This window comes from Poromitra crassiceps, assembly GCF_964638095.1.
Source record: "Poromitra crassiceps genome assembly, chromosome: 7".
Classification (NCBI taxonomy): domain Eukaryota; kingdom Metazoa; phylum Chordata; class Actinopteri; order Beryciformes; family Melamphaidae; genus Poromitra; species Poromitra crassiceps.
In genome coordinates, this window is record NC_139628.1 from 15,691,165 (window position 1) to 15,798,497 (window position 107,333).

At 44.5% G+C, this 107,333-nt stretch overlaps 1 protein-coding gene across 8 annotated transcripts; it reads left to right on the plus strand.

The window, feature by feature from the left end:
* Positions 1–3,022: 3,022 nt before the first annotated feature.
* Positions 3,023–93,975, plus strand: LOC310779932 (NLR family CARD domain-containing protein 3-like). 8 transcript variants are annotated; one of them, XR_014552874.1, is made up of 12 exons: positions 3,023–3,100; positions 8,170–8,268; positions 11,856–11,942; positions 15,801–15,891; positions 17,190–17,462; positions 18,712–20,500; positions 24,131–24,233; positions 29,438–29,483; positions 39,321–39,395; positions 42,071–42,131; positions 46,535–46,578; positions 93,937–93,975. XR_014552874.1 is itself a non-coding variant. In XM_083640453.1 (8 exons), exons 4-7 carry the CDS (start codon positions 15,810–15,812, stop codon positions 24,195–24,197), a joined length of 2,211 nt encoding a protein of 736 aa, XP_083496579.1. In that variant the 5' UTR covers positions 3,023–3,100; positions 8,170–8,268; positions 11,856–11,942; positions 15,801–15,809; the 3' UTR covers positions 24,198–24,233; positions 27,851–29,090. The 8 variants fall into 8 exon arrangements, 3 of the variants coding, with proteins under 3 accessions (XP_083496579.1, XP_083496581.1, XP_083496580.1); XR_014552875.1 differs by lacking the exon at positions 93,937–93,975 and adding an exon at positions 91,107–91,768 and having other exon boundaries at positions 42,071–42,139; XR_014552876.1 differs by lacking the exon at positions 93,937–93,975 and adding an exon at positions 91,107–91,768.
* The last annotated feature ends 13,358 nt before the right edge of the window (positions 93,976–107,333 follow it).

A 107,333-nucleotide genomic window follows, 5' to 3' on the forward strand; every position in this document is an offset into this window, starting at 1 on the left:
GAGTCTTAACCCTAATGTCTTTAATGGTGGGAGGAAACCGGAGCACCCGGAGAAAACCCACACGAACACGGGGAGAACATGCAAACTCCACACAGAAAGGACCTGGGACGGACCGGGGTTCAAACCCAGGACCTTCTTGCTGTGAGGCAATAGCGCTAACCACTGAGCCACCGTGCCGCCTTAGACCCTGCATGCAGGAGAACCCAAAGCCTTATTAGGAATGAAAGAGAGCATGGGCAGTCCATGGGCAGTCCAAGTCCAAGAGGATCCACACCGGGACCACTGAGCAAAGGGTCAGAGGCAAGTGGTCAGTCCTCCCAAGAGGGTCTTGTATACCACAGGTTGAACCACTGCTCGAGAAGAATGACCTGTGTGAATATAAGCTTTTTGCCCTGTTTGACCCCACACGCGCCTAAAATAACTATTTACACATTTAATCTGATAAAAAGTCTATTTGATAGTGAAATGTGGTGATATTGGCACAGCTCCATGCATTCTATTTCTGTGTTATACTCTTTATTTCACTGTTGTTGACACATTAAAGACACGCCTCCTGATGTGATCTGTGGTCTCTCAGATTGGTTTAGTGCATACCGAGGCTTCTAGCAGTGTTGCCAGTTAAAGACGGATGGTTTCCAGCCCAAAAACTGTTCAAAAACAGCCCCACATTTTTTAAGAAGAAACTAGGGATGGGCATTTCTAGCAAAAACACTATTCGAAATTCGCTGGCCAAAGTCGACTTTTAATCGAAATTCGAAAATAAAAATAAAAATGTAAAAAAAATTAAAAATGTAATTTTTTTTTTTTTTTTGTGAGTGAAATGTTGCATTGTCTCCCTTGATTCTAAGTCTAAGGCTTAATAGAAAAAGCTTCTGCTGTGGATTTTTAGCTCAAACAAGCATTGCACCACTGAAGTAAAGAACATGTTACATGACATTGACATTTTCGAAAATAAAAAACAGTTTTGACAATCATGAGTGGTTCATTAAATATTTAGTAGGCTCAGGTCTGAGTGCCAAAGGGGTGCCAAAGTCACCCCCTCTCCCTCTTCATGGGATTTCATCCGCCATTCATTTTTCCATAAACCTTGCTTAAAATGCTTATAAAAATTGTTTTACTTGCTCAAACCAAGCGATTCGACTATACTTAGAATCAGGGGAGACAATGCAACATTTCACTCACAAAAAAAAAAAAAAACGTTTTTTTCTTTTTTTTCTTTTCGAGTTTCGACTTTCAATAATAAAAGTCGACCTTGATAATAACGATTGTTCGAAAATTCGAAATTCGATGCCCATCCCTAGAAGAAACATAACCAAAACACCCCCCTCCCATCCCCCTGTACCAATTACAATATACACAGTAAACCTGATAATGACACTTTGTGTACGATCCTGAATCGTGCTTTCCCCCCCTTTGTATATGTGATCATTTTTGCATTTAGTAGTTCCACTAACGAACATGGTATAAAATAGAAGCAAACTCTGACTTCCTTCTTCTGCTAGGTTCGACCCCTCTGCCAGAGCGCCCCCCCCCCCCCCCAACCCACCACCACCCCTCCTTCCCCCCCCACCCCCACCGCCCCACAACCCGTCCTCCTCTCCTCCCCCACAACCCCCCCCACCCCTCAGTGCCCCCCCACCAACCCCCTACCCACCCCCACCCATCCCCCAGTGCCCTCCTCTCTATCCACCCCCACCTCCCCTCCACTCCCACCTAACCACCAACCCCCCCTCCCACCCACAGCCCCCCCCCCCCCCCCACACACACACACCCTCCCCGCCCCCACCCACAACCACATCATTGTAGACTACAGGAGGGGGGGGTGCACACCCCCAATCACCATCAATGGCACAGTGGTGGAAAGGGTGGACAGCTTCAAGTACCTGGGAGTCAACATCCACCAGTACCTGACATGGGCCAGCCACACCGCCACTGTTGTCAAAAAGGCCCAACAGCGACTACACGGACTCAGGCGCCTGAAGAACTTTGGGCTAAGGCCAAAAATCCTCAGGGACTTCTACAGAGGCACCATTGAAAGTCTGCTGACTGGCTGCTTCACCACCTGGTACGGGAACTGCACCACCATGGACCGCAGGGCGCTAAGAAGGGTGAGGCGCGCGGCCCAGCACGTAACAGGATGTGAGCTGCCTGAACTGCAGGAACTGTATAATCAGCGGTGCCTCAGGAGGTCCCTGAAGATCATCAAAGACACAAACCACCCCCACAACAGCCTGTTCTCCCTGTTACCCTCAGGGAGGAGATACAGGGTCCCAAAAGCACGCACAAATCGCTTGAGGGACAGTTTCTTCCCGCAGGCCACGAGACTCCTTAACATACACAAATAGTGTAGTAGCTGTACTGTACTGTACTGTACTGTAGCTGCTACCATTATGTATGTGTAATGTTTAATTGTATGTTTAATTAGGTATATGCTATTTGCACCTGTGCAAACAGAATGTTAATTATGTTTAATTATGTTTAAAGTATGTCCATGCCATTTGCACCTACAGTATGTGCAGTGAATATGTCACTGTCTTTGGCTTGTCTTATTGCTTTACTGCCTTATTGCTTGTTGTTTCTCTTGTCTTCCTGCACCTATATGCCCTGTTATTTTGCACTATGTTGTAACGGAGTCTACAGCACAAGCATTTCACACATGATACTTGTACTACGGAGTGACAATAAAAATCTTGAATCTTGAATCTTGAATCTTTTCATTTAAATAGGCTATAATCTCAGCTTTGCTATAAACAGGACCACATTTTCTCCAGCATTTAACCCCAGAGTCTCAGAGGTTCACAGATGATCAGATTGATTGCACACAAACATCATATCCTCCCACAACAGGGTTTACGCAGTCCCCCTGACTGACCCCACGTGGCTGGCATGGTGACTGATTGGATGGAGTCAAATTCAAAACCGCTCAAATGGGCAGGAACCTGCCCAACCTGGCAACACTGGTTTCTAGCCTGGCAGTGAAGTTAGGAGGATAGGGCGTGCCAGCAGTCACAGATCAAATGATCACAGACTGAAGTATCCGTGTCTCTTCTACAGATGAAGGCTGAGAGTCTGTTTGGCTTCATCGATGTGAGTTGAACAGGTAAGAATCCTACAGGAAACATTACACATGATTGATACATGAACCATGTGGAATTGTATTATAACTGTGTGACTGTATGATATATTCTTATATGATTTTATATGAAGTCTTTCCAATTGTGTATTTGATGCTTGTTGAAGAATTATGGTTAAATGTGCTATGATTTCCCCAATGTGTGACTTTGGGGGCCACAACAAACCTTTTCTATGACGAGGATATATGGTGATGTTGTCGTTGACGTTCCATTTATTCTCATGCTGCTGCTAAGCATTTTGATGATCGATGGTATTGACATTATGCATGTTAAAGGTAACAATACACATAGTGACCTGCTCTGACCAAATCAGTCACATGTAGCACTGACCCGTTTGTGTAGACATGTGATTTTAGGAAAAAATATTGATTTAGGCTGTTTTGGGGTTTCACCAGATTTCAACAAAATAAAGCCTTGGCTTTCATTATCTGTAAAGATTATTGTGTAATTCCAATGTTAAATATAGTTTTGAAGCTCATAAAGGTATAGGGTGACAAACTAGCTTACTTTGTCAAAAGAGTACCATGATCATTTTGATATCGCCTGAAAGCTTACATTCCCAACTTTCCAACAGTGTATTCAACTCAAAATGTGTTTCATGGTCAATGTGAGTGATTTGGATAATAGCAGGTCACATGACTGCTGCAGCTAAGCATTTTGATGAAAGCCATCATTAATGGTCTATCCCATCTGATGAAAAATCACCTTCAATATCAAGAAGCATTGTGGATAGAAAGCCTTTTAATGACTGAATGTTAAAAGTAACAATAAACATATCCTTAATGCATTCTATGAACAAAATACAAATATATATATACAGTATATATATAATATACAGTATATATATATAATGTATGTATATATATTCTTATATATATCTATTCTTCATCAGAGTCACGCATATGGCGTCTTCATCAGAAGACGTGAGAGTGAGAGTGTGAGCAGTATAAGCAGGCTATGAGGGTGCAGCAATGGAAGCTGTGGTGGAGCAGTGGAGAGTGTGAGCAGTATAAGCAGGCTATGAGGGTGCAGCAATGGAGCAGTGGATAGTGTGAGCAGTATAAGCAGGCTATGAGGGTGCAGCAATGGAGCAGTGGAGAGTGTGAGCAGTATAAGCAGGCTATGAGGGTGCAGCAGTACAGTACATAAAGCGGTGTCTTGTCTTATGCTGAGGTTCTTAAAAATAATATATATATATATTCTTATATATATTCTTATATATATATATTCTTCATCAGACGCATATGGCGTTGAAACGTATGTCCTGTTACTTTGCACCTTAATAAAAGGCGTTGAATAGTCCGAGCTGCTGCAGTTTCCTTCCTTTTACTTCATGCTGCGTCCCTCCTCTGTGATGCACCGGACCTGCCTGCCTGCAATAGCTGAAGCGCGTTGGGACTCCCTCTACCTGTCTAACATCCTGTCTGTCTGTCTGTCTGTCTGTCTGTCTGTCTGTCTGTCTGTCTGTCTGTCTGTCTGTCTGTCTGTCTGTAGGCTGTTACTGACCTGTCTAACATCATGTCTGTCTGTCTGGAGGCTGTTACTGACCTGTCTAACATCCTGTCTGTCTGTCTGTAGGCTGTTACTGATCTGTCTAACATCATGTCTGTCTGTCTGGAGGCTGTTACTGATCTGTCTAACATCCTGTCTGTCTGTCTGTAGGCTGTTACTGATCTGTCTAACATCATGTCTGTCTGTCTGTAGGCTGTTACTGATCTGTCTAACATCCTGTCTGTCTGATTGGAGGCTGTTACTGACCTGTCTAACATCCTGTCTGTCTGTCTGGAGGCTGTTACTGATCTGTCTAACAGCCTGTCTGTCTGTCTGTCTGTCTGTCTGTCTGTCTGTCTGTAGGCTGTTACTGATCTGTCTAACAGCCTGTCTGTCTGTTTGGAGGCTGTTACTGATCTGTCTAACAGCCTGTCTGTCTGTCTGTCTGCAGGCTGTTACTGATCTGTCTAACATCCTGTCTATCTATCTGGAGGCTGTTACTGATCTGTCTAACAGCCGGTCTGTCTGTCTGTCTGTCTGTAGGCTGTTACTGTCCTGTCTAACAGCCTGTCTGTCTGTTTGTCTGTCTGTCCGTCCGTCTGTCTGTCTGTCTGTCTGTAGGCTGTTACTGACCTGTCTAACAGCCTGTCTGTCTGTCTGTCTGTCTGTCTGTCTGGAGGCTGTTACTGATCTGTCTAACAGCCTGTCTGTCTGTCTGTCTGTCTGGAGGCTGTTACTGATCTGTCTAACAGCCTGTCTGTCTGTCTGTCTGTCTGTCTGTAGGCTGTTACTGATCTGTCTAACAGCCTGTCTGTCTGTCTGGAGGCTGTTACTGATCTGTCTAACAGCCTGTCTGTCTGTCTGGAGGCTGTTACTGATCTGTCTAACAGCCTGTCTGTCTGTCTGTCTGTCTGTCTGTCTGTAGAGTGTTACTGATCTGTCTAACAGCCTGCCTGTCTGTCTGTCTGTCTGTCTGCCTGTCTCGAGGCTGTTACTGATCTGTCTAACAGCCTGTCTGTCTGTCTGTAGGCTGTTACTGATCTGTCTAACAGCATGTCTGTCTGTCTGGAGGCTTGCAAGCGGTTACTGGCGTTAGGGCTGCACGATTAATCGAAATAAAATTGCGATCTCGATTCATAGAAAGCACCGAATCTAATTTCTAAATGACGTCGATTCTGCCGCATTTTCATTCGGGACACCAGCACAAGCGCTCCTACTTTCATGATGAAGTGAGGAGGCGGAGCTGTCAGCAAAGATGCCTCTGCCTCTGACTGCGCGAGGCAAGTCAGGCAGGCAGACCTCCGCAGATGTACAGTGATTCAGTGAGAAACGTTCCATTAAACTTTAATGTAGTACTGCGTTCATTATTAAAGTAACAATGAACACAGTACTACAGGTTTCACTCTCAAATGACCGTATCAGCACATGAATAGAATCACCAACTTGCTGCATTTCATTTCTCAGCCCCGACTTTGTGTTGATATCTGTGCGCCGCATGACCGACAGGAAACGCATGCCTTCTTAACGAAAGATCAGGCTAAGAAGCAATTGGGAAACGCGTTTGCTTCTTATGGGAGTTTTAAGAAGGGTTAAAGAAGCTATAGCGCTAAGAAGCTTTTGGGAACGCAGCCATAGAGAGCCGCAGGAACGAGTCCAGAAATCATCGATGCTAACACTCCTGGTTCTTCACTGTTTTCGCCTATGGGAGTTTTGAATGGGTTTTTGGCGCGATGCTTCTAATAATCTCTCTGGGCAACGCTGGCTTAATCAAACGCAAACCAGTGTTTAGTAATATCATCTTCACACACGAGGACCACTTTTATGAGATTTGAAGCTTTTACGTGCCGTTAAAAGGACGGCTAGCTAGCAAACGGCTAAATGAGACTACACTGTTGAGTCGATGGGGATATATACGTCAATAACGTCACCACTTCAAAGGACGAACACGGAAATTCTCTTTCCCTCACCTGGTTCAGCCCATTCAGCCAGGGGTAATCAATGCACACATCAACAACAGTCCAGGTTGAGTGCTGACGTGACGTGGAAGCTTATGCGACAGTCTGTAGTTCTGGATTAGCTTAGCTCAAGCTTTTTACTTCTAGGGCTCGCATTTACGCTACAAAACTCATGAAAGTGGTCCTCATGTGTGAAGATTATCCGACTGAACTCTGGTTCGCGTTTGATTAATCTTGCGTTGCCCAGAGACCGTATTTGAAGCATCGCGGCAAATCCCATTCAAAAATCCCATAGACAGAAACAGTGAAGAACCAGGAAGTCTGCGACTTCCGCGTTCTGACTACAAAAATACGTCATCCCTGCGGCTCTCTATTAAAGGAGAATTTCGTTTTTTTTTAACCTGGACCCATCTCCTGGCAATAATTATGATTTGGCCACTCACCCAGCGATGTCCGCAGCGTTTCTGGCCGTCCTAGCGTTGTTTTGAGATCAATAGCGTCCAAGTCAGTTGTAAAATGGAGCTGATTTGGGGCCAAGTGTGAGCCTGTCTTTCCTGCATCTAAATAGCTATTTTTATTCCCGTTTTCGCCACATATCGTCATAATGTGATCCCTCAACATCCACCAGAGTGATATTTCGCCCGAGGCCATTTCCTGGACTCTCACAGGGATCAAATTACCTCAAACGTGATCTCGGTCACCAAGTCTCGTCAAGTCCCGCGATACTTTCCTGCCGGCTGGCCAACTACAGGTACACGCTTTGCGGTGGTGGTAACCTATGTGGGGTTTGGCGTAACCTATGTGGGATTCGAAATAACGAAGGTTATGCCAAACCCCACATAGGTTACGCTAAAACCACCACCGCAAAGCGTCCTAGTAGGGACTTGACGAGACTTGGTGACCGAGATCACGTTTGAGGCAATTTGATCCCTGGGAGACTCCAGGAAACAGCCTTTGGCGAAATATCACTCTGGTGGTTCTTGAGGGATCAGATTATGACGATATGTGGCGAAAACGGGAATAAAAATAGCTATTTAGATGCAGGAAAGACAGGCTCACACTTGGCCACAAATCAGCTCCATTTTACAACTGACTTGGACGCTACTGATCTCAAAACAACGCCGCGGACGGCCAGAAACGCCGCGGACATCGCTGGGTGAGTGGCCAAATCATAATTATTGCCAGGAGATGGGTCCAGGTTAAAAAAAAACGAAATTCTCCTTTAAGGCTGTAGCCTATGATCAGACGGCTGTCTTCCATTAAGTGCAGCTGTGTGCTCAGTTTTACAACGCCCCATTGTGTCGTCATGGCCCAATTCCCCCCGCCCGTGCCCCCTCTCTACTTTACACCTGGAGGTGCTCCACATGTATGAAAGCAACATGCCTCATGTCTGAAAGGGTACACTTCACGTATCGCCCGGGTCAGGCTCAGGGCAAGCAACCCTGACCTGACCCGGACTTCATGTCTGAAGGTGCGGCTTCTCTCTCCCACTCTCATAGTGTATGAGACCCAGAGAGAGCATCAGCTGAAGAACTCTCAGGGGTCTGGCATTGAAACTATAGTGACACAAACTGTCTTCCGCTCTGCAGATGTGAGCAGAGGAGAGAGAGAGACAGAGACTGAGAGAGAGCGAGAGACAGACAGACAGACAGACAGACATCGACTCGGGAACGAACAAGAACAAGCAGGTAGGCTGGGCAGGTTGCCTGTAAAGGGAAAAAATGACAGGGGAGTGCCTGAGCTGCTCGACAAACCTCAGCAAATATAGCTCCAAAGAATGTTGTAAACAAGGAAACACACACACGCACGCACGCACGCACGCACGCACGCACGCACGCACGCACGCACACACACACACACACACACACACACACACACACACACACACACACACACACACACACACACACACACACACACACACACAATCATAGTAGCCAACCTAGCCTAGACTACCCAACACTGAGCCTCTACAGGTGTTCAACTGCGCTACATAAAACACCTAGCCTGGTAAACCAGCCCGTCACGTGAACTCACATTTCATTTGGTTCTGCGCGACGGTCTGGCCCCAAAGCCAGTGGGGGGGTTTAGCAGAAGCTGTAGAGCGGAAGAGCCAATCAGTGACTGCGCTGTGATTGACAGAGCAAGTTGGCCAATCAGGAACGCCACTAGCACTGCACTAACAAAACAATAATGGCCGCTTCCTTGCCTGATCGTCTCAAGGAGTCATGTCAGCATTTGTCTAGTTTAAACAGCCATAAAGTGCAGTTATTGCAGAAGTAGACTCAATAACAAAAATTAAACAAGCAGGAGTATCGCCGCAACCGCAGAGTCTCGGCGGAAAAGATGTTTTTGCTGAGTGGATTTGGGTTTGACTGGATCCGACGCTGATTGGCTGAAGGAGTTGTCTGTCAAGGCAAATACGCCCGCCCATGCTCCCATCCCTGCTAAAGACTGGGTGAAGATTTGGGGCCAGACCGTCACGCAGAATCAAATTAAATGTGAGTTCACGTGACGGGCTGGTTTACCAGGCTATAAAACACCACCTTTAGGTGAGTAGGTGACTCACCTTTTTGATCCCAAAATGTACCACTGAAGTGAATGAGTTGTGTGTTTTAGTGTGTGACCACCCCTCCCTGCTATCTCACCTTTTCACTCTCCATGAGTTTGAACACGTACAGTAGGTATGCTGCACACAGGTAGCTACTTGAAGGTAAATGACAGGGGAGTGCTGGAGGTGAAGTGAGGTGACTCTGATCCTGAATCTCAGCCAAGATAGCTCTAAAGAATGTTGTAAACAAAGAAACACACACAGACAAAATCAAGTTCAAACAAGACAGCAAGACAGCCTCTCACAGCCTAGCAGCACCCAAAGCTTAGACGCTGCATGCAGGAGAAACCAAAGCCTTATTAATGGAAGAGAGCATGGGCAGTCACTGACCACTGAGCAAAGGGTCAGAGGCAAGTGGTCAGTCCTCCCAAGAGGGTCTTGTACCACAGGTTGAACCACTGCTCTAGAAGAATGACCTGTGTGAATATAAGCTTTTTGCCCTGTTTGACCCCACAGGCGCCTAAAATAGCTATCACATTAAAGCTCCATGCATTCTATTTCTGTGTTATACTCTTTATTTCACTGTTGTTGACACATTAAAGACACGCCTCCTGATGTGATCTGTGGTTTCTCAGATTGGTTTAGTGCATACCGAGGCTTCTAGCAGGGTTGCCAGTTAAAGACGGATGGTTTCCAGCCCAAAAACTGTTCAAAAACAGCCCCACATTTTTTAAAGAAGAAACATGCCCAAAACACACATGATGACACATGACCGAGATCATTTTATTTGGAAATGCCTCTCTCTCATCCCGTATCTTCCCCCTTCTGTGGTTTCTCTGAAGAAGGTTTCACAGAGGGGGAAGATGGGCACTGTAACCCCATCCGGGGCAGATCAACGCTGACTGCTGTGTTGTTGTTAGCTTAGCTTCTAGCTATTAGCTAAATAATTATATTTACAACCATAATGAACTGTGATCTGACAGAAAAAGTGTCATTTAGAGAGCGCGTGCACTCCCGTCCAGCATGCCCCACGCTGGCCGCCGGCTCTCGTTATAGCCTGTTTGAGGAGACTACTCGGAGCTCAAAATCTTCCGTGGGCTCTCTCTCTCTCTCTCTCTATATATATATATATATATATATATCTCTCTCTCTCTCTCTCTCTCTCTCTCTCTCTCTATATATATATATATATATATATATAGAGAGAGAGAGAGATATATATAGATATATATATATATATATATAGATATATATATATATATATATATATATATATATAGAGAGAGAGAGAGAGAGAGAGAGAGAGGGGGGGGGGGGGGGAGGAATGGGGGGGGGGGACTGCGCTACATAAAACAGTTTTTGCTGAAACTACAGGTGAAATCAGTTACATTTAAAAGGTAAAGGAATGTCAGCAGGTTGTTACATGTTATGCCTTATTTGGTCAAAATTAGGGGGTGGAGGCTCACGCCACCAGGGGCACTGGACAACTTAAAGGAGGAGAATTTCATTTTTTTTTCAACCTGGACCCTATTTTCCACACTGTATGTGTCTAATAAACTCATTGTGACAAAATAATTCAAATTGGTCCAGTACTCACTGAGATAGCCTTGTTTCCAGCTGGAGCAATGTGCTCAAACACGTCAATACACGTTTGCTAATAAAACTGCTTGTTTTGCTGGCTGGGAGGCTCAAACTGTCAATAGTGTCTGGCAACATGGAAATGACTCTATATATATTGAGCTGATTGATGGATAGTTTCCCATTCAGTCCCTCTGTTTTGGTCGCTTCTTCCAGTTCACCTTTGGGACATGGAAGAATTGTCTTCAGCACAGCGCTGTTGGGGAAATCTTCCGTGGTGACACGGCATTAGCTTCGCTGTCTTGATGGTTGCCCCTCTGTCTGCTCCTCTCTTTCTCTCTCCTCGCGTACTCGTACGCCCCGGAGAATAATATTCATGTAGTTGTCTCCATGCGAGCAGCTGAGGAGAAAGAGAGGAGCAGACAGAGGGGCAACCAGCAAGACAGCGAAGCTCACGCTATGTAAGAAAAGTATGGCTTTAGACTGAGGAGCTCTGATTACTAACAACAAGTCTTCCACCTGCATTACCCTATTAGACTTTTACTGTATCTAAAGATATCACATCAAAATGACCAAATACTGTTGTAAGCAGGGTTTGCAGCTTTAAAAAAATAAAATTCAAGCACTTTTCAAGGTACCTAAACCTTTATTATCACATCTGAATAAATAAATAAATAAATAAATAAATAAATAAATAAATAAATAAATAAATAAATAAATAAATAAATACATATTGACAATGTGCAAAACAAATGGCATTTGTGATGCCTGGTGAATGAGGAACTTTGAGAGTGCTCTGTGTCCTGCCACTGTCCGCAGCCTCTGGCTCCTGCATGACACCACAGACAGGCTAGAAGGAGAGAGGCAGTGGTGCCAGCAGAGACTCCGCTGCAGTTTACTTGCTCATACAAATAGCCCTTCACTGTTTGCACTGCAGTGTTTTTCCAATACAGGACAAATTGCATCCCATATCAGTTCAATACGGAACACGTCTTTTTGTTTACAAATACGATTCGTGCCGTATTTTAAGGGACCCCTTACCTCTCTGGTCACAACTTGTGATCAGAGAATTGTTACCAGTGTACCACTCCAACTCACTGCCACCCCCCTGTTCACCCCCCTCCCCCATTTCCTGTATCTTAAAAGCTGTAGGCGATCTGACAACAGACTGACTCTTCATTGAAACCAGGCCAGATGTCCATTCCATATCAATAGGCGCATAAGGAATTGCAGGTAAGATCTATGTAATGATTTGGATAATATTGCTCTTTTCTGTTATTGCACTTATGGGAGAGAAAACAATTACAAATGAATTACAAATTGCAAACATTATCCTATAGGTCTGGGCATTTAAGCATTGGTGAGGGCGGACTATTATGAGTTGTCTTCCACAGCCAGGTTCTTTAGGTCGCTGTATCGTTAGAGTCTGTCAGTAACACAACCACACAACAATTAGTTTTAACAATGAGCTCAATACACAGAAAACTCCCCCTGCCCACCGACATCAGCTGCCCCAGCCCCCAGCACCACCAGCAATAATTTTTTTTTTACCGATGACGTTCACTTGATGACAAAACAAATGTCCGAAAAGCAACAAGCAAGCCCTCCAAGCTAGCGCTAGCCTGGAAATAGCGAAAATATAGTTTGACAACTCCAGATTAAATCCTTTGAAAACTACCGCTGTGCGTCATTTCCTCATCACAACCACAACATCATAAACTCCTCCCTCCTTGTCCTTCGTCTCGTCTCCTGGTTGGTTTGTATTCGTGAATGCTTGGAAATATCCCACCCACAACTCAGCTAATTGTGATTGGCTAACCCCACAACTCAATGGAATTCTGATTGGTTAAAACACCTGTCATCAAAATTGTCATGACCAGAGCCAGGTCTTCGTGAAGGGTTGCTATCTTGCTGTCAATCAAATACCATTTGCTGGTGGAGGCTGGTCCAAATATTTAACCCCATATTTGCTGAAACAAAGTGAGTCCAAGATCATAATAATTTAGCGACATTATTACTGTTATTTCAGTGAATAAAAACTAATAAATAAAAATACAAATAATTTATTAGGGGAAAAATTATTTTCTTTTCAATTTCTTCTTGGGCCTTCACTGAATACCGAGAAGGCCCAGATGATTCCCCACTGTAAGTTAGTAGAAGCACCTTAAAGTCCGATCTGGCCTGAATGGTGAGCCAATGGAGACTGACTGACCTGTCTTGGACTTGCTCTCAACGGAGGCGGTCGCATTTCTCCTCCTCTCCCTCTCCCTCTCCCTCTCCCTCTGCTTGCTACCTGTCCTAATCCGGAGCCAATCTTGCACTTGTCTCTTTCGAAACTACAAATATGCCCAGACGGGACTTTCGCCGCGGGCTACGGGAAGACAGCAGCCATTGACCCTAGGCTGCACGTCATGATAAACGAGATGAGCGGGGCAGTGAGTACTCGGACTGTTGCAATTTCTGATCTGAATCGCAAAAATTGATTACTTCCTGGAGAAAATCACTGCTGCGAGCCGAAGTGTTTAAATTGAGGACCACGGACAGACTCGTGTGAGGAATGCAGTTGATCGCTGCTCCTCCCGCGGAAACCCAAACATCTTGATCTAATCTGGCCTCCCCCCACCTGCTATCGGCCGTCAAGGCCACTAGCAGCAAACTCTCTCCTGAAGTCTTGACTGCAACAAGCGCTTTAAACATCCACCCCCCCCCTCACATCTGTTGTTTGACTCTTGGACTGGGAAAGAACGAGGCTATCTCCACAGCAACCACTGTGTTATCAGCTAAGGGGAGCTCCAGACTTACACACACACACACACACATGGACCCTCCAAGGACTCATAGGCCCACATACATGGACACGCACGCACTCCCCCTAACCCCCCCCCCCCCCCCCCCAACCTCCCCCCCTTCCCTCCCACGACCAAACTGGCGCCGTAATGGCAGCCTCCTGTGTCGTGGTGTGGGTTGTCTTTGCTGGTAATCCTGTACATTTACAACAAATGTATATGTATTGTATAATTTTGAAGCGTGCCTTTATTACTTTTCAAACAAATAAATAAATAAAATCATCTATCATCTATCTGATTAAGACCAGTGTTATATGATCGAACTTCCGAGTTCTAGATAGTATTCTAGCAGCTGCATTTTGTACAAGTTGTAATTCTTTAGTACTGCAATGTGGTAGGCCAGAGAATAGGACATTGCAGTAGTCCAGTCTAGATTAAACAAAGGCATGTACCAAGGTTTCTGCATCCAAAGCACTTAGAAACGGACGGATCCTTGAGATATTACGGAGATGAAAAAATGCTGTCTTAAGCCACTTTCAGACAGGAACTCCGGAGCCTTCCCCTGAGCCTAAGCCGGATGATACGTGAAGCCTACCCTTTCAGACATGAGGCATGTTGCTTTCATACATGTGGAGCACCTCCAGGTGTGAGTAGAGAGGGGGCGGAGGTGGGGGGAATTGGGCCATGACGACACAATGGGGCGTTGTAATTGTAAAACTGAGAACACAGCTGCACTTAATGCATGGAAGACAGCCGTCTGCTACAGCCTTAATGGTGAATCACATTCAACAAACTAGCACGACATACTCTGATAACAAGTTGCTAAAAATAGCCTACATAATGGGCGATAATTGCTCACTAACGTTCGTGCATATAATCATTTGCATAATCGTTTGCGAATAACGCTAATTAATGAAACAACCCTACAACTCAGCCCAGATGCATCGATTTCCTCAAGTCTGATGTGGTGAGAGTTCAGTCCTAAAATGCATCAATCCTACTAGAAATACAGAATACAGGAAGCTATAGACGTTTTTACCTTCAAAAATAAAAGCAATTATTTATTACTTGGTAAACAAAAAAACAGAACAGTCGACTCACTACGGGTTAAAATTGACTTTTAGAAGGCAGCAGATATTCTTCCAGCTTATCTCTGTTCTGTATCTTTCGGATCACACACACAAAAACATTACACATGCATTTACTTTATTTAATTGCCATTGTTGCGAAGGTTATACCCGGAAGTTTCCGTTTTATACTGACTGACTTGACACTGCTTGGATTTGGTGTTGACATTTTGCGGTCCTGCTGCACGTATCGTTCACAAACGCTGTGTATAATAAACATGAAATCAAAGGCATGAGCGCAACCAGATCCAGATATCCTACCTAGGGATATCCAATACTGGGAAGCAGGATGACCTTCGCGTCCAAAAATGCTCTAGTTCGAAGGTGGTGTGCTGCGTGAAGCTTTGCAGAAATAGATCAAACCCAGCGTTTCAATCAAGCAACACGTAGCCTGTTGGCTGACACATGCAGCAGCTCCAGCTTCATTTGGGAAAAACTGAAACTGCATGATGTTTGTGCACTTGCTCATTCACATCGACTATTTATTTAAGAATAATCTGTCATGCTGTCTGCCACTCACTGAGCTGGCTACTTGACGGAGCTCTGGGAGGGGAGGGGAGGGGGAACAATCCGCCCCTGATACTAGGGCCCGAGGTTGTCTTATGTCCAGATAGTAGGAGGGTCGCGGGAGCACGCATAGCTCACCAAAATGTGTTCATACATACACCGCCACCCGGATGCCCTCTAGATAATTCCCGAGTTCCAAGGCATGTCTCAAAGCGGCTTTAGCTGAAACTCCCCTATGACATAAGGCAATCTCCATCTTTGGCAAGTTTTAAGAAGCACCTTAAGACCCACTTTTTTACCATTGCTTTTAATTAGCTAAATTTGATCTTGTTACCTTTTATTATTTTTAATTAGCTAATTTGATCTTTTATCTCCTGTTTTATTTGTGGTTATGGATGTCTTTTAATTTCACTGTTTTACTGCTCTGTGTAATTGTTCTGTTCTGTATTTACTTGATCTTTTTATTACCTTTGTTTATTCTTCATGTGTAAAGCGCTTTGAGCTGCATTTTATGTATGAAAGGTGCTATACAAATAAAGATTATTATTATTATTATTTTTTTTTGCTGAAGCCTTTTTTTATTTTATTTTTTATTTTTACAGCCTCTTTCTGACACTTTACGGTAGATAAAGTTGGTTCTTGGAGTTGAATATTTCCTGTGATTTTACCAGGGAGCAACGATGGCTATGGATAAAGAGAAGCTCTTAGAAACACCGGAGGATTTGAAAGAGGAAGAGATCAACAGAAAGGATCGAATGCAGAGTTAAGTCATGGGGAGATTAAAAAAGGGGACATTTGGAAAAAAAGATATAACTTATTCTATCATGCCAACAATTTATATAGAGTGCAGGCTGTCATTGTATCTACTTTTGTTGACCTACATCCAGACAAAAGATGTGAAGAGAGACAGGCCTTGTGAGAGTATGTGTTCATTGTATTGTATTTGTGTTTAGTAGGGGTGTCACGATACCCTCAGTTCATGATACGATACAATACACGATATTGGGTACACTATAACGATACGATACGATATTTATTAATTTTTAGAAAACGTGAATAATGAAAATATGACTGGAAAAAATGTATTTTATTTGAAATACACAAAATGCAAAACAAATGCTGTTGTTGGAAATTGTTATTATAATAACTAGAAAACAACATGGAAGATAAGGTTTATCTTGCAATATAATGTGTCACACTGTCACAAACTAAACGTTTGTTGCATGGTAAAAGAAAAAGAAACTATACAATCTATATCTTAAATAACTTATGCAGGCAATGAGCTGTGTATTGTGTAGGCTAGTATCTTCACATTTAATTGTCATCCTCTAAGAGGATGATTCCTCTTAAATGAATTATCTGACTGCACTGCATGTTGAGCATTGTGCAGCGTTAATTGACGATTGAAATGTATCAAGTGAACGTTACTCTTTATTTACAAATCCAACACATGCCAGAGAAATTGTTTCACAATGGGAGTAGCCTACAGAGCTGCATCGCCTATAATGACAGATAGCCTGCCCTATTATGCGCACATTAGACGCATTCAGAGCGAGATTCATTTGTAGGCATTGATTAACTGCTTACCCGACATGTTGTGCCCGTGGAAACAATGGCACAACAACTAGTTCATATTTCAGACTAGGTCTTTAGAGATGAGGGGAGACATCTCGCCTGCCACTTGAACCGGCGGGGTCTCCCTGTCAGAGTGTCTGCCAAGTGCAAGCAGAGGCAGACACACACAGCAAGGTCCTCTGGGGTATCAGAAAATCTAGTTATATCAAGCAGCCACATAACAGAATGATTAAAGGCAATTATCAGGAAAAGCCCAAACAGCCTACCAATAAATCTGACAATTGGATTATTTGTGATTTTGAAATATTAATTGATGGATTTCAGCAGTGACATTTTGGAGATAAAAAATAGGCAGACATAAATATATATTTTCAAATGAAAGCCTTCATGTTGTAATCCTTCAGAAGCAAAGTAGCCTGATATAAGCTGATTTTAGCCTGATCCTCACTCAAATCAGCTCATTTTTTCATTCCCTTTCTCCTCAGAGAAACACTTTGTGGATGAACATCGGGATGAGCTGATCCAGAAAGTGATCATGGTCGCACCAATCTTGGATAAACTCCTGAAGGAGAACGTTGTCACGCAAGAATGCTACAATAACATCATATGTCAACCTACCACTCAGGAGCAGATGAGGGAACTGTATAAGTCACTGAATGCTAGTGGGGATAGAGGCAAAGATATCTTTTGTGATATCCTTAAGAAAGAGCAGAAGTTTCTTGCAGAGGACCTTGAGAAACAGGAGAATCAAGAAAATAGTAAGTTGGACAGTGAGTAACAGAAGAACATCTAAAAGAAAAGCAAGGGACAATTAATTGGGTAGAAGATATGGGCACAAAGATGTCACTAGAAAGTGAAATTGAATAATTTATATTTGAATTTGAATTGCTCAATTTGAATAGTTGCATTAAAAACTATTCTCACTTTAGTCATGTTGTACATGTTGCATAGTCACTTTATCCATAATGCCAGTAAAGAAGTTTCTCAGGGGTATCAGGGCTTTTATACAATCAGTACCAATGTTGTGTGTATTGGCTGAAAGGATTCCCCCCCAAGTAGTTTACATACATGAACATAACAAACAGCATGAGAAGTGCAGCTAGCTGCTTGGTTAACATACACAGGGCCGGCCCGCCCATAATGCGAACCAAGCGGCTGCCTAGGGCCCCGGGAGTTGGGGGGGCCCCCCAATTTTTTTTTTTTTTTTTTTTTTTTTTTTTTTTTTAATAAACATAGGCTATAATATTATAGGCTGTGTGTGGTAGTTAAAACATAGGTTGACGTTTATTTATGTTTGTAGTTTAAACAAAAACATAAATACTGTAGGCTACATACAACACAAAAGGCTGATATTTACCTTTTGTCGCCACCTGGTGAGTAAATATATATGTAACTAAAACCATTAAAATTGACAACCGGTCCTGCATGTATCTACCGGTCCTTGGCACAAAAAAGGTTGGGAACCCCTGGTTTAACTGACCTGGCAACCCCTATGGCTGCTGGGTTCTACACGCTTGCTTGACACTGATAGGGCTACAAACGAGCGTCATTGTCATGTTTGTTTGTTTTAAATATTCTTCTAAATATGGCTAAAAGTCCAAAAACGTCAAATTTTCTTCGGCGCTGCCCTAGCGGGCAGCACCGAGAGTCCCCTCCTTACAGCACCCCCTACTTAAAAGTACTTCCAGCGCGGATGCCCCCAAACCCCCGCCCCTGGGAGGGGGCCCCTGATCTATATCCTGCTTAGGGCCCCCAGATGGCTAGGGCCGGCCCTGAACATACACAACCAGAGCTTTATGGGAATCAGCACAGTGTGGACTCCAATTGGTTGCATGAAACTCCAGCAACAGCTACCTTATACCTTACACCAGTCAGGACCTGTTTGTCCACCCAGCAGTAATGAGCTGAATAGAGTCTGTTGAGTTGTGAATGTGTAAATTATCAGTAAATGATTGCATTACTCTTTACTTGCCTCTCAATGATTTAATCTGTTGTTTATTCATTTAGAAACGTCTGCAGAGTGTCAACGTCAACACAAAAGTAATCTGAAGGAGAACCTTCAGGATTTGTGTGAGGGGATTGCTACAGCAGGAAACTCAACACTTGGGAATCAGAACTACACAGAGCTTGATATGACAGTGGGAGAGAGTGGAGGCGTCAATGATGAACATGAGATCACACAGATTGAAGCAGCATCCAGAAGCCAGAGACCAGAAACACCAATCAAATGTCAAGACATCTTTAAACCTTTATCTGGAAGAGATAAACCAACCAGAAGAGTGATGACACAGGGAGTGGCTGGCATTGGGAAAACAGTCTTAACAAAGAAGTTTACTCTGGACTGGGCTGAAGACAAAGCCAACCAGGATATAGAGTTCACATTTCCATTCCCTTTCCGAGAGCTGAACCGGCAGAAAGATAGAGTGTGCAGCTTGGTGGAACTTATTCATCGCTTCTTTCCTGAGACCAAAGAAATCTGCAGGTTTGACAAGTGTCAGGTTGCGTTTATCTTTGACGGTCTGGATGAGTGTCGACTTCCTCTAGACTTCGAGAACAAGGAGATCCTGACTGATATTAGGGAGTCAGCATCACTGGACGTGCTGCTGACAAACCTCATCAAGGGGAAACTGCTTCCCAAAGCTCGCATATGGATGACCACCCGTCCTGCAGCAGCCAATAAGATCCCTCCTGAGTACGTTGACATGGTGACAGAAGTGAGAGGCTTCAATGACCTACAAAAGGACGAGTACTTCAGGAAGAGATTCGGACATGAGGAGCAGGCCGACAGAATCATCTTCCACATCAAGACTTCACGAACCCTCCACATCATGTGCCACATCCCAGTCTTCTGCTGCATCACTGCTAATGTTCTGGAGTCTGTGTTGAAAACCACTAGGAGAGAAGACCTGCCCAAGACCCTGACTGAGATGTACATCCACTTCCTGGTGATTCAGACCAAACAGCAGAACGCCAAGTTGCATGGGAAAGCTGAGAAAGGTTCACACTGGACACCAGAGAATAAGGAGATGATTCTCTCTCTGGGAAAACTGGCTTTTGAGCAGCTGGAGAAAGGCAACCTGATCTTCTATGAAGAAGACCTGAAAGGGAGTGGCTTTGATATCACAGCAGCCTCACAGTACTCCGGAGTGTTCACACAGATCTTTAAAGAGGAGCGTGGTGGGTGGGAGGACAATGTGTTCTGTTTTGTCCATCTGACCCTTCAGGAGTTTCTGGCTGCTGTTCATGTCATGGTCTCATTCATCGACTCTGATGTCAATCTGATGTCAGAACCACAATCAAAATCTTCGTGGACTCTGAAGCTAGGAGTCAAATCTAAACCAAATGTCTACCAGAGTGCTGTGGACAAGGCCTTACAGAGTCCAATTGGACACCTGGACTTGTTCCTGCGCTTCCTCCTGGGACTTTCACTGCAGACCAATCAGAAACTCCTACGAGGCCTGCTGACACAGAGAGGAAGTAGCTCACAGACCAATCAGAAAACAGTCCAGTACATCAAGGAGAAGATAAAGAAGAATCTGTCTCCAGAGAGAAGCATCAATCTGTTCCATTGTCTGAATGAGCTGAATGACCGTTCTCTAGTGGAGGAGATCCAACAGTCCCTGACATCAGGAACTCTCTCCACAGGCAAACTCTCCCCTGCTCATTGGTCGGCTCTGGTCTTCATCTTACTGTCATCAGAACAAGAGTTAGACGTGTTTGACCTGAAGAAATACTCTGCTTCAGAGGAGGCTTTTCTGAGGCTGCTGCCAGTGATCAAAGCCTCCAATAAAGCTGTGTAAGTGCTTAGAAAACTGGATAGATTGAAACATAGAGAATATCAATGCTCTTGTTTGTCTCTATCACTAATTGCCAGACAAAGGAGAAGAGCCTCAGGGGCTCACTTACTCACTCACTTGGAGTCTCAGGGATCGGAAGGTGCTAGAGAGCCGGGATTTGAGGGGTGTGTAGGGTTATTGACTAGGGACGTATGTGTGGTGTTTGGGGGGGGGGGGGGGGGGGTTCATAGGGATATGAAGTAGGTGACATATGACAGTGACATATTATGTGTGTTGCTTGGGGGGGGGGATCTGAGGGTAAATGTGCTGTGGTCTAAAAGGTTTGTGCTCGTTCAGGAGCTCACACTCCCACATGCATTCATACCTGACCAGTACAACTACAATCTGCTCGCCACAGGAGCGTTTGGGGTTAAGGGCCTTGCTCAAGGGCACCTCAGTGGTGGTAATGCTTTTCACTTTCCCCACCCAGATTTACCCTGCCATTAGTTAAATTGGTAACCCTTTATTTTACAGGTACCCTAGTTACATATGAACTATTTGTAATTACACATGGACACCAAATGTAATTACACAGTAATTACCAATAGTTATAAATGATGTTCATATGTAGTTACATTGTAACGGACCTGTAAAATGGAGTGAGTCTGTTCAACTGTAGTTCATATGTAGTTACATGTTACCGGGCCTGTAAAGTGGAGTGAGTCTGTTCAACTGTAGTTCATATGTAGTTACTAGGTACCAGACCTGTAAAGTGGAGTGAGTCTATTCAACTGTAGTTCATTATGTAGTTACATGGTACCGGACCTGTAAAGTGGAGTGAGTCTATTCAACTGTAGTTCATATGTAGTTACATAGTACCGGACCTGTAAAGTGGAGTGAGTCTGTTCAACTGTAGTTCATATGTAGTTATATTTTACCAGACCTGTAAAAATGTAAAAAAAAACCTGTAGAATCCTAATTGCTACATAAAAGTCCCATATATTAATGCAAAGTGGTGTATACCCTGCAGCACGCTCTTTAAGGTGGGCATGTCTGTAAAGGGGGAACTTGTGGATACCCATATAACCCATATTCTCATTCAGATATCTTCAGAAAGGAACCCTTTGAAAACGCCCATGCCCTTACCAAAGTTTTACCTACATTTTTAGCTTAATTTAGCCACCTTCCCAACAAGCTAGCATGTCATGGTTAATACGGATAGATAGATAGCCCACTACAGCCTGTGAAAGACAGAAAAGCAGGATGCGATGACAGTTGGTGGGGTTTCGGAGGCCCCTAGAGGTCGGAGGCCCCCGGGCACTGGCCCAATGAAAGCCAGGAAATGAAGCCTACTCACCACTACTGATTCCTCTGCTACACATGCGACCTGTGGAGGCGCTATCGCTGCCCTTTCTCTCATTCCACCTGTGTCACCTCATGTTTCAGTCTTTTTAAGAGCGTCAGAAAAAGACAAGACATCACTTTATGTACTGTACTGCTGCACCCTCATAGCCTGCTTATACTGCTCACACTCTCCACTCCTCCACCACAGCTTCCATTGCTGCACCCTCATAGCCTGCTTAACTCATTCACCGCCAGTTTAGGACTGCCAATATTTAGCACAGGCCAAAGATTTTCATAATTGTTGGTCATCTTTCAAGACCCACAGTAAATTATCTATTAGCACCAGAGTGATTTGCAATACCTCAAAATGAAGATGTACGTCTCTGGGTTCACCAGGGGAAAAAAAGTGAGCTTTTAGCATGTTCTGTACTCTACTTATAGCCATTTATATACACCCTGTTTTCCCCCAAAATGTCTCTCTGAGAAAAGAAATTGCAGAAAATGGCATTTATGTATTTATGCACACAATCTCATGCAGAACTCGCTCTCAATTCTTTTATTTTGAACTGTATTGACATCAGACATGTAAATATTATTCGTTAGGACACAAATGACAAAAAAAAAAATATATATATATATATATATACACATGAAGTGCTTTTTTTTTTACATTCAACAATACAGTTTACTCGGTGTGAGTGAGTGTGCAGACAGACAGACAGACAGACAGACAGACAGACAGACAGACAGACAGACACACACACACACACACACACACACACACACACACACGATCCCCCTTTTAGATTTCTAACCCCACATATGATAAGCAATAACCACGCCCTGTGGCGCTGGGATTGGCCAGGAGCAACACTGGAGGGCACGCAGCCCAGCGATTACATGAACCAACTGAATAGCTCTTGAGAAAGGACAGCGGGCTGCTCTGACTCCCGCTTCTGCCTTGTGCCTTGCTGTTGTGTGTTTATTTTGCACCCTTCCTCGTCCATGTCTCCCTGTCATATCCCCTGCTATCTGATCGTTCCGTTTTCCCCTCGGCTATTCAACACGTCCTCACCGCCCTCGCAAACTGATCGATCATTTCCTCATTCCTCCGATGATCAAACACATCTCTTGATTACTTTCTCCCGGCTGGCACAGAGGAAGGCGACTCCAGCTCGTGCAGCGCGCCGAGGCGCGTTTCAATGGCGTTTCTCCTGTCTGCACAAGGAAGCGTTACCAGTTTTCTGCTTTTCCTCCTGCTCAATTTCAAAACAACAGCTGCGGTATGTGTTTGTTCACGTGTTGTCTTAGATGATAGGGACCTGATACCATGTGACAGGCTGGGGAAGTGTTTAAACTACGCCCTGCAGTAATAAAAACAAAAACACGTCAAACACGTCATTGGCGGGGAGGGCTATTTCTGATAACACGTCAAAGACGTCATTGGCGGTGAATGAGTTAAGGTGCGTTCACACCGAGATATTTATTTTTCGCTCTGTCGCTTGATTCAACCCTTTGGAATCGCTCTGTCGCTCTGTTTAAATCGCTCATCAACAGGCACACGAAATGACGGACATGTGGGGGATATAACGTTACGCAATGTTATGATGTTTGTCCACTACGAGCCACCGTCATTGTTTACAAGCTAAAGCCTATCAGCGTGCTCCTAATGCGAGCTCCATACCGGTAGTACAGACTTCACTTCATGTCAGCTGTCAGCCTGTCAATGTGGTTTGTTGCCACACAATAAACCAGCGGTTTGTTCCAAGCCAGTGTGAACCTTGACTCGCTCTCACACGGCAGCCAATCAGCGTTGAGCGGCGAGCGACTGATGCCAGCGTATTTTCGCTCGAGTTGGAATATTTCATCTCGGGCGACGAGCGTATTTTCTCCCTATTGCTCTGTCTCTGCCGCTCGGACGGCCAGCGATTTTTCTCCCAGGCGAATATACGCTCAATCGCTCGTTTGCATTGACTTTGTATGTAAACTCGACGCCAGCGAAAAACTTTAATAGGTCGGTGTGAACGCACCTTTATACTGCTCACACTCTCCACTGCTCCACCACAGCTTCCATTGCTTTACAGTCAAACATCTCATGTTCGCCCCCACACTTCCCACACCTTCTAACTCCTCAGCAAGCAGCTGCAATATGACCATACCTCTGGCATTTGAAACACCTCAGGGGTGGCTTCCTATGTGGATGAACTTTAAGGACAGACATGGTTGACACACGCTTAGCTCCTTCCTGAAAAACTGTTATGCGAGACGCCTCGCCTGTTCATGTAATTGTTTTTTTTTTAATGTAGGACGCACGAAAAGACGCCTCCAGGACGGACTGTCGGAACACAAATATGTGATCGGAACACAGAATGAAGATGATCCAAACACATGGCCAAACACTTCAAAGAGGTACACAACAGCAATGATTCTTTAGTGAAGATGGAGGGTTTAGAACTAGTGAAGGAGACCATTTAGAGGTGATGATCGCCTACAGAGACTCCTTCAAAGGGAAACCTTTTGGATTTTTAAACTTAAAGTCGAGCTGAACCCATTCGTCACGTGCATCTGAGTCCGTTTCAGACTGAAAACAAATTGAGAGGCGGACCATACACGGTGTCGATGATTTTATTTGACAATTCTGTCGACTGGCTTTGGCATTGGTCAATCATGGCGTGTTCCACCCCCAAATCGAGTGGGATTCAGCCTGTTGTCGTGCTACGCGAGTGGGATCCGCAGAGTACCAGGCAGCCAGCTGCTTCGTGCGGAGCGAGCGGGCAATCCGATGCATGGGTGCTGCCCGCCCGCCTGGAATCTCAGAGGGGCGACCCCTGACAACCATGCTCTCAAGCGCGCGCCATTCACGCTATTTCTGTAAATACGATATTCCTGGAATGCGCGTTTTAACGAGCCAGTTACATTTCTTTGCATTCTTAGAGATTATAGTTTTTGTTTTTTGTTCATGTTTCTAACAATTGGCCAAGTTAGTAGTTAGTTTATGGGATAGGAATTCTGCCAGATAACAGGCACTAGGCGCCATTTTCTACTTCATTTGGAAGAGAAAATTATCCTGAAATTAAGATTTGATTGACAGCTGCATGTCGTGATATGATTGGTTGTAATGGGGTAGAAATTTGATAGTACTAGGTGACGTCAGCAAACTGTAGATTGATGTTATCAATGAAATCTTGAAAAATGAACTTTTGATGTGAAAAAGTGTGAAAAAACTAAAGGAATTTGATTTTTGTGATTTTTTTGGGCATACATTATTAAATAGGTGCACTGCATAACCAGGTATTTGAACTAAAAGAAAAGAAAAGAAATGTTTGGGTTCAGCTCGACTTTAATGCTATGATCTAAATGAGGAGATCAAGTAGAGGCCTTTTCTATAAGCAGCTCTTTATAAATTATTATAATATTAATAAATTATATTCACTGGATGCCTGTTGTAATGTTTAATGTGGCTATCTTATCCAATATACTGTTGTTGTCCAGTCTTGCAATGTGATTCTTGTTGGTTGGTTAGTTTATATGTATGTATGTATGTATGTATGTATGTATGTATGTATGTATGTATGTATGTATGTATGTATGTGTATGTATGTATGTGTGTATGTATGTATGTATGTATGTATGTATGTATGTATGTAGGCTATGTATGTAGGCTATGTATGTAGGCTATGTATGTATGTATGTATGTATGTATGTATGTATGTAGGCTATGTATGTAGGCTATGTATGTATGTACTATGTATGTATCTTACATACATACATACATACATACATACATACATTCAGGGCAAGCAACCCTGAGCATGATCCGGACTTCATGTCTGAAAGTGGCTTCTCTCTCCCCCTCTCATAGTGTATGAGACCCAGAGAGAGATGTGCAGCATGCAATAACGTAGAGTATCAGCTGAAGAACTCTCATGGGTCTGGTGTTGAGACTATAGTGACACAAACTGTCTTCCGCTCTGCAGATGTGAGGAGAGGACAGACAGAGAGAGAGAGAGAGAGAGAGAGAGAGAGAGAGAGAGAGAGAGAGAGAGAGAGAGAGAGAGACAGACAGACAGACAGACAGACAGACAGACAGACAGACAGACAGACATATGGGGAATGAACAAGAACAAGCAGGTAGGCTGGGCAGGTTGCCTGTAAAGGGAAAAAATGACAGGGGAGTGCCTGAGCTGCTCGACAAACCTCAGCAAATATGGCTCAAAAGAATGTTGTAAACGAGGAAACACACACACACACACACACACACACACACACACACACACACACACACACACACACACACACACACACACACACACACACACACACACACACACACACACACAAAATCATAGTAGCCAACCTAGCCTAGACTACGCAACACTGAGCCCGGGCAAAGAGACTCTACAGGTGTTCAGGTGCAACTTTTTGGCTCCGACACAGGAGACCTGAGGCAACGTGCTTGCGTGCGTGTGTGTGTGCGTGCGTGTGTGTGTGTGTGTGTGTGTGTGCATGTGTGTGTGTGTGTGTGTGCGTGTGTTTTGGTGGGGGGTGGGGGGCGGGGGCAGCTACTATGAATCCACCAAGTAGAGGCTGTTCAAGTGCAACTTTTTGTTTTGTTTTGACATATAAACAACTTTTGTTTTGTTTTGACATATAAACTAAGGACTGAATGAACTGAACATTCATCATGTTTAGTTGAGTTGAGTTTCTTGCATGAATAAGTGACACAAACTGTCTTCCTCTGTGCAGAGGAGAGAGAGAGAGAGAGAGAGAGAGAGAGGGAGAGAGAGAGAGATAGAGATAGAGAGAGGGAGAGAGAGAGAGAGAGAGAGAGAGAGAGGGAGAGAGAGAGAGATAGAGAGAGAGAGAGAGAGAGGGAGAGAGGGAGAGAGAGAGAGATAGAGAGAGAGAGAGAGAGAGGGAGAGAGGGAGAGAGAGAGAGAGAGAGAGAGAGAGAGAGAGAGGGGAGAGAGGGAGAGAGAGGGAGAGAGAGAGAGATAGAGAGAGAGAGAGAGAGAGGGAGAGAGGGAGAGAGAGAGAGAGAGAGAGAGAGAGAGAGAGAGAGGGAGAGAGAGACTGCGCTACATAAAACACCACCTTTAGGTGAGTAGGTGAGTCACCTTTTTGATCCCAAAATCAGCCCCTGAAGTGAATGAGTTGTGTGTTTTTGTGTGAGCGCCGGAGGTGAAGTGAGGAGACTGATCCTGAATCTCAGCCAAGATAGCTCTAAAGAATGTTGTAAACAAAGAAACACACACAGACAAAATCAAGTTCAAACAAGACAGCAAGAAGACAGCCTCTCACAGCCTAGCAGCACCCAAAGCTTAGACGCTGCATGCAGGAGAACCCAAAGCCTTATTAGGAATGAAAGAGAGCATGGGCAGTCCATGGGCAGTCCAAGTCCAAGAGGATCCACACCGGGACCACTGAGCAAAGGGTCAGAGGCAAGTGGTCAGTCCTCCCAAGAGGGTCTTGTACCACAGGTTGAACCACTGCTCTAGAAGAATGACCTGTGTGAATATAAGCTTTTTGCCCTGTTTGACCCCACACGCGCCTAAAATAACTATTTACACATTTAATCTGATAAAAAGTCTATTTGATAGTGAAATGTGGTGATATTGGCACAGCTCCATGCATTCTATTTCTGTGTTATACTCTTTATTTCACTGTTGTTGACACATTAAAGACATGCCTCCTGATGTGATCTGTGGTCTCTCAGACTGGTCTAGTGCATACCGAGGCTTCTAGCAGTGTTGCCAGTTAAAGACGGATGGTTTCCAGCCCAAAAACTGTTCAAAAACAGCCCCACATTTTTTAAGAAGAAAACATGCCCAAAACACCCCCCCCCATCCCCCTGTACCAATTACAATATACACAGTAAACCTGATAATGACACTTTGTGTACACACATGATCCTGAATCGTGCTTTCCCCCCCTTTGTATATGTGATCATTTTTGCATTTAGTAGTTCCACTTCGAACCAACATGGTATAAAATAGAAGCAAACTCTGACTTCCTTCTTCTGCTAGGTTCGACCCCTCTGCCAAACACAGCAATGTGTGACTGGATCCTGGACTTTCTGACAGACCACCGCCAGGTGGTGAGAGTGGGCAACCTCTCATCCTCCCAACTGACCATCAGCATAGGAGTGCCCCAGGGGTGCGTCTCCAGCCCCTTCTGTTACGACCTCTACACCCACGACTGCGTGGCGACTCAAACTTCGAACACCATCGTGAAGTTTGCAGACGACACAGCAGTCGTGGGGCTGATCTCCAGGAGCGACGAGACGGCCTACAGAGAGGAGGTGGGGGCCAACAATGGTGCCAGGACAACCACCTCTCTCTAAACGTCTCCAAGACCAAGGAGATCATTGTAGACTACAGGAGGGGGGGGGGCGCACACCCCCAATCACCATCAATGGCACAGTGGTGGAAAGGGTGGACAGCTTCAAGTACCTGGGAGTCAACATCCACCAGTACCTGACATGGGCCAGCCACACCGCCACTGTTGTCAAAAAGGCCCAACAGCGACTACACGGACTCAGGCGCCTGAAGAACTTTGGGCTAAGGCCAAAAATCCTCAGGGACTTCTACAGAGGAACCATTGAAAGTCTGCTGACTGGCTGCTTCACCACCTGGTACGGGAACTGCACCACCATGGACCGCAGGGCGCTAAGAAGGGTGAGGCCCACGGCCCAGCACGTAACAGGATGTGAGCTGCCTGAACTGCAGGAACTGTATAATCAGCGGTGCCTCAGGAGGTCCCTGAAGATCATCAAAGACACAAACCACCCCCACAACAGCCTGTTCTCCCTGTTACCCTCAGGGAGGAGATACAGGGTCCCAAAAGCACGCACAAATCGCTTGAGGGACAGTTTCTTCCCGCAGGCCACGAGACTCCTTAACATACACAAATAGTGTAGTAGCTGTACTGTACTGTACTGTAGCTGCTACCATTATGTATGTGTAATGTTTAATTGTATGTTTAATTAGGTATATGCTATTTGCACCTGTGCAAACAGAATGTTAATTATGTTTAATTATGTTTAAAGTATGTCCATGCCATTTGCACCTACAGTATGTGCAGTGAATATGTCACTGTCTTTGGCTTGTCTTATTGCTTTACTGCCTTATTGCTTGTTGTTTCTCTTGTTTTCCTGCACCTATATGCCCTGTTATTTTGCACTATGTTGTAACGGAGTCTACAGCACAAGCATTTCACACATGATACTTGTACTACGGAGTGACAATAAAAATCTTGAATCTTGAATCTTGAATCTTTTCATTTAAATAGATTATAATCTCAGCTCTGCTATAAACAGGACCACATTTTCTCCAGCATTTAACCCCAGAGTCTCAGAGGTTCACAGACGATCAGATTGATTGCACACAAACATCATCTCCTCCCACAACAGGGTTTACGCAGTCCCCCTGACTGACCCCACGTGGCTGTCATGGTGACTGATTGGATGGAGTCAAATTCAAAACCGCTCAAATGGGCAGGAACCTGCCCAACCTGGCAGGTTTCTAGCCTGGCAGTGAAGTTAGGAGGATAGGGTGTGCCAGCAGTCACAGATCAAATGATCACAGACTGAAGTCTCCGTGTCTCTTCTACAGACGAAGGCTGAGAGTCTGTTTGGCTTCATCGATGTGAGTTGAACAGGTAAGAATCCTGCAGGAAACATTACACATGATTGATACATGAACCATGTGGAATTGTATTATAACTGTGTGACTGTATGATATATTCTTATATGATTTTATAAGTCTTTCCAATTGTGTATTTCATGCTTGTTGAAGAATTATGGTTAATTATGATTTCCCCAATGTGTGACTTTGGGGCCACAACAAACCTTTTCTATGACGATGATATATGGTGATGTTGTCGTTGACGTTCCATTTATTCTCATGCTGCTGCTAAGCATTTTGATGATCGATGGTATTGACATTATGCATGTTAAAGGTAACAATATACATATGTGACCTACTCTGACAAAATCAGTCACATGTAGCACTGACCCGTTTGTGTAGACATGTGATTTTAGGAAAAAATATTGATTTAGGCTGTTTTGGGGTTTCACCAGATTTCAGCAAAATAAAGCCTTGGCTTTCGATCTGTATAAAGGGTATTGTTAAATTCCAATGTTAAATATAGTTTTGAAGCTCATAAAGGTAAAGGGTGACAACCTAGCTTACTTTGTGAAAAGAGTACCATGATCATTTTGATATCACCTGAAAGCTTACATTCCCAACTTTCCAACAGCGTATTCAACTCAAAATGTGTTTCATGGTCAATGTGAGTGATTTGGATAATAGCAGGTCACATGACTGCTGCAGCTAAGCATTTTGATGAAAGCCATCATTAATGGTCTATCCCATCTGATGAAAAATCACCTTCAATATCAAGAAGCATTGTGGATAGAAAGCCTTTTAATGCCTGAATGTTAAAGGTAACAATAAACATATCCTTAATGCATTCTATGAACAAAATACAAATATATATACAGTATATATATAATATATATAATATACAGTATATATAATGTATATATATATATATATATATATATATATATATATATATATTTGTATTTTGTTCATACATTATATATACTGTATATTATATATATTATATATATACTGTATATATACATTTGTATTTTGTTTATATATATATATATATATATATATATATATATATATATATATATATATATATATATATATATATATATATATGTATATATATATGGCGTCTTCATCAGAAGACGTGAGAGTGAGAGTAAGCAGGCTATGTGGGTGCAGCAGTACAGTACATAAAGCGGTGTCTTGTCTTATGCTGAGGTTCTTAAAAATAATATATATATATATTCTTCATCAGACGCATATGCGTCGAAACGTCTGTCCTGTTACTTTGCACCTTAAAGGAACACTCCGCCCATTTTCAACCAGCTTTGTATCATTAGAACATCAGTAGTATATCAGAAAACTGTAAACGGTTTTGAAGTCTGTCATTTAATTTGACAGTTATTGAGTGTTAAAGTATCAAATCAACTCTCAATAACTGTCAAACTATTCATCATTCATGTAGTTTGACAGTTATTGAGAGTTGATTTGAGTTAATGAGTTATTAATTTGAGTTAGTGTGGACCAGTGATGTCACTGGTCCACACTTTAACACTCAATAGCTGTCAAATTAAATGACAGACTTCAAAACAGTTTACAGTTTTCTGATATACTACTGATGTTCTAATGATACAAAGCTGGTTGAAAATGGGCAGAGTGTTCCTTTAATAAAAGGCATTGAATAGTCCGAGCTGCTCCAGTTTCCTTCCTTTTACTTCATGCTGTGTCCCTCCTCTGTGATGCACCGGACCTGCCTGCCTGCAATAGCTGAAGCGTGTTGGGACTCCCTCTGTCGAACATCCTGTCTGTCTGTCTGGAGGCTGTTACTGATCTGTCTAACATCCTGTCTGTCTGTCTGTCTGTCTGGAGCAAGCCCCCAGGAATAGCGCTGGGCTGTGAAGCCATTTGAACATGGTGGCGAAGCTCTGTATTGCAAGTCACGTGATGCCATGCAGCCCAGAAAGGAAAATTCCCATCCACTTGCATGGGGACCCTGGCAGCTGTTAAACCCAGGGGAATGTTTTCCGGGTGTCACTCAAAGTATGAAACGACGATTAATTATCAAAACAAAAAATTATGCATGGGGTAATTTTTTCTTCAGAAGCCACTAAGAGCCGTATACGGGTGTATTTCATTCTTTTAATACATCCATGGATGGGAGGGGTGGGAGACGTCATGGAATAGGCCTACGTCATGGCACACATGTGCACTTCGCATTGGGCCGCATGGTCAGGAAGTAAAACCAGGAAGAAAAACCCCCCATGATGACTTCATGCGACAGTGAGCAGCCTCCGTCCGAATGCATGGGTGGGCGTGGCTCGTCCCCTATCCAGTTCTTTGAATACATCCATGGTCTGGAGGCTGTTAGTGACCTGTCTAACATCCTGTCTGTCTGTCTGTCTGGAGGCTGACCGGCTAACATTCTGTCTGTCTGTCTGTCTGTCTGGAGGCTGTTACTTAGCCTAGGTAAACCCAGCCCCCACGTGACCTGCTCTCTCAGTTCCCAGTCACTAGCGTCTAGACCCCGAGCCATTCAAATCGATTTCTGGGGCAATTGAATGACCCACGCAGACCCGCAGCCAATGAGTGACGGCGTGACTGCCAACATCAGTCCCGCCGTGATCGGCCAATCAGAGAGTGCGTCTTTGTCAATGACGTGTAACAGCTGCAGCGGCTTAGCACTACCTAGCCGTTAGCATTTGGCCTCTCTAAAGCATAGCTCCCGAGCTAGCTACTAGCTATATGGCTAGCTATATGGCTATGCAACTACGTTGAGGAAATTCAAGTGAAAACAGCTGTTAATGTTAATGTGGGAATCATGGTGGAACCGAATAAAAATGTTTTTGTTTGATACTCTATTCTGTTGTATTGTCATGTGAGAATGAAAACAGCTATAGTAATAGTACTTCAAAACAGTGGTTCTCAAAATGTTTCCACATAAGGATCCTTAAACTGAATAATGTGATGCTAGGTCTGTTGATCAAAATAACACCTATATCGAAATCGGATTTTAGCGGACCATACAAGCCGGGGCTTCAGAGCTGATCACCTGGACACATTTTACGGCGAAATTATCTGATAAACTTGTCTGTGCAGCTCTGTGGTGATCAGCTAATGTCTTCATAGCATTGTGATTATGATTTAATCCATTATGGAAGATAAACGCTGGTTTAACATAATTAAAATAATTCCCTACCAAACATGTAAAGTGACGCTTCTGGGCAGTAGACCATTTGGGCATGGTCTCATGTGTATGGTTTATTTAGCCTACTCAATCTCTCCTGAGATTATAACGTTAACCTGTTAGGACGCTGTGAGCTTGTGTATAAGTCCAGAGAACTTGATGAAAACAAAGTGACAAAATATCTTGGCATCGGGTACACGAAAATTAACGTTATTAAATGCTGTAACGTTAACTGTAATTCTCATGTGTATTGTTTATTTAGCCTACTCAATCTCTCAGCCCATTTTGATGCTGAACCAAATGACCAGTCCGGCTGCAATGATTGATTTGTGAGGTTAATGGCAGCCAACAGAACTTCATATTGTAGCTAGAGAGAGTAATTTCAGACCACCAGATATCACCATATTTAATTTCAATAAATATAAAGCATTCATTGATTGAAGCAGAGTGCTGGTCGGTTAAGTTTCTCTGTAGTCATGTCCTCTGCTCCAATCTTCGGTTCGTAGTTTCTTCTGTCTCTCGTCCAGCAGCTGCAGATGTCATCATCATTATCCACGTTATTGATGATTATTTATAAAAAAAAATCTCATTGTGTAAATATTTTGTGAACGCACCAATAGTTAGAGAAGGAAACCTCTCTTTGCATTTTATTTTGTTTTTTAATAAAAGTACTTGTGATATCTCACGTGGCTTTGATTTATCATTGCAAATTTAGCCCAATTTGTAGAAAATGCAGATGTGAACAGCTAGGTTTAATGACAAATATGGAATATCACCCAAGGAAATACCACGGTTTAATGCCAACAGATAAACCATACAGATTTGTTGTAATTGTGACACAAATAAGGGAGCAGAGACATGGTTTTCAAGTATAACACAATGTACAACTTTTATTCAAAGACAGGATTGAAAAATATAGGTCACTTGTATTCACTTCAGACAAGACAGGACACTACGTTAAAGTCTGAAATTTACCTAGATTTGCTATAAGAATTGACATTTCAGCTTGTCACCTGATGTCATTATTAATGGACAGTAGGCCTACAGTAGTAAAGATTTTGAAAATTTTGATTAATCAATCCAAGTCAGAAACAACATGTGCTGTGAGCCTTTTAGAATTCAAAAACCTTACTTCCAACAATTAACTAGCCTGCACTAACTACTGCACAGTAACGTGTATAAATATTGAACGCAACAGTCTCGTTCTGGAGCGAACCCCTCAGCTGAATTCACGTTGGAATATGATATCAAGGCTTGATACATTTGATTGTACTCATACAGCAGTGTGGAGCTTAACATCTAGCTAGGTTGCATCTGGAATATGATCTGGATTATGTATAATATACAGTATAACACTACGCTCACTAGGTCATGACATTCGCGTTAACGCTATAGCCTCCAAAAATCTACTGTAGCTAGCTAGCGTCAGCTACATCTGTAACCACGCTGAAATGCGAGTGCATTAACGTTAATATTTCTAGCTAGGTCAAACACACCTTAACGTTATGAGTGTGGCCGTTTTTGATTAACATTAAGTCCACGATCAAGTCTAGCATTTCGGTATATTCCTACCTCTTAACATCTAGCTAGCTAGGTTGGATCTGGAATATGATATCAAGGCTTGATACATTTGATTGTAGCTACTCATACAGCAGTGTGGAGCTTATCTAGCTAGGTTGCATCTGGAATATGATATCAAGCCAGTAATGTCAGGTCTCAGTCGCATTCACGCTAACCTCTTAACATCTAGCTATAGCTAGGTTACATCTGGATTATGTATAATATACAGTATAATACTACGCTCACTAGGTCATGACATTCACATTAACGCCTCCAAAAATCTACTGTAGCTAGCTAGCGTTAAATAGGTTTATCTGTAACCACGCTGAAATGTGAGGGCATTAACGTTAATATTTCAATTAGGTCAAACACACCTTACCGTTATGACTGCGGCCGTTTTTGATTAACATTAGCGTTAAGTCCATGATCAAATCTAGCATTTCGGTATATTCAGTGTGTGTGTGTGAAAAGGATGTTAGCATGCTAGCATTATTAGCACAGAATGTATACAGTCCATGGTACAACGTTAGGCCTTCAAGTCCTGAGGCGAACAGCGCCAGAGGATGAAGTCTGCAGACTGGCAAAGGCTCTTGCATTCAGTGTCTGTGGTTTTATTGGCGTTGCTACCAGCGTTGGTTGTTCTGAGCTTGATTCTTCACTCCGTTTCCATTTCTGGAGAGTATTCAATGTTTCCTCTGCTCTTGAAATGAAATTGGAACACGTTTGGCAAATCCAACAGGATTTGCTCTCCTGTTGGTGTAGTTTTACACCAACCCTCTCCAGGCGTAGAAATATCCCCTTCTCGAGTGGTTTGCAGCTGCCCAACTTGCCTTTAGAACGAAGGTTTCTCTTACACAACCTGCAAAAATCGTTCACATTGGTGGTAGCCATCGCGCTGCTGTTGTGGTCGTTAGCTAGCAGTAGCCTAGTGAATGAAAGTGTAGGTAGCTCACGTGCTAACAACAAAGGTCGCAGAGTGATGACGCCATCTGCTGCACTGCGCATGTGCTCTGTGCACTAAGCTGGTTGGATGACGGTTGCGTAATGGAGTGGTCTATCGGGGGGGGGGCGCAACAACCGCTAGAAATCGATTACCATAGGTGGGAGGCCAGACCCTTGTGACTGTAAGCAGGGTGAGCCTGAGAGCAGGTCACTGGGGGCTGGGTTTACCCAGGCTAGCTGTTACTGACCTGTCTAACATCCTGTCTGTCTGTCTGTCTGTCTGTCTGGTCTGTCTGGAGGCTGTTACTGACCTGTCTAACATCCTGTCTGTCTTTCTGGAGGCTTGCAGGCTGTGTGTCGCTGACCTGCCTAACAGCCTGTCTGTCTGTCTGTCTGTCTGTCTGGAGGCTGTTACTGACCTGTCTAACATCCTGTCTGTCTGTCTGTCTGTCTGGAGGCTGTTACTGATCTGTCTAACAGCATGTCTGTCTGTCTGTCTGTCTGTCTGTCTGTCTGTCTGTCTGTCTGTCTGTCTGGAGGCTGTTACTGATCTGTCTAACATCCTGTCTGTCTGTCTGGAGGCTGTTACTGATCTGTCTAAGATCCTGTCTGTCTGTCTGTCTGTCTGGAGGCTGTTACTGATCTGTCTAACAGCATGTCTGTCTGTCTGTCTGTCTGTCTGTCTGTCTGTCTGTCTGGAGGCTGTTACTGATCTGTCTAACAGCATGTCTGTCTGTCTGTCTGTCTGTCTGTCTGGAGGCTGTTACTGATCTGTCTAACAGCATGTCTGTCTGTCTGGAGGCTGTTACTGACCTGTCTAACATCCTGTCTGTCTGTCTGTCTGTCTGTCTGCAGGCTGTTACTGATCTGTCTAACATCCTGTCTGTCTGTCTGGAGGCTGTTACTGATCTGTCTAACAGCCTGTCTGTCTGTCTGGAGGCTGTTACTGATCTGTCTAACATCCTGTCTGTCTGTCTGTCTGTCTGTCTGTCTGTCTGTCTGTCTGTCTGGAGGCTGTTACTGACCTGTCTAACATCCTGTCTGTCTGTCTGTCTGTCTGTCTGTCTGTCTGCAGGCTGTTACTGATCTGTCTAACATCCTGACTGTCGTCTGGAGGCTGTTACTGATCTGTCTAACATCCTGTCTGTCTGTCTGTCTGTCTGGAGGCTGTTACTGATCTGTCTAACAGCCTGTCTGTCTGTCTGTCTGTCTGTCTGTCTGGAGGCTGTTACTGATCTGTCTAACAGCCTGTCTGTCTGTCTGTCTGTCTGTCTGTCTGGAGGCTGTTACTGATCTGTCTAACATCCTGTCTGTCTGTCTGGAGACTGTTACTCATCTATCTAACAGCCTGTCTGTCTGTCTGGAGGCTGTTACTGATCTGTCTAACAGCCTGTCTGTCTGTCTGTCTGTCTGTCTGTCTGGAGGCTGTTACTGATCTGTCTAACATCCTGTCTGTCTGTCTGGAGACTGTTACTGATCTGTCTAACAGCCTGTCTGTCTGTCTGTCTGTCTGCCTGTCTCGAGGCTGTTACTGATCTGTCTAGCCTGTCTGTCTGTCTGTAGGCTGTTACTGATCTGTCTAACAGCATGTCTGTCTGTCTGGAGGCTTGCAAGCGGTTACTGGCGTTAGGGCTGCACGATTAAACAAAATAAAATCGCGATCTCGATTCATAGAAAGCACCAATCTAATTTCTAAATTACGTCGATTCTGCCGCATTTTCATTCGGGACACCAGCACAAGCGCTCCTACTTTCATGATGAAGTGAGGAGGCGGAGCTGTCAGCAAAGATGCCTCTGCCTCTGACTGCGCGAGGCAAGTCAGGCAGGCAGACCTCCGCAGATGTACAGTGATTCAGTGAGAAACGTTCCATTAAACTTTAATGTAGTACTGCGTTCATTATTAAAGTAACAATGAACACAGTACTACAGGTTTCACTCTCAAACGACCGTATCAGCACATGAATAGAATCACCAACTTGCTGCATTTCATTTCTCAGCCCCGACTTTGTGTTGATATCTGCGCGCCGCATGACAGACAGGAAACGCATGCCTTCTTAACGAAATATCATCTTAGGCTAAGAAGCAATTGGGAAACGCGTTTGCTTCTTACGGGAGCTTTAAGAAGGGTTAAAGAAGCTTCTTAGCGCTAAGAAGCTTTTGGGAAACGCAGCCATTAAGGCTGTAGCCTATGATCAGACAGTTGTCTTCCATGCATGAAGTGCAGCTGTGTGCTCAGTTTTACAACGTCCCATTGTGTCGTCATGGCCCAATTACACCCACCTCCACCCCCTCTCCACTTTACACCCGGAGGTGCTCCACATGTATGAAAGCAACATGCCTCATGTCTGACAGGGTACACTTCACGTATCGCCCGGGTCAGGCTCAGTGCAAGTGTAACCGAGTTGAATCAGCACGGATTCCTCGTGAGTCCCGAGTGGTAGCGAGTGGATTGGTTAAACTCACTCCCCAGGTATAAAGGCATGTTAACCAGCTCCGCCAAGGGAGCTAGCTCTCTTGGTGTTGCGGTTAACATGCTGGACTCCCAAGCCGAGGGTCGGCAGTTCGAATCCACCCCTGGACAAGCCCTTAACATGGGTTGCTGCAAGTACCACCTACACAACGCCGTTACACAAGCAACCCTGACCTGACCCGAGCCATTACGAACAAGGTCTGTGAGGTCCCCTTTAGAAAAACTTCCTTTAGTCAGAGGACCCTATCCTTCATGGGAAGCACTCTCTGGAATAATCTACCTCCCTCGATCAGAGAATGCCCGAGTCTCGCCACCTTCAAAGGCCAGTTGAAAATATGGCTCAGATCAAACCAACAATGTGATCACAATTAACGATTTTGCCATGTTTTGCAGCATGCTCTGTGTGTTTTATTTATTTTATTTATTTTAGGTTTCACTAACCTTTTATACTATTAATTTTTTTCTGGTACTATTAACTGTGTGTTTTAATCATTTTTGGTTTTACTAACTTTCTGTACTTTTAATCTTTGTTGTATTATTGGTTTTTCTTTCGCTTTCATGACTACATCAACCTGCCATGGGACTACAGGTGGAAACTAGCCCTTGGGCTACAACCTGGCATATTTACTGTACGGCTGTACTGTTCATTAATGTGTAAAGTCCCATTCTTTAAATAAATGAATCTGAATCTGAATCTGAATCTGACCCGGACTTCATGTCTGAAGGTGGCTTCTCTCTCCCCCTCTCATAAGCCACTTCTTAACATGCAGTGGAATCCGTATTATAACCTGCTCCTAGCTGGTTAGCCTGCATGTTAAACAAAAATTAGCCAGCCTACGCGCACTCCCGTGAGTCCGTATCTTATTCACCTCGGCCGCCGGTGTAAGATCCGCTTCCACGCAAGCGCTGCTGCTGTTAAACAGTGGCAGGTCATTATCCGCAGATCCATCTGAGTGGGCGGGTGTGGCTCTTCGTGACTCACTTCACTTCACTTCACGTTCACTAGTTTATTAATTAATGAATCGTTCGGGCAATCGCTTATATCAACGAATTAAACGAGCAAACTCGCGGTTTCCTCAAGTGCTGCAAACGGCTTTGAATTGTTTGGTAGAGCTAGGGATCCCAACGCGCTTCGGCTATGCAGGCAGGCATGTCCGTGCATCACACCGAGGAGAGGAGACAGCTTACTGCTGCGCTGCTGATCCATGTCAGAAAAAGTGAGACATAGGCCCAGTGATCAATCAATCAAATCAATCGCGCTCATTTTTGGCACATTGCCACCCCTCATTGTCGGAATGGACTCCGTTAAAACGGTATGTTTTTGAAGTCTCCAGATTTGTCGCTAACATGTGAGGCAGCCATTTGAGGCAGGCAGTGTTGTGTGACTGACCCTCTGTTAAAATAGGCATGTTTTTGAATGGAGTTTGGTTACAAATTCGCTAAAGCTGTTTCCTATCACATTTCTTGTTATCGATACATGCAACCGCCACCCCCCCCCCCCCCCCCCCGCCCACTGGCAGAAAAAACGGCTCATATCCTGTTGTTTCTAAACAAAGACCCCTCATGTTTAAAAAGGTAAAACCTGAAAATATCCTGCTCTCTCTAGCCTGACATGATGCAGACTTCATGTTTAAAAGGCACTGTAGAGTATCAGCTGAAGAACTCTCAGGGGTCTGGCATTGAAACTATAGTGACACAAACTGTCTTCCGCTATGCAGATGTGAGCAGAGGAGAGAGAGTGACAGACAGACAGACAGAGAGACAGAGACTGGGGAACGAACAAGAACAAGCAGGTAGGCTGGGCAGGTTGCCTGTAAAGGGAAAAAATGACAGGGGGGTGCCTGAGCTGCACGCACGCACGCACACACACACACACACACACACACACACACACACACACCAATCATAGTAGCCAACCCTAGCTTACACCCTGAGCTCGGGCAAAGAGACTCTACAGCAGCCTGCACCAGCTGAACGGAAGTTATCTCTTAAGTTGGGGTGTAAAGTCCACACTAACTGCTACGTTCAAACTAGTTTGACACTAAAGTTGTGTCTTTGTTTAGTTGCACCACGGAGACGTAAGATACATCTTAACTAGTAGACCCTAAAGTCCATACTAACCAAAATAGTGTCGCGGAAAATGAGGTTTTCACTTCCTGTAGCCAATCAGTGAAAAGCACGGTGGAAACGGTGTTTATTTACGCTTGTTTAATTAAGTGGAGTGAAAAAATCTTGCCCACCGCAAATTAGTGCTTTCATATTTCATCAACACTAACCAAATGAGAACGTTATTGAGTAACGTTCGTTTAGGTTCATATTACTGTTAACGTTTATCTGTGAGCTCTTCATCAGTATTGTAGGCTAATTTACCACCATCCTGCCTCACTAAATTGTTGCTGTTATTTTAATTTGTATGCAGTGCTGCAGCTTGTGGGAAACAAAAGTGTGAGTCATGAATATCAAAGGGTGTAATAATTGATCACGGAGAGCGCGTTGCGGACGCAAAACCACGATGCGCCACGGTGCCAAGTTGCAATCCGTGCCAACTGCTATTTTACGGAGGACTTTACATCTAGTAATACGTAGGTGTAAAATTTAAGTTCTAACTCATGCCTAAGTTGTAACTATTTCACTTGGTGCAACCCAAATATTTTTAGTAGTGCGTAAACTCAGACTTAGTGAGACTTTACGTTCAAACTAGCTTACGTTTCAACTTATGCACAGCTGGTGCAACCCACTGCTGGTGTTCAAGTGCTCCGTGCTTTTTGCTCCGACACAGGAGACCTGAGGCAACGCAACACTCAGCCTTCATTGTCACTAGTTTGCCATTGGCCTGGTGCTGTTGGCGGGATAGGAGCGTACCTATGTTCCCCGGGTTCTATGTTCCCCGCTCCTGCTAAAAAGGGTTATATGTTCCCCGGGTCCTATGTTCCCCGCTCCCGAAAAAGGGTCCTATGTTCCCCACTCCCGAAAAAGGGTCCTATGTTCCCCGGGTCCTATGTTCCCCGCTCGTATGCGTAAAGTCGGCGAGTGCAAACCGCAATATCTCCAGGTTGTGAGACTTCATTGACAGACTGCATGAGGGAAAGCTCAAGTCTATAGGCTCAGATGCACACATTCGAGTCCGACAGTAAAAATAAATTATAAGTTGGTGACTGCGCGGCGGCAGCAGCAGCAACATGCTATCCATAATATTACATTTTTCAGAGAGAGAGAGAGAGAGAGATCAATATTTGCAACATTGACGCAGCACAAATCGCCTCTGCCTACAGTATATAACCCACAGACATGCACAAGTTCTGTAAAGCCATTCAAATAAATAGTTTAATTTCACTTGATATGTTTCCCAATGTTTTTTTTATATTATATATTTTTTATTTCATTAATAGAGCATGTGGACTTATAGGCAACAAAAACAAATAGGCCTGCTTTAATGGCTTTCTTTAGCGGATAAATCACCTCCCCTGACAGCTAAAAGGTGGCAGTTTATCACCAGTTCTTACTTAGACTACTTTGAATACCAAAATATAATAGCCTGGGGCTAGGCTACATATCAAGCGAAATTAAACAATTTATTTGAATGGCTATACAGAACTTGTGCATGTCTGTGGGTTATATAGGCAGAGGTGATTTGTGCTGCGTCAATGTTGCAAATATTGATCTCTCTCTCTCTCTCTCTCTCTCTCTCTCTCTCTGAAAAATGTAATATTATGGATAGCATGTTGCTGCTCCTGCTGCTGAATGTGTGGATATATCTGAGCCTATAGACTCGAGCTTTCCCTCATGCAGTCCGTCAATGAAGTCTCACAACCTCGAGATATTGTGGTTTGCACTCGCCGACTTTACGCATACGAGCGGGGAACATAGGACCCGGGGAACATAGGACTCGGGGAACATAGGACCCTTTTTCGGGAGCAGGGAACATAGGACCCGGGGAATATAGGACCCTTTTTTGGGAGCGGGGAACATAGGACCCGGGGAACATAGGACCCTTTTTCGGGAGCGGGGAACATAGGACCCGGGGAACATAGGACCCTTTTTCAGGAGCGGGGAACATAGGACCCAGGGAACATAGGACCCTTTTTCGGGAGCGGGGAACATAGGACCCGGGGAACCCTTTTTAGCAGGAGCGGGGAACATAGAACCCGGGGAACATAGGCATGACCCCAGCGGGATCTATTGTTGACATTTTCACCTAGATTTGCACACCAAGCTAGATAATTTCTCCCAGGCATGATGGCAGCCCCTATGATCCTGTAGTGTGTGTGTGTGTGTGTGTGTGTGTGTGTGTGTGTGTGTGTGTGTGTGTGTGTGTGTGTGTGTGTGCATGTGTGCGTGCCTGTGTGTGTGTGTGTGTGTGCATGCATGTGTGCGTGCGTGCGTGCGTGTGTGTGCGTGTGCGTGCGTGCGTTAGTTGAGTTGAGTTTCTTGCATGAATAAGTGACACAAACTGTCTTCCTCTGTGCAGAGAAGAGAGAGAGAGAGAGCTGCACTGCACTGCACTGCGCTACACAAAACACCACCTTTAGGTGAGTAGGTGAGTCACCTTTTTGATCCCAAAATCAGCCCATGAAGTGAATGAGTTGTGTGTTTTAGTGTGTGACCACCCCTCCCTGCTATCTCACCTTTTCACTCTCCATGAGTTTGAACACGTACAGTAGGTATGCTGCACACAGGTAGCTACTTGAAGGGAAATGACAGGGGAGTGCTGGAGGTGAAGTGAGGTGACTCTGATCCTGAACCTCAGCCAAGATAGCTCTAAAGAATGTTGTAAACAAAGAAACACACACAGACAAAATCAAGTTCAAACAAGACAGCAAGAAGACAGCCTCTCACAGCCTAGCAGCACCCAAAGCTTAGACCCTGCATGCAGGAGAAACCAAAGCCTTATTAGGAATGGAAGAGAGCATGGGCAGTCCATGGGCAGTCCAAGTCCAAGAGGATCCACACCGGGACCACTGAGCAAGGGGTCAGAGGCAAGTGGTCAGTCCTCCCAAGAGGGTCTTGCACAGGTTGAACCACTACTCTAGAAGAATGACCTGTGTGAATATAAGCTTTTTGCCCTGTTTGATGCTACCGGCGCGGTAGCATGTATCGAAAACAAGAAATGTGATAGGAAACAGCTTTAGCGAATTTGTAACCAAACCAGGGATTCTGCTAGACATTTTCCCAGATGGCCAGTGCAGCCGGTAATGTTCCAAAATTCCGGTCCTATCGAATATTTACCGGCCACTATGTTTCCTAAATAAACGTTTCGAATCCATTTATTTCTCTATAGTCCATTCTTTATAGCCTCTATAGTCGCAGTCGATCTTATTTATTCCAGTGTTGTCATTAAGAGGCCGATTTCGCAGCAAGAATATTTAATTGGTCGGCACAGGATGCTTTCGTTATTGAAACAGACAACATGCATGCATGCTCCTACTGTAGCCTATATATCTGCATTTGCAGACACTCATGAACCCATATCTTCTGGACATTGCCTTGATGAAAAAACAACGTAGCGTTAGCTAAAAGTAATAAGTGCGACAGCGCACAACTTGAATACCCAGCAATAGGCTACGTAGGCACCTTAATCTCTCCCACTCACCTGGCACCTGCGCGGCAGCTCTCCTGCACTGGTTCTCGGCTCCCATGTGGCTTTATTTGTGGTAAGCATTTTGATTCATCTCCTCATCATATGAACCAAGCCATTGATTGATTGATTGATTGATTGATTCGCCCCAGTAGGTAAAAAGGCTTTTTACCTCCGCTAAATTGACAGCCTACGTCGGGTCGCTTTCGCTTTTGACGGCGGCAGGCACGCTTCTGTTTCTTTCCTGCCGTCTTGCTTGCCTGAAGGCTACTTGTTGCATGATCTCGATAAAAAAAAGGACTGGCCTAGCAAGGGATGTCTGTTTTGACATTTCAGTTTCCTCCTGTGTGTTTCCTCACAGCGGGTCCAGCGCTGGCCGGCGGGACTGATGCTGCTTGTGTGGCTTTTAAACGGCGCTCTACACTAACGAAAACGTCTGCTATATTTTTATTTTTCACCAACACTCAACATACAGGGGGCGGAAAAACTAGTGAACGTGAAGTGAAGTGAAGTGAGTCACGAAGAGCCACACCCGTATCTGCGGATAATGACCTGCCACTGTTTAACTGCAGCTCCTTTTGCGCTAATCCGGATCTTACACCGGCGAGCGAGGTGAATATGATACGGACTCGCGGGAGTGCGCGTAGGCCGGCTAATTGTTGTTTAACATGCAGGCCAACCGGCTAGGAGCAGGTTATAATACGGATTCCACTGCATGTTAAGAAGTGGCTTTTGTGTACAGACACGATCCTGAATCGTGCTTTCCCCCCCTTTGTATATGTGATCATTTTTGCATTTAGTAGTTCAACTTCAAAACAACATGGTATAAAATAGAAGCAAACTCTGACTTCCTTCTTCTGTTAGGTTCGACCCCTCTGCCAGAGCGCCCACCCCCCAACCCACCACCACACCTCCCCCCCCCACCCCCACCGCCCCACAACCCCTCCTCCTCTCCTCCCCCACAACCCCCCCCACCCCTCAGTGCCCCCCCCACCAACCCCCTACTCACCCCCACCCATCCCCCAGTGCCCTCTTCTCTAATCCACCCCCACCTCCCCTCCACTCCCACCTAACCACCAACCCCCCCTCCCACCCACAGTCCCCCCCCCCCCCCCCCACACACACACACCCTCCCCGCCCCCACTCACAACCACAACCCCCACCCCCCCTCCCCACAGATCTGGACCACCCTCTCGCCATCACTGAGGATGAAGTCCGCCGGTCGTTCTTGCGTATCAATCCACGCAAGGCGGCGGCCGCCCGGACGGCATCCCTGGGCGTGTCCTCAAGGCCTGCGCCCACCAGCTGGCAGGCGTATTCACAGACATTTTTAACCAGTCCCTTTCCCTCTGGCAAGTTCCCTCCTGCTTCAAAGCAGCAACGATCATCCCCATTCCCAAACAGCAGAAAGTGACCAGCCTCAAGTTACGACTGGCGCCCAATAGCCCTCACGCCCATAGCCAGCAAGTGCTTCAGAAAGCTGCTTATATCACAGATCTGCCCCACACTCCCCCCGGACCACGACCCGCTACAATTTGCATACCGCCCCAACAGGAGCACAGCGGATGCAGTAGCACACGTGCGTCACACCGCCCTCTCCCACCTGGAGGGGAAGGACACCTATGTAAGAATGCTGTTCGTGGACTACAGCTCAGCATTCAACACCATAGTACCCTCCAGGCTGGTAAGCAAGCTCAAGGATCTGGGACTAAGCACAGCAATGTGTGACTGGATCCTGGACTTTCTGACAGACCACCGCCAGGTGGTGAGAGTGGGCAACCTCTCATCCTCCCAACTGACCATCAGCATAGGAGCGCCCCAGGGGTGCGTCTCCAGCCCCTTCTGGTACGACCTCTACACCCACGACTGCGTGGCGACTCAAACTTCGAACACCATCGTGAAGTTTGCAGACGACACAGCAGTCGTGGGGCTGATCTCCAGGAGCAACGAGACGGCCTACAGAGAGGAGGTGGGGGCCCTGGAACAATGGTGCCAGGACAACCACCTCTCTTTAAACGTCTCCAAGACCAAGGAGATCATTGTAGACTACAGGAGGGGGGGGCGCACACCCCCAATCACCATCAATGGCACAGTGGTGGAAAGGGTGGACAGCTTCAAGTACCTGGGAGTCAACATCCACCAGTACCTGACATGGGCCAGCCACACCGCCACTGTTGTCAAAAAGGCCCAACAGCGACTACACGGACTCAGGCGCCTGAAGAACTTTGGGCTAAGGCCAAAAATCCTCAGGGACTTCTACAGAGGCACCATTGAAAGTCTGCTGACTGGCTGCTTCACCTCCTGGTACGGGAACTGCACCACTATGGACCGCAGGGTGCTAAGAAGGGTGAGGCGCGCGGCCCAGCACGTAACAGGATGTGAGCTGCCTGAACTGCAGGAACTGTATAATCAGCGGTGCCTCAGGAGGTCCCTGAAGATCATCAAAGACACAAACCACCCCCACAACAGCCTGTTCTCCCTGTTACCCTCAGGGAGGAGATACAGGGTCCCAAAAGCACGCACAAATCGCTTGAGGGACAGTTTCTTCCCGCAGGCCACGAGACTCCTAAACATACACAAATAGTGGAGTAGCTGTACTGTACTGTACTGTAGCTGCTACCATTATGTATGTGTAATGTTTAATTGTATGTTTAATTAGGTATATGCTATTTGCACCTGTGCAAACAGAATGTTAATTATGTTTAATTATGTTTAAAGTATGTCCATGCCATTTGCACCTACAGTATGTGCAGTGAATATGTCACTGTCTTTGGCTTGTCTTATTGCTTTACTGCCTTATTGCTTGTTGTTTCTCTTGTTTTCCTGCACCTATATGCCCTGTTATTTTGCACTATGTTGTAACGGAGTCTACAGCACAAGCATTTCACACACGATACTTGTACTACGGAGTGACAATAAAAATCTTGAATCTTGAATCTTTTAATTTAAATAGACTATAATCTCAGCTTTGCTATAAACCGGACCACATTTTCTTCAGCATTTAACCCCAGAGTCTCAGAGGTTCACAGACGATCAGATTGATTGCACACAAACATAATCTCCTCTCACAACAGGGTTTACGCAGTCCCCCTGACTGACCCCACGTGGCTGTCATGGTGACTGATTGGATGGAGTACGCAATTGAAAACCACCAAACTGATCTCAAACCAGCTCAAATTTAGTTCACCTGCCCAAACCAATTTTGACCTGTTCAATCAAATTCAAAACCGCTCAAATGGGCAGGAACCTGCCGAACCTGGCAGGTTTCTAGCCTGGCAGTGAAGTTAGGAGGATAGGGTGTGCCAGCAGTCACAGATCAAATGATCACAGACTGAAGTCTCCGTGTCTCTTCTACAGACGAAGGCTGAGAGTGTTTGGCTTCATCGATGTGAGTTGAACAGGTAAGAATCCTGCAGGAAACATTACACATGATTGATACATGAACCATGTGGAATTGTATTATAACTGTGTGACTGCATGATATATTCTTATATGATTTTATATGAAGTCTTTCCAATTGTGTATTTCATGCTTGTTGAAGAATTATGGTTAAGTGTGCTATGATTTCCCCAATGTGTGACTTTGGGGCCACAACAAACCTTTTCTATGACGATGATATATGGTGATGTTGTCGTTGACGTTCCATTTATTCTCATGCTGCTGCTAAGCATTTTGATGATCGATGGTATTGACATTATGCATGTTAAAGGTAACAATACACATATGTGACCTACCTAAATCAGTCACATGTAGCACTGACCCGTTTGTGTAGACATGTGATTTGAGGAAAAAATATTGATTTAGGCTGTTTTGGGGTTTCACCAGATTTCAACAAAATAAAGCCTTGGCTTTCATTATCTGTAAAGATTATTGTGTAATTCCAATGTTAAATATAGTTTTGAAGCTCATAAAGGTAGGGTGACAAACTATCTTACTTTGTCAAAAGAGTACCATGATAATTTTGATATCACCTGAAAGCTTACATTCCCAACTTTCCCACAGCGTATTCAACTCAAAATGTGTTTCATGGTCAATGTGAGTGATTTGGATAATAGCAGGTCACATGACTGCTGCAGCTAAGCATTTTGATGAAAGCCATCATTAATGGTCTATCCCATCTGATGAAAAATCACCAATATCAAGAAGCATTGTGGATAGAAAGCCTTTTAATGCCTGAATGTTAAAGGTAACAATAAACATATCCTTAATGCATTCTATGAACAAAATACAAATATATATACAGTATATATATAATATGTAAGGGATAATGTGATAGTTCATGTGACATAAAATGCGTTGAAATGTAGCATAAATTATTAATCTGGACATAATATAAAGCTGCTGATGAATACACACAGTGTACATAGCAGAATAACTGGATATGCCCATTCATGGTAACGTCCTGGCATAGTCGTCTAAATCAGCCCCATATTGGCTGTGATTTGGCCTTGTCCTGGACGTCACTGAAAGACGTCATCACATCATTGTGCGCTGCGCGTCGGGCTCAATCATTCACCTGTCGGTCATTATTTTGCCAGTAATCACCGGCTCACTATACATTATCCCGCTTAGAACACGGCCTACAACTAAATCATTCAATAATCTGACAAAAATAATTATTCAAATAGATTTTTTAATAGCGTTTTCAACGACAAAGCGGTTTCATTCGTAATTGGCACACAAGACACCACAGCTGCAACTGGTTGGCCTAATTAGTAGTGTCTGCTGACAAAAGGCTCTTATCAACTGATTATTATAGGTGTGGCAGAGCAGCGGTCAGTTGTCGAGAAATAATGACCGGTGAATCTTGTTGATTGACCAATCAGAATCGAGTATTCAAGAGAGCCGTGTTCTAAGTAAGGGATAATGTATACTGAGCCGGTGATTACTGTGGAAATAATGACCGACAGGTGAGATTGAGCCCGACGCGCAGCGGAGGGCTTAATCATTCACCTGAAGGTCATTATTTCCAGTAATCACCGGCTCAGTATACATTATCCCGCTTAGAACACGGCCTACAACTAAATCATTCAATAATCTGACAAAAATAATTATTCAAATACATTTTTTAATAGCGTTTTCAACACAAAGTGGTTTCATTCATAATTGGCACACAAGACACCACAGCTGCAACTGGTTGGCCTAATTAGTAGTGTCTGCAGACAAAATGCTCTTATCAACTGATTAATCCAGGTGTGGCAGAGCAGCGGTCGGTTGTCGAGAAATAATGACCGGTGAATCTTGTTGATTGACCAATCAGAATCGAGTATTCAAGAGAGCCGTGTTCTAAACAGTATATACATAATGTATATATATAATGTGTATATATATATATATATATATATATATATATATATATATATATACTTATATATATTCTTATATATATCTATTCTTCATCAGAGTCACGCATATGGCGTCTTCATCAGAAGACGTGAGAGTGAGAGTGAGAGCAGTATAAGCAGGCTATGAGGGTGCAGCAGTACAGTACATAAAGCGGTGTCTTGTCTTATGCGGAGGTTCTTAAAAATAATATATATATATTCTTATATATATTCTTATATATATATATTCTTCATCAGACGCATATGGCGTCGAAACCTCTGTCCTGTTACTTTGCACCTTAATAAAAGGCGTTGAATAGTCCGAGCTGCTCCAGTTTCCTTCCTTTTACTTCATGCTGCGTCCCTCCTCTGTGATGCACCGGACCTGCCTGCCTGCAATAGCTGAAGCGCGTTGGGAGTCCCTCTGTCGAACATCCTGTCTGTCTGGAGGCTGTTACTGATCTGTCTAAAATCCTGTCTGTCTGTCTGTCTGTCTGTCTGTCTGTCTGTCTGGAGCAAGCCCCCAGGAATAGCACTGGGCTGTGAAGCCATTTGAACATGGTGGCGAAGCTCTGTATTGCAAGTCACGTGATGCCATGCAGCCCAGAAAGGAAAATTTCCATCCACTTGCATGGGGACCCTGGCAGCTGTTAAACCCAGGGGAATTTTTTCCGGGTGTCACTCAAAGTATAAAACGACGATTAATTATCAAATAATTTTTTATGGGTTAATTTTTTCTTCAGAAGCCACTAAGAGCCGTATACGGGTGTATTTCCTTCTTTTAATACATCCATGGATGGGAGGGGTGGGAGACGTCATGGAATAGGCCTACGTCATGGCACACATGCGCACTGCGCATTGGGCCGCATGATCAGGAAGTAAAACCAGGAAGAAAAACCCCCCATGATGACTTCATGCGACAGTGAGCAGCCTCCGTCCGAATGCATGGGTGGGCGTGGCTCGTCCCCTATCCAGTTCTTTGAATACATCCATGGTCTGGAGGCTGTTACTGACCTGTCTAACATCCTGTCTGTCTGTCTGTCTGGAGGCTGTTACTGACCTGTCTAACATCCTGTCTGTCTGTCTGTCTGTCTGTCTGAAGGCTGTTACTGACCTGTCTAACATCCTGTCTGTCTGTTGGCTGTTACTGACCTGTCTAACATCCTGTCTGTCTGTCTGTCTGTCTGTCTGTCTGTCTGTCTGTCTGTCTGTCTGGAGGCTGTTACTGATCTGTCTAACATCCTGTCTGTCTGTCTGTCTGTCTGGAGGCTGTTACTGATCTGTCTAACATCCTGTCTGTCTGGGCGCCGCATGACAGACAGGAAACGCATGCCTTCTTAATGAAAGATCATCTTAGGCTAAGAAGCAATTGGGAAACGCGTTTGTTTTTACGGGAGCTTTAAGAAGGGTTAAAGAAGCTTCTTAGCGCTAAGAAGCTTTTTGGAAACGCAGCCATTAAGGCTGTAGCCTATGATCAGACAGTTGTCTTCCATGCATGAAGTGCAGCTGTGTGCTCAGTTTTACAATGCCCCATTGTGTCGTCATGGCTCAATTCCCCCCGCCTCCACCCCCTCTCCACTTTACACCCGGAGGTGCTCCACATGTATGAAAGCAACATGCCTCATGTCTGACAGGGTACACTTCACGTATCGCCCGGGTCAGGCTCAGTGCAAGCAACCCTGACCTGACCCGGAATTCATGTCTGAAAGTGGCTTCTCTGAAGAACTCTCAGGGGTCTGGTGTTGAGACTATAGTGACACAAACTGTCTTCCGCTCTGCAGATGTGAGGACAGGACAGACAGACAGACAGAGACTGAGAGAGAGAGAGAGAGTGACAGACAGACAGACAGAGACTGAGAGAGAGAGAGAGAGTGACAGACAGACAGACAGACATATGGGGAACGTAGAACAAGAACAAGCAGGTAGGCTGGGCAGGTTGCCTGTAAAGGGAAAAAATGACAGGGGAGTGCCTGAGCTGCTCGACAAACCTCTCCAAAGAATGTTGTAAACAAGGAAACACACACACACACACACACACACACACACACACACACACACACACACACACACACACACACACACACACACACACACACACACACACACACACACACACACACACACACACACACACACACTCAAAACCATAGTAGCCAACCTAGCGTAGACTACCCAACACTGAGCCCGGGCAAAGAGACTCTACAGGTGTTCAAGTGCAACTTTTTTGCTCCGACACAGGAAGAGACCTGAGGCAACGCAACACTCATCCTTAATTGTCACTAGTTTGCCTTTGGCCCGGTGCTGTTGGCGGGATCTTTTGTTGGCATTTTCACCTAGATTTGCAAACCAAGGTAGATAATTTCTCCTGCAGGCATGATGGCAGCCCCCATGGTCCTGTAATGTGTGTGTGTGTGCGTGCGTGCATGCTTGCATGCATGTGTGTGTGTGTGTGTGTGCGTATGCGTGCATGTGTGTGTGCGTGCGTGTGTGTGCGTGTGCGTGCATGTGTGTGTGTGTGCGTGCGTGTGTCACACACACGCATGCACACACACAGCTACTATGAATCCACCAAGTAGAGGCTGTTCAAGTGCAACTTTTTGATTTGTTTTTACACAACTTTTGTTTTGTTTTGACATAAACTAAGGACTGAATGAACTGAACATTCATCATGTTTAGTTAAGTTGACTCTCTTGCATGAATAAGTGACACAAACTGTCTTCCTCTGTGCAGAGAGAGAGAGAGAGAGAGAGAGAGAGAGAGAGAGAGAGAGCAGGCAAGAGAGAGAGAGAGAGAGAGAGAGAGAGGGAGGAATGGGGGAGACTGCGCTACATAAAACACCTAGCCTGGTAAACCAGCCCGTCACGTGAACTCATATTTCATTTGATTCTGCGTGACGGTCTGGCCCCAAACCCAGTGGGGGGGTTTAGCAGAAGCGGAAGAGCGGAAGAGCCAATCAGCCAATCAGCGACTGCGCTGTGATTGACAGCGCAAGTTGGCCAATCAGGAACGCCACTAGCACTGCACTAACAAAACAATAATGGCCACCTCCTTGCCTGATCGTCTCGAGGAGTAATGTCAGCGTTTGTCTAGTTTAAACAGCCATAAAGTGCAGTTGTTGCAGAAATAGACTCAATAACAACAATTAAACAAGTACAGGAGTATCGCCGCAACCGCAAGGGAGCTGGAAGGTGGGTGCTGAGGGGGCTGCAGCACCCCCTGGTGGCAAGAGATGGGATTTTCGAAATTGTTGGATTTGGCTGTCCAACAAAATGCATTAAAAAACAGTTTGTGCTTCCCAGCTCTAATCTTATTTCATACGCTCTCTCTTCAAAAGTGTTTGATTTTCATCATAATCTGGTTTTCCATAATAATAATAATAAGTTCAATGTTTATGCCTGTTGTTGTCTGTTGTAGTGTAAAACGACTAAAGGGAGAGCAGGTGGTTACATGAAAGTGAGTGAGAAAAGGAGAAGATACTGAATAATGACATATAACAGTATAATCCTAATGTTAATTTAAAATTAAATATTTCTCTAAATATGGCTAAAAGTCCAAAAAACGTCAAATTCCCTTCGGCGCTGCCCTAGCGGGCAGCACCGAGAGCCCCTTCCTTACAGCACCCCCTACCTAAAAGCACTCCCAGCGCCACTACAGTTTCTCGGCGGAAAATATGTTTTTGCCATTCTCCCGAGTGAATTTTGGTTTGACTGGATCCGATGCTGATTGGCTGAAGGAGTTGTCTGTCAAGGCAACTACGCTCGCCCATGCTAAAAACTGGGTGAAGATTTGGGGCCGTCACGCAGAATCGAATGAAATGTGAGTTCATGTGATGGGCTGGTTTACCAGGCTATAAAACACCACCTTTAGGTGAGTAGGTGAGTCACCTTTTTGATCCCAAAATGTACCACTGAAGTGAATGAGTTGTGTGTTTTAGTGTGTGACCACCCCTCCCTGGTATCTCACCTTTTCACTCTCCATGAGTTTGCACACGTACAGTAGGTATGCTGCACACAGGTAGCTACTTGAAGGGAAATGACAGGGGAGTGCCAGAGGTGAAGTGAGGTGACTCTGATCCTGAATCTAGCCAAGATAGCTATAAAGAATGTTGTAAATAAAGAAACACACAGACAAAATCAAGTTCAAACAAGACAGCAAGACAGCCTCTCACAGCCTAGCACAGGGGTGGGCAACTATTTTTCATGGGGGGCCACATGAGAAACCCAGATTGTTGCCGGGGGCCGAACAAATATTGTCATGCCGTAACCCATGGATGGGCAACTTTGATGATAGAGAGGGCCGCAAAAAAATGTCCTCGCTACCAGATTTTGCTGAGGGCTGAACGGCGCCAGCGTGAAAAATTTGGGGCATTTGAAGCCAGGTTTAGACGAATAACTAATTTTAAATTAACAATTGTGATGTCATTATTCAGTCTTAACCACCAATATTTGATCCTTTTTTCACTCCTATGTCACCACCTGCTCTCCCTGCAGGGCTTGAAATTAACTTTTTTCACCACCTGCCAATATGGCTGCTAGATTTTAAAGTTACCAGCCAATTAGAATTTCCACTAGCCGAAATGTTTTTCTTGAAATAAACCAGAATATGAGTGGGTTAATTTAAGCATAAGTATCAATAAGTCGCCAGGGATTCTCAAAGCCTGTGTTGAGGGTCACACAAGAATAAAAATGCACTCTTGAAGCTAAATAAATCCAAAACCAACAAGTTAATTATTTAAATTTCTACTTCAATGTAGAACAGTCATTTCTTACACATGAGATTACTTTTAGCCTTTTAGTCATAAATATTATTGAAAGATATTCCATATTCCAGACTGAAATGCTATAACAGAAGAGTATTGGCCAGAATGACATGAACATTTGGACACTTATTCAGCGGGTATCTAGCATGTTGCGTTCAGGTGCACTGTAAAATTCTTTTTTTTTTTTCTTTTTTTTTTGCAATTCCATCGCGGGCCACACGGGCCGTATGTTGCCCATGTGTGGCCTAGCAGCACCCAAAGCTTAGACCCTGCATGCAGGAGAAACCAAAGCCTTATTAGGAATGGAAGAGCGCATAGGCAGTCCATGGGCAGTCCAAGTCCAAGAGCATCCACACCTTGTCCACACATGGTCAGTCCTCCCAAGAGGGTCTTGTACCACAGGTTGAACCACTGCTCTAGAAGAATGACCTGTGTGAATATAAGTTTTTTGCCTTGTTTGACCCCACAGGCGCCTAAAATAACTACTTACACATTTAAAGGACGGCTTTACCGTGGGGAATATGAATATATATTAAAACTCTCGCCCCTAAGGTTTTCGAATCCGTTGAAATTTTTGAAATTGGAGCTTCACTGCCTGACCTATCAAGCATCTCTCACATATTTTTTGGCCCAGCCGACGCGTTTCGCGTCATCTGGCCCAAGTCCGCCTTGCGGAAGTCGAGCTCCTATGAACTACACTACTTGTGGGCCTGTGCTGCCATGGTCCCGCCTCTAGAGGTCCTCCACGCCCCTTCACAGCTCTTGTTCCAAAACAAAGGGCAGCCATTTTTCTTCACCGCATCGGCTGAGTGCTGCTAGCTAACTTAGCTGCTCCTGAACCATGGCTGATGCAAACCTATCCGATGAAATTGAAGTATCTGATATGGATGATGACTATTTTGATAGTGTGCTAATAAACTCGGACATTCAGGGCTACTTATATGAGCCAGAATACAGTGAAGAGGAATTACTCCGTATGGAAGCAGAGGAACAAATACAGGAGGCCGAGGCAGGCTCCCCTCAAAGCCCACAGCCACCCCGAGCGGGTGATAATTTTTGGTGCCGATGCCGAAAATGTGGACCTATGCAGACAGAAGAGGAGTCGCTATGCTGCAGCGAATTTCACAGAGGCCAATTTCTTCTCGAAGAAGTGCCAGCATACGCGGCGGACGGAGGAGAGGGATGTCTAACCCTGCATCCAAGTTTTCTTCCGCACATGGATCGGTGGGTTTTGGAAACCTTCTTCCTGAGACCGAGAATCAACTGGAAAAGACAACCTCGGCCTGCAGGCCCCGACGGGCGTTTGAGCATTGAGTAAGTGTTGTACGCCAATACATAACAGCCTATGTATTATGCCAGTTCAAGACAGTCGCTGTTTTTCAATCCATAAAATAGATAAGGCGAAGATAGCAGTAGAAACAGCTTGAGCGTATTTCACACCAAACTAGTATCACAAAACATATGTGCGGATTATAAATATGCCGAATAGAATAGTGGCCTCTCAGGGCACAAATTCAATGAGTATGTGATGTAATTCTGAGCAATACAACGATACGTGTGACAATACGTCACTATACTGTTTTGGTGTTTGTGTTTTAACGTTAGTGTCGATATAGCAGTAGGTTGCGAAGATAAATATGTAAACGGATGGCCCGCTGTTACAGAAAGAGATAGCCGACAGCCATTCTTTTGTTCCCCGAGGGAGCGATGGAGGACACATGGTTTCGCGTCCTTTTAAATGTAGTATTTTTGAAGAGATCCCTACTTTTTACTGTTTCGTGTCTGTATGTTTTAGAATTAGGCTACATATTTAGTTCAGCTGCATCTGAATTGCTACCGGGGAGATCTATAAAATATCTACTCTACTGTGCTACTCTCAGCAATAGATTTAGGATTATACTATTTATCTGGACATTTGGTATCTAACGTCTACCAGCAAACGTTATCCTGCAAATAGGCTTGCCGTTCTAATCTTGCTTTTTGTGTGTGTTTCTTTCTTACAGTCAGTGTCGCCTGACAGCATATCGCCATTTCCTCGAATGGGTCCTGAGAGGCGAAAGACTTGGACGGTTTCAACGTATAGTGTTGCCAGCGTGTGTTGTCCAGGCGATCAGAGCCATGTACCCCGCAAACGATGGACAATACCGTGGCTTCCGGGACACCAATGTTGCTATCGCGGGACTCAATCTATAAGATATCCAAGGGCATCCATTTGACATTTTTAGTAGGCTAGATCAGTGGTTCCCAACCTTTTTTGTGCCGTGTACCCCTTGAGCTGTTTTGCCATGCCAAGTGTACCCCCTGACAGCGTGTTGATGATTCTCCCAAATTTGTTCCATTAATCTCATTCAACTTTTACTATCCAATACAACTGATTATTAAATTAAAACAATATAAAATTAAAATCGTTTTGAATGACTCCCCTTTAATACAAATAGCTATACACTTATTGAGAATGAACAAAATATTATATATAGCCTAGAGATAGATATATTCAGACTCACACAGTAACAGTTTCAACTATTTTTATTTAGTCACTTGGCACCTTTAAAAAGACACCTGAGCTAGTTTGTCTTTCATAAGCTTTGACAGTTCTGGGGACAGCTGTTACCAGGCAAAATATCACACATAAGATAAGTAGATCCAAAAAGCAAAAGTTCAAATCAGTGCACATCACACAAAAATAGCACACAAAAATAGCACACATATTAGATCCAAAAGGCAAAAGTCCAGTGCACATTTCCCAGTTCAGGATATTCCCTTTCAACCTCACAGCAAAACACTGCCAAGAATGAAGACAACTGAATATTAAACTAAAATCATTTGAATGACAAAACTCTTATGATTCAGTTATTTGGCAGCTTTAATGAGACACCTGAGCTTGTTTGTCTTTCATAAGCTTTGATAGTTCTGGGGGCAGTGTGGCAACAGCTGTTACCAGACTGTTCTCCACATTCAGTCTGTTCCTCTGCTTGTTTTTGATGTGGGTCAGAGCTGAGAAGGTCACCTCACACATATAAGTAGATCCAAAAGGCAAAAGTTAATTCAGTGCACATTTCCCCAGCTCAGGATATTCCTTTTCAACATCACACCAAAACTCTGTCAATGACTTTTCAGCATGTGCCATCTTCAGCCCACGATCAGAGGACATGTTAGGGCTGCTCGATTATGGCAAAAATCATAATCACGATTATTTTGATTGATATTGAGATCACGATTATTTAACACGATTACTCATTGACATTGAGAACATCATGAATTTATTGAACATTTACACTGCCTTTTTATTTAACATTGGATGTCTTTGGATTTTAGATATAATTGAAAATAAATAAGTGAAAATAAATAATAAAAGTGCAAAGATTTAGAAATAAAATAAAAACTAAAATAAATATACAGTATAGGCCTACTATGTTGCAGTGAACTGCCACAACCAACTGCAACTATTAATCTACATTCAATATGTTGGTAAACATGAACTAGTAGTCCTTAAACCTCAAAACTAACCAAATGAGAACACTAGTAACGTTCGTTTACATTACATTAAATTACTCATTTGGCAGATGCTTTTATCCAAAGCGACTTATGTCGTTTAGGTTCATAATAGGCTATTGTTAATGTTTATCTGTGAGCTCGTTAGCTGTTGAATATGCGGTCGCATTGTAAAGAGTGTCCTGAATCGATGACTGTATGCAGTGGCAGTAACTAGATGGGGCTTTGTATTTTTGTTCATTTGGCGTTTATTGTTTGGTCATAGACCACTTTGTGAGTGGATTTCAAGTGATAGGTTGTGTTGCGGAGTGCTGCCACGACCGCGGCGCGCATATCTTGCACTGTTTGTTCCAAGTCTGTGGCTGTGATTGACAGGTGGGTCAAAACTCGCATCGCAATTCCGTGCTGTATATTCGCATCGCTCTTGATGTGTGGACCTTTAAACTCGGCGAAACCATAGTGTTTCCACCCCACATACGTTGTTTTACCTCTCCTCTCGACCAGCGACTCTCTTTCTGTGACTTCTCTCATCTTATTCTTGTGCTACTACGGAAATGAGCGGGGAGGAGAAGTGCAGTGGCTCTCTGTTCACATGACAGTCATTCCCAACTCGAGCGGTGTGTGTGTGTTTTGGGCTTTGGGGGAGGGGCCGAGCACACCGCTGCAAAGGAAAGGGTGCGCTCGATTTACAACACAAGACAGAACGAGAGTGACAAGAGCCGCAAAATCGTATTAATCCTCAATCTTTCCGCGTACCCCCTGCAATGTGCTCGCGTACCCCTAGGGGTCCGCGTACCCCCGGTTGGGAAACACTGGGCTAGATCATGGTAAATGTCATCTGAATAACTACTGGAAATTTGAACAACGATATTTGGACATCCACTATTCATGTCACACCTTGTTTACATAGGCTAATGTCACTATGTTCATTAAAATTTGACATAGATATTTCACATCTAATGTCTTTATTTGGTCCATTTGAAATTTCACAGAATGTAGAAATATAAATCCTACTGCAGCAAACGACATGTAGTTGTCCATTTGTATTGCAAAGAACCTGAACTAAAGCTAAAACACATTTTTAAAAAGGCTGTATATTTCGAGTTTACACCAGTCACATAGAGCAGTGATTCGCAAGCAGGGATACGTGAACCCCTAGGGGTACTTGAGCAGCTTGCAGGGGGGCCCTGGAATGATTGTGGAATACAATTTACCTCCAAAATGATACATAAATATATATATATTCCAAGTCTTTTCATAAGCCCATTGTTAAAATGTGATGTCTGTGCTGCATTGTTCTGCTACTGATAATGGAAAAAAAAAAAAAAAAAAACCCAAACACCGGCAGTTCAGTGAAACATAGACTTTGTATAGATTTACTTGTATGTAATGATCAACACGCATTTGTGAGGGGACCACAAGCGGTTGGGGACCACTGAACTAGGTCACAAATCTATTAGTGTTACACCTGATTGTGTGTAAAACACAGCCCTTTTAAAGATAGTTTAAATTCAAGTATATCCATAACCTAGAAAACAACTAAAATCTAGCACTGTAATGTAAAATTAAAACGAATAAAATGTCCACTGCAGCTACGAATGGAGCTGTAGATTTTCATTTGAAACCCCCTCAAGTAAAAGCTACAGGGCCCTAAGTCACTATTATAAAGGTTAAAATGTTGACAGACAACTCCCACCTTGGAGCGCATAGGACTCGGCTAAAAAGCCACAAACACGTTAGTATACACTAGAGTTGAGCCGGGGTAAAAGACCACGAATAACAAAGTTTAAAAAGTAACAATCTTTATTTTTGAAAATATGCCCCAAAGTCCATCCACGCCGTAGGAACCACTGGTCCGCCTGTCCTCCTTCCTGCTCTGGTCCACGCTGCCCTTGGGGGGGGGGGGACAAGAACATACGGTCAACGTACAGGCCCACAAATCACTCAGAATAGTAGTCAATGTTTGACTGCACTGACACTGCACACTAATCTAAATCAGAACACGGTGGTATTAGGCTTTTGTGCCCTGCACTGCACTCAAGACAGGCTAGACTTTAAATCGGCGGGGGAGATCAACTGAAAATCCAACAATATTAGAATAATATAATTACGTCTAACAATATGGGTATCAGTGTCCAGTAAAAACAGGGGGGAGCGTGTACTTACCTCGAAGAGGGGTGAGCCGGGACTTCGACCCTCAGCCGCGGTTGAATAGTCTGCACGTTGTCCCACTGAGGCTGGTCAGCTCCCATGAGACACGTCACCGCCTGGGGGGCACAAGAAACACAGCCAATCTTCTGTACATAAACCACACACTATCCCACACTCGCCTGTCACCACAGCCGGCCTATCTGTGTATCAGCCGCAATGATGGTAAACTACTCACAATTATCCTGGGCAGGAACGGCATCCCCCTATCGAGCCTGGCTGGAGTTGTAGAAGAGAACGGATACTACTCAGCTGCGCTTCTGGTTCCCTCGGCATGTCGGTAGTCACGGCTGTTTGGGTGGCGGCTGGGTCGGCTTGGTCTCCCCTCGGTCGGCTCTCTCTCTCGCTCCGGATGCCGCGTAGGCTGTATCTCCCTCCAGTCTCTGCTTGGCTCGGTTCGTTATCTCCATAGTCTTAGAGGAGGAACGGCAGCTTGGAAGAGGCCCACCTCCCCGGTCTGGGCCAGGTGGAGCAGCTTCTGGGCCTTCCCTCTCTCATTGATTCAGGGTGAATCAGACAACGTTCCAAGTCAAAAGATAAAATCTAACATGAAAACTGGCCCCATCAAATGAAGACGAAAAGGATTATAAAAAAAGTCTGTATAGTTCTGTGTGATTGGGACTGCGGTCACAGCAGCCTCCAAAGTTTGTGGCAAAAGGTGGGGACGTAGCCATAATAAAGGTCAAGTGTCAGATGTCCCATGAGCAACTGCATGTCACTGCTGTTGAAAGCGGGGTCTGAATTGTTGGAGTGCTTGTGCCAGTGGAGGCTTTGGGATTCCCGCTATGTTTGCCGGTAGTTCCGGCTGGGGCAGGGCAAGGGATGATGTTGGGGCCTTATAGGCTATGGCCGGGTTCCGTCTCATCTCCATGACAATATCGATGAATGCCCCAATGAATTTTTTGGTGTGCGGAACGAAGACCTTCTTCAAAACAAACCGTTTTGACTTTTTGTCGTACCTCTGTTCGAAACGTGGCTCGCCTGCAAGAGGAGCACATATAAATAAGAATGTTAGAATCTGTCGATGCACATCTGGACGACTCTAGGTTCACTCAGGAATCGGATGATGTAATATCGAAAATTACATAATTTAAATAAAGGGAAAACTAAAGATAGCTTGAGCAACCTACCACATACAATTATTACATGCTTCTAATACACCAAACCCACAAAGTACACATTTTGGTGGAACATGGCAAGAGTCAGTTTATAAAATTAGTCTTTTTCATTTGCAGAGAGTGTATAAAACATATAAACACACCTGTCTTGGTCGTGGCTTGCTTCCGCTTCACAATGTTTTCATTGTGCTCCAGGATGGCCAGATGCACGCGTTCCTTCATCCCCCCGTATGAGAACCCCAGCCGTTTTGGGACATATTTGAGCAGAGCACTGTGGAAGACTTCCAATGGACCTATTTGGAGAACGATAAAAAGGTGGAAAGAACACAAAAAATGAAAGTATGATCATTCAGGAATACATAGACAATGTCAACAAGCCTCCAAGGACAAATATAGACTCACCAGTATGTTTGAACATGGCCATCTGTTTCAAATCACCGATCAGTCTTTTGTCCTGGACCAGTGCTGACAGTTCCAGATAAGCATCGGAATCACGATGGAGCCATACTCTCTTCTTTTGGTCCCTGGCGGACAGAGGTGCATGACGACACTGGTCCTGCTCTCCGTTTTCTGTCCATTGGTGAACACCACGCACATGATATAGGATGGAGGCCCACCGGCGTTGTAGGTCCTGGATGAAACCATAATTATTGACAATGACCACACTAGAAAATCATTTGTTAAAACATCTACAGTATATCAACACAGCAGAAGAAATGTAATATTACAGCTTGGATTGATCTCTCACCTCTTCCACACCATTGCACGTTCCACACGAAAACCACATGTGGTTAGTAATTGACCTATGAAAGAAATTATTATTAATAATCTGGACATGTTATGTTTTGATATTTTGTGTTAGCCTGCCTCTATGACCACCCACCTGGACCATGTGATGAGAGCCTCGTTGCCCCTTCTTTTGCCCTTGGTCAACAGCTTCTTTCTGAAACCTGTGAGGAAAATAACATTTATTTGGTCAGACATGTTTTTTACATAGATTTTAACTAAGTTGTACTCGATCAGGAAATTGATACCCGTTAACACTAATAACTATTTACCTTTGGCGGTATGCCAGACATCAAACTGATGGTTGATGTCCGGATATTCATCCCTCATGATTTTCCTAATGGATGAGGAGCGGTCCGTGGTCATCACGGCCACATGCAAGCCTTCATCCAGGATGCTTTCCATCCCCCTTTTGAAACCTTGTGGCTCCATTGCAACAGAGCTGGAGGCCTCTGTAACCTACAAAGTAAATTTTAGAAGTTAGTACAATTTTATCCATTTCCATCTATCTTTTCCAAATAAGATCTCAAATTACTAGTCGATAATTTACCTGCACAAGTTCGGTGTGAATTATTTCCTTTGTGCTGTCCAGCATAAAGGTGTAATGGCAGTACTTTGCGCTGAACCCAGGGGTGTCACGCCTTCCATCACCCAATAAGTGTGGCAGCGTCCCATCTTCTTGAGTCAGGAAAATGTTGGCCATGATCTTTTGTCTCTCTTGGCCATACAAAACCTCGACAGCAGGGTGTAGATAGGCCTTCTGGATGTGGTAATAGGTGGACTCGGAAATCATTTGCAGATTCATGGTTTGAGACCAGTCTGACAGTTCGGTGTACGTGCCACCCCTGGACAACACGGATGCTGCTGCGAGGAGGTTAACTTCCGCCTGCTCCCTCACATCTGGCGATGATGACCATGTCCCAGAGTGCATGCCAAGACAGTCCCACTTCACTCTCACCTGGGCCCCAGAGTGATGCCATGACGTCGATATAACGGGTTGCCCGCATTCCTGACAAAACTTGAAAAGATCCATGAGTCTGGACTTATAGACAATGTACGTTTTGTCCTGCCAGTTTCTGATCATGTCTTCATCTGATGATGATGATGAAGATGTGGGGATAAAACTTGATTCTGGCTGGTAAGTGGAGTCAAGCACTCCCCCACACTCTGTGCTGACGAAACTGCTGTCATGTTCCAACGGCGTACCGGGGCAGAAAGGCTATAAAGAAATATAGATATATATCTTGAGAAATTGTATAGGTCAAATTACCATTACCACATCGAAGCGTTTCGAAGTTACTTCGACATTACGCAAGTTCAAAATATCAAGGATATAAGTGTTACAGGCAGATTGTGTAAGTAACATCTTTGCTAACTACTCTTGGATTTACTTGTCTGCTGGTACTTCAGATACTTACAGTTTGCCTTGAGGCTGCTATGGGAGATTGTAGGAGATCAGCTGGAATGTTTTTAAAAGGTGTCGACGTGCTGGGTCCCCCAGTGTTCTGTAACACCAAATACCATAGAGTTAGGAATTACAGCATGGTTTACCGCCACACAAATCTGTATTTGGAGAGAATCCCCCAAAAAAGGCAGACAACATGTTCAGTCTGAATGCACAGTAGGACGGCTGCAGACAGAGTTGCGACCATTGACTTGATAATCGATCCCTGCGTTATTGCACTCTGAAGAAATCCCCTTTGTTCAAATTTACACACACACAGCCCCCCTCCCCCACACACACCTTTGCTAACTATTGTTCGATTAACTTGTCTACTGGTAATTCAGATACTTACAGTTTTGCTAGAGGCTGCAATGGGAGAATGTAGTTGATCAGCTGGAATGATTTTCAAAGGTGTAGACGTGCTGGGTCCCCCAGTGTTCTGTAACAACAAAAATCATGGTTTCCAGCCGCACAAAACTGTATTTGCAGAGAAAACCCCAAAAATGGCCTATCCAATGTTCAATCTGAATGCACAGTAGGATGGCTGCACACATAGTTGCTCTAATTTCACCTCCTCTTGGATGGTTCATTTTGATGCACTATAATTGAGGTTGCTAGGCTACACGTTTCTGTGGTTTAAGACCATTGACTTGATAATCGATCCCTGCGTTTTTGCACTCTGAAGAAATCCCCTTTGTTGAAATGTAAACACACACAGCCCCCCCTCCCCCACACACACCTGGAGATGAGCCCAGCCACTCGCTGCCCCCCCCCCCTCTGTGTTCTTTCCCGAACAAAACTACCATGTTATCGCTACAAACCTTTGAATAAATGGCATTTGTAGAGACTATAGCTGCTTAGCTTTTAAGTGACTATAAGGGTAAAAAACAGCCCAACCAACAATGTACACATATATAGCCTACCTCTTCGTTTGTTTGTGCAGCTGGCGGCCCTGCAGAAAGAGTTTCTTCCATTGACGCTGATTGCACGCTGGTTGGGCTTTGGGGCCGTGTCGACTGCGAAGCCTCGGGCGCAGGATTCTGAAATGTCACAATAAAAATTAACGTTATAGTGTAAGCCTATATTTATTTTAATTGATTTGATCGACGAACAAAGTTAGTAGACTACTTGGATACGTTAGTTAGATGTGCTTACCAGACGACGCCGTTTCGACTCTGGGGCAGCGCGAGAAGGCCCTGGTGCTTGTTCATCCAAGTTTAGTGAAGGAATTGCAGTTTCCCTCAGTTTCCTCCGAGGCGGGGCTGCCTCTGGTGGTAGGTATATGGGTTCATAGTCGTCCTCTTTGAAATGGCGACAGCAAACTCTCAGGTCCATGTTCTCTGCGTATTTCAACGCGCGCAGCCACTGTTTTCTGCGCTCGGGGTCTTGCGGTAAGCGATGCGAAATAAGCGCGTTGCCTGCTAGCTCTGCTGCTCGCCTCTTCTTCGACGTGCACGATTTCACTCCGCATTTTACTGCCATTATTGTGTCTCGACAAACAAGTCTAGTCACGTTGATTCACTTGTTAGGTCTGTCTCCCGGCTAATTTTCGTCTAGATCAACGGTGAATCACTGCGAGCCGCCCATTGGTCAAGCGTGCACGGTGGGCGTGGAAACGAAGGCCACGCGAGCCCAGTGCATTGTGGGAAATGTAGGATTTCGAGTCCCCGCACCCGCCCCTCCCCTCCCCCCCCCCCTTCCCCACACAGAGTAGATTTCTGGTGATATCTCTGGCAGTAAACAACCAATTTCAAAAATTTCAACTGATTCGAAAACCTTAGGGGTGTGAGATTTAATATATATTCATATTCCCCGGTAAAGCCGGCCTTTAATCTGATAACAAGTCTATTTGATAGTGAAATGTGGTGATATTGGCCCAGCTCCATGCATTCTATTTCTGTGTTATAGCCTACTCTTTATTTCACTGTTGTTGACACATTAAAGGCCCATTCCGTTGGTTCTGGCGAGAAATAAATGTGCACAAAGTGTTTATTATTGGCACTGAGTGAATGCACCTTGACGTAACTTAAAAATGGCGACCAGGGGCGTTTCTCTCCGACCAGCCGTTCAGAAGATACATGGAAAAACCGCAGTTTCGAAGGGGATAGCATTTCCCACCACAGCTAGAGGATATGACGTCTGCGCGCGTTCATGAGCCTCTTGTCCTAGACGGCTACAGGAAATGGCTAAACTAGCTTTTAACGTTACGTTCGTCGCTAGCTGCTAGCAAAAGGAAACAACACAGACTCCAGAAAAAGTCCACACTAAATGAATAAATAAATATTTATCTAATGAAGCCCGTCTGGCCAGACAGCAGCTGCTTGTAGCTACTGTAATGTGGTTTTGACCAGATAACGTTAGCTGCTTGCTAATGGATTTTCAAGATTCAAGATTTTTACTGTCACTCCGTAGTACAAGTTTCTGACCACCTGGTCAGAAACCCTGCTGATATTACCGTCTTGTGTGAAGTAATGCAACCCTAACGTTACTACTGTTATGCTTATGGTCATGGAACATTATTGTTTGACTGCATTTAGCTGCGGTGGTGAGTCGTTAGCTTGATGCTATACGCGGCTAACTAATAGATTTAGCTATATTTATAGAAATGACCACCAGCCCCACTAATAACGTTACTGTCTTGTGTTGATAATGAATCTAACAGTCGGAAATATGCCTAACGTTAGCCTACTGTCTGTTATGCTTACGGTAGCCTACATTGTTTGACTGTTCAGTTTGGTCAACTCCAGGCATTACACGGTACCGTACATACAGGGGGAGCAGGCTATTTCCTGGCTTGTGCTAACGTGAGTATCCACTTCAGTTAGCTGCAGTGGGACTGCACATAGTAACGTTAGCTTGATGCTAATCGCGGCTAACTAATATTAATTTAAATTTATAGAAATTACCACCAGCCCCACTAATAACGTTACCGTCTTGTGTGGATAATGAATGTAACAGTCGTAAATATGCCTAACGTTACTGTTATGCTTATGAAACATTGTTTGATTGTTCAGTTTGGTCAACTCCAGGCATTACACGGTACCGTACATACAGGGGGAGCAGGCTATTTCCTGGCTTGTGCTAACATGAGTATCAACTTCCCCGCAGCCAACGCAAGCCAAAACACGGCCAAACATGCCACAATAACGTCCCCTAATTCATCCAAAATCCTTCCTGGGCATCTCGAGGCTGATCTGACCGATAAATTGTCCAGGTTGCCGTTTTCAAGTGACTTTTATGAGTTAACGTTACAAAGCAACAACAGCTCTGCTGTTGCCAGGCAACTGCTTGTGCGCGTGCGAGTATGGTGCCCGCGCGTCAGCTCGTTCACACGCTGCCTGCAGTTACACTAACGGCCACCGCCGTCAGTAATAGTGAGTATTGACGGATTGGGCCTTTAAAGACATGCCTCCTGATGTGATCTGTGGTTTCTCAGACTGGTTTAGTGCATACCGAGGCTTCTAGCAGTGTTGCCAGTTAAAGACGGATGGTTTCCAGCCCAAAAACTGTAAAAAAATTTTTTAAGAAGAAACATGCCCAAAACACCCCCCCCCCCGTACCAATTACTTTATACACAGTAAACCTGATAATGACACTTTGTGTACACACATGATCCTGAATCGTGCTTTCCCCCCCTTTGTATATGTATACAAAGGGGGGGAATATGTTCACCACCTTGAACATATCTATTATGTTCTTAATGAGTCAGCCCCACCTAACTTTAACTACATTGACGCCCCCAGAGTCGGTAAGAAGGGGGGAGGAGTAGCTATTATTTTCTCTGATGTTTTTCAATGTAAGCAGGTATCGTTTGGCGACTTTTCATCGTTTGAATATCTGGCCGCTGTTCTGAAGTGCTCTCCCTCTATTTTACTACTGATTATATACAGACCACCTAAGTACTCTAGTAGTTTTTTTGATGAATTTTCAGAACTCCTTTCTATAATCTCCATAGAACACGACTGTTTAACTATTGCAGGAGATTTTAATATTCATATTGACAACCCCAATGATAATAATGCCAAAGAATTGAATAACCTCCTTGACACTTTTGACCTGTTACAACATGTCTCTGGGCCCACTCACAATCGAGGCCATACCCTAGACTTATTTATCACCAAGGGCTTTGAGTCATCGTTTCTTTCAGCTAGTGATGTTGCTCTGTCCGACCATCTCTGTATCTTTCTTGAACTCAAGGTCACCCCTATCGCTCTGACTCGGTCAAAAAGCATCAAAAAGCGTCACATCAACAAGAGCACTAGCACACGGTTCATGGAGGCTTTCTCGCTGGCCCCTTCCCTCTCCTCAGCCTCTGTCAATGATCTCCTAGATAACTTCAATTCTAAAACCCTAAAGGCTATTGATGCTGTAGCTCCCATTAGATCTAAACTAATCTCCGGTAAGAAAAAAGCACCATGGAGAAACGCTCCCTCTGTAAATAACAAAAAAAGAGATTGTAGGAAAGCCGAGCGCAAATGGCGGAAAACTAAACTTCACATCGATTATGACATCTATAAAAATAGTCTTCACTCCTACAACCAGGAACTAAAAAATTCCAGAAAATTCTTCTTCTCCGACATTATCAGCAAAAACACCAATGACGCTCGCACTCTTTTTGCCACTGTTGACAGGCTGACAAACCCCCCCCCACAAATTGCCCCTGATCTTCTATCCAATGTCAAATGCAATGAATTTGCGACCTTCTTTAGGGATAAAATTATAAATATCAGACTAACTATTTCCACATCAAGAACAAATGTGGCTCCGCCGCACCCACAGAATAGGTGCTTAATTAACATGACTCAGTTCAATGTCATTGACCATAAGAAACTAGAAGAAACGATACGAGGCCTTAAATCCTCATCGTGTTGCCTAGACACCCTGCCAACAAGCTTTCTAAAAAATGTCTACAGTTGCCTGGCGACCGACATACTGAAGATAATTAATACCTCTCTTCTTACAGGCATTTTTCCAAAATCTCTAAAAACTGCAGTTGTTAAGCCCTTGCTTAACACATTGAGTGCCAGCGACGCCATATGGCGTCATTAGAAATTTACCGTAGAGTGCCAGCGACGCCAAATGGCGTCAATAACAGAGCAGCACACAACACTGCCCAGACAGACCCAGACAGCAGGACAGGGTTGGCAAACGCAAGCCAGAATATCCGATGCCCACCAGCAGAAGCAAGAAGCTGCAACCAGCAGCGCACGCAGGGGCCAGCGCTGGTGGTTGCAGCTAAAAATATTATTCTTCCAAACAAAATTCCCTGTCCTTCACTGTTTTATTGAAGGAAATTATTTTTGAGGTGTGACTACATCAGAAAATTAGCTTCAGAGTCAGTGATGTGCTTGAAATGTTTAATTTCACAAAAGGCTCATTATCTCAGCTCGTAGAAAAAAAGGTCTGTTTTTCGTTCAATCAAGCTATCTTCTCCGGCTCATAACTAAAGAACGGAAAATGGGATCAATAAACTTTTTTTTGCAGGTGATAGAAGAGAGTCTCATCGTTATTTGTGCGTGTTCAGTGTTTACATAGTAATTATTAAAGAAATTATATGACTGTTTTAAAATGCATTGCGGCCTATGTGGCACAGCAAGCAACCTTTTGCCCAAGGGCCGTGGTACTCAAAGTGTTAAGAAGCGTAGCCTCGACCCCTCTATAATCAGCAATTACAGACCAATATCAAATCTTCCCTTTATTAGCAAAATACTCGAAAAAACTGTCTACCAACAACTCAATACCTTTCTATCCTCCAATGATCTCCTAGATCCCTTCCAATCAGGCTTCCGACCCCATCATAGCACCGAAACTGCGCTTATCAGAGTTATAAATGACATCCGAATGAACACTGATTCAGGTAAAATCTCAATCTTAATGTTACTAGACCTCAGCGCTGCCTTTGATAAGGTTGACCACGAAATTCTATTGGACAGACTGGAAAACTGGGTCGGGCTTTCCGGCACGGTCCTAGAGTGGTTCAGATCTTATCTGCAAGACAGGAACTACTTTGTCTCCATTGGCAACTACACATCTGAACAAACCAAAATGACATGTGGGGTACCCCAAGGATCAATTTTAGGTCCTGTCCTGTTTAACCTTTATATGCTCTCTCTGGGCCTAATTATGCAAAAAAACAAAATAGCTTATCATAGCTATGCAGATGACACCCAACTCTACATAGCCCTGTCATCGGATGACTATGCCCCCATAGAGACACTGTGTCAGTGCCTTGCGCAAATTAATGATTGGATGTGCCAGAATTTTCTCCAACTTAATAAAGACAAAACAGAGATAATTGTCTTCGGCAAAAAAGAAGATAGGCTCAAAGTTACTGCTCACCTCGAATCCCTATCTTTGAAGCCAAAGGACCAGGTAAAAAATCTTGGCATTATTATTGACTCTGATGTAAATTTCAACTCCCACATCAAGCTTATAAGAAAATCTGCCTTCTATCATCTAAAAAATATAGCAAGGATTAGAGGCTATATGTCCAAACAAGATCTTGAAAAACTAATTCATGCTTTCATTTCTAGCAGGCTAGACTACTGCAACAGTCTTTTCAATGGTCTTCCCAAAAAAGCTATTAAACAATTACAGCTCATTCAGAATGCGGCTGCTAGAGTTCTAACAAGAACCAAGAAAGCTGAACACATTACACCAGTTCTCAAATCCCTGCATTGGCTGCCAGTAAATCTTAGAATAGACTTTAAAATTCTGCTAATAGTTTACAAATCTCTCAACGGGTCAGGCCCACACTACATCTCTGAAATGCTTCTACACTATGAACCATCTAGATCCCTGAGATCTTCAGGCACTGGTCTACTAATTGTCCCGAGGACCAAATCAAAACATGGTGAAGCCGCGTTCTCCCACTATGCCTCTCATAACTGGAACAAACTCCCTGAACACATTAGATCTGCCCCTACTCTGCCTATTTTTAAATCCAAGCTAAAGACCTTTATGTTTACTCTTGCTTTTAACTGCTACTAAACTACTGCCTCTCTCGGCCTGTAATTTAAAAAAAAGATTCCTGTACATTTCCAACAAATGGACTGTGCATGTAATAATAATACTGAAGAATGCCTTGTAACTTATTTAAAACAGAAATAATGTTTCATGTGTGTTATGTGTTTTTTATGTGTTTTTTATATGTGCATTGCTTTGCTGCTTGTTTTTTCGATTATTTTTTTGTAAAGCACCTTGAATTGCCTTTGTGTATGAAAGGTGCTATATAAATAAAATTTGACTTGACTTGACTTGATGTGATCATTTTTGCATTCAGTAGTTCCACTTCAAACCAACATGGTATACAATAGAACCAAACTCTGACTTCCCTTCTTTTCATTTAAATAGGCTATAATCTCAACTTTGCTATAAACAGGACCACATTTTCTCCAGCATTTAACCCCAGAGTCTCAGAGGTTCACAGATGATCAGATTGATTGCAAACAAACATCATCTCCTCCCACAACAGGGTTTACGCAGTCTCCCTGACTGACCCCACGTGGCTGGCATGGTGACTGATTGGATGGAGTACGCATTTGAAAACGTTAGGGTTGTGCTACAACCCGGGTTTTACGAGTGAGAACGAGAGCTCTCATAGTGCCATCTCCGCTGCGCACGCAGCTACTGGAAGAATGTTATTTTTGCTCCAAAAATGATCTTTATATAAAACCACCCACCCACCAACAGGTGGCGTGGTACCCCCTGGGGCTGAGGCGGCCACCCGCGTGACTACGTCACGCCCGCCCAGACCAAGGGGAGCCACTCCTTCTTCCAGCTCACTGAGAACGACGCATCCAACGACGCATCGACGCAGCAAGGCTGGGTAGTGAGAGCTCTCGTTCTCACTCGTAAAACCTGGGTTGTAGCACAACCCTAACGTTTTACTTCGTTTCGAACTCAAGCTCTCTTTCTAGTGCCAAATTCAACCGCCCTTGCTGCCGGGAGCTAGGCTGACTCCGCCAGATGGGGGCGGCATTGTTCCACAAATTCACAATCCCACCTCCGTCTGAATTCGGCTCAAGATTGGAGTTTAAACTGGCCCGTGCCCAGGCGACCCAATCAGCGTGAGCTACGGGCGGGCTTTAGGCGAGACCGGGTGTGACGCCACCAAGAAGCGCCTGTGCGTTTGTAGTTCTTTCACTATTCAACATGGCGGAGGCTACCGAGGCTAGCTCCAGTGGGCTAGTCAAACATTCTATTCAAAACAATAAGCTAACATAAACGTTAAACACTTGATCTTACAGTGAGTACGAAACCGTAACTGTATTGCTGTAACGTTATCAACTATGAACATTAGTAAACAAGACATTGTTGTAGAATTTGGGGAGATAGCCTTCAGACCGTTGCTAGGCTGGGAGAATTTAGCAGCCATCAGCTAGCTGTAAGGCTAGTGAATGGCTAGCCGTTAGCCATTCACGCAAGTCACACAAACACAAAGCCCTTCTCACCACTGCTCAGTAAACATGTAATCTGTAGTTTAAACCATCATTTTTGTTCCAAATAGAAATAAATCATAACGTTAATCAAGACGCAAATCGCACTCAAGCGGAGGGGAGCCGGGGCTGTCTCCACGCACACATCAAAGGTCCGTGGGCTCAAGAACACGCCAACGGCAGGATGCAACTCGTAAGCTTTTTCCAGGAAGGAGGTCCTCAGGTATTTCCTGTGCCTCCGAACCACGGGGACATGGAACACATCTTCCAGAACTATGGAAGTAAGAAATCCCGCGGCTTCAACAATTGAAGGCGGGGAAGGGAAGCATTAGGAAGGGGAACCTCCCTCAGCGTCCCGTTGCGGCGCCAAGGTCCAGTAACCGTCCTTCTTGGGTACGGCAGGGTACCTGTGATAGAAACCCCAAGCTCTCCTCCGCCTTGGGGACCGATCATATCGCCCCCTTAGCGAGCAGCGTGGTTGGGGGGAAAGCAGGGTGTGAGAGGCTGCGCCCACCTGTCCCACGGCTAGCTCCGCAAACGCTAGGCATGCCGGGGGAAGTCCTTCACGCACTCCGACTATAGACACGTCCGGGGAACGCGCCAGGTCGGGCTGGTCCTCTTTTGAGGCTCAGCCCAGGAATGCCCAGCTTAGCTGCGGCCCTGGGCATCACCCCACGAAACTGCTCCCTTGAAGGGCTCGCTCTCTCGCGAGCCTCCGCCTCCCCAGCCTCCTCCCTATCGGGAACCTCCTCCTGGGCGGTCTCGACTAGGGGGTCGTACCCGGGGAATTTGCCCCGCTCTAACTCCAGACTGCTCGTCTAATTCGGACTGGGGCCCCTGGACCTGTTTGCCCTGAGCAGCAGGGGCTTCACCCACGACAGGTCGGAGAGATTCAACGGACACGTTTCTCCCGAGAGGCGTACTGCTGGGAGGAATGTCCTCCTCAAGGAGAGCGAAGCTCTATGATGCAGCACGGCCATCTTGAAGACCGAGGGTTCAAAAGCGCCTGTGCAGCGTGCTCATGCCCAAGGCAGAACACGCACCTATCGTGCCGGTTCATACTCGGCCAATGTCGCCTTACACAAGGCCCATCCCCTCGCTGACTTTCCCTGCTCAGTACCACAAGAGAAAGGAGGAAGCTAATCACTAAAATAGCAAGCTCCCGCAGGCCGCACCCTGTTAGCGGGAGTACCGTTTTAACAATAGACAATAATGACGGCAGCCCGTCTTTTTTGTCACACAAACACACTACAACACATGCAGGCCACTACACACACTCATGCTGACGGTGGCCGGTAAAATATGTCCTCTGCATTTGACCCATCCAGGCTTGTCCTTTCCTCCAAGGGGCAGGCCAGGAGCAGTGGTCGCTATTTCTTTCCAGTGCCCGGGGACCTTCATTGGACCATTATCGGACCAACTTCAGATGTTGTCGTCACTGGTCGGATGACGATCTTCTGCATGTTTTTAGTGGGGGGTTATGTACGGAGGAACCCCCTGGGGGGTACGGGGAGAACATGCAAACTCCACACAGAAAGGCCCTTTCGACGAGATAGCCCACCTGGGCAGTGGGCACTGAAGATATGGGGGGGTCACAACTCCAGCGCCCACAGCATCCCAGGTGGGAATCAAACCCAGGACCTTCGAGCTGTGAGGCGACAGAGCTTACCACTGCACCACCGTACCCCCTCACACACAAGAACAGTCTAGACAGTAAGCAACCCGGAGGCTAGCGAACGTGCACGTGCAACGGTAACGTAAGCGGCAATAGCCCAGCCCGAAGGGAAGGCAACAATACCCACAACCAAGTTTGATGTCGATCAGATGAATGGCAATGGAGATAAACCACTTTTTGTGTTGCCAGTAGGTGGCGCTATGACAAATTGCACGGAATTCAGCTCCCTGCACTCCCTTGAGTCCCCCTAAGTGCACTCCTCGAGTTTGAGGTCGATCGGACGAACGGTTCTCAAGATAAATCACTTTGGTCATGGGTTTCATACACTTTCTGTAATAAAACAGAAAGTCTTATCAGATGGGGGTCAGTGGTCTAATTTGGGCCAGTTTAACGGTCCTTGACATGAAAAGTTTGAGAACCACTGTCTTAGAAAATTAAGTATTTGGGGGATTGTAACATGCAGTAGGATTTCTATGACAAACTGATCTGTGATTTCTACTGGCATAAATGAAGACATTTTATAGGTTGGTGTGAAAATCAACAGCTCTGCATCCCATGTGTTTATACTTTGTTTTTAAAACAGTAAAAAGTTTGCGTTTCTTTGGTTAACACAGTAGTATAGAGAGCCGCAGGAATGAGTCCGGAAATCATCGATGCTAACAGTCCTGGTTCTATACTGTTTTCGCCTATGGGAGTTTTGAATAGGTTTTTGGCGCGATGCTTCTAATAATCTCTCTGGGCAACGCTGGCTTAATCAAACGCGAACCAGTGTTTAGTAATATCATCTTCACACACGAGGACCACTTTTATGAGTTTTGAAGCTTTTACGTGCCGTTAAAAGGGCGGCTAGCTAGCAAATGGCTAAATGAGACTACACTGTTGAGTCGATGGGGATATATACGTCAATAACGTCACCACTTCAAAGCACGAACACGGAAATTCTCTTTCCCTCACCTGGTTCAGCCCGTTCAGCCCGGGGTAATCAGTGCACACATCCAACAACAGTCCAGGTTGAGCGCGGACGTGACGTGGAAGCCTATGCGGCAGTGTGTAGTTCTGGATTAGCTTAGCTCGAGCTTTTTACTTCTAGGGCTCGCATTTACGCTACAAAACTCATGAAAGTGGTCCTCATGTGTGAAGATTATCCGGCTGAACACTGGTTCGCGTTTCATTAAGCCAGCGTTGCCCAGAGAGATTATTAGAAGCATCACGGCAAAAACCTATTAAAAAATCCCATAGACAGAAACAGTGAAGAACCAGGAAGTCCGGGACTTCCGCATTCTGACTACAAAAATACATCATCCCTGTGGCTCTCTATTGATGCAGGTGGAGAATGAATAGATGCCAGCAATAACTGCTCAAAGACCTCAAATAATCTACTGCATATCAACCTATTGGCTACAGCTTTTACAACCCCATACCGGCATGACTGATTAAAGTGGCAAATAACCAAAGCAACATAAATTTGATTTTTTAATACAAGTTCTGACAATATGTAAACACTATGTAAAATATAATAATAAGATGTAGCCTACAGAAAATGAAAAATGTATGTCTAGCAAATTCGAAGAGTTTGAAAATGTTCTTCTATGTCATGGATTGTTTGCTGGAAGCCACGGTATTGTTTATCAGGTGAAGGGTACATGGATCGCCTGCACAACACGCTGGCAAACAATATGACGATGCCTCCCTCTCTCGCCCTGTAGAACCCACTGGAGGAAATGTCGATAGGCTATCCGGCGACACTGTCAGCAAAAAACAAAAACAAACAAAGAAAAAACAGTATTAGAATGGCAAGCCTATTTTCAGTGTAACGTTTGACGTTACATACAAATGTTCTGCTAAATAGTATTATGCAAAAAACGATTGGTTATCATTATAATCTACTGCTAGCTATCAGGACTAACTTAACACAGACACCAAAACAGTATAGTAACGTATTGTTACACGTATCGTTGTATCGCTATGAAAAACATACCGGTAATCACATATTTAGTTAATTTATTCCCAGATGCCACTCTTCTAAGACCAAAACAGAATAGTAGGCTAATGTATTACACTATTACGCTATTACGCTATTACAGTACTTACTCAATGCTGCTGGCCATGGCTGTCTCTTCTAGTTTATTTTCCGTCTCCTCAAAAAAGTTTCTAAAACCCAACAATCCATGGTCCAAAACTTTGATGCAACCTTACACATCCCTCTCGTTCCTTGGCATATTCAGCGACTTCTTCAAGAAGAAATTGGCCTCTCGCTGTAGCAGAGCGATCTATCGGAGCACATTTGCGGCGATGCAGAATTTGTCCCCGGCATGGCGAGCCTCGGGACCGGGCTCTGGTTAGTCTCCGGCGGCCTGTTCAACTGCCTCTCCTTCCATACGGCGCAATTCCTCTGCACTGTAGTCTGGCTCATATGGCGTTAAGTAGCCCTGAATGTCAGAGTTTATTAGCACACTTTGGAAATTGTATTTATCCATATCAAACTCTTCAATTTTATCAGGAATATTTCCTTCAGCCATGTTCAGTAGTAGCTTTGCTTTAGCAGCTAAGAGCTTAGTTAGCTAGCTGCTAGCAGACCGATGCGGGCAGAAAAGATGGCTGACGGAGTGTTTTGATTTCGGAGCTGTGGAGGCACGTGGAGGCCCCCTAGAGGCAGCACACACACAAAAGAGTTGTAGTTCTAATCGACAGCCCTTCCGCATGTGTAATGCACGGTCGTGACGCGGTCGTGACGTAAAACGCGTCAGAGCGGTGCAGTGTGAATGGGAATGAAAAGGGAGTACAGCCAAGAGGGTTTACTGAGGGGAGGTAAAGGCTGCCCATCTACTCATACTACTGACATTGTAAGGATACAAATCTGCCATCCTCTTCATCAGACATAAAATCCTGAGAGACGCCCCTAATAATAAAGTTGAAGTTGTGTGTCTGTGTATCATGGGTCGGAAATTAACAGGAATGCCAGCAAAAATGCCAGCAAAAATAAAATAAGATTGCCCTTGGATTTGGGATGATGGGGGCTTTTAATGCCCCCATAAAATAAAGAGTTAACTTTCTGTATTCTAGCGTTACTGCAATTTGCAGTGTCGGATTTGGTGCAATTTGGAAATGCGATGTTCAATATTAATAAACTAAATGAGCGAGTAAACGGAGGAGCAGCGAGCTGCTCTGCTCTGTCGCTGTCTGTCTGGGTGCAGCAGGGCTGTTTGTTGTAGGCACCGTCACATCACAGCAGGGCGGGGCTTCAGGGCTCTGACTGGCCGGGGGTGCAAGCCCCGCTCGGTTGAACTGCACGATAATGACTAATGAGCACACGGTAGGAACACACACTAGCCAATAGGAGCTGAGACATATTGCCCCCTATCTTCCCACTGGCCTTAGGCGCTGAAACTGGCGTTTAACGCAAAAAAAACGTGCCTTGCGCCTGCCTCGGAAAGATAGCACCATGGTTTTAGGCCCCGAAATGCGCTTTACGCCGAAGAGGCATGGCGCAGTGCCAGAATAGGCCAGAATGGGCATTTCGGCCTTAAATACCGGCCTAACGATATCTTCCCCCCTGGCGTTAATTTAGCGCTTAGCACTTTTCAAAACCAGGCCTTATTCAGTGCGCCGCGAATATTACTGTGCGTATTTACGCACAGCTCTCCTCTGCCGATCTCACACTCTCTCCCCCTTCAGTGCGCCGTGGATATTACTGTGCGTATTTACACACAGCTCTCCTCTGCCGATCTCACACTCTCTCCCCCTCTCTCTCTCTCACTCCCTCTCTCTCGTGCGTCAGACAGGCACAAAGACAGATGGGAAAAGGTTGTTATATCGTAGTTTTGAGCCCCTGTCATTCAGAGGCTGTTGAGCCACATGTGAAATCTCCCAGCATGCATTAATACATTTCGCCAAGAAATAGCAGCCAAATCAGCCTAAATAGGCTAAGTGGTAGATATAAATAATGTTTATGTTCACACAACATGCAATTCTAGAACATTTCAATATTGGACAAAATAAAACATAGAAATCAAAACACAACCCTATGTGAAACATATGTAATCCAGGTGGTATATATATCCCTCGCAGATTTAACGTGATTTAGATGAGTGACAGCCGTAACACGGTTCTACTGTGATGTCCTACTGTGATGTCCGCTCCAAGACTTGGCCCTACTTCACATTTACTTTTACAATAAAAACACATTTATGCAATGACTTTACATAATGTAGGCTATAATGTGCATCATCCTACCTGTGCAGCAGGGGAGAAGAAAAGGTAGCAAAACGATATCATTCTGGACAAACTTTCACCAATCTTCTCATCATGACATAGGGATAGGCTATATTTTTCTAGCCGATGCGTTTAGAACATTCTTTTCACTTTGATCTTGCTATAGTGTAGCGTACTTACATGCTTGCAGTATTTAAACTGCAGTCAGAAGCATAATAATATGGAATTATAGCTGCTGCGCAGCAATGGGTCGTGGCCGGGCAAGTCTCAAGGCTTTGAGCTAGAGGTCTTCGGGTATGCCCGACCCCCCGAATACCCGAGGTTCCGACCCGGACCCGGCCGGGTCTGGGTCCATTCAAAAGAAGTGCCTCCGGGTCTGGGTCGGGTCCGGTAGCGATTGTCACGGGTCTCGGGGCTCTGACAGTGAAATGCCAGGTCCAATAAGACCCGAGTGGACCCGGCGATCAGCGCTGATCATGAGAGAAACGCATCAAAACAGCACACGTGAGGCTTGTTGTCACAAACTGCAAGTAAATCCATAGAGAAAATAACTAGCAAAGAGCGTTCCCATCTGCAATGAAAATTACTTATGAGGCGCATGTGACCACCACATGCGTACACATGCGCACACATGTGCCTCAGGCAAACAAGGAAGTGATTTTCATTGCAGAGAGGTAACCCTCTTGCAAACTGCCACTGTACTGTAGCGACCCAGGGTTTGAAATGTCTGTGGGGATGGGGACTGCCCCCTAGTCCGACACCTCACGAGACCGAATTTGGGTTAGGGTCTGGGGGAGGTTAGGTTTAGGCGTGGGGGTGGGAGAGGTTAGGTTTTGGGTTAGGGTCTGGGGGAGGTTAGGTTTAGGGTTAGTGAAAAACGGGGAATATAGAACCCGGGGAACATAGAACCCGGGGAACATAGACATGATCCCCTGTCCAATGCCTCTTTTTTCGGACTCGTGAGGTGTCGGACTCGTGAGGTATCGGACTCGTGCCATGGCACAGTGGGGATTACGACGTTACGTGAAGGCAGCGTACCAGACGCTGTTAGTGCCACTTCCTGTCTCGAGGCAGGAGTCAGTCTGGATATGTGAGCGAGCTGACTGGTCGTGTGTGGAGCTAGCAGCGAAGCTACCGCTAGGAGTTGTGTGTGAAGCTAAGAATAAAAGCCTGTACCAACGATAAGTCTCCGGTTCCTTGGGCGAATACCTGATCCGCTACATTAGTGTCAGCAAGTAAAGCGGTATCGCCTCTGATTCGGCCGAGAGGGGAGAGGGTGAGAAGGAACGGCAAAAGAGACTGTGCGTGGGACGGCTTTTGGGCTCGAGCGACCTAGCGGTAGTAGGTTAGCTACCAGGGGTGCTAACTGCTAACTGCTACAAGGACCACGTGCGATGGTGCGCGACGGAGAATGGCCGTCGCTGAACGGGGAGAAGGAGCTTATACTGGCTCCCCTTATATTGACGTTCGGCTCGATGCTGGCGGGCATGGAAGCCCGGGTGTTGAAAGAGGTCGGACGGCTGTTGGAAGCTACGCCTGCCTGGGCAGAGGAGCTGATGCGGATGCTACGAGAAGTCATGCAGCGTGTGGACTTGCTGAGCGTGGTAGTGGCGCAGCGTGGAGAACGGCCGGAGGAGCCGCAAGAGAGACTGTGTTGGACATGCAAGGAACCTGGGCACCGAGCGAGGTGGTGTCGCAGTGGTCCCGGGGAACAGACCAGGTATGCGGGACAACGACATGGACAGCAGGGAGCCTGCTGGGCATGTGGCGCGATTGGACACCTGGCCAGAGAGTGTCGAAAGGCTGTCGGGGACCGGAGGACAACGGGAGAAGAGAGACGTGCAGGCGGAGGGCAGGGCACGGGATGTGGGGGTTCCAGTGGGTTGTACCCAGTTACCTGCGAGAATTGGCACTGAGGGGGGCGCACAAGGGCCCTGGATCCGGTCATTTCGGGGCTGGGGACACACTCCGCAATGTTCGTAACCTTTACTACTGGGGCAAACACAAGGAGGACGTGCAGAGCTACTGCAGGGTGGGTGAGGAGTGTAGAGGACAGAAAAGGGACTAGAGTGCTTCAGGTGGGACAGCTTTGAAAGGGGGGATGGAAATGTACTAAAAAATGTACTAAAAAATGTACTAAAAAAGTAGCTGACATCAGTTCTTCCTTCCCCCCTCCAGTCATTCATACCACTCCTTGTTCTGACCCAAACCCACTGCCTCCTACTTCCGTTATCTCTTCCTTCTCTCCTCTCTCACCGGTAGAAGTTCTTAAAATCATAACATCAAATCGTGCCACCTCCTGCCCCCTAGATCCCATCCCCTCCCCTCTCCTCCAGTCCATCTCCCCTGACATTTCTCTTTTTCTCACTTCCCTTATCAACTCCTCCCTGTCCTCTGGTGTCTTTCCCCCTGCCCTAAAATCAGCTATAATAAAACCACTCCTTAAGAAACCATCCCTCGATCCCACTGTCATTAATAATTACCGTCCCGTCTCCCTCCTGTCTTTTATTTCAAAAACTCTCGAAAGAACTGTATCTAGTCAACTCTCTTCCCACCTCACCCGAAATAATCTTTCCGACCCCCATCAATCTGGCTTCAAACCGGCACATTCCACAGAAACCGCCCTCCTCTCTGTCACCGAAGCCCTTCACTCCGCCAAATCTTCATCACTTTCTTCAGTACTCATCCTTCTCGATCTCTCCGCAGCATTTGATACAGTCAACCATCAAATCCTCCTATCCACCCTCTCCGACCTGGGAATCACTGGCACTGCACTATCCTGGTTTTCCTCCTACCTGTCTGACCGCACATTCCAAGTCCTCTGGCGAGAAACTCTTTCACAGCCCTGCACTCTCACCACCGGTGTCCCCCAAGGTTCAGTCTTAGGTCCATTTCTCTTCCTTCTTTACATGCACTCCCTTGGCCATATAATTTCATCCCACGGTTTCACCTATCACTCCTACGCCGATGACACCCAGCTTTACATTTCATTTCCCCCCTCTGACACACATATCAAATCCCGCATCTCCTCCTGCCTCAGAGACATCTGTGAGTGGATGTCTGCTCACCATCTGAAACTCAACCTCTCTAAAACCGAACTCCTCCTCATCCCCAGTAAAGACTGCCCTCTGACCGATCTTTCCATCTCCATCAATAACACCACTGTAGCCCCTTCCTCATCTGCCAAGAACCTTGGAGTAATAATTGATAACCATCTTTCCTTCTCCAATTTCATTGCAGCAACGGCACGTTCCTGTAGGTTCTCCCTCTATAATATTCGTAAAATTCGCCCATTTTTAACATTAGCCGCAACACAACTTCTCATCCAAGCACTTATCATATCTCGCCTTGATTACTGTAATGTCCTCCTCGCCGGTCTCCCTGCCTCCGCTACTCATCCCCTTCAACTAATCCAGAACGCTGCAGCCCGCCTGATCTTTAATCAACCAAAATTCTCCCATGTCACTCCCCTTTTCCGTGACCTTCATTGGCTACCCATTTCAGCACGCATCAAATTCAAGACATTAGTACTGACCTTCAAGGCAGTTCACTCTACAGCTCCTCCATATCTACAATCCATGATCAGATTTCAAACCCCCCACCGTTTCCTCCGCCCCTCCACCAGTGCAGGCCGTCTCGCCCCTCCGCCGCTCCATGGACCATATCGCTGCACTTCAAGACTGTTTACACACCTCGCACCAAAATGGTGGAACGAACTCCCCCCCACAATCAGAACCACAGAAACACTTCCCTCTTTCCGAAAAAAACTAAAAACACATCTTTTTATATCCCATCTGACTCCCCCCTGACTGACTTTCCTCAGGCACCACCTTTTCTTTGTTTTTAAACAATGGATTATTGGACTTGACAATTTGTCTCACCTGACTATAGCATGAATCATTTAATTAATTTATTATTACTGTCTATTCATACTTTTATTGCTGTCTATTACTGCTGTTTATGCTGTCTGTTTGTTGCTGGTTTGTACTGTTTTTTCTATCAGTTTTTATTGCTGTACTGTACATAATTTCTGTACGTCGCTTTGGATAAAAGCGTCTGCTAAATGCCAATAAAGTAAAGTAAAAGTAAAGTAAATGGTGGAGGTTTAAATGAATGGGAAAGAAAAAAGGAATAATGAAAATGTGGGTTATTGTTGAATTGAGATGTGGGGCTTGTGTTGAATTGAAATGTGGGTGAAAATGAGTGTAAAGAGAAAAGAGGGAAAACGTAAACGTATTGTTAAATTGAAAATGTAAATGATGTGAAGTAACTAAATGTTGGTGAAAAAAGAGAAATAATGCAAACTAGACATTATGGAGTGCCTAATGTAAGCTAGACATTATTGAGTGCCTAATGCAAACTAGTCATTATGGAGTGCCTAATGCAAACTAGCCATTATGGAGTGCCTAATGCAAACTGGACATTATTTGATGTGGTGGGGAAAAATGTTATGGTGTTATTGTTGTTTTGGTACAGGGGGATATGTGTGGGTTGTGGGTGTCAACGTGGGCGTTGACTAATGTTGGGTGAGGAGTATGTAGCGACCCAGGGTTTGACATGTCTGTGGGGATTACGACGTTACGTGAAGGCAGCGTACCAGATGCTGTTAGTGCCACTTCCTGTCTCGAGGCAGGAGTCAGTCTGGATATGTGAGCGAGCTGACTGGTCGTGTGTGGAGCTAGCAGCGAAGCTACCGCTAGGAGTTGTGTGTGAAGCTAAGAATAAAAGCCTGTACCAAGTCTCCGGTTCCTTGGGCGAATACCTGATTCGCTACAGTACTATCTAACTAGCGTTAGGCAGCATCAACCAGGTGAGAATGCTATAACGTTAAGATGCACAAAGTTTCATTTGATATACAACTTGTAGCAGTTAACAAGCAACTTTGACGTCGACACCACTAGTCTCTGCCTCGGTATTTCTTGGATCTGTACGGGGCCGGGTCTCAGATTTGTAATAATAGACGGGTCCACTCCGGGTCCGGGTCCGACATTTATCGGTTCTGAACGGGGTCGGGTCTCAGATGTCTAATAATAGACGGGTCCATTACGGGTTCGGGCCAAATTCCCCGGGTCCATTAGGGTCCGGGTCCGTGATTTTGGACCCGTGAAGACCTCTACTTTGAGCTATTATGACATCACAATTGCTCGAGTGACATCAGTGATGGCATCACAATTGCTTTGTTTGACTGATGACATCACAAATACAACCTAATTGCCATAGGTAATTAAGGCAATTAGGCTATACACGGGGCCAGAATTCAACGTTGTGATGCACTGTGGGCTCAATTTTTGACCGATCGAAAATCTGTTTTGTGTAGGACAGTCTAACAATGCAGATGCTTAAGTTTGGTGTTGTTTGAAGAAGAAATGTGGGAGGAGTAGGCTTTAATTAGTTTTACAGTTTTTGCAGTTTTGCGGTCTTTAGACTTCATAATTGGCCATAGGTTGCATTGTACAAAAGTGTCTCCTCATTTGGGCGCACATTTCGGTGAAAGTTGCAAAGCCGTAACACGTATGCCTGATTTTTTATGAATTTTTAAAGTTTGAAACTTTAGACGGTCGCTGTAGTGCCACCATTACGGTTGCGGAGATACGTTGCTGTAGCGCCCCCCATAGGCAAACAATAGCGCCCCCTACAGGCCAAATGACACTTTCTTTTCTGAAATCAGCTCAGAAGTGTCAAGTGTCAATATAAGAAGGAAGGTTGGCCATAATGACAATGAATCAGCACTTCCTGCCGCCCTTCAAAATAAAACAATTTAGAAGGTACAGGTACTGAATGCTGCTATAGCGCCCCCTAAAGGCGAAATGACACAATATTTCTCCTATAGGCTCAGAGTACATTCTTCCACACCTGGACCAAGGTTGGTTAGGATCGCACGTTGTGTTCCAGAGTTATGGCGATTCTTGTGAAATTGGCCCTACCCACAGAAGTTTGGAAGTCGATTATATCGCAACGGTGCACTTTTTTCAAATACCACGAAACAGTGTTGTGCAGGACACTCATCACATGATGTGTGCTTTGGTTTGGTGAAGATTGGACAAGATTTCAAGGAGGAATCGCAAAAAAACTGTTTTGGACAAAATTCAAAATGGCGGAAAATCTAGTCAGATCGAAATGGGCGTGGCCTAGATGACTAGATGCGGAAGGACCCAAGGAATCCAGGGAAAAAATAAGTTTGTTGATAGACCCTACGGTTCAAAAGTTATGGACCAGAATGTAAAGAAGGCTGTTATAGCTCCACCATCTGCTCAATTTGTGTAATTATTTCGTGTATAGTAAAAGGCCCCTCTGTGCACCTCCCTACCAAGTTTCGTAGCTGTAGCTGTTATGGTTTCTGAATTACAGCTAATTTACTGCAAGATTTTTCGAAACCCCATGCAAGTCAATGGGGGAAAAAATGGCGCTTAATGGCGAATAGCGCCCAAACCGCTTGACCAAACCCTTAGAAAAGACATAGCACACCCGTCCTCAATAAGCCGCATGTTTTGAGTTCGGGCATGTCTATGTGGCGCAGAAATTGTGGGAGTTATTACGTGCCAAAAAAGTGGCTGCTGCGCAGCAATGGGTCATGGCTGGGCAAGTCTCAAGGCTTTGAGCTATTATGACATCACAATTGCTCGAGTGACATCAGTGATGGCATCACAATTGCTTGACTGACTGATGACATCACAAATACAACCTAATTACCATAGGTAATTACCATAGGTAATTAAGGCAATTAGGCTATACACGGGGCCAGAATTCAACGTTTTGATGCACTATGTGCTCAATTTTTGACCGATCGAAAATCTGTTTTGATACTTTTGTGTAGGACAGTCTAACGATGCAGATGCTGAAGTTTGGTGTCGTTTGAAGAAAAAATGTGGGAGGAGTAGGGTTTAATTCGTTTTTGCAGTTTTTGCAGTTTTGCGGTCTTTAGACTTCATAATTGGCCATAGGTTGCATTGTACAAAAGTTTCTCCTCATTTGGGCGCACATTTCGGTGAAAGTTGCAAAGCCGTAGCACGTATGCCTGATTTTTTATGAATTTTTAAAGTTTGAAACTTTAGACGGTCGCTGTAGTGCCACCGTTAGGACTATTGGCCCCAAATTTGTGTCAAAGACATTTGGCATGGGATTGGACCTTTGTGCAAAGTTTGGTTAGTTTTCATCCATGGGAAGTCGAACTTCCCGGGAGAAGAAAAATAATACAGGCAAATACAATAAGTGGCCCTGCCGCTTCGCTGGCCCGGCCACTAATAATATATATGCAGACAGCCGGGGATGAAAGAGGGAGGGGGGGAGCTCAGAGTGCCTCGGCTTTTCTGAAGCCGGACTGGATCGCTCCGTGGAATTGGAGCTTAAAAGGGAAGCTTGTGATTTGTTTATTGCATTTCTCCAATGAGCAGGTTGTGCATAATTTCATGCGTAAAAGGCGTGGTTATAATGCTTAAGGCCGCGTGTAGTGCCGACACCAAAATATCGAGTGCGCCGGTCCACGCCCACTAATCTGCGCTGCGCCTGGCGCTGGGCGCAGTTTTTAGGCCGATAGAGCCCATAGTCTTGCTGAAGTGTGTATGCAGAATGCTACTTGATATGGCATGCTGTGACGCGTGTCTGCATAGCCTACGTGGTCACACGTTGCTGCACATGGATATTACTGTTCCTGGTTTTGAGTGTTTAAGCTGGTAAAGTGTCAACAGTAAACTGGTTCCAGTGTTTTCTAGTGTTTCAATGTTCAAGCGGCTGTTAAAGTGTTGATCAGAGTGATGGTCTGTGGGTAGAAACTGTCTTTGTGTCTGGTGGTTTTGGCATACAGTGCTCTGTAGCACCTGCCAGAGGGGAGGAGTTCAAACTGATCATTGCCAGGGTGAGATGGGTCAGTGATGATCTTTCCTGCCATTTTCTTGACTCTGGAGGAGTACACGTCTTGTCTCCAATTTCAAGGCCTGAGGCAGTCACATTCCTATCAAACCTAGTCTTGTTTCTCTCCGTTACTTTCTGGGCGTTTCGAGAAGCCAATTGGTAGCTGTCTTCTAAACGAGGTATTTTACGTACTGAGAATGAGATTTGCTGATCTGCTTTCAAGGGCAATCCATAAGCTAGGTCGACAGGTAGTCAGGGTTTACGCCCGGACATTAACTCATAGGGAGTGAACCATGTTACCTCATTACGTGTACAATTGTATGCATAGGCAATTCTAGGCTTTCCAACCAGGGGGTGCACCATCACGGTCGAAAGTGTACCCCCCGTCAGGGGGGTTTCCAGGGGGGGCAGTGCCCCCCTGCTCAAAGATTTTATTTTACATTTTAAAGTAAAATGCATTAATCTGGTGCACTCTGAGAGCAAAATGAAGAGGCTAGTAGATCTATGAAGAACTACACACATCATAATAATATCCTCTTCACTATGCTGTGGCTTTACAATGATGAGAAAATATGAGTGAGTTGAGAGGTCAAGTACAGATTCATTTTATTCAGAAACACAATGAATCGAGAAATTGCATTGAATAATGTTGAATATAATGAAATATAGATAGTACGACACATTATATATATATATATATATATATATATATATATATATATATATATATATATATATATATATATATATATATGAAGAGAAAGGAGAGTCCCCACGCACAGCCAGTGGAAAGATCAGGTGCTGGTAGGTTGCAGGTACAAGGCATAAAACAAAAGAAGGTACCACCGCACACTGGAGTCAGGATTTAACTGAGATTTATTCAGCAAACGACGCGTTTCGCTGTAGCAGCTTCATCAGGTTTGCTCATACAACCAAGAGGGCCCAGGTGAGCCTAAGTAGTAACAGGACCTAATTGGTCACACGACCAATTAGGAAATCACAATTTTTTTCACAATTTTTTTAGTTTACAGGTTGCAGAAAAATACATAATATCATAGTCAAAAAGGTAATTACAATATCACAAAAGGAATGGCGATATATAATAATAAGTTAAAAAGCAAGGACATAAGCTAGCATTAATATGCAGCACTGGCAGAGTTACATAAATGAGCATATTTGAAAGTTAAGCTCAAAATCTATAAAGAATATGAGGACCTATACAATAAGAGTTACAGCAATGCAAGGTTAAACTCCAATTCTATTTAGAAAAAGAGGAACCACAACATTAATCTAAGAGTTACAGCAATGCAAACAGTTACAAGCTCAAATTTTATTTAGAAAAGGAGTACCTAACATAAATCTTAGCGTTATAGCAATGCAAACAATTACAAAGATAAGTTCAATCAAGAAGGGGGCAATAAAAATTACAGCAATAGGCAATAAAGAAGGTTAAGCTCCACTTTGGTCTAGAAGTAGAGGACCTGTATCTCCCTCAATTGCTAAAGGGGAGGGGGTGAGTGTCAGGGGGCATAGTGGCTGAGTGGCTCATCTCTCCTACACCAATCTGAGAAGAGAGACAACAATTAATATATAATCACAAAGTTATACAGTTCCAAAAAACAACTAAAATCCTGGGTTTCGTTCAGGCCAAACGGTTCAATTGTATTTAGCTCATGGATCCAGAAGGACTCTCGTCTGAGAAGTTGGTTAACTATGTTGCCCCCTCTTGGATTGGGTTGTATTTTTTCAATTCCTATAAATTTGAGAGAGGAGGCTGAACCATGATTTTTTTCTTTGTAATGCCTGGCGATGGCGTAATCCAGGTTGCCGTTCCTAATGGCGGCTTTATGTTCTGCAATTCTCATCTTGAGAAGGCGTTTTGTCTGGCCTATGTACATAGATCCACAAGGGCAAAGTAAGGCATAAATCACATGGGTTGAGAGGCAATTAATAAAATCCTTAATAACATATTTATTTCCTGAATGGGGATGATTAAATTTCTTAGTATCAAATGTATTTGAACAGTGTGCACATTTACCACATCTGTAGTTACCATACACTTGTTGAGCGAGCCAGTTAGTTTGTATGGGCTCTTTATACATGGAGGAAACAACAACATCTCTTACATTTCTGCCCCTTCTAAAACTGAATCGGGGTTTTGAGGAGGACAGGTGGTTCAGGCCTGGGTCACATTTTTAACCTTCTTTATTGCCTATTGCTGTCATTTTTATTGCCCCCTTCTTGATTGAACTTATCTTTGTAATTGTTTGCATTGCTATAACGCTAAGATTTATGTTAGGTACTCCTTTTCTAAATAAAATTTGAGCTTAACCTTGTAACTGTTTGCATTGCTGTAACTCTTAGATGAATGTTGTGGTTCCTCTTTTTCTAAATAGAATTGGAGTTTAACCTTGCATTGCTGTAACTCTTATTGTATAGGTCCTCATATTCTTTATAGATTTTGAGCTTAACTTTCAAATATGCTCATTTATGTAACTCTGCCAGTGCTGCATATTAATGCTAGCTTATGTCCTTGCTTTTTAACTTATTATTATATATCGCCATTCCTTTTGTGATATTGTAATTACCTTTTTGACTATGATATTATCTATTTTTCTGCAACCTGTAAACTAAAAAAATTGTGAAAAAAATTGTGATTTCCTAATTGGTCATGTGACCAATTAGGTCCTGTTACTACTTAGGCTCACCTGGGCCCTCTTGGTTGTATGAGCAAACCTGATGAAGCTGCTACAGCGAAACGCGTCGTTTGCTGAATAAATCTCAGTTAAATCCTGACTCCAGTGTGCGGTGGTACCTTCTTTTGTTTTATGCCTTGTACCTGCAACCTACCAGCACCTGATCTTTCCACTGGCTGTGCGTGGGGACTCTCCTTTCTCTTCAGACTATTGGAAACTGCAGGTTGTTTCCCTACCCCCGTCGGCACGCCCTGGACCTACCATAATGGAGGGACAAGAGCACTTAACACTGTGCCTTTCCTACAATGACGATGAGGCGCGGAACATCATTTCTCAGCACCCGCTCTTTGATGATCGCCACAAAGACAGCCCGACAGTGAGTCTAAACGATGAGAAGTCAAAAATGATATATCTGGAGAAAAAAGACATACGCCTTAAGTGGCATGGGATTGCACTGTCGGAGTATTGGCGCAACAAACAAATCCCGAGAGGTCTGAGAATTAATAAAAAACCCACACTGGGCAATCAAGACCCGGAATTCAATAAAAAGTGGGAACAGATTTTGAATAAGTGCTCGCTAGATTTAACTTTGCTGATTATTGAACAAACCAAGCAAGACTCTTTAAAAGTGAATACCGAGTTACAAGAATTGAAGACAACACTTAAGAATGCTTTGGACACTGTCAATTTCACTACTATGGAAACTGCATTAAAAAAGGAATTGACTATTTTTGAAGATGCAAGGCCTACAAAAGAAAAAAGTTTGAATGAGATGCAGAGGACTACAGAAAAGGAGTTGTCTACAACTGGAGACCTGTTTGGAGACATCATGACGCACGGCACAGCCAAAGGCGCGGCGGAGACGCACCACCACAACGAGGACGAGGACGAGGTCACAGCCGACCAGGACAACGCCGGGGGCTTCTCCTGACCAGTGAGGAGTGGTCATCCGACCTAGAGCAGAGTGCATCCTCCACAGATGAGAGTTTTTTAGGAATAGGACGCGGACAAGGCAGGGGCCGCCCAAGAAAACGAGGAGGGGACAGTGGAGATCTCTACAAAGCGGCCGGCGGGCAGTGGCAGATGACAACACGGAGCCAGAGGGACAATTACAATCGGTAATAAATATTTCTGATCACACCCTAACAGCCCCCCAATTGAATGTTTTGAGTCGTGGACTCTCCTTTGTCCCTACTAATCGTGTCAATGCTTTCAAATTAAAGGTTGTACTTATAAATTCTTTAGGCAGCTACACTTGAAACATTTTTTTCACACCAAAATTGATGTATCTACTGGGGGAGGTACTGATCCCCTGAGCAAGTTCAAGAAAACATCTAAGTTTATGCCCCCCGGGGCTCCCAACCCCACACTTGCTACCTTCAGCAAGCTAGTGGAAAAAGACATTGCAGCGGCTGTCCGCTCCACAAACCATGGTAAGGGCCGATGTAACATCACTGCAGGGCCGGTTCCAGAACAAAATGACTAGGGGTGCATCCTAGATAGGAAAGGGTGCAGATGCCCGGCCGAAGGCCGGGCCCACTCGGGTGGCCGGCCAAAGGCCGGCCGCCCGAAAAATTTGACATGTTATTTTACTAAAAATAATGCATTTGACCATCATTTCAAGTAGAATGATACCACCCAAGCAAGAATATTTCAAGTGTTTCAAGTGCTTTACTGAAATATTTGGACCATATAATGATAATTCAATTATCTCAACCTTAAAAGGTTACATATAGGTGCCAAAAAACCATAAAATCACATCAAAGAACAAAGAAAAACAACAACTATAATTCAAGTTTAAACAGTAAGTGTGCAGCTGTAGCATTTATTTAAAAAAAAAAAAAAAAAAAAAAAAAAAAATTTTTTTTTTTTTTTTTTTTTTACTTTTCAACTGAGCATGCAGACAATTAAAATAAGGGTGCAATGCATGCTTTTGCACCCCCGTAGAACCGGGCCTGCATCACTGTAGTCGAGAGAAAAGCCCTGAATGATCTACATGGTAATTCAAGAATTGTTATAAAGCCAGCCGACAAGGGAGGTGCGGTGGTTATTCAAAACACCAAGGACTATGTCGTTGAAGCCCTTAGACAGTTAAGCAATACCACCTTCTATAGCCCGTTGCTGCAGAGCCCTGTGGATACTTTTAAAGCACAAAGGGATGATATTTTGAATGCTGCATTGAGAAACAAATTGATCACGAAGAGTCAATTTGAATTTTTAGAAACTGAACACCCTGTCACTCCTATTTTTTATCTGCTGCCTAAAATTCACAAAAGGTTGGATAACCCTCCAGGTAGGCCCATTATAGCCAGTAATAATTCCCTGTCTGAACCTTTAAGTCAGTTTGTAGACCACTTCCTCAGGGACATTGTTAAGACACTTCCCTCATATGTAGCGGACACCAGAGATGTTTTAAAATTTTTGTCTGATATATATATGCCCAATAATGCTTTTTTGGTCTCTTTTGACGTAGAGAGCCTTTACACTAACATTCTACATGATGGCGGTCTAGAAGCCATGGAGTTTTACCTTGGCCCTAAGAAAGATGATCTCCCTGTGGAATTGCTTTTGTCTCTTATTAAATTTATTTTGAAATGTAATTATTTCATCTTTGATAACAAATATTATTTGCAAGTTCAAGGCACAAGTATGGGATCACCTTTCGCCCCAAATTATGCAAATTTATTCATGGGTTTGTGGGAAAATATATATATTTTTAACAATAACCCTTTTTCTAATAACATTCTGTTCTTCAAGCGGTATATTGATGACATCATCATGGGGTTCAACGGTTCTGAACTGGAATTGAGAGCATTTACTGACTATATTAATAGTACCTACCCCACTTTACACTTTACTATTGAATTTAGTTGTGAAAAAATTCATTTCCTGGATCTTTTGATTTCTATTAATGAAAGGAGACTATTGGAGACATCTATTTATAGAAAGGAAACCGATAGAAACACTCTTTTGCACTCCACCAGTTTCCATCCTGACCATATGATTAACAACATCCCTTATGGTCAGTTTGTGAGACTGAGGAGAATTTGCAGTAAGGAGGACGATTTTCAAATTAAGGCTAAAGAAATGGCTCAACGTTTCAGACAAAGAGGTTATGACCAAACACTTATTGACAAAGCTATTGAAAAAGTGAATGGCAGAGATCGGGAGGAGCTCTTCAATCCCCCGCCCCAACACACTGAAAGCAGAACCACTTTTGTGTCTGAATACTGCACTGCCTCCAAGCAAGTCAAACACATTATAAATAAGCATTGGCATATCTTGGAATGTGACCCAGGCCTGAACCACCTGTCCTCCTCAAAACCCCGATTCAGTTTTAGAAGGGGCAGAAATGTAAGAGATGTTGTTGTTTCCTCCATGTATAAAGAGCCCATACAAAGAGCCCATACAAACTAACTGGCTCGCTCAACAAGTGTATGGTAACTACAGATGTGGTAAATGTGCACACTGTTCAAATACATTTGATACTAAGAAATTGAATCATCCCCATTCAGGAAAGAAATATGTTATTAAGGATTTTATTAATTGCCTCTCAACCCATGTGATTTATGCCTTACTTTGCCCTTGTGGATCTATGTACATAGGCCAGACAAAACGCCTTCTCAAGCTGAGAATTGCAGAACATAAAGCCGCCATTAGGAACGGCAACCTGGATTACGCCATCGCCAGGCATTACAAAGAAAAAAATCATGGTTCAGCCTCCTCTCTCAAATTTATAGGAATTGAAAAAATACAACCCAATCCAAGAGGGGGCAACATAGTTAACCAACTTCTCAGACGAGAGTCCTTCTGGATCCATGAGCTAAATACAATTGAACCGTTTGGCCTGAACGAAACCCAGGATTTTAGTTGTTTTTTGTAACTGTATAACTTTGTGATTATATATTAATTGTTGTCTCTCTTCTCAGATTGGTGTCCTAGGGAGAGATGAGCCACTCAGCCACTATGCCCCCTGACACTCACCCCCTCCCCTTTAGGAATTAGGTCCTCTACTTCTAGACCAAAGTGGAGCTTAACCTTCTTTATTGCCTATTGCTGTAATTTTTATTGCCCCCTTCTTGATTGAACTTATCTTTGTAATTGTTTGCATTGCTATAACGCTAAGATTTATGTTAGGTACTCCTTTTCTAAATAAAATTTGAGCTTAACCTTGTAACTGTTTGCATTGCTGTAACTCTTAGATGAATGTTGTGGTTCCTCTTTTTCTAAATAGAATTGGAGTTTAACCTTGCATTGCTGTAACTCTTATTGTATAGGTCCTCATATTCTTTATAGATTTTGAGCTTAACTTTCAAATATGCTCATTTATGTAACTCTGCCAGTGCTGCATATTAATGCTAGCTTATGTCCTTGCTTTTTAACTTATTATTATATATCGCCATTCCTTTTGTGATATTGTAATTACCTTTTTGACTATGATATTATGTATTTTTCTGCAACCTGTAAACTAAAAAAATTGTGAAAAAAATTGTGATTTCCTAATTGGTCATGTGACCAATTAGGTCCTGTTACTACTTAGGCTCACCTGGGCCCTCTTGGTTGTATGAGCAAACCTGATGAAGCTGCTACAGCGAAACGCGTCGTTTGCTGAATAAATCTCAGTTAAATCCTGACTCCAGTGTGCGGTGGTACCTTCTTTTGTTTTATATATATATATATATCGCTTACATGTAGAAATACATTTTTTCCCATCTGGCCACAAGGGGGTGCACGTGCATCCACTGCACCAATGTAAAATTGCCAGTGATTGTATGCATAATGCATGTACAGTACTAAGAGTTTTACAAACTCTTTCCAATGTGACTTTTGCTTGTTCTCCAATGTTCCTAACGTGCCTAACAATATTCTGTTAAATCTTTCGACAGGGTTACCCCATGGGTAGTATGGAGTTGTTCTGATTTTCTGAATACGTGACTTCACATAGCTCCTTGATCAATCTGGATTCAAAATCAGGCCCTTGGTCGCTGTGCAACTGCTCAGGTATGCCATAACAAACAGAAAAGTCATCCCACGAACACTTAGCAACAGTCCTCACTCTCTGATTGGGTGTGGGAACTGGGATCGCAAACTTGGGGGGGAGAAAGGGGATGACATGCAGCAAAGGACTGCAGGTCGGATTCTAACCCGGGTCAGCCGCGCGAAGGGCCAAGCCTTCGTAGTATGCATGCTACCAGGTGAACTACCAGCACGCACAGGTTTTTGTTTTTCTCACTGGCATCTGGAGGACTGCTCCAAACGTATTTTCATTGTACTTGTACAGTGACAATAAAGTTACTTACTTATGGATATCCTTTGTGTTGCTACTATCGTCCTCAATCAACAGGAAATCCATACATACTCTAGGGGTCTCATAGTCTTTATGTTTACCAGGGGCGCTGCTTTTTCAGGAAGACCTTTTCTGCAAAACATTTACAAAATGTTATATAAAACTAGTTGGTATGTAACCTGGTCTCCATCCTGCCTTTTCCGGTATAATACATCGTCATGTAGTTCCAATAGATTCCATTCCCTTAGCACATACATGGGCAAACTACGGATCCGGCCCGCGGGCGCCACCTGTGTGGCCCGCGATGGAATTGCAAAAAAAAAAAAATTACACAGTGCACCTGAATGCAACATGCAAGATACCCACTGAATAAGTGTCCAAATGTTCATGTCATTCTGGCCAATACTCCACTTCTGTTATAGCATTTCAGTCTGGAATATGGAATATCTTTCAATAATCTTTATGACTAAAAGGCTACATTGAATTAGAAATTTAAATAATTAACTCATTGGTTTTGGATTTATTTAGCTTCAAGACTGCATTTTTGTTCATGTGACCCTCAACACAGGCTTTGATCATCCTGGGCCACTTACTGATACTTATGCTTAAATTAACCCACTCATATTCTGATTTATTTCAAGAAAAACATTTTGGCTAGTGGAAATTCTAATTGGCTGGTAACTTTAAAATCTAGCAGCCATATTGGCAGGTGGTCAAAAAAGTAAATTTCAAGCCCTGAGAGCAGGTGGTGACATAGGAGTGGGTGAGAAAAGGATGAAATATTGGTGGTGACTGAATAATGACATCACAACTGTTAATTTAAAATGAGTTATTCCTCTAAACGTGGCTTCAAATGCACCAAATTCTTCACGCTGGCGCCGTTCGGCCCTCAGCAAAACCTGGTAGCGAGGAAATTTTTTGTGGCCCTCTCTATCATCAAAGTTACCCATCCATGGGTTACGGCATGACAATATTTGTTCGGCCCCCGGCAACAATCTGGGTTTCTCATGTGGCCCCCCATGAAAAATAATTGCCCACCCCTGACTTAGCAGGATTATGGACAATTTTCTGAGACCCTGAGTAAACCATGGTTTATCGACAGCCAGGTGTGTATGCTATCTGGAGAAGTGGAGGAGCGTACCTATATTATGAGGAACAACCCCACCCCTATTTTACAATTGTAAAAACAAACCCTTGGAGAAAAGGTGTGGGAGCTCCTGCGCTCCCACAGCACTACACTCCTGTGTATCTGTGTTACTGGATACAATCTTGCCTGGTTTCACAAGTGGAAAACAAATGTTGAAAGTAGAGTTGAATAGAGATAAGACAATTTGATAGGATAAATGTGGATCTGGTTGCTTATACACAGCATGAAGTATCATCAATCAGCCTTTCAAAGTGTTCATGATTTCATTTGCTGAAGATTCTGCTTTTTTTTTTTTTTAATTGTTTATATTTTAATTTTTTTTCAGCCCATTTCTGACACTTTACAAAAGATAAAGTTGGTTCTTGGAGTTGGATATTTCCTGTGATTTTATCAGGGAGCAACAATGGCGACGGATAAAGAGAAGGGCTTGCAAGCGCTGAAGGATTTGAAAGAGGCAGAGTTCAACATGAAGGATCTAATGCAGAGTTAAGTCATGGGAAGATTAAAAAGGGGACATTTGAAAAAAGATAGAACTTATCTAAACATGCCAACAATTTATCCTAAGTGCAGGCTGTCATTGTATCTACTTTTGTTGACCTACATCCAGACAATAGATGTGAAGAGAGACAGGCAGCCTTGTGAGAGTGTGTTCTGTATTGTATTTGTGTTTAGTCATTTCTATGGATTTATAATAGACAGTGGGTGAATTCTCACTTTAGTCACCTTGTACATGTTGCATCATCACTTTATCCATAATGCCAGTAAAGACGGTCCTCTGGGGTATCAGAAAATCGAATTAGATCAAGCAGCCATAGAACAGAATGATTAAAGGCAATTATCAGGAAAAGCACAAACAGCCTACTATTTCACCAGCCATAAATCTGACAATTGGATTATTTGTGATTTTGAAATATGAATTGATGGATTTCAGACAGTAACATTTTGGAGATAGAAAATAAGCAGACATAAACATATATTTTTCAAATATAAGCCTTCATGTTGTAATCCTTCAGAAACAAAGTAGTCTGATATAAGCTGATTTTAGCCTGATCCTCAGTCCAACCAGCTCATTTTGCATTCCCTTTGTCTTCAGAGGAACACTTTGTGGATGAACATCGGGTTGACCTGATCCAGAGAGTGACCATGGTCGCACCGATCTTGGATAAACTCCTGGAGGAGAATGTTGTCACGCAAGAAGGCTACAACAATGTGATATCTAAATCTACCACCCACGATCAGATGAGGGAATTGTATAAGTCACTGAATGCTAGTGGGAATAGAGGCAAAGATATCTTCTGTGATATCCTTAAGAAGGAGGAGAAATTTCTTGCACAGGACCTTGCCCCACTCTGCCAAGCAGAGGGGGAGGGCCGTCACAACCTTGAGAAACCAGAGAATCAAGAAAATGGTAAGTTGGACAGTGATTAACAAAAGAACATTTAAGAGCAAGGGGCACTTAATTGGGTGGAAGATATTTGCAGAAATAGATGTTATGGAGTAGAATACTCATCAGTTTATTGCATATTATATCTATTGTTGTGTATATGTGTGCTATTTGTGAACATGTACATGGGTTCACTGCATGTACAGTATCCCCAAGTCTGCTTTGTAGACACCTTGCTTGTTTTGGGTTAGTGCTTGATTATTATTATTAGTGATTGAGTCATTGATGTGCTGCCCCAGCCATGATAGACTCCTCCCTGTGGCTACCAGCCTACTTAAGCCTGTTGCAAGCAGCTGAGACTATGGCTGACGATGGTCTGGAGACCAAAACGTTCTTTTTTCTTTTTTCTGTTTGTATCACTTGTCACTTTTTTTGCATGGTGAATTAAAGCCGGATTTTTTGCATCCGTATGCCTCATTTTTTGAAAGTGTGCGAGGCCTCTTCACTCTTTGTTTGGACTATTTACCTGGCCTCACGCATCTTTAGCAATCGGTTGTAAGCCTGAGTTTTTAAGAGCGCAAACTTCCTCTGCTGCTACAGAAAATAGTGTATTGTCTGAAAGGATTCGCCCCAAGTAGTTTACATACATGAACATAACAAACAGCAGCAAATGAGAAGTGCAGCTAGCTGCTTGGTTGACATACACAACCAGAGCTTTATGGGAATCAGGGGCGCCGTAGTGGGGGGGAAACCTAGGACGATTCTAGGGGCCCTTGAAGCTGGCAGGGGCCCTAAAAGCTTGGACACTAGGGAATTTTTTGCAGTATTAAATTATTAACCTATTGTAATGAATATACTATTTTATTCAATGTACTAGTAAAACGAATTGCTTCTTTTTGGCAAAAAAAAAATCATCTTTCACACACACACCCCTTCGATTTTCAAGAAATGGTTTCTCCCTGCTGAGAAATAGGCACGCCTCCCATCCAGGCAGCGTGCAGAGTTGCGCGCTGATCGATCAGATGAGAGGAGAGAGGAGAGAGGAGAGACCAGCAACACCAGCAACATGCCAAAAGCCAAAGCAAAGTCAGGTTTCCAAAAAAGAAAGGATAAGGAAGAAAGAGAGGAGAGAGAAAAGAAAGGACAACAGTTCCTCACGCAGTTTTATAGGAAGGCAGGTGAGGTGAGTGCTGGACTGGTGCAGCTGCTGTCTGCCTGTCTCTGTGTGAGGCGAGGCAGATAGGCTATGCTATGTGAATCACTCTGCCATGTTAACCCTAGAGAACTGTCTAGTCTGTCCAGCGCCATCTGAACATTTATTCAACTTTTCTTAACTACTGGAAATTACCCTGTTAGACCTTAGTGAAATATGCTTACTTCACAGAGCGTTTACATTTCCCTCCTGTCTAGCGAACATTTAATCAATGCAAACAATTGTTTGCAAGCCATTCATATAAATCAGTTGTCCCTCCCTGGCTCTTGCCTAAAAACAGATGCAGAATCAGACACAGCCCCTCCCCCACCGGCACCTTCCAATGAACCAGTCCTAACTGATGAAGGAGGTGAGACACACACAGCAGCATTGTGTTGAATGACATGGTAGTTGGCACAATTGCAGTGGGTCTGTGGGGATGTATTTGTAATAATAATAATAATAATAATAATAATAGTACCGTAATAATAATAATAAAAAAAATAGACGGATCAACACAATTTATTTGTCCACATAATGACCATTATATGAAAGGAAAAGCAGCCCACAAATGACAGCCAATGAGAAAAGGAGAACATAATGATATTAAGACTGAATAATGATATCACAAGTCTCATGCTAAACACTCTCCTGTTGGACTCCACATGTGTATCAATATTCTTTCTAGTTATTAGTTGATAGTATTTCTTTGTTCCCTCTGGTGTATTCAGAGCAGAGAGAGAGTATGATGATTCAACAGGGATGGTGGTGAGATGAAGGTGTTAGAAAAGGAGCAAATATTGATGGTTAAGACTGAATAATGACAACACTACAGTGTTATCGTAATATAATTTAAAATGTGATATTATCCTCTAAATCAGCTTCAAACAGCCCAAATTTTTCGGCCGGCGCCCTTCGGACGCCGGCATCAGTGGGGCCCATACTATGTCCTGTCATGGGGCCCAAAATCCCTGGCAGCGCCCCTGATGGGAATCAACACAGTGTGGAATCGATTGGTTTCATGAAACTCCTGGTTGAGTAATAATAACCGACTCAACAACAGCTACCTTATACCTTACACCAGTCAGGACCTGTTGTCCACCCAGCAGTAATGAGCTGAATAGAGTCCGTTGAGTTGGGAATGTGTAAATTATCAGTAAATGATTGCATTACTCTTTACTTGCCTCTCATTGATTCTGTTGTTTATTCATTTAGAAACGTCTGCAGAGTGTCAACGTCAACACAAAAGTAACCTGAAGGAGAGGTTTCAGGTTTTGTTTGAGGGGATTGCTAGAGCAGGAAACCCAACACTTGGCAATCAGAACTACACCGAGCTTGACATGACAGTGGGAGCGAGTGGAGGTGTCAATGATGAACATGAGATCAGACAGATTGAAGCAGCATCCAGAAGCCAGAGATCAGAAACACTAATCAAATGTCAAGACATCTTTAAACAGTTATCTGGAAGAGATAAACTAACCAAGACAGTGATGACACATGGAGTGGCTGGCATTGGAAAAACAGTCTTAACAAAGAAGTTTACTCTGGACTGGGCTGAAGACAAAGCCAACCAGGATATAGAGTTCACATTTCCATTCCCTTTCCGAGAGCTGAACCGGCAGAAAGATAGAGTGTGCAGCTTGTTGGAACTTATTCATCGCTTCTTTCCTGAGACCAAAGACGCAGGAATCTGCAGCTTTGACAAGCATCAGGTTGTGTTTATCTTTGACGGTCTGGATGAGTGTCGACTTCCTCTAGACTTTGAGAACAATGAGACCCTGACTGATATTAGGGAGTCAGCATCACTGGACGTGCTGCTGACAAACCTCATCAGGGGGAAACTGCTTCCCAAAGCTCGCATATGGATGACCACCCGACCTGCAGCAGCCAATAAGATCCCTGGTAAGTACGTTGACATTGAGACAGAGGTGAGAGGCTTCAATGACCTACAAAAGGATGAGTACTTCAGGAAGAGATTCGGAGATGAGGGGCAGGCCAAGAAAATCATCTCCCACATCAAGACTTCACGAACCCTCCACATCATGTGCCACATCCCAGTCTTCTGCTGCATCACTGCTAATGTTCTGGAGTTTGTGTTGAAAACCATTAAGATAGAAGACCTGCCCAAGACCCTGACTGAGATGTACATCCACTTCCTGGTGATTCAGACCAAACAGCAGAACGCCAAGTTTCATGGGAAAACTGAAAAAGATTCACACTGGACACCAGATAATAAGAAGATGATTCTCTCTCTGGGAAAACTGGCATTTGAGCAGCTGGAGAAACGCAACCTGATCTTCTATGAAAAAGACCTGGAAGAGAGTGGCTTTGATATCAAAACAGCCTCACAGTACTCCGGAGTGTTCACACAGATCTTTAAAAAGGAGTGCGGTGGGTGGGAGCGCAGTGTGTTCTCTTTTGTCCATCTGAGCCTTCAGGAGTTTCTGGCTGCTGTTCATGTCATGGTCTCATTCATTGACTCTGATGTCAATCTGATGTCAGAAACACAATCAAAATGTTGGTGGAAATCTAAACCAAATGTCTACCAGAGTGCTGTAGACAAGGCCTTACAGAGTCCAGATGGACACCTGGACCTGTTCCTGCGCTTCCTCCTGGGTCTTTCACTGCAGACCAATCAGGAACTCCTCGAAGACTTGCTGACAAAGAGAAGAGGTAGCTCACAGACCAAACAGAAAACAGTCCAGTACATCAAGGAGAAGATAAAGAAGAATCTGTCTCCTGAGAGAAGCATCAATCTGTTCCATTGTCTGAATGAGCTGAATGACCGTTCTCTAGTGGAGGAGATCCAACAGTTCCTGACATCAGGAACTCTCTCCACAGGCAAACTCTCATCTGCTCATTGGTCAGCTTTGGTCTTCATCTTACTGTCATCAGAAGAAGAGTTAGACGTGTTTGACCTGAAGAAATACTCTGCTTCAGAGGAGGCTGTTCTGAGGCTGCTGCCAGTGATCAAAGCCTCCAATAAAGCTGTGTAAGTGCTTAGAAAACTGGATAGATTGAAACATAGAGAATATCAATGCTCTTGTTTGTCTCTATCACTAATTGCCAGACATTGCCTCAGGGGCTCACTGACTCACTCACTTGGAGTCTTGGCCATAGGGATCGGAAGGTGCTAGAGAGCCGGGATTTGAGGGGTGTGTAGGGTTATTGACTAGGGACCTATGCGTGGTGTTTGGGGGGAGGGGTCATAGGGATATGAAGTAGGTGACATATGACAATGACATATCGTCGCTGTCGTTCCAGGACCTCGAATGTGCCTTTTTTCACTTTTTTATTTTTTGTCATGAATCAATGCCATTGGTCACCCTTCACGTCTCTGTGTGGTTTTTAACAAATGCAACCAATGGAAAAGCATTAAAACGAGCTTGTGAGTAAATCTCGTAACGCCATTCGCCCTCAATCTGTCAGTCAAACCTCGAAATTCCCCCCCTACCTCCGTGTGTACCCCCCCACGCAGGACAATAAACCCGGAAAAGACACACGGCAGACGCGCTGTGTATTTCTCACATCGTTTTGACTAATCCTGGCTTCCTCTGACGTTAATATATCAATCAAATGTTTTCCAGTTATTCCTAGGCTGCAAACTTGTTTTAACATGCAAATCGGAGTGCTTTCTGACGAGAATAAAGTAACGTTAACGTTACGTTATGTCAGACTATTTCTCACCCCATGCGAAAGCCCCCATTCGGCCATGAGAGGCGAGGGGCAATGCTGCTGCTCCTGCGCGCGCCCCCGCGGCCTGGAGCTTGGGGGCTCGTGCATGAGTATGCGACTCTCTCCCGCTTGACTGGCCGTGAGAAAGCGCTTCCAAGTCGGACTGATAATATAAACAACATCATTTGAGCTTATCCAGGTAAGATATTTATAAAGTAATGACACATTCAGCGGGAAACTAACTATAATTAAGACATGTGCCAACTTGAACGACATTTGGTCCAGTAGTTTAAGAGCAAACAGGTTTTTTTTACTTCCTGAAAAGTGTCTGTTTTGGAAATTCGAGGTCCTGGAACGACAGCGGCGATATGTGTGTTGCTTGGGGGGGCGGGGGATCGAGGGTAAAAGTGCTGTGGTCTAAAAGGTTTGTGCTCGTTCAGGAGCTCACACTCACACATACATTCATACCTGGAAGCTGACCAGTACAACTACAGGAACGTTTGGGGTTAAGGGCCTTGCTCGAGGGCACCTCAGTGGTGGTAATGCTTTTCACTTTCCCCACCCAGATTTACCCTGCCATTAGTTAAATTTTCAAAATTGTGAACTATGAACGTGAACTATTTAATTTAAAGCTGTGTGAACTGAACTTTGGGCTAGCTTTTATGTGAACTTGCACAACAGTGGACAGCAGTCTGGGTCCGGCTTAACTAGGCTTGCCTGGTCTTGTTCTCCTTCAGGCTGAGTGACTGCAATCTGTCAGAGAGAAGCTGTGAAGCTCTGGTCTCAGTTCTCAGCTGCCAGTCCTCTAGTCTGAGAGAGCTGGACCTGAGTAACAATGACTTGCATGATTCAAGAGTGAAGCTCATCTGTGCTGGACTGGAGAGTCCACACTGCAGACTGGAAACTCTCAGGTAATATCGATTCACTTTTTCCTTTTCCCCCTTTTTCAATTGAATTGACACATTTCTCCAAACTAAGGTCTGTGCTGACCTGAACTGTGTTGGATTTTTTCCTGCTTAATTTTTAAAACAGTTTTGATGTCGACATGCAGCACTGTTTTGTAACTCCTGTGCATTACTTTCCATGATGATATTTTACATAATTCCATCTCCTTGCATCATCAGTTGGTGCAAGGATGAATTTGACTGTATTGTGCAACTATTTTACAACTGTATACATAAAGATATCAAATGTATAGCTTGTTTTTGTGTGTGTGTGTGTGTGTGTTTGTGTGTGTGTGTGTGTGTGTGTGTGTGTGTTTGTGTGTGTGTGTGTGTGTGTGTGTGTGTGTGTGTGTGTGTGTGTGTAGGCTGTCAGGCTGTATGGTCTCAGAGGAAGGCTGTGCCTCTCTGGCCTCAGCTCTGAGCTCCAACCCCTCCCATCTGAGAGAGCTGGACCTGAGCTACAATCATCCCGGAGCGTCAGGAGTGAAGCTGCTCTCTGCTGCACTGGAGGATCCACACTGGAGACTGGACTGTCTCAGGTATGGAGAGGCAATGTCTGCTAGAACGCTGAGAGTCACACAAATTTTCTCTGTCACACTGACTATGTTTACTGTACATGCACACAATATTCTGTTCATTTTCTATTAGCATTCGCCCTTTAGGGACCTACTTTCTGGATGTATCCCTACATACCCAGCATCAGACTGAAGTTTTTTTTATCCCTGTAGCGAAGCTTGTTGGCTTGCTGGAGGCAAAGCGTTTGGGCTTGCCTCGTGAAGTGTGCTGGATCGTGGATGAGGGCTCACGCGCTCTGATCGGTCAGAATCACGGAGATGGAGATAGGGACCGACTTGTCGGTCCTGGGACTCGGTTGAAATACCACTGGGATGACTGGGTGTAAGGCAATCAGGCACCAGGGCCTGGCCGGTTGGAAGATGGCCAGGATTCAGTTCGGGTCCGGGTTTGGTCGCGGTGAAGGTGAACATTATGAAGGAAAAGGGGAGTAAGGTGGGGATCAAGCAGGAATCTCTTGGATGAGGTTAGTCAAGCTGGAATCTCTTGGATGAGGTTAGTCAAGCTGGAATCTCTTGGATGAGGTTAGTCAAGCATAGCGTCACAGGACGCCTGGCTTATATGCCCGCGTTTTGGTGTATGACATCACGTCATTGGTGATGTCACAACGTTCTAGGGAGCTATGACATCATCGATGTTATGTCTGACATTGCCGATGACCTCACAGGTGAGCTCTATGCTATGACATCATCGGTGTCATTGTTGATGATGTCATCATCATTACGTCGTGGCGCGCCGGCTGGTGGGCATCGACTGCCCCAAGAACAGGCTTGACGGTGGGCCATTATGGGCCCTTTTCTACAGCCGCTCCCAGATTCCTGTGGGGAATCTGTATTCTTCCAGAAATGGCCGGAATGGCCCTCTAGTCCCACCTGGTATAGGCAGGGCTTGGTTGATTATTCTGCGAGTGAGGGGGGCTGCGGTCCGCCTGGTCATCAGCCGCACGCCGTTGTCCAGTCCCGTACATCACGAGAGCCAAGATTTGGTGACTGTCCTCGTTGGCCAGGATGTGTGTGGGATCCTACTGCAGTAGCGAGCTGTAATGGCCTCTGGGGGCTGGAGCTTCCAGTTGACGAGACTCAGCGGCGTGAGGTCAGCGCGGGAGCCGCTCAGGAGCCAGGGGTCTATCCATCCTACCCATCCTACCCAGCTACTGCGGTAGTGAGGAGCCTCTGGTTCTGGTGGCTTGAGTTTCCAGTCGAAGAACCTCAGCGGCATAGGGTCGGTGAGGAAGCAGTTTGTCTGCCCTCGTTGGAGGGAGGCCTCTGCCCCTAGTGTCCCGTTGGCCGCCCCGTGGAGCGCCGGTGTGGCATCCTCACTGAGGGCACCGAAGGTCGTACACTCCTCCGGCATGGGGGGAGCCGACCTGAGGCCACCGTAACTCGGCTTCAACTCCTCGCTCTTATCCGCAGTCGTGGGGAGTCGGGGTGGCTCCTCGTAATGATGCTTGGCCGCCCCGTTGCACTCTATGGTATGCTCAGGGTCGGCGACCTTTGTCGGTGGACATGTCCTAGGTGGGGGTGTTGGTGTTGGTGGCACTAGAGCAGTGGGTTCCGTAGTATGGGTCGTTGGCTCTGGAGCAGTTATCTGCTCTCTAACTTGGAGGGCCTCGGCCTGGATCCTAGCACAGACCTGCGCCATTATGGCTTCCATCCTTAGGATCTCTTCATGTAATGTTGCTTGCTGTGCCTTCCTCCTAGCGATAACGTGGCCAGAGGCCGGTAGGGCTCTGAACTTGATCAATAGGAGCTCCATAAGGTTCTCTGCAGCTTCATCTGCCTTAAACTCAACCCTTATCTGGGCTAGATCTGCCTGGGCTAGATCTGCCTCATGTTGTGCTACCTGAGCAAGGAATCGGTGGTGGCTGCGGATGAGTTCCTGCCCCGGTTGGATCGTCTGGTCAGAGTGTAGGGGGTCTGGCCCTTTAGTACTACTCCGAACGCTGGGTACTTGGCTGTATCCAGTATCGATCTGGTGGATCTTCTGGTCGGAGTGTAGGGGGTCTCGCCCTTTAGTACTACTCCGAACGCTGGATACTTGGCTGTATCCAGATTCGATCTGGTGGGGGAAGGGTTGCTCCTCTGGTCGACGAGATGTCGTGACCAGGGCGAGCTCACCTGACTCCTGCTCCATCTCTGAGCGTCGCAAGTCCTCGATCCGGCTCGAAGGACCAAATTGTAGCGAAGCTTGTTGGCTTGCTGGAGGCAAAGCGTTTGGGCTTGCCTCGTGAAGTGTGCTGGATCGTGGATGAGGGCTCACGCGCTCTGATCGGTCAGAATCACGGAGATGGAGATAGGGACCGACTTGTCGGTCCTGGGACTCGGTTGAAATACCACTGGGATGACTGGGTGTAAGGCAATCAGGCACCAGGGCCTGGCCGGTTGGAAGATGGCCAGGATTCAGTTCGGGTCCGGGTTTGGTCGCGGTGAAGGTGAACATTATGAAGGAAAAGGGGAGTAAGGTGGGGATCAAGCAGGAATCTCTTGGATGAGGTTAGTCAAGCTGGAATCTCTTGGATGAGGTTAGTCAAGCTGGAATCTCTTGGATGAGGTTAGTCAAGCTGGAATCTCTTGGATGAGGTTAGTCAAGCATAGCGTCACAGGACGCCTGGCTTATATGCCCGCGTTTTGGTGTATGACATCACGTCATTGGTGATGTCACAACGTTCTAGGGAGCTATGACATCATCGATGTTATGTCTGACATTGCCGATGACCTCACAGGTGAGCTCTATGCTATGACATCATCGGTGTCATTGTTGATGATGTCATCATCATTACGTCGTGGCGCGCCGGCTGGTGGGCATCGACTGCCCCAAGAACAGGCTTGACGGTGGGCCATTATGGGCCCTTTTCTACAATCCCTAACCATCGACCCACCCCTTTGCAGACCTTTCCCTTTCCCGTCCGCAAACTGGGTATAATCCCCTGGCATGTTGTTGCTTGTCTCCCAAAAATTCTTCATGAGCTACAGCACGAGAAGACTGAACAACTATGAGCGGCACTAACCAGTGAGATGAGCCGTCATCTCACAAATCACAAATCCATGGCCGCTTCCCTCCTGGCGTTCAAAGCTGTCAAGAATGCCGGTCCAGTTACATCACTGCAGATGACATTCACTACAAATTATTTGTGTCTAGGGCCGCGCCACGCGGGGCTTGCTCTCCATCCCCAGCAGGCTGCCTGTCACTACTGCAGAGAGCTGTCGTATGAAGAGCTCCGCTGACGTATGGAATACTTTGCCAATGTCGAGCTTGACGAAGCTGAAACTGCAAGCATCGCCACCGCGGCAGTCCCGCGAGTCGACCTTGCTCCACCAGCTCCCCTTACGACAGCAGCAGAGGACGATAATGGTGATGATGTCTTTTCCCTGGCCTCATCTGTCTCCCTTTCCCCACCTTCCCCGTCTGGAAGCTTTAGGTCTGGGGAAATGCTCACTGGAGAAGAGGCATTAAGGCTGATGCCTTCCCTCTCTCCGATTCCCTCAGTCCCGCTGAAATGACACTCTCCGCTAAAGTGCTCTTATCTGACCTCCCTGACATGAGTGCCAAGGTGGCCATCATGAAGGGGATTGAGCTCCCCCCAGCAGCCATAGCCTGCTCTCAGGTCATGTACTGTATATAATGAGCCTGCTGTCGAAGCCCATCTTCCCTTCTGGCCCAGCATACCAGATAGCAGCATACAAATAAAGGAGTGTGCTTTTGCTGAACCCAGCAAAGAAAAAACCCTGGCAACGAGGTGGGCTGACATTACGAGGGTAGCTGGCGAAACCGACTCCGGTTTTCCCTCTGTCCCACCTCTAGGAGACAGCCTGGTGGCTATCTTCTGTTGAGGCAAAATTTGCTGCAATGCTCTGCTGATTCATCAATAATTAGATATCCGTTTTAAATGTTCATAGGAGGTTTTATTCCACAAATATCTCCGTGCACGGAGGTCTCCTCTTGACTACATTTGTCAATACAAGAGCCACGAGTCATTGTTACATCTCATCATATACTGAAAACCAATGATGCCCGCCCCCCATCGTGGAGGGCAGTACTTTCCATTCAGCCATGTAGCTAATCTGATGTTCAGAAGAATACATAACAAATGTCTATTCCCACAGACACTTCCCAAAACAAGATACAGGTTCCCACAGGAACTTACATGTTCTCCTTGAACAGCAATCTTCCACATTGATGAAGAACACAGTTCACAAAATACATCTTAGAATTGTCATAATTAATAATTAATCAATCAATACACACTTGTGCCATGACAATTCCACACTTTTGATAAGAATAAATCATTATTATCAATATTAAAAATAAATTATTGATAAGAAACTATAAGTTCAAACACAGTCAAAGAAAACTAAAATAACTATCATCCTTAACTTGTTAGAAGAAAATGATTAATAAAAACGACTTCATCAATTTCAGTAAGTGGTGTTACATCCAACATCTTCCTGTTCAAACTTTTAGCAAAATGTTGTCATTAGTCCTTCCTTACTAAAATGAATCATTACTTTGCTAACAAACTTTTATCACGATAAAATGAATAACTATAAATAATTAACAATAAGAAAACAACCTGTGAAACATCAAATGATAGGCTGTTTGCCTTTCTGCATAGATCAAAATTTCCCTCTGTGTTCACAATTACAATTAATAAATCCTCACTTAACTGCATTTCGGTTTATGGCTAAGTAAAACCACTGGAACTCAAATTTCACTTTTACTTGTATTACAATGTATCGCTTGCTCAAATCAAACTCTTGGCGATGCTAAATATCAAATCAAGCATGATTATTTACCCAGGATTTCATAGCATAAGCAAAGTGTGTCAGAGGCGAGATGGCCTTTTATTGTTCCACACTTATATCACGTTTAGTAAATGGGCTCCTGTTTGTCCAATCGAAGACTGAAACCTTTAACTTGTTGCAGGTTACATTCTAATTAAGCCCTAGTTGGTAGTTTAGAATATGTTTATATTCATTTAACACACAATTTGATTAATTACCCCCAACCCTGCTTAATACACAATTTACACAACCTACAGAGCACATTAGTCAGATTAACCTCTATGTTTTGGGTTCCTTTCCAAGCATCCGGCAGACATACATCCCAAGTCGACTTTGGCATGTACTCTGCTCAAAAGGCCGGGAAATGAACCCGCGACCTATCAGCTCACAAGTCATCTTACAAGTCCAAGTCATGTCTCAAGTCTTTGTCCTCATCTCCGCTCTCTAGTCACACTGGAGTCCATTAACATTCCCTATATCAATCCCACACCTTTCACCGTTCCAAACATCACTCTTTCACACTGTGTTCACTCTTCCTCTGTGTCCATCTATGTTACTTCCCCTGTTTCCCTGCCACACCTTCCAAAGCACTTTATTACACAAATTATCACAGTTTTTACACAAACCACGCAAAGTATGACTCTCTGCATCCGATTCGCCATGGGGAAACCGTCACGAAGGATGCACTCGCTCGAGTGCACCACGCTGTCTGTCCTTCGCCATTCATCCTCCGGTTGCTTCACAGAGTGTGCACCGCCTGTCCTCAAGCTCACGCATGTGTGTGTGTGTATGCAAAGACAAAGCCAACCGCGCCGGTGGCATGCGCGTGCAGGCTGGATCTCAGCATCCGATGTCCCAATCTGATTGTCCCAATCTGCTTGTCCAATCTGATTGTCCCAGTCACACAGACACACAAAACACATTCACCACAACAACACAAAGTTTAAAAACAAACAAAAAGCAACAAAACAAAAAACTGCCAGTCATTTGAAGACCAGCCACATTCCCCCTTTGACAGATGCGTTCTTTAACGCATGTGTCAATTAATTTAACAGGCTTTGAAGAGCCATTCTACAGAAACCAATACTATCTGAGGCCTTCTCACAGTCCTCTTGAGAAAATGTGTGTGTGCTGGGCATGTGCTTATCTGGAACAGCTGCACTCTTTCAAGGC

Excerpts from the sequence above, each read along its gene's own strand:
- LOC310779932 (XM_083640453.1), top strand. The coding sequence starts at position 15,810 with ATGGCTATGGATAAAGAGAAGCTCTTAGAAACACCGGAGGATTTGAAA. Across the intron at positions 15,892-17,189 it reads CAGAAAGGATCGAATGCAGA|AGAAACACTTTGTGGATGAA; the intron begins GTTAAGTCATGG and ends CTTTCTCCTCAG. Across the intron at positions 20,501-24,130 it reads AAAGCCTCCAATAAAGCTGT|GACGCACGAAAAGACGCCTC; the intron begins GTAAGTGCTTAG and ends TTTTTAATGTAG.